The sequence below is a fragment of the Bufo gargarizans genome, chromosome 4, assembly GCF_014858855.1.
Source record: "Bufo gargarizans isolate SCDJY-AF-19 chromosome 4, ASM1485885v1, whole genome shotgun sequence".
Classification (NCBI taxonomy): domain Eukaryota; kingdom Metazoa; phylum Chordata; class Amphibia; order Anura; family Bufonidae; genus Bufo; species Bufo gargarizans.
This window is the reverse complement of record NC_058083.1, coordinates 45,005,228-45,127,123: the sequence shown is the minus strand read 5'-3', so window position 1 is coordinate 45,127,123 and position 121,896 is coordinate 45,005,228. Positions and strand designations below refer to the sequence as shown.

Here is a 121,896-nt window from a genome sequence, read left to right as displayed (position 1 = left end):
CCATACCTCATCATCTGGTGACCAAAATTGCACTTTGTGCCTACTATTTCTGGATGTGCCACAAGATGTTTTTTGCATTGAGTAATCTGTCCGGATTCTTCAAATTGCATTTCCACTGCACTGATCCCCGGGGAGCAACAGCCAGAGGGAGCATATAGCGATCCAACATCTTATCATGGCCACTACCACTCCTATTCTCTACACCTGCTCTTTTAGGACTTCATCGCTAACTGGAACTTCATCCACCCAATTTCCACCTTACAGGATCAGGCCTCATGCACACGACCGTTGTGTGCATCCGTGGCCGTTGTGACGTTTTCCGTTTTTTTTCGCGGACCCATTGACTTTCAATGGGTCCGTGGAAAAATCGGAAAATGCACCTTTTGGCAGCCGCATCCGTGATCCGTGTTTCCTGGCCGTTAAAAAAAATATGACCTGTCCTATTTTTTTTCACGGCCAACGGTTCACGGACCCATTCAAGTCAATGGGTCCGTGAAAAATAACGGATGCACACAAGATTGTCATCCGCGTCCGTGATCCGTGTCCGTTTTTCCTATCATTTCAATGGCAAACTTGACTTAGATTTTTTTTTCATTTTTCATGTCCGTGGATCCTCCAAAAAACAAGGAAGACCCACGGACGAAAAAACGGTCACGGATCACGGACCTACGGACCCCGTTTTTGCGGACCTTTAAAAAAAACGGTCGCGTGCATGAGGTCTCAGCCTGTGAGAGATCGATCTGATCATATTTGTGCAAATGATTCACCAGCAGGTAAAGACGATGACATAGAGATAATAAGGTGGCGACTTTATTACATGTTGTAATTGTACAGGAATACAATGTAAGAGGTGAGGAGGACTGCATCTTCTGACCACAATCAGAACATTCACACAAGACTTCACAGCAGTGATCTCCAACCTGTGACTTTACAGCTGTGCAAAACTACAACTCCTAGCGTGCCCCATGGAGCCACAGGTTGGAGTCTAATGGATTACAGAGTCATTACTACTGGTGCTGTGGAAACGTATAGAACATAATCAATGATACTGCAGCAATATTTATACAAATATATTTTATATATGTCCAATTTACAGCCTATATATGATCTACATAAATAGTGGATCACTTATCTCATTAGCTACATCCTGTATTATACTCCAGAGCTGCACTCTCTATTCTGCTGGTGCAGTCACTGTGTACATACATTACTTATCCTGTACTGATCCTGAGTTACATCCTGTATTATACTCCAGAGCTGCACTCACTATTCTGCTGGAGGAGTCACTGTGTACATACATTACATTACTTATCCTGTACTGATCCTGAGTTACATCCTGTATTATACTCCAGAGCTGCACTCACTATTCTGCTGGTGCAGTCACTGTGTACATACATTACATTACTTATCCTGTACTGATCCTGAGTTACATCCTGTATTATACTCCAGAGCTGCACTCACTATTCTGCTGGTGGAGTCAGTGTGTACATACATTACATTACTTCTCCTGTACTGATCCTGAGTTACATCCTGTATTATACTCCAGAGCTGCACTCACTATTCTGCTGGTGCAGTCACTGTGTACATACAATACATTACTTATCCTGTACTGATCCTGAGTTACATCCTGTATTATACCCCAGAGCTGCACTCACTATTCTGCTGGTGCAGTCACTGTGTACATACATTACTTATCCTGTACTGATCCTGAGTTACATCCTGTATCATACTCCAGAGCTGCACTCACTATTCTGCTGGTGCAGTCACTGTGTACATACATTACATTACTTATCCTGTACTGATCCTGAGTTACATCCTGTATTATACTCCAGAGCTGTACTCACTATTCTGCTGGTGCAGTCACTGTGTACATACATTACATTACTTATCCTGTACTGATCCTGAGTTACATCTTGTATTATACTCCAGAGCTGCACTCACTATTCTGCTGGTGGTAGGACCCCCACCGATCTGATAGTTTTCTGACAGCTTTCCCTTCCATTTCCATTAAGCATTAGGTCCATTAAGGTTATCCCAGTTTCAGCAAATACATCTAATATACAATTTACCAATATACTCTCTGTATTCATTTCTCACAGTTTCAAGACCTCTGCTTGCTGCCATCTAATAGAAACCTGCATTATCTACGTCCATGGCTCTGATATCTGTACTGCGCACCTGTGTGTCCATCACGTGGCCAGTGCAGGGTTGTTTTCACTGCGAGTCAACAATGAAGGTCACTATGGAATGACAGCAAGCAGAGATCATGAGGAATGGCTACAGCAAGCACCCTGAGGAAAAATAAGCCGTATTTGCTGAAACTACATATTTGTCCTTCACAATGGGGTGAGGGTTCAACTGGTGCGTGGAGGGAGTTTTGGACAATGGTGGTGACCTGACCCAGGAAGGGCGTGTATCTAGTGTGTAAGGGCGGCAATATGGCCGCTGGTGAAAGCCGATCCATTTGTAAACCCCTGTACAAACAGCCGGATTCTGACTGGTCACTGAGTGACACGTCCGCTAATTACCGCCTGATACTTGTCCCTCCAGGTCTCAAGCCTTTTGTTCCAGGAGATAAGCGGCATCAGGGGGTGTATGGCAGTCCCTCGTCCCCTTGTGTGACCATGTTTATCGGGAGGACAGCTGTGGGCTAAACAATGGTTATCTTATGTGTATGGACACGTGACATTATGGAAATGATGGGATTAAGGGGTTACATCTATAGGAAGAGCTGTCTCACTATCAGAGTCCTCGAGGTGGCCCGGGACGTGTTCAGGCCGTCACATGGTTGGTTATTCATCAGCATGTGACCGCCATGTAATACTCCATTTCCCCAGCAGTGGCCGCCACGTCCTTTCCCTGAGATAAGAGCTGATCGCCAGGTCGGCTTCCTTTCATAAAGCGGTTTTACTGATGAGATTTGTTTCATGATTCCAAAAATGTTCACGATTTACATTTAAAAAAAAAAATCAAGAAAATATTTAAATATTATAAAAAAAATATATAATAATAATTGCATTTTTCTGTATATTAAAAAACTAAAATCCACATTCATAATGTCCATTGTCTCCTGATCTTTTGTATCCGCTCCTTTAAGAAGATTTGACCCTTACATTTCCTGATGTGATTACCTCCTCCGGTTACACAGGAATATGAGATCAGGGAGGTCAGGTGTAGTACAGGTACCTGCCCCCGGAGGGCCCGAACTTAGCCCCCCGCCTCCTGGTATCATGCTGTAAATCACAAGGACTGGGGGGGAGATGATATCTGAGGCCGGGAATGATGTATGAGGCTGCACCTTGTCTACAGGGGGCAGGACTGGTCGGCAGGTGCTTGGAGCAGGTCGGTCCCATACAGGTGCTAATGGCGTCTGCGCCTCCTAGTCCTCGTCGGAGCCGTGGTCTGAGGCGGGCACCTGCCAGGGCTGACTCTCAAAGAGGGACACAGCTGAAAAGAAGACACAGAGATCAGTCATCATTACTATGGGGAGCAGGCATTATACTGAGCAGAGTCCTCTAGAGCAGCGCTCCTGAAAGGGTGGTAATGAGGGCACTCACAGGGATCCAGTGTGGCCGGAACTAGTACAAGATGGCTTGTATGGCTGACATTATTACATGGGGTTAGTATGGCTGGCATTATTACATGGGGTTGGTATGGCTGGCAATATTACATGGGGTTGGTATGGCTGGAATTATTATATGGGGTTGGTATAGCTGGCATTATTACATGGGGTTAGTATGGCTGGCATTATTACATGGGGTTGGTATGGCTGGAATTATTATATGGGGTTGGTATAGCTGGCATTATTACATGGCGTTAGTATGGCTGGCATTATTACATGGGGTTGGTATGGCTGGCATTATTACATGGGGTTGGTATGGCTGGAATTATTATATGGGGTTGGTATAGCTGGCATTATTACATGGCGTTAGTATGGCTGGCATTATTACATGGGGTTGGTATGGCTGGCATTATTACATGGGGTTAGTATGGCTGGCATTATTACTGGCATCATTATATGGGGTTGGGATTATGGCTGGCATTATTATATGGGGTTGGTATGGCTGGCATTATTACATGGGTTTGGTATGGCTGGCAATATTACATGGGGTTGGTATGGCTGGCATTATTACATGGGGTTGGTATGGTTGGCAATATTACATGGGGTTGGTATGGTTGGCATTATTTCATGGGGTTGGTATGGCTGGAATTATTATATGGGGTTGGTATAGCTGGCATTATTACATGGGGTTGGTATGGCTGGCATTATTACATGGGGTTGGTATGGCTGGCATTATTACATGGGGTTGGTATGGCTGGCATTATTATATGGGGTTGGTATAGCTGGCATTATTACATAGGGTTAGTATGGCTGGCATTATTACATGGGGTTGGTATGACTGGCATTATTACATGGGGTTGGTATGACTGGCATTATTACATGGGGTTGGTATGGCTGGCATTATTATATGGGGTTGGTATAGCTGGCATTATTACATGGGGTTGGTATGGCTGGCATTATTACATGGGGTTGGTATGGCTGGCATTATTATATGGGGTTGGTATAGCTGGCATTATTACATGGGGTTAGTATGGCTGGCATTATTACATGGGGTTGGTATGACTGGCATTATTACATGGGGTTGGTATGGCTGGCATTATTACATGGGGTTAGTATGGCTGGCATCATTACATTGGGTTGGTATGGCTGGCATTATTACATGGGGTTGGTATGACTGGCATTATTACATGGGGTTGGTATGGCTGGCATACACAGTGTCCAGCTAATACTAGTCTAAAGACCTTATATAATACCACCACATAGTGCCCAAGTAATATAAAGTGCCCAACAAATTCTCATCTAAAGAGCTCATATAATACCACCATATACTGTCCAAATAATATACAGTGTCCAACTAATACCCCCAAACAGCTCACTTAATACCACCATATAGTGCCAAGATAATACTGCCAATTACGGTACATACCATATCCTCGCATATAATATGCAGTATTCAAATATTCCCCCTTAAAGAGCTTTAATAATACCGCTATATAGTTCACACACACTAGTGTAATCCATTTCACAAATAATACCAGCATACAATGCTACATAATACTTGGGTGTCCAGGAAAGCTTGGTTGAATGCCCTGTGGGTGCTGTGCTGGTCGCCATATTGTCACCCAGGTGGGAATGGAACAGGACAGGAGGGGGCGATGCAAGCACTTATCCTAAAGACCACTATACGTCAGGCGGGGGTACGTACTTGGGGAGCTCCTGGATGTCCGGGTGCAGGCTTTCCTTCCCTTCTCAGACAGTGTGGGGACCCCGGATCGTACGGGCGCAGGGCGTATGCCAGCGTTCCACTCCGTACTCTGTGCCAGGCTCTTAGCAGTCGTCTTGTTCACTGGGTATTCTCCAGACTGGTGGGCGGCCCAGCTCGGTCTGGTGGGGGGCTTGCTTAGGTTTCCAAATTCAGCCGAAATCGTCATCTATGGGAACACAGCACAATGAACCTGCATGTCTGGTTTTTGGAACCGTCCACCACCATACAAGGGGACGCGGATCCATATAAAGCCCAACACCGCTCATTGCTGAGGGTTCGTTACAATTGTATCCAGTCTTGTGTAGGATTCCATAGACTGATACACTGTAACAAACTGCAGCTGTGTGAGCAGGGCTTAGGTAAGAAGTGTTTTCTACTCCCTGAATGTAATCGAGGATCCTGCCATTCACAGACAGCAAGCAGAGATCTTAAAAATGGTGAAACACAAAGAGCGTTAGACATTACACAATGGTTAAAGAAGATAGAGGGGTCCCCCTTTAGGATTCTCATCTATTATCAGTGCGGCTACAAAGGGCGCCTCTCGTCGACAACACGTTGATTTCCATGGTGCTGTGTAATGCCTCATTTCTCCAGTGGTGGAGCTGTAGAGAAATTGAAACTGGCTGCAAGATTCCTCCACAGATTCCAAGTGATCGCTGAGGGTCTTAGCCCATCAGCCGGGCATGCCTGTGTTCTGAAAGGTTACCCACAGTCACCCCCAGCATTCAGCCGGGCATGCCTGTGTTCTGAAAGGTTACCCACAGTCACCCCCAGCATTCAGCCGGGCATGCCTGTGTTCTGAAAGGTTACCCACAGTCACCCCCAGCAATCAGCCGGGCATGCCTGTGTTCTGAAAGGTTACCCACAGTCACCCCCAGCATTCAGCCGAACATGCCTGTGTTCTGAAAGGTTACCCACAGTCACCCCCAGCAATCAGCCGGGCATGCCTGTGTTCTGAAAGGTTACCCACAGTCACCCCCAGCATTCAGCCGAACATGCCTGTGTTCTGAAAGGTTACCCACAGTCACCCCCAGCATTCAGCCGGGCATGCCTGTGTTCTGAAAGGTTACCCACAGTCACCCCCAGCATTCAGCCGAACATGCCTGTGTTCTGAAAGGTTACCCACAGTCACCCCCAGCAATCAGCCGAGCATGCCTGTGTTCTGAAAGGTTACCCATAGTGACCCCAGCAATCAGCCGAGCATGCCTGTGTTCTGAAAAGTTACCCATAGTCACCCCTGCGATCGGCCGAGCATGCCTGTGTTCGGAAAGGTTACCCATAGTCACCCCTGCGTTCGGCCGAGCGTACCTGTGTTCTGTAAAGTTACTCATAGTGACCCCCAGCATTCAGCCGAGCATGCCTGTTTTCTAAAAGATTACCCACAGTCACCCCCAGCAATCAGCCAAGCATGCCTGTGTTCGGAAAGGTTACCCATAGTGACCCCAGCGATCATCCGAGCATGCCTGTGTTCTGAAAGGTTACTAATAGTGACCCCAGCGATCAGCCGGGCATGCCTGTGTTCTGTAAAGTTACTCATAGTGACCCCCAGCAATCAGCCGAGCATGCCTGTGTTCTAAAAGGTTAGCCACAGTCACCCCCAGCAATCAGCCGAGCATGCCTGTGTTCGGAAAGGTTACCCATAGTGACCCCAGCAATCAGCTGAGCATGCCTGTGTTCGGAAAGGTTACCCATAGTGACCCCAGCGATCAGCCGAGCATGCCTGTGTTCTAAAAGGTTACCCATAGTCACCTCTGTGATCGGCTGAGCATGCCTGTGTTCTGAAAGGTTACCCATAGTCACCCCTGTGATCGGCTGAGCATGCCTGTGTTCTGAAAGGTTACCCATAGTCACCCCTGTGATCGGCTGAGCATGCCTGTGTTCTGAAAGGTTACCCATAGTCACCCCAGCGATCTGCCGAGCGTACCTGTGTTCTGAAAAGTTACTCATAGTCACCACCAGCGATCAGCCGGGCATGCCTGTGTTCTGAAAGGTTACCCACAGTCACCCCTGCGATCAGCCGGGCATGCCTGTGTTCTAAAAGGTTACCCACAGTTACCCCCAACAATCAGCTGAGCATACCTGTGTTCTGAAAGGTTACCCACAGTCACCCCTGCGATCAGCCGGGCATGCCTGTGTTCTGAAAGGTTACCCATAGTGACCCCAGCGATCATCCGAGCATGCCTGTGTTCTGAAAGGTTACTAATAGTGACCCCAGCGATCAGCCGGGCATGCCTGTGTTCTGTAAAGTTACTCATAGTGACCCCCAGCAATCAGCCGAGCATGCCTGTGTTCTAAAAGGTTAGCCACAGTCACCCCCAGCAATCAGCTGAGCATGCCTGTGTTCGGAAAGGTTACCCATAGTGACCCCAGCAATCAGCTGAGCATGCCTGTGTTCGGAAAGGTTACCCATAGTGACCCCAGCAATCAGCTGAGCATGCCTGTGTTCTAAAAGGTTACCCATAGTCACCTCTGTGATCGGCTGAGCATGCCTGTGTTCTGAAAGGTTACCCATAGTCACCCCTGTGATCGGCTGAGCATGCCTGTGTTCTGAAAGGTTACCCATAGTCACCCCTGTGATCGGCTGAGCATGCCTGTGTTCTGAAAGGTTACCCATAGTCACCCCAGCGATCTGCCGAGCGTACCTGTGTTCTGAAAAGTTACTCATAGTCACCACCAGCGATCAGCCGGGCATGCCTGTGTTCTGAAAGGTTACCCACAGTCACCCCTGCGATCAGCCGGGCATGCCTGTGTTCTAAAAGGTTACCCACAGTTACCCCCAACAATCAGCTGAGCATACCTGTGTTCTGAAAGGTTACCCACAGTCACCCCAGCGATCAGCCGGGCATGCCTGTGTTCTGAAAGGTTACCCACAGTCACCCCAGCGATCAGCTGAGCATACCTGTGTTCTGAAAGGTTACCCACAGTCACCCCTGCGATCAGCTGAGCATACCTGTGTTCTGAAAGGTTACCCATAGTCACCCCTGTGATCGGCTGAGCATGCCTGTGTTCTGAAAGGTTACCCATAGTCACCCCAGCGATCTGCCGAGCGTACCTGTGTTCTGAAAAGTTACTCATAGTCACCACCAGCGATCAGCCGGGCATGCCTGTGTTCTGAAAGGTTACCCACAGTCACCCCTGCGATCAGCCGGGCATGCCTGTGTTCTAAAAGGTTACCCACAGTTACCCCCAACAATCAGCTGAGCATACCTGTGTTCTGAAAGGTTACCCACAGTCACCCCTGCGATCAGCCGGGCATGCCTGTGTTCTGAAAGGTTACCCACAGTCACCCCTGCGATCAGCTGAGCATGCCTGTGTTCTGAAAGGGGAGAAAGCCAATGCTAGACTCCTCCAGCAGCGGCTTATCTTGACTAGAACAAAAGGATCGGACATGCTGAAATCCAATCGCCTGTCATTCTCTCTACTGGCTTCTGTTGATGGGGGAGAGTCAAAGAGGTAAAAGTGCCCAAAATACCTACCTCCCTGATAATCCAGCACCAATCGGGTCCTATTCATCCCGGATTTTTGGGTCCATTTATTAATTTCCCCAGAACTTTGCAATCACTGCTAGCTGTCAGTGAATGGAAGTTTTTTCTTTTTTTTTCTTTACAGAAAATGTATACTAGCCGTGTCAGGTAAAGACGCACATAGCGGATGCTAACTGGTGCAGACGCCGGATACCGTGGCCGCGTGCAGATCTAATATCTTCCCCCCACGCCCCCGGACTCATGCGGCTGACACACGACACTAGTGATGAATGAGGTGATCATACGTGTAGTGAATAGCTGGAAGCTGCGATCACACAGATGTAACATGAACCCCACATGGCTTCCCCTCATGCCATATCTGCAGGTGAAGCTTTGATGTAAAGGCGATCGCTGGATCCAGAGGTGTCTAACCATGACCGCAGCAGTGACAGGCGATGACTGAAGAGGCCCAGGTGTGAGGTCACCCCCACAATGTGTGAGCGAGGTGAGGAATGTGAGAGCAAACACCGCCCCCCATGAGCAGTACCTGGCGGTTGTAAGAGGAGCGTCCCGGGAGAGATCTGCACGGCTACGGACAGGAAAACACACAGCATAAGGCTACATGCACACCACCGTATGTGTTTTGCGGTCCGCAAAAAAAACTGATGACATCCGTATGCCATTAGTTGTTTTTTTTTTTTGCGGATCAATTGTAACAATGCCTAAAACGGACAAGAATAGGACATGTTTTTTTTTTTTTTTGCGGGGCTACGGAACGGGCATACTCATGCGGACAGCACACGGTCATTGAAATGAATAGGCCCGCATCCTATCCGCAAAAAAAAACGGAACAGACAAGGAAACAAAATACGTTCGCGTGCATGTAGCCTAAACCTGCGAGAAAACTAGGACATCACATAGACGCAGAGCGAGGGGACAGCACCATAGTAAGGCTACTTTCACACTTGCGCTTTCCCTTTCCGCTATTGGAATCAGTCATAGGGTCTCAATAGCGGGGGGGGGGCTTTCGTTTTGTCCCTATTCATTGTCAATAGGGACAAAACAGGACTGAACGAAACGGAACGCACCAGAATGCATTCCGTTCCGTTTGGTTGCTTTCCCATTGCAAGCAGCGCTTTTCCTACCACAATGTAGTGCGGACCAAGACGGATCCGTCCTGGCACACAACGTACAGTAAGTCAATGGGGACGGATCCGTTTTCTTGGACACAATAGAAAACGGATCTGTCTTCCTTGACTTTCATGACGGATCCGTCTTGGCTATGTTACAAATAACGCAAACGGTTGTATTATCAGAACGGAAGCGTTTTTGCTGATCCATGACGGATCCAGCAAAAACGCTGGTGTGAAAGTAGCCTAAGCAGAGAGGACACTCTCCCAGTCTTCTATGGTCCCCTTGGTTTAGTGTAATTAGATATATAAAGGGCATCTGTCAGCAGTTTTGTACCTATGACGCTGTCTGACCTGTTACATGTGCACTTGGCAGCTGAAGACATCTGTGTTGGTCCCATGTTCATATGTGGCCGCATTGCTGAGAAAAGTGAGGTTCTATTATATGCAAATGAGCCTCTAGGAGCAACGGGGGCGTTACCATTACACCTAGAGGCTCTGCTCTCTCTGTAACTACCGCGTCCTCTGCACTTTGTCAAGGCCAGGTGTGATGATGTTTTCACTATCTGGCCCTGTCAGTCAAAGTGCAGAGAGAGCGGAGCCTCTAGGTGTAACGGCAACTACAAATCTGCTGACAGATGCACTTTAAGTCATCAGCCTCTGATCAGTGGGGGTCCGACTCCTGCCACCCACAGTGATCGGATGAATGTTGCAGTCTCTTAATAGTATACAGAGCACAGCGCCACACATTGTATAGTGGCTGTGCTTGGTATTGCAGCTCAGCCCCATTCACTGCTGCACAGGGCCCGCGTGACTGATGGGCGTTACGTCACAGGCCGAGGAAGCGGCAAGAGCACTTAGTCCTCGGTCCGGGAGTCGGACCCCCAAATGATTATTGATGACCTATCCAGAGAACAATTGATCAATATTTAAATCCCAGAAAATCCATTTAAAGCAGAGGTCACAAACCTTCGGCACTCCAGCTGCTGTGAAACTACAACTCTCAGCATGCACATTTTCTTGCCTGCCCACAGAAGTGAACGGAGCACTCAAGGAGTTGTAGTTTCGGAACAACTGGAGTGCCAAACCTTGCACCTGTGAGCAGGATCAACCCTATTAAACCAGGTATACTGCCAGTTAGGGTTGATCCTGCCAATCATAAATGACACCTGTCATGTGAAAATCAGTCACGGTGCGATCTCAACAGAAAAATACTTTTATACATTATGCAAATGAGGGCCTCAGTGCACCAAGGGGCAGGGCCTGATCTGTCAGAGTTGTCACCCAAAAACTAATTTGCATAAATAATAAAAGTATTTTTTTTTGGTAACGCCACAATCGATGTTGACAAGACAGGTATCAATTTAAAGGGGTTGTCTGGGCTTTTACTACTGATGACCTATCTTCAGGATAGGTCATCAATATCAGATTGGTGGGAGTCCGACACCTGTCCCCCCCGCCGATCAGCTGTTTGAGGAGACGGCGCACACAATGCGCACGTGCCGTCTCCCTTCTCTCTTCCTGTCCGCTGCTGCTGTCTATGGTCTTTGCGGTGATGATATTGATGAAGAGATGTATTGATCAATAGTAAAAGCCCGGACAATCCCTTTAATCGGCAGGATCAACCCCACCAGGCAGTTATGCTTGGTTTCATATAGTTGATCCTGCTGATAACTGAATGATCATCAGAAAATACACGGTTTTAGATCTTGTTCACTTGAATGAGTCCGCGATCCCTCTGTTCCGCAAAAAGATAGAGCAAGCTCTATCTTTTTGCGGTGCGGAAGCACGGAACGGAATGTCAGAAAACACCCCATAGTGCTTCCGTAGTGTTCCGTTCCATGGTTCCGTTCCGCATCTCCGGATTTGCAGACCCATTGAAATGAATGGGTCCGCATCCGTGATGCGGATTGGCCACGGAACGGGACCCATGTATTGCGGATCCGCAATACGGGCACAGGCTTTACACGTTCGTGTGAACGAGCCCTTAATATGTCAAATAAGATGAGTTTGAGAATCTGATCGTCCTGTTATCGTTAGGCACGTACCAGTGATTTAGCTTTGCGCAGCTTGTAAGATGCGGAGGACGGTCTCTTGGTTTTCTCTAGGTTCTGCTTGTTGAGGACTGCGGTCCCAGCCCCGGACTTCCGCCTGTGGAGTATAAGGACAGATATTACACAGAGGTAATTGTAAATTTTTGTCCTATTTGGACGATATCTTCAACAGTAACCAGCGACCGGCTCGGATCTCCTGCAGCGCCACCACCGAGAAAATTAAAGGGGCTGCGACACCATTAAACGTTATTTTAATATAATTCAGCATGGAAAACTAGTTACTTTTGTCATTGACTTCCTGTTACAAAAATACTCAGGTTTTGAGATATTTTCTTTTCTTTATTATAATGGCGCCCCCTGGTGTTTAATCGGAATAGTAATGTCCACGTCCCCGTACTGAGGTAGTCTCACATGCTCAGATCCATCCTTCAACCGGCAACAGCCATATCTACAATTAGAAGGTATGATACAGGGAGAGAGAGGCAGCAGAAAGGGAACGTCCCTTGAACTGTGATAGGGAGAGGGCTTCAGCAGAAAGGACACTGACCCCTGTGCTGTTATAGGGAGAGAACTGCAGCAGAAAGTACACGTCCTCTTAGGCCCCTTTCACACAGGCATTGCGGATTGGGGCCGGATGCGTTCAGGGTGCGTTCAGTGAAACTCGCACTATTTTGCAAGCAAGTTCAGTCAGTTTTGTCTACGATTGCGTTCAGTTGTTCAGTTTTTTCCGCGCGGGTGCAATGCGTTTTGATGCGTTTTTCACGCGCGTGATAAAAAACTGAAGGTTTACAAACAACATCTCTTAGCAACCATCAGTGAAAAACGCATTGCATCCGCACTTGCTTGCGGATGCAATGCGTTTTTCACGCAGCCCCATTCACTTCTATGGGGCCAGGGCTGCGTGAAAAATGCAGAATATAGAACATGCTGCGATTTTCACGCAACGCAGAACTGATGCATGAAAAACAACGCTCATGTACACAGACCCATTGAAATGAATGGGTTAGGATTCAGTGCGGGTGCTATGCGTTCACGTCACGCATTGCACCCGCGCGGAAAACTCGCTCGTGTGAAAGGGGCCTTAAGCTGTTATATGGAGAGAACTGCAGCAGGACGTACACGTCCTCTTGAGCTGTTATAGGGAGAGAACTGCAGCAGAAATTACACGTTCTCCTGAGTTGTTATAGGGAGAGAACTGCACCAGAAAGTACACGTCCCCTTGAGCTGTTATAGAGAGAGAACTGCAGCAGAAAGTACACGTCCCCTTGAGCTGTTATAGAGAGAGAACTGTAGCAGAAAGGACATGAGCTAGGATAGAGAGCTGCAGCAGTTCTCTACTGCACCCTCAGCATTGATGGGGAGAGAAAGAACATATACCTTGAGCTGTGATAGGGAAAGAGCTGCAGCAAAAAGGACACACCCCGTAGAAACTTCAGCAGTGCCCCCCTGAGAAAGGAAATGCCCCTAAGTTTCCAGCCTGAAGATTAGCTAGCAGAGCGATTGGATGGGGAGATCTCTGGATCCATGTGCCATACATAAGTGGTCCTAGTCATGTTCTATATGATGTCTGATTTTCATTTTTTTACATCAGTCATGGCACGACCCCTTTAAATATTGCACGGTTCCCACCCAAATCCATTGCCTGATAAAGCCGGGTGACAATCTGTGAGATCTGAGACAAACTGACTGCCACCCAGCTTTCCCAGAAACAGTTAAAACTAAGTCAGCAAAGAATGTAAATGTGAGAAAAAGGCCTGGATGCCCGTATGGCGCTTCTCTCATCGAGCGGTTGCGGGGCATTTACGTGGCGTCTCTCAGGATGACGAGCTGCTTCCTGCGTGCTGGAGAATATTTACGGTGCAGGATTTGTCAAAGCAAACAAGCAGAATCCGACATTCTTGGCGATAATCTGAGCCTGTTACAACTGATCTGCAGAACTGGATGGTTAACCCCTAAGTGGCTCAACCGGTCGTCTGATGAAGAGTAAAGAGGGGCCTCAGTTGTCAGGATGTAAATTAGGGCACCTGCTGCTCAGTCTGAAATAGGGGGCGCCGTTGTACCCACCTCCAGTCTACAGTGTGAAAAGAGCCTCAGAGGGGTAAGTGTAACACTGGACCCTCCGCACGTTTAAGCCCAAAACCCTGCTTCATTTAGAGGTTCCTCTGCTCTGGGCAATTCCTACTTGTTAGAAAGGTCCCTTGACAATGTGTAGATCACACAGCGATTGGCTGTGATCAGTGGGAAAAGCTTGCAGCAAGTGTTCAACTTCTCTGCAGCACCACCACAGGAGAGATGAAGCATTACACAGTGTCCATTCACATCAATCAGGACAGGTCCTCCAGAGAAAGAGACGCCCTTTGTAGCTACTCTACGCTCTGGCCAAGAGATGAGGATCCTCAATATGACACCCCTTCTCAGAATTTCCTAATAGGATGTATCACAATGGGGTTTCTGAACAGGACAATCCCTTTAAGCCCTGCTCTTTCCAACCAGAAATTGACATTTTAATGCAAATGAACATAAACCCTGCCCTTTATGGGGTATGGTCCACAAGACACTGGTGGACATCTAAACTACAATTTCTGTCACCAGAAAGAAATTGACTATATTATATACAGTGTATTGAAAAAATGCAGAAAATCACAGACCTCCTGCCCACCCCCGATCCAGGAGGACAGTCCTGAATTTTCATATATTCCAGGACTCCCTAGTCCATCATGGCTGCCTTCTCCATTCTCGAGTGCCATGCTCTGATGACACAGAGAAAAAACAGAAGAGGAAGTTACACATCCAACCAATTCAAAGGAAAGGACACAGTGTAATGCTTCATTTCTCCTGTAGAGGCACTACAGCAAAACTGAACACTCACTCTCATAGATTACAGCCGATCACTACCAGTTCAGAATTTGTCCCAAAAAGTTTGGATTCATACAAATCAGAATTTTGAGAGAGAGAGAGAGAGAGAGAGAGAGACTAGTATGCTACTGTGAGTTTTTGGTGGTAGCCTCAAACTGTTCAATCACTGCTTTTTTATAATAAAATGTTTCCCTGTGGTAGCCTCAAACTGTTCAATCACTGCTTTTTCATACTAAGATTTTTTATCTATTACTGTGCTTGTGTCCCTACACATACTAAGTGGTCTCCATAATGAGAAAGAGTACCACAAGACAAAGCATATTTATTTCCCAGAAAACCAAAGTAGCATACTAGTCTCTCTCATACACAAATGGAATTTTTCAAAAACGCTCTCTAGATTACTGAGGATTCCAGCAGGAGGACACTTTGTGATCTGCCTATTGTCACGGGACCCTTCGAACAAGTAGGGATTGGCAAAAGTGGAGGACCCCTTTATAAATTGCTACTGCAGCTCAACGCTGTGCACTTGAAAGGGCTGAGCTGCAGTACCGAGGACAGCCACACACCCATGTGTACAACCTTTGTGTCAGGTACTGTAGGTGTAACTGGGGCTGAACAGAACGGTTCAGGTCCAGAGACTGTGCGAAACACCTCGTGTTGGTCACACATGACTGCCGAGCTTTCCTGTCATGGACTAGTGCCTCTAATCCATCACCTTACCTGAGACTCGTTCCAAGCTAGTTGTAAGAGCAAAGTGATCCATCACACACCGTTTCTCACCTGTCCTTACCGGGGGAGGCAGCTACGTCCTACTAAGTACTGATCACAAGAACAGGGGTCTCGTATTCCTCACCTGAATGGACTGGCGCAAGCGCTCTACCGCTCCTTTCATAGTCTATATGGGATTGGCACTGTGCATGCTCTTCTCTTGCACCATTCAAATGGGGAACACGAGACCCCAGTTTTTGGACAGATGATACATTTTGACATACGGTATGAAGGTGCAAAAATCTACACCAGAAGACACCCGACTTACGTCTGCCGAGCTTGCTCAATGGGATCGAAGTTGTCCAGATAGTTGAATCTTATGGTATCTGTGGGGTGTTTGTCAGAGGACCGCCATGGTGGGAGCTCCTTCTTCCCCTTCTCTTGTGACTTCATGGGCCGGTAAGAATACAGAGATGTCCATTTTGAGTCCAAAACATCTTTAGTAATTGGCTGAACGTCGATAACTACAAAATCGTCCCTCGGAGGAGTCTGCAATGGAGAAAAATCTGATAGGTCACATGATCTGCACAGATCACCCTCCTGCGCAGATACTCGCCGGCGCTACCTACCTTGGGTCTTGTCACGTGAAGCTCTTTTACCATCTCTATGTATTGTCGCTTCCAAACGCCCTGCTCGAAAGGAGTCGGGGAAAAATTGACATACCAACCAAAGCGCAGGCATTTTGGCATCCAGAGTTGGTCCAGTTCGGTTAGGGTCTTCCAGTGCCAGCTCACCTACAGACAAAGGGCCAGTCAGCTCGGTACCCTGCGCGCTATATACTGTACACCAATGTGCCAGGTCTCCGCTGATCATGGTGGGTTCAGACCACCAGCAAGTAGTTATTATCCCCAGTGCCATTTATACACAGTGCTCTATAGGGTGCTTCGGGCTCGGGCAGGGTGCTTGGGGCTCGGGCAGTGCTCTTTCCATTGGTTCTCTGCTGTGTTTAATGTGGATTTTTGGAAGATGCAGAGCGGATCCTGGAGGCTGCACATGCATTACAAACATCCACGCCAATCATATGACTGAAGGGACCCCTTGATCTTTATCGGGCACAGCGCCATACATTTAGTAGTGGTGGTTCCTGGTACTGCAACTCAAAACAGTTCACTCCCATTCAAGTGAACAGGACCAGACTGCAATACCAGGAACAACCACTACAGGCACTGTTCCTGGTAAATGATGGTCCCGCTCAGTCAGCTGATTGCGCCATACATTTGGTAGTGGTTGTTCCTGGTATTGCAGTCTGGTCCTGTTCACTTGAATTGGAATGAATTGCTTTGAGTTGCAATACCAGGCAAAACCGCTACTAAATTTATGGCTATCCGCCGATCAGCTCTATGAAGAGGCTGCAGTGAGCGCCGCAGCCTTCTCACACCATACCAAGCACAGCGCCGTCCATTGTATAGTGGCTGTGCTTGGTATTGCGGCTCAGCCCCATTCACCTTAGGCTACTTTCACACTCGCGTTTGGCGCGGATCCGTCATGGATCTGCATAGACGGATCTGTTCAGATAATACAACCGCAAGCATCCGTTCAGAACGGATCCGTTTGTATTATCTTTAACATAGCCAAGACAATCCGTCATGAACACCATCAAAAGTCAATGGAGAATGGATCCGTTTTCTATTGTGTCATAGAAAACGGATCCGTCACCATTGACTTACATTGTGTGTCAGAACAGATCCGTTTGGCTCCGTTTCGTCAGACGGACAACAAAACGCTGCAAGTAGCCTCCAGAGCGGAATGGAGACGGAACGGAGGCAAACTGATGCCTTCTGAGCGGATCCTTTTCCATTCAGAATGCATTAGGGCAAAACTGATCTGTTTTGGACCGCGTGTGAGAGCCCTGAACGGATCCCACAAACTGAGCCATGTGAACGATGAACATGACGTCACTGGCCTAGGAACAGGCCACAGTGTGGCCTCTTTAAACAGCTGATCAGCGCTGGTATCGGGAGTTGGATCCCCACTGATCAGATACTAGTGACCTAGCCTGAGGATAGGCCATCAATATAAAAATTCTGGACAACCCCTTTAAGGATGTCACATCAAACCCCAAGTTGACAGCAATATGTGGAAAGCAGCAGCAGAACAACCGGAGCAGTGCATGTTACATGGGGGCTCCAGAAAATCCCTTTAATTCACATCAGGTGAATGTATTTGCTTAGGTTTGCTGTTCATTTTTTGACACGTGGACTGTCAAGTGTGGACTAGTGGGTACAAAATGGTCACATGATGTGTCAGTGCCCCCCATGGGACCTCATTCCTTTCAGTAAGGAATGGCGGTTGTATGAAGCATGCACGGAGCTACTCTGTGATCTACTCCCAATAGGGCTAATTTAGGGAACATAGGAACAATTGCGGCTGGCTCGGCTATTTGCGTCAGATGGGGCAGCCCCTTTATGTATGACCTTATGAACAGCTCAAAGTGTAAAATAAAATGTAAAAAAATATAGAAATAAAATATAAAAAAAAGCCACCACATACCACATTGCAGAATCTATCCACGCCCCCCAGTGACCATTTCCCTTACATCCCATATGGCAAAATGACAGAAAGGGGCCTAATAAAAAAGTTGCACAAAGAATGAAAAAAAATAGGATAAACAGACTTTTTTTCTCTTTTTTTTAACATGTTCCTGGTTATAAAAAAATTAAAAAATGTTAAAATAAATAAATAAATAACCTAAACATAAAGCTAAACAAATGCTTCTGGTCAGGAAGAGGAGGGTACAAGGCCTGGTCTTGAACTGGTTAAGGACATGGGGTTTTTGGATTATTTTGGCAAAACCAAGCGCAAAGGCTTCACCGCCCTCACACCTACGGTATCTTGTACTGACCTACATGCGCCCAAAATATTACATGATGTGCACCCATTTAATAACTTTGGCGCACAAAAAATAATTCAACACACCTGCTTCCCATATACATTCGGTGGTGTCCACCCACAGCTGCGGCAGGTCAGGAGTGGCGTCACCTTGCACTACATTTTTACGATTTTTCCACAAGTCACAGTTGATAAATGTGGAAGTAAAATACCGTCCTACACTGGCACGCCCACAAAACCGCTGCACAGGCCTGTGCCAGTATATCACATGTACCCACCTGTGCACAGCGGCAGAGGCTGCGAGGATCCAGGAAGGACAAGATGTAGAGGCTGAGCACCCTGGGGAGCACGGAGGTGAAGTCCACAGAGTCTCGGGGGGCTTTCTCCTGGAGATGGCCGCTGCAGAACCGGAGCTGGGACACGTTGCATCTCTCGAACAGGTCGCACAGGACACTGCGTCTCTGGGCGTCCGACCACTTGTCAAACTGAGGGCGAAACGAAGAATCCTAATTACTACATGCACTACTATTCTGGGTGCGGAGGCCGAGGACCACGTGGCATGGTGCCTAGCTAGCCACAGCGACTGAACCTCCGCCGATCAGACACTGGAGGCAAATCCTAGAAATATACAAACAATCTCAGTCCTGAGACGCCCCCATTAATAACTAGCAAGTTCTATAACTTTCTAATAGGCTTTGTATTCGCCATTTGCAAGATCTCTGCTTGCTTTTAGCGAACGGGCACATTCTGCTTTCCATCCGAAAACCTGTCCTCATCAAGCTTGTTACAGCTTATCTCTCTGTGTCAGCTAGATAGGAGCTGGTCGGGTTTACACGAATGTGCCAGTCACTGCCAGCAAGCAGAGATCTTGACTATGGTGAAGCATTGGCGCACAAAGTGTATTAGAAAGATGAAAACTATTCACTATACATTATTAAGCTTTATGCATGGCAGGTGAATGGTGGACCTCAGGGTATGACGGGCCCCTGCCATGCGGTACATATACAGTAGGAGGCACAGTATGGGCCCGCTGCAGTCTATGGGTGCCGTATTACAGTGGACATTAGACCTTGAGCTGGCCAAACTGGTTTGAAGAACATCTAACCAGTATGGTGGCGCAGTGGTTACCAGTGCTGACCAGGACGGCATCTGCGTGGAGACTGCATGGATTTTCTGCAAGTTCTGTAGAGTCCTTCCACTTATTCTGTAAGTCCCAATGGGGACAGGGACCGATGTGAGTGATGACGCTGCGGAATATGTAAGTGCCATATTTGCAACTGGGAAGAAATGCCCATTTACAGCCGGCTGTTAATGGTATCAGTCAATGGCTGACTTACCTGCTGACTAGTAAGGGGCGCCTGTTGAATTTTTGGGCGTAAATCCTCAGCCCGGAAACTAAGAATACAATGACGGGCTCCGTAAAGCAATGAAGACGGAGCGTAATAGTTTTATTACAGTTTATGACACTACTTTAAATGCCTCTAATTACAGATTCCTGAGAATAGAGGTTAATTAAGGTCGGAGGTCTCGTTTGACTGGACTGGGGTCTCGCTTACCACATCAAAGCCTCTATGGGTAGCGCCTCATTGGAGGCCATTGTCCAGGTGTCACGGCTATAGCCTGAATACACAGGTCATTAGATCTCAGTTTACTCCCTCGACAATGTCATGTCAAGCCATTCTGTAATAAGGCGTCAATCAAGCCCGTACCTCCCGACGCCTCACCTCGCAGACCCCCACCCTGCAGAACCTCTTTATATGTCTGTACTCTGCAGTGGGATCTGAATTTCTCTTTCCTGATGGAGCTTCACATCATAATTTTCACAAACACTTCTCAATGTCGAAATTGAAGCACCAAGAAGGACAAGCCGTAAGTTTATGTAAATCGAGGAAGTAGCAGGTGTCACTAAGATCTGCAGATGATGACATTTTCAAGCACCTAGCTCCAATCTGTGGTTTGTAGGAGGGAAATAAAAGCCAGATTGAAGGCAACGTTTTTTAGCCACATGAAACCTCAAAAATCGGATCAAGTTGTGTTAGATGATTGAGCGACGCCTCCTTGTCACAAACTGAGAGGGACAGAATCCTTCAACTGAGAGGCCTTGCTTTATCACTCCAGCAGATCGCTCCACGATAAGGCCGAGACTCAGCACTGTTCAACGTTGTGTGTTCCAATGGTTGGGAGAAGAACAACGAACCGGAATGACAGCAAGAGGTACACAGAGGAGAACCGCTGCCCGGACGGATTCAGGTAGAAGAATGGCACATAGTGATCCATTCTGTAATGCAAGCGAAAGAGAACGTCACATCCCAAGCCTAGGGCGGCAAACAGTGTCCACACAAATCATCAGAAGGCGTCTACACAACATTGGGCAACGAGCCAGACGTCCAGCTATGTGTTCCATTGACCTCACACCACTTCTGTCATAGGCTGTCATGGTGCACAGCAAGATGGCCATGGAGGTCTAGCTTCTTCAGTGATGAGTCCTGCGTTTGTCTTGGACACTATTTAACTCCCCGAAACAACTGTCTGCGGGTGGATATTTGGCTTGTCATGTCCCAAGGCTTCTTAAAAATCAGACTTTGACTCATAGGGAGCCACTTCCAAAAGGTTGAGCTAATGAGATGGTTCTCATTCCCTGGGAGATACCATATCTTGGACGCAATGATAGCCAGAGATTGGTCTGGAGACCACATGGGCAATGCCATGAAGAGGCCTTCACAAGGGAACGTCACACCGGTCCAACTCCCGGGATTATGGTGTGGGGAGGCATAATGTCTGGTAGCCGGACCCCTCTAGTCTTTATTTAATCTCAGAGTTACATTGATTTCATCGTGGAACTGGTGGTACGGCCATTTCTCCAAAGTGTCCCAGGAGCCGTTTTTTTACAGGACAACGTCAGGATGCAAGTTGCTTGTGCTACTGTGAGCAGCCTGCGTGGCCTAAACGTGCTACCATGGCCTGCAGCGTCTCCGGATATGTCTCCCATCGAGCACATCTAGGATGTCATTGGCACCAACTGCAAAGGGAGCTTCCAGCAGCGGATCTTGATGATTTGTGTGCCCAAGTGCATTTAGCGTGGCAGAACATTCCTCAGACAACCCTTAATAACCTCACTGATCGCTGCCAAGGCGTGTAAGTGCGGGTGTTACTATGCGCGGCACACTGAAGAAATCGAGATGTTCTGAAAATTTTGTCTCCTACTTTATCATTTGCACATTATTAACCCCTTCCTGCGGCGGCCCAAACAAATTTCCATGCCCAGCAATTTATCCCCCAAAATCGTACATCGACCTTTGCTTAACCCCTGGGTTGGACCCCAGTAAATGCAGCAGAGATGATGACGGTTTGGGGACTTGTGTTGCATATGGGCCTTGTAAGAAAACCAGAAATTAGGCAACTTTCACACTAGCGTTTTTGCTGGATCCGGCGCGGTTCAGCAATAACGCTTCCGTTACTGATAATACAACCGCCTAACTCTTGTTATGAATGGATCCGGTTGTATTATCTGTAACATTGCCAAGACGGATCCGTCATGAACTCCATTGAAAGTCAATGGGGGACGGATCCGTTTTCTATTGTGTCAGACTGTGTCAGAGAAAACTGATCCGTCCCATTGACTTGCATTGTGGGTCATGACGGATCCGTCTTGCTCCGCATCCCAGGACGGAAAGCAAACCGCAACATGCTGCTCTCCGGTATGAGAACGGAACGGAATGCATTTTGAAGCTTTCCCATCTATTTAATTACGTTTTGTCCCCATTGACAATGAATGGGGACAAAACTGAAGCGTTTTTTTCCGGTATTGAGACCCTATGACGGATCTCAGTACCGTAAAATATTAACACTAGTGTGAAAGTAGCCTTAGACAGTATTGGAGTGCGGATGTTTTGTACCAGTTCACCGTTCGGCCATGATCCAGACACCATTCAAAGCAATTGAATCACGCGACGCAAGGGGAGCAGGGCACTGCCACGGCCTGTAATTGGCTGCAGTGGTCACGTGTCACAGATGTTGCTAGAAGCGCTGCAGGGAGAGGAAGAACCGCCCCAGGAGGGATAGAGACAGAACCTAGCCATATATGGTTTAATATGTGTTTATGAGGTCAGGAGATCAGAGATAAGAGCTACACATGAGCCTAGGCTGATCACCGGGCCCCCGAGTGTCTGACCCCCACCTATCCAGAGGATAAGTTATCAATAAAAAAAACTCTCCATTGAAGCGGATTACTGTACACAGCCTATAGTAAAGGAATGAAAAGCACCAGAACAAGCTTCATGAAGACACTGAAACAAAAGAGAATGCTGGGAGATTGTGGCTCTGAAGTTGCAGAACAGTGCAGCTCTGGAGTATAATACAGGATGTAACTCAGGATCAGCACAGGATAAGTAATGTAATGTATGTACACAGTGACTGCACCAGCAGAATAGTGAGTGCAGCTCTGGAGTATAATACAGGATGTAACTCAGGATCAGCACAGGATAAGTAATGTAATGTATGTACACAGTGACTGCACCAGCAGAATAGTGAGTGCAGCTCTGGAGTATAATACAGGATGTAACTCAGGATCAGTACAGGATAAGTAATGTAATGTATGTACACAGTGACTGCACCAGCAGAATAGTGAGTGCAGCTCTGGAGTATAATACAGGATGTAACTCAGGATCAGTACAGGATAAGTAATGTAATGCATGTACACAGTGACTGCACCAGCAGAATAGTGAGTGCAGCTCTGGAGTATAATACAGGATGTAACTCAGGATCAGTACATGATAAGTAATGTAATGTATGTACACAGTGACTGCACCGGCAGAATAGTGAGTGCAGCTCTGGAGTATAATACAGGATGCAACTCAGGATCAGTACAGGATAAGTAATGTAATGTATGTACACAGTGACTGCACCAGCAGAATAGTGAGTACAGCTCTGGAGTATAATACAGGATGTAACTCAGGAGGATCAGTACAGGATAGGTAATGTATGTATACAGTGACTGCACCAGTAGAATAGGGAGTGCAGCTCTGGAGTATAATACAGGATGTAACTCAGGATCAGTACAGGATAAGGCTACTTTCACACTAGCGTTCGGGTTTCCGTTCGTGAGCTCCGTTTGAAGGAGCTCACGAGCGGACCCGAACGCAGCCGTCCAGCCCTGATGCAGTCTGAATGGAGGCGGATCCGCTCAGACTGCATCAGTCTGGCGGCGTTCAGCCTCCGCTCCGCTCGCCTCCGCACGGACAGGCGGACAGCTGAACGCTGCTTGCAGCGTTCGGGTGTCCGCCTGGCCGTTCGGAGGCGTGCGGATCCGTGCGGATCCGTCCAGACTTTCAATGTAAGTCAATGGGGACGGATCCGTTTGAAGATGCCACAATGTGGCTCAATCTTCAAGCGGATCCGTCCCCCATTGACTTTACATTGAAAGTCTGAACGGATCCGCGCAGGCTACTTTCGCACTTGCGCACTTGCGAATTTTTTAAAAGTTATTAATGCAGACGGATCCGTACTGAGCGGAGCCTCCGTCTGCATTAATATGAGCGGATCCGTTCAGAACGGATCCGCCCGAACGCTAGTGTGAAAGTAGCCTAAGTAATGTAATGTATGTACACAGTGACTGCACCAGCAGAATAGTGAGTGCAGCTCTGGAGTATAATACAGGATGTAACTCAGGATCAGTACAGGATAAGTAATGTATGTACACAGTGACTGCACCAGCAGAATAGTGAGTGCAGCTCTGGAGTATAATCCAGGATGCAACTCAGGATCAGTACAGGATAAGTAATGTAATGTATGTACACGGTGACTCCACCAGCAGAATAGTGAGTGCAGCTCTGGAGTCTAATACAGGATGTAACTTAGGATCAGGACAGGATAAGTAATGTAATGTATGTACACAGTGACTCCACCAGCAGAATAGTGAGTGCAGCTCTGGAGTATAATACAGGATGTAACTCAGGATCAGTACAGGATAAGGCTACTTTCACACTAGCGTTCGTCGGTCCGCTCGTGAGCTCCGTTTGAAGGGGCTCACGAGCGGACCCGAACGCAGCCATCCAGCCCTGATGCAGTCTGAATGGAGCGGATCCGCTCAGACTGCATCAGTCTGGCGGCGTTCAGCCTCCGCTCCGCTCGCCTCCGCACGGACAGGCGGACAGCTGAACGCTGCTTGCAGCGTTTGGGTGTCCGCCTGGCCGTGCGGATCCGTGCGGATCCGTCCAGACTTACAATGTAAGTCAATGGGGACGGATCCGTTTGAAGATGCCACAATATGGCTCAATCTTCAGGCGGATCCGTCCCCCATTGACTTTACATTGAAAGTCTGGACGGATCCGTACTAGGCTATTTTCACACTTAGCTGTTATATGCTAAAATAATGCAGACGGATCCGTACTGAACGGAGCCTCCGTCTGCATTATTATGATCGGATCCGTTCAGAACGGATCCGATCGAACGCTAGTGTGAAAGTAGCCTTAGTAATGTAATGTATGTACACAGTGACTGCACCAGCAGAATAGTGAGTGCAGCTCTGGAGTATAATACAGGATGTAACTCAGGATCAGTACAGGATAAGTAATGTAATGTATGTACACAGTGACTGCACCAGCAGAATAGTGAGTGCACACAATAAAGTCATATTGCCCATCGGAGTAGAACAGTCATGAGTGATTATACATCACGTGAATGTAAGGACGGAGAGTCGCCTCGTACCCACTTTCCAAGTAAAGCTCTTCTTTCTTCAAACACCTATGCAAATAGAAAGGAGCACAGCAGTAAATGACGTGTACAGCACACACAGGATAGCATATCCTCCTCTGCGCCGAGGCCTACACTACACACGAGTCTGCACAGCGATTCCCACCTTACACAGATTCGGGCCCCACCTGTCAGGATCTCACCTATTGAGGGCCCTATGCCCCCCTTTGCCAACTCTGCATGTAACAGAAAGGCGGCTGCAGTTCTGATAGGTGAGGGTCCCACGTGCATTCACAGAATATGCCATAAATGTGAGCATACCCATTTAAGGCTAGGACTCCATGGCCACTTACTGTCATAAAGTGATCATGGTACTTTGTTTCCCCATAGTAAGGGTCCATTCACACATCCGTGTGTGTTTTGCGGATCCACGGATCCGCAAAACACAGACAGCGGCAATGTGCGTTACGCATTTTGTGGACCGCACATTGCCGGCCCTATAGAAATGTATGGGTCCGCAATTCCGTTCCGCATAATGCGGAATGGAATTACGGATGTGTGAATGGAGCCTTAGATGTTTGCCATAAGAAGTCATAGAACCGCAGCCCAAATCCTAAACTAAAGCTGCTTTAAAGGGTTGTCCCACGAAAAATATTCTACAGTTTTCAAACCAGCACCTGGATCCGAAGACTTTTGTAATTCCATGTAATTAAAAATGTTGTATAGTCGCTGAGTTATTTAATAAAATGTATCTGTATAGCGCCACCTGCTGTTTGTTATTTTCCTTATTTCTCGTCCACCTCACTGAGGTGGTCGCACGCGCTCAGTTTAAATTTTCAACTGTCATCAGCTGTATCTACTGTTAGAAGCTGTGGCAGCTACAGGGAAAGAGCTACAGCAGAAAGGACACGTCTCCTGAGAAAGGACATGTCCCTTGAGATACCAGCCTTAAGTAAACCTAGCAGAACAACTGGAGCAGTGAATGTGGAGATCTCTGGATCCATGTGAGGTACAGGACTGGATCCAGCTTTGTTAGAACGGTATCGCCATGTACTATATGATCTCTGATTTTCATTTTTTACATTAATCATGGCATCACCCCTTTAACTTGGGAACTGTTGATCCTGTCCTGAGATTCAATGTGCTCTTCTCTGTTCACATCCAAAGCTCAATGTGTCATTTTGTCAATGGCGGACATCCAGAAAGCAATTGCATAATGTTCTAAAATTTTCTAATAGACTTTGTGTTTCAGTTCTTCACCCTTTTTAAGCCCCCTGCTTGCTGTAAGTGAGTAAAACCTTATCCTAGCGATACGCCCACTATTGTATATGATGGGAATACCCCTTTAAGAGTCAATGAGTGATGGATCTGGTTTTTTAGGCTTCTTAAAAAACGGATTCGTCACCATTGATCTACATTGTTTCCACTGCTAGATTGTTTTTTCTTCCGTTTTTATGACCAGACACAAAACTGCAGCTTGCAGCGATTTTGTGTCCGGTCACCAAACGGAATGCTGCCGGAACGGAAGACGTCCTGATGCATCCTGAACGTATCTCTTTCCATTCGGAATGCGTGAGGATGAAACTGATTTTTTATTTTTTGAGAATCATGATTAGTACTATAGCAGATCATCTTGCAACCTTCTCCCTCTGCGTCGCTGTAATGTTGCGATTTCACCACGCCTCGCCATTGGCCGTGCATGGCGGCAGGGGTCATGTGATCTTACCTTGTCATTCATCAGCGGGTGGTTTAGCGGGGTCCACGTGCTCATCTTGGTTTGCAGCTTCGCTCCCTCCGCGTTCTTAGGTGGAGCAAACGCCATTTCTTCAATTTCTTCTGCATTCCGGGAAAACAAAGAGAATGAGATGAAAGGCGGTGGCGGAGCCTCCCCCTGCGTGCCGCTCCGTATTTACCCAGTCTACTGGCCCGTGCAGCCTCGGCTTATTTTACTGATGGAATTTCGCCTGGTCACTCGAGTTTAGGGCCCGGGCTTGTTTGATTTGGGGCCATTTGTCACAGCTGACATGTTTGGACAGATTATGACATGCGAGGATTAGGCTTCACGTTCAGTGAAATTACAACATTCACGCGTGATCAGAGTCGCCCCCTTCTGGCAAAATGTCAAAAATTCTATTCAACTATTTGTGAGGAAGCTGGGTGGCAGCCATATTGATTTTTTTCACCCAGCTTTCCTAGAAACAGTTGAATAGAATTTCCCACAGACCAGTTTAGAAATAAAAGATGGCGGGCGCTCACGTATCTGTGGTCACAAATCAAATCAAAAGAAATACATTTATTAATAAAAGTACATAAAACGCACAGATCCGATCTAATATCTGAATTGTCCTGGATTCAGGAGCGAGGACCTAACCCTCCGTGTGGGCTCCAAAAGTAGTTCTATATATACAGCTTTAGTAATGTTCCGTATATGTCAGGCTTTATACAGAGGAAATGCATTCACTTTTGAATCAACTCAACGTTAGTTGGATGGCAGTTGTAGCGAATTGTGATCACTTTAGCGATAGCGTATATAACAGCGTTAGAAATGGTTACGTTACCACTAGAGATGAGCGAACCTCTGTTTTAAGTTCGGCGTCTAAAGTTCGGGTTTGGATTAGCGGAGAATCCCGATCTGGAACCGGATATGGATTCCGACTTCCGTTGTGGTCCGTGGTAGCGGAATCAATAATAGCCGATTATTGATTCCGCTACCACGGACCACAACGGAAGTCGGAATCCATATCCGGTTCCAGATCGGGATTCTCCGCTAATCCAAACCCGAACTTTAGACGCCGAACTTAAAACAGAAGTTCGCTCATCTCTAGTTACCACTCGTCACGGACACATGCTGTATTAGCGTCCTGGTTGGAACTGTTCCTCCCCGGTAGCTGAGTACACTCCTTGTGCTGATGCAGGAGTCAGGCGCTCCGAAACGCGTTTGGTACTGGACTTTGGTCACTTCCACACTTGCGGCAGAGGATTCCGGCAGGACGCAAAACAGATGCATTTGTGAGATGGATGCGGATCCGTCTGACAAATGCATTGAAATACATACATACAGTACATATCGCTCCTCTGGGCTCCTTCTACGCCGAGCCATACCCGGAACATTGCACGGTGAATTAAAGCGCCAGCTCCCGGTCACATGGACGCCACGCCGGACGCTGCATCAGCACACGGAGTGTACTCAGCTACCGGGGAGGAACAGTTCCAACCAGGACGCTAATACAGCATGTGTCCATTGGACAGCTCCCGTCCTTAGGTCCTTTTAGAGCCTCTGGACGTCCTATAGAGGAGGCCCCCTGCAGCTCATGGCAGTGCCTTACACGGGCGTCCACTCGTCCTAATAGTCGCCATGTAATACTACAATAAATACTGTGTTTGCTATGATGTATCAGTCCGAAGTCCAGATTCTTTACCTTACAGAGGATTGGTTTAGACTGGAGACAACTGTAACGAACCCTCAACTGTGAGACTTATTAGGCCTTACACATTTTCGGCCTCTGACAGTAAACAAGGATGTTTACATTCACTGACAGCAAGCAGGGATCTTCAAAGGGTGAGGAAACTACAAAACAAAGTATATATATGTTTCATAATTATTTACATAACAACTCTTTGACGGCCAAGGTGAAAACCATGCCGGACAACTCTCCCGGGAGACACCTCCGGGACACCCAAGAAGGAGGGCAGACCTCCTGGGCGCTGCTGGTGTCATATCTACTACTAAAGATTGGGGTGCGTCCTCTGTAAATGGGTGGCACAGGAGGAGGAACATTTTGCTCAGCTCGCTCCACCTTTTATTCCCCTCTTTGCAGTATCCCTGATGTCCCTGGGAATGGAGGCTATGCTGCAGGGAATCATACCTCCCAACCATCACAGATCCAGCGGGATAGTCCCAGATTTCTACGGCTGTCCCGCGGTCCTGAGATGGCTGAGGCATGTAACAGTTTCAACTTTATCTGTGTCCTGAGGAATGGTGGCAATGGTGAAGCAGGATCCGTCTGCTCCCTGTCCCCCCCCTCCCCCGTCCTCCGGCCTGTGCTCTCCTATCGGCATCCCACCTACTGCTGGGGAGAGCGGGATCTGCTCACCCGGGGAATGGGGCTAAGTGAGCATTTACTTTTTTATTTTATTAACACTACAGGGGCGTCCTGTAAGGGGGCACTAAGGGACAGCACTACTGTAAGAGGGCACTAAGGGGCAGCACTTCTGTAAGGGGGCACTAAGGGACAGCACTACTGTAAGAGGGCACTAAGGGGCAGCACTTCTGTAAGGGGGCACTAAGGGACAGCACTACTGTAAGAGGGCACTAAGGGGCAGCACTTCTGTAAGGGGGCACTAAGGGACAGCACTACTGTAAGAGGGCACTAAGGGGCAGCACTTCTGTAAGAGGGCACTAAGGGGCAGCACTTCTGTAAGGGGGCACTAAGGGACAGCACTACTGTAAGAGGGCACTAAGGGGCAGCACTTCTGTAAGGGGGCACTAAGGGACAGCACTACTGTAAGAGGGCACTAAGGGGCAGCACTTCTGTAAGGGGGCACTAAGGGGGCAGCACTACTGTAAGCGGGCACTAAGAGGGCAGCACTACTGTACTACTGTAAGCGGGCACTAAGGGGCAGCACTTCTGTAAGGGGGCACTAAGGGACAGCACTACTGTAAGAGGGCACTAAGGGGCAGCACTACTGTAAGGGGGCACTAAGGGGGCAGCACTACTGTAAGAGGGCAGCACTACTGTAAGGGGGCACTAAGAGGGTAGTACTTCTGTAAGCGGGCACTATGAGGGCAACACTACTGTAAGGGGGCACTAAGGGGGCAGCACTACTGTAAGGGGGCACTAAGGGGGCAGCACTACTGTAAGGGGGCACTAAGAGGGCAGCACTACTGTAAGGGGGCACTAAGAGGGTAGTACTTCTGTAAGGGGCACTAAGAGGGCAGCACTACTGCAAGGGAGCACTAAGAGGGCAGTACTTTTGTAAGCGGGCACTAAGAGGGCAGCACTACTATAAGGGGGCAGTAAGGGGCAGCACTACTGTAAAGAAGGAACTAAGGGGCAGCACCACTATAAGGGGGCAGTACTACTGTAAGGGGGCACTAAGGGGCAGCACTACTGTAAGAGGGCACTAAGGAGCAGCACTGCTGTAAGGGGGCACTAAGGGGTCAGCACTACTGTAAGGGAGCACTTAGAGGGCAGCACTACTTTAAGGGGGCACTAAGGGGGCAGCACTTCTGTAAGGGGGCACTAAGAGGGCAGCACTTCTGTAAGGGGGCACTAAGGGGGCAGCACTACTGTAAGGGGGCAGTAAGGGGCAGCATTTCTGTAAGGGGGCAATAAGGGGCAGCACTACTATAAGGGGGCACTAAGGGGAAGCACTACTGTAAGGGGGCACTAAGGGGCAGCACTTCTGTAAGGGGGTACTAAGGGGCAGCACTTCTGTAAGGGTAGCACTACTGTAGGGTGGCACTTAGGGGGCAGCATTACTGTAAGAGTGGCACTAAGAGGGCAGCACTGATGTAAGGGGGCAAGAAGAGGGCAGCACTACTGACAGGGCGACACTAAGGAGGCACCAATACTGTAAGGGGGGCACTAAGTGGCATTACTATTGTGTAGGGCCACTAAGGGGGCCCCACATCACTTTGGGGGTACAGACAGGGCATTCTTACTGTGAAGGGGACCTAAGGGGGAATAACTACTGTAAAGAGGGCACAAAGAGGACTGGGTGGGATCGGACGTGTATGGACAGGCATTAGATGGCGTTAGAGGTGGGGCTTAGTAGACAAAACAGATTTGGAGCCAGTAGCTTGTCACCATGGTCTATTTCTTAGGCCTCATGCACACGACCGTGCTGTTTTTTGCGGTCCGCAAACCGCGGATCCGCAAAAAAACAGAAGGCGCCCATGTTGCCTTCCGCAATTTGCGGAATGGAACGGGCGCCAGCAATATAAATGCCTATTCTTGTCCGCAAAGCGCGGACAAGAATAGGACATGTTATATTTTTTTAGCAGGGCCGCGGAACGGAGCCACAGATGCGGACAGCACACGGAGTGCTGCCCGCATCTTTTGCGGCCCCATTGAAATGAATGGGTCCGCATCCGAGCCGCCAAAACGGCGGCTCGGATGCGGAACCAAACAACGGTCGTGTGCATGAGGCCTTAATGATATGAGGGCTGGGCCCCAGGACCCCAATCCGAACCTGTAGAACATGGGGGGGTGGGCATGGCGGTCCCTTCATTCTAGAGATCGTGGGGGCCACAGACCTCTACCAACAGCATCTTCTGCCTCATGGACAAAGTCCTGCTCCAGTGTGAGAGATAGGGAGATTAGACTGTGAGCTCCTGGGGGCAGGGACGGATGTGAGAGATGATAATCTGTGCGCAGCGCTGCAGTGTATGATACAGCTTTATACAAGAAATAGAAATAAAAGAAGACCTGGAAATGATTATTTTTTCATAGGATCTCTTTGCCCCATTGTGGTCACACAGCAGAGTTCCACTAGGTGGCGCTGTTCTATGGTGGCAGTGCTACATAACCAATATACATTAGGCCGTGTTCACACCGTATTTTCTCTTCACTTTCAGATTTGCACCAGAAAAGATCCCAGCGCATGCACCGAGCATGTTCATATGCACCCAGCGTACACCAAGAGGGTGCAATCCGACATAGCCGCATTGGCTATGCTCATACACTACACTATACTATACAAAATACTCACACCATATGAGTATGCAGATGGGAGAAAGTTCCAGAAGGTCAACCATCACTGCAGTCTCCACCAATGTGGGCTTTATGTCAGAGCGGCCAGAAAGAAGCCTCTCCTCAATAAAAGACATGAAAGCACCTAAAAGACTCAAGGAAACAAGATTCTCTGGTCCGATGAAACCAAGACTAAATCCCAATTCTAAGCGTCATGTCTGGAGGAGACCAGGCCCTGCTCATCACCTGCCCAACACCAGCCCTACAGTGAACATAGCGGTGCCAGCATCATACTGGGGGGACAGGGAGACTGGTCAGGGTGGAGGGAAAGCTGAATGGAGGAAAGTACTGAGAATTTGTTACTGAGAACCTGATCCAGAGCTCTGGACCTCAGACTGGGCTGAAGGTTCTCCTTCCAACAAGACAATGGCCAACAGCCAAGACAACACAGGAGCGGCTGAGGGACAACTCTGTGAATGTCCATGAGTGGCCCAGCCAGAGCCCTGAACCCAATGGAACATCTCTGGAGAGACCTGAAGATGGCCCCAAATCCAGGTGAGGAAACCTTGTGCAGGGGGAGAAGGGGGCAGCCAGGGCACGTGTCCTGGGCGTAGAGGCTTGGGGTGAACCCGGGCAGTTCAGTGATGATGAACTACTGTGAGGGGCCACAAGGAAAACATAACTACTGTGAGGGGCCACAAGGAGTACATAACTACTGTGAGGGGCCACAAGGAGGACATAACTACTGTGAGGGGCCACAAGGAGGACATAACTACAGTGAGGGGCCACAAGGAGGACATAACTACAGTGAGGGGCCACAAGGAGGACGTAACTACAGTGAGGGGCCACAAGGAGGACATAACTACAGTGAGGGGCCACAAGGAGGACATAACTACAGTGAGGGGCCACAAGGAGGACATAACTACTGTGAGGGGCCACAAGGAGGACATAACTACAGTGAGGGGCCACAAGGAGGACATAACTACTGTGAGGGGCCACAAGGAGGACATAACTACAGTGAGGGGCCACAAGGAGGACATAACTACTGTGAGGGGCCACAAGGAGGACATAACTACAGTGAGGGGCCACAAGGAGGACATAACTACAGTGAGGGGCCACAAGGAGGACATAACTACAGTGAGGGGCCACAAGGAGGACATATCTACTGTGAGGGGCCACAAGGAGGACATAACTACTGTGAGGGGCCACAAGGGGGACATAACTACAGTGAGGGGGGCACAAGGAGGACGTAACTACTGTGAGGGGGCACAAGGAGGACATAACTACAGTGAGGGGGCACAAGGAGGACGTAACTACTGTGAGGGGCCACAATGAGGACATAACTACAGTGAGGGGGCACAAGGAGGACGTAACTACTGTGAGGGGCAGGGGCCACAATGAGGACATAACTACAGTGAGGGGCCACAAGGAGTACATAACTACAGTGAGGGGCCACAAGGAGGACATAACTACAGTGAGAGGCCACAAGGAGGACATAACTACTGTGAGGGGCCACAAGGAGGACATAACTACAGTGAGGGGCCACAAGGAGGACATAACTACAGTGAGGGGCCACAAGGAGGACAAAACTACAGTGAGGGGCCACAAGGAGGACATAACAACAGTGAGGGGCCACAAGGAGGACATAACTACAGTGAGGGGCCACAAGGAGGAGGAGTAATATACTCACACCGTAGACTATATATTATACAGTGATTATATCATCTATACACTATGACATACAGTCACTACACACAGCAGTCGCTGTCACACACACTCCAGACATTATAACCCTGTCTCAGTGACGTCACCTACGCTCCAGTGTCCATCCCCCGCTCGGTTCCCCGGTCCGCGCAGCACCTCAGAGGACACGAGAACCGGACACAGCGGCTTGCGTCGTTGCTATGGAAACGAAACCGTGCATCTCACTCACGTCAATCAATCAGCGGCCGGTTCGGACACGCCTCTTACTCCTCCCCTTTTCTCGCTGGTGAGGGGTTGCTATAACGACCGAAGGAGAAACCTGATAGCGCAGAAGAGGCTGCGCCCGCAGCTGTGATGGGCGGGGCTTGTGTTTCCTCGGCGAAACCTAGACTGAGAATCAGGGCTTGACGCTCGGAAGGCGTGTATCAACAATGAGGGGCGGGCTTTTCTTGGAGTTAGGGGCGGGGCATGGTGTTTGGTGTGAATGAGTAAAGTGGGGTAAAGATAGTCGTAACCAGGATGGGCGGAGCATTGGAGGCGTGGATGTATGAGGGGGCGTGGCGTACAAGAGGCGTGTATCCAGTAGGGGGCGTGGTTTGTGTGTGCCCCCAGCAGTGAGTGCAGAGCGGAGCATTAGACACCTCACCCTGATCGTAGAGCTGCTGCTGCTGCCGTGAGTACGGGGTATGCTATATAATAATGTGCTGCAATATACTGTCCTATCGTCTACTGCGGTGTAATATGCGTATAATGTGCCGCAATATACTATGCTGCCATGTAGTGTAATATGTATATAATGTGCTGCAATATACTGTAGTGTATAATGTGCTGCAATATACTATGCTGCCATGTAGTGTAATATGTGTATAATGTGCTGCAATATACTATGCTGCCATGTACTGTAGTGTAATATGTGTATAATGTGCTGCAATATACTGTAGTGTAATATGTGTATAATGTGCTGCAATATACTGTAGTGTAATATGTGTATAATGTGCTGCAATATACTATGCTGCCATGTAGTGTAGTGTAATAGGCTGTAATATAAGGGGCTGCAGTGTTATGTGCTGATATATGTGCTATAATGCAAAATACTACAATGTATAATACAGACTGCTAGAATGCATTGTGATGTAATACAGTGTGATATGCGGTATTATGCTATATTGTAGTGTAATATAGCATGTGCAGTAATATAGTGTGATATATATAAAATGCAGAATGTGATATAATACAGTGTAATATAGCAGTATATGGAATTATATAGAGTGATGTAGTGTAATATATAGGCTGCTATAATGGGATATACTGTAGTGTAGTCTATGGGCAGAGTATAATATACTGTAGTGTAATATATGCTCTCTGGTCACACTGTAGTGCGGCACACAGCCCTGTCCTGCAGGGTGCATCCTCCATATGGTATGTGATATATGACTATATAATTGTGCACTGTCCATTATACACCCAGCCCCCTCCTCTGTAGGCCTGTGCTGTGCATCTAACACCCTGTATTTATAACGTACAGATATAGATTATTATATTATAATCCAGGTCTGGTTATTGTTATGTCTGGGCCTTGGATGCTTCTCTGTCCTCGGGATGCAGGATCCTGTATATGGCATTATATATGGCGTGCACGGTATATACTCCATCCTCCTCCGCCTGGACCTGCCTGTTTGTTGTGCTGCATGCCGATGCGTTATATTGTGGCCCCCAGATTGTTATTATAGATGAGGCTACATGTGGATGGGGCCAGGGGTTGTGCATTGTGACTACTGAATGTGGATGAGGCCTAGGACCGTGCTTCATATCTGCAGACAGTGTGCTCGGTGTGGAGTCCTGGGTGTATTATAATGTGTTAGTATACGTCTGTGTATTATAATGTGTTAGTATACACCTGTGTATTATAATGTATTAGTATACGTCTGTGTATTATAATGTGTTAGTATACACCTGTGTATTATAATGTATTACTATACGCCTGTGTATTATAATGTATTAGTATACGTCTGTGTATTATAATGTGTTAGTATAGAGCTGTGTATTATAATGTATTAGTATAGACCTGTGTATTATAATGTATTACTATACGCCTGTGTATTATAATGTGTTAGTATACGTCTGTGTATTATAATGTGTTAGTATACGTCTGTGTATTATAATGTGTTAGTATACGTCTGTGTATTATAATGTATTACTATACGCCTGTGTATTATAATGTATTAGTATACACCTGTGTATTATAATGTATTACTATACGCCTGTGTATTATAATGTATTAGTATAGACCTGTGTATTATAATGTATTAGTATACGCCTGTGTATTATATTGTGTTAGTATAGACCTGTGTATTATAATGTATTAGTATACGCCTGTGTATTATAATGTATTACTATACGTCTGTGTATTATAATGTATTAGTATACGCCTGTGTATTATAATGTGTTAGTATAGACCTGTGTATTATAATGTATTAGTATAGACCTGTGTATTATAATGAGTTAGTATACGTCTGTGTATTATAATGTATTAGTATAGACCTGTGTATTATAATGTATTAGTATAGACCTGTGTATTATAATGTGTTAGTATACGCCTGTGTATTATAATGTGTTAGTATACGCCTGTGTATTATAATGTATTAGTATAGACCTGTGTATTATAATGTGTTAGTATACGTCTGTGTATTATAATGTGTTAGTATACGCCTGTGTATTATAATGTATTAGTATACACCTGTGTATTATAATGTAATAGTATAGACCTGTGTATTATAATGTATTAGTATACACCTGTGTATATAGAGAGTACATTATGTTTATGGAGAGGGTATCAAGTGCATTGTGTATATAGAGGACACAGTGTATATACTGAAGGTATTGTGTATATAGATAGTACACTATGTATATAGTAGGTGCATCATGTATATAGAGAGTTCATCATGTATGTAAAAAGTTCAGTGTGTATATAAAGAGAACATCTATGTATATAGAGAGTACATCATGTATGTAGAGAGTACAATGTGTATATAGAGAGTACATCATGTATATAGAGAGTACAGTGTATATAGAGAGAGTACATCGTGTTTATAGAGAGTACAGTGTGTATATAGAGAGTACGTCATGTATGTAGAGAGTACGGTGTGTATATAGAGAGTACATCATGTATATAGAGAGTACAATGTATATGGAGAGAACATTGTGTATATAGAGAGTACAGTGTGTATATAGAGACTACAATGTGTATATAGAGAGTACAGTGTGTATATAGAGAGTACATCATGTATATAGAGAGTACAGTGTGTATATAGAGAGTACATCGTGTATGTAGAGAGTACAGTGTGTATATAGAGAGTACATCATGTATGTAGAGAGTACAGTGTGTATATAGAGAGTACAGTGTGTATATAGAGAGTACATCATGTATGTAGAGAGTACAGTGTGTATATAGAGAGTACGGTGTGTGTATATAGAGAGTACACCATGTATGTAGAGAGTGCAGTGTGTATATAGAGAGTACAGTGTGTATATAGACAGTACAGTGTGTATATAGAGAGTACATCATGTATGTAGAGTACAGTATGTATGTAGAGAGTACATCATGTATATAGAGAGTACAGTGTATGTAGAGAGTACAGTGTGTATATAGAGAGTACATTATGTATGTAGAGAGTACAGTGTATGTAGAGAGTACAGTGTGTATATAGAGAGTACATCATGTATGTAGAGAGTACAGTGTGTATATGGAGAGTACATCATGTATGAAGAGAGTACAGTGTGTATATAGAGAGTACAGTGTGTATGTAGAGAGTACATCATGTATGTAGAGAGTACAGTATGTATATAGAGAGTACATTATGTATGTAGAGAGTACAGTGTATGTAGAAAGTACAGTGTGTATATAGAGAGTACATCATGTATGTAGAGAGTACAGTGTATGTAGAGAGTACAGTGTGTATATAGAGAGTACGGTGTGTATATAGAGAGTACATCATGTATGTAGATAGTACAGTGTGTATATAGAGAGTACAGTGTGTATGTAGAGAGTACATCATGTATGTAGAGAGTACAGTATGTATATAGAGAGTACAGTATGTATGTAGAGAGTACAGTGTATGTAGAGAGTACAGTGTGTATATAGACAGTACAGTGTGTATATAGAGAGTACATCATGTATGTAGAGAGTACAGTATGTATGTAGAGAGTACAGTATGTATGTAGAGAGTACAGTGTATGTAGAGAGTACAGTGTGTATATAGAGAGTACATCATGTATGTAGAGAGTACAGTGTGTATATAGAGAGTACATCGTGTATGTAGAGAGTACAGTGTATGTAGAGAGTACAGTGTGTATATAGAGAGTACAGTATGTATATAGAGAGTACATCATGTATGTAGAGAGTACAGTGTATGTAGAGAGTACATCATGTATGTAGAGAGTACAGTGTGTATATAGAGAGTACAGTGTGTATATAGAGAGTACATCATGTATGTAGAGAGTACAGTGTATGTAGAGAGTACAGTGTATATATAGAGAGTACATCATGTATGTAGAGAGTACAGTGTATGTAGAGAGTACAGTGTGTATATAGAGAGTACATCATGTATGTAGAGAGTACAGTGTATGTAGAGAGTACAGTGTGAATGTAGAAAGTACATCATGTATGTAGAGAGTACAGTGTATGTAGAGAGTACAGTGTGTATGTAGAGAGTACAGTACATTGTGTATATAGAGAGTACAGTGTGTTAATAGAGTACATCATGTATGTAGAGAGTACAGTGTGTATATAGAGAGTACGTCATGTATGTAGAGAGTATGGTGTGTATATAGAGAGTACATCATGTATATAGAGAGTACACTGTATATGGAGAGAACATTGTGTATATAGAGAGTACAGTGTGTATATAGAGACTACAATGTGTATATAGAGAGTACAGTGTATATATATAGAGAGTACATCATGTATGTAGAGAGTACAGTGTGAATATAGAGAGTACATCATGTATGTAGAGAGTACAGTGTGTATATAGAGAGTACATCATGTATGTAGAGAGTACAGTGTATGTAGAGAGTACAGTGTGTATATAGAGAGTACGGTGTGTGTATATAGAGAGTACATCATGTATGTAGAGAGTGCAGTGTGTATATAGTGAGTACAGTGTGTATATAGAGAGTACAGTGTGTATATAGAGAGTACATCATGTATGTAGAGAGTACAGTGTGTATATAGAGAGTACATCATGTATATAGAGAGTACATCATGTATATAGAGAGTACAGTGTGTATATAGAGTACATCATGTATGTAGAGAGTACAGTGTGTATATAGAGAGTACATCATGTATGTAGAGAGTACAGTGTGTATATAGAGAGTACATCATGTATGTTGAGAGTACAGTGTATGTAGAGAGTACAGTGTATGTAGAGAGTACAGTATGTATATAGAGAGTACATCATGTATGTAGAGAGTACAGTGTATGTAGAGAGTACAGTGTGTATATAGAGAGTACAGTGTATATGTAGAGAGTACATCATGTATGTAGAGAGTACAGTATGTATATAGAGAGTACATCATGTATGTAGAGAGTACAGTGTATGTAGAGAGTACAGTGTGTATATAGAGAGTACATCATGTATGTAGAGAGTACAGTGTATGTAGAGAATACATCATGTATGTAGAGAGTACAGTATATATAGAGAGAGTACATCATGTATGTAGAGAGTACATCGAGTTTATAGAGAATACAGTGTGTTAATAGAGAGTACATCATGTATGTAGAGAGTACAGCGTGTATATAGAGAGTACATCATGTATGTAGAGAGTACAGTGTGTATATAGAGAGTACATCATGTATGTAGAGAGTACAGTGTATGTAGAGAGTACAGTGTGTATATAGAGAGTACATCATGTATATAGAGAGTACAGTGTGTGTAGAGAGTACAGTGTGTATATAGAGAGTACATCATGTATGTAGAGAGTACAGTGTGTATGTAGAGAGTACAGTGTGTATATAGAGAGTACATCATGTATATAGAGAGTACAGTGTGTATATAGAGAGTACAAAGTGTATGCAGAGAGTACATCATGTATGTAGAGAGTACATTGTGTTTATAGAGAGTACAGTGTGTTAATAGAGAGTACATCATGTATGTAGAGAGTACAGTGTGTATATAGAGAGTACATCATGTATGTAGAGAGTACAGTGTGTATATAGAGAGTACATCATGTATGTAGAGAGTACAGTGTGTATATAGAGAGTACATCATGTATATAGAGAGTACAGTGTGTATGTAGAGAGTACCATTTTTATATAGAGAGTACAAAGTGTATGCAGAGAGTACATCATGTATGTAGAGAGTACATTGTGTTTATAGAGAGTACAGTGTGTTAATAGAGAGTACATCATGTATGTAGAGAGTACAGTGTGTATATAGAGAGTACAGTGTGTATATAGAGTACATCATGTATGTAGAGAGTACAGTGTGTATATAGAGAGTACATCATGTATGTAGAGAGTACAGTGTGTATATAGAGAGTACATCATGTATGTAAGAGAGTACAGTGTGTATATAGAGAGTACATCATGTATATAGAGAGTACATCATGTATATAGAGAGTACAGTGTGTATATAGAGAGTACATCATGTATGTAGAGAGTACAGTGTGTATATAGAGAGTACATCATGTATGTAGAGAGTACAGTGTGTATATAGAGAGTACAGTGTGTATATAGAGAGTACATCATGTATGTAGAGAGTACAGTGTGTATATAGAGAGTACATAATGTATGTAGAGAGTACCATTTTTATAAAGAGAGTACAAAGTGTATGCAGAAAGTATATCATTTATATAGAGTATATCATGTATATAGAGGGTATGTAGAGAGTATATCATGTATATAGAGAGTACAGTGTGTATATAGAGTACACCATGTATATAGAGAGTACATCATATATAGAGAGAGTACATCATATATGTAGAGAGTGCATCATGTATATAGAGAGTACAGTGTGTATATCGAGAGTGCATCATGTATATAGAGAGTACAGTGTGTATATAGAGAGTACAGTGTGTATATAGAGAGTACATCATGTATGTAGAGAGTACAGTGTGTATATAGAGAGTACATCATGTATGTAGAGAGTAGTGTGTATATAGAGAGTACATCATGTATATAGAGAGTACAGTGTATGTAGAGAGTACAGTGTGTATATAGAGAGTACAGTGTGTATATAGAGAGTACAGTGTATATAGAGAGTACAGTGTGTATATAGGGAGTACATCATGTATGTAGAGAGTAGTGTGTATATAGAGAGTACAGTGTATGTAGAGAGTACAGTATGTATATAGAGAGTACAGTGTATATAGAGAGTACAGTGTGTATATAGGGAGTACATCATGTATGTAGAGAGTACAGTGTATATAGAGAGTACAGTGTGTATATAGAGAGTACAGTGTGTATATAGAGAGTACATCATGTATATAGAGTATATAATGTATATAGACAGTATATAGAGAGTACATCCTGTATATAGAGAGTATAGCGTACATGTAGAGTGTATAAAAATTGGTTTTCCGGCTGCATGAATTGTTCTCTCCCGTCTCTAGGGCTGTATTACACCAACAGATATCTGACCAATATCTGTCCAATCAGACCGATAGTCGGTGTGTGTAACAGCAGATCTGTGTGTAATAGGCCATCTGAGCAGTGATTGGTGTAATTCGGCCCTTTTCCTGAGCTGCGCCCGTCCGCTGGAATGCAATGCCCCCAGACAGTCAGTGTACATTAGACAGATCTGAGGCTCCTCAGTCTGGACGGTGGCAGTTCCAGGTATGTGCAGTGTGTATGTGATCTCTGGGCCGTGCCCCCGGTGTCAGGGTTATTCTCCAGACATGTCACGTATTCCTGGTCGCTGCACATCACAGGACGAAGGCGATAAATGAGACATTTGTGGACTGTGTTTGAGACGGAGGCGATGAGGCAGATTTCCGGCTCCTCAGCGACAGGCGACATCTCTATTTACCGTACAATTCCTTTCACCTGATATTTGGGGACCTGAGACGTGTCCTGGATTACAATACTTTGTGGATTATTAGACATCATGGTCATGGGAGATACGGAACTACAGGCCTCATGCACACAAACTTATTTTCTTTCTGTGTCCGTTCCGTTTTTTTTTTTGCGGACCGTATACAGAACCATTCATTTCAATGCGGCCTAAAAAAAACCCGGAAGTTACTCCATGTGCATTCCGTTTCCGTATGTCCGTATTTCCGTTCCGCCAAAAAATAGAACATGTCCTATTATTGTCCGCATTACGGACAAGGATAGGACTGTTCTATCAGGAGCCGGCTGTTCCGTTCCGCAAAATACAGAATGCACACGGACAGCATCGGTATTTTTTGCGGACCGCAAAATAAATACTGTAGTGTGCATGAGGCCTAACTCTGGGGATTCTGGGAGAAAACCCCCACTGGGCCCCGTCATGGCGATGGTTTTCAGAATATCGGACAACTCAGTATTCTAATTCAGATAATATGCAGCGATATCTCTAATCTCATAAAACCGGCTAAAAAAGATAATCCTAGCTGGGTAATTCCCTGCCGGAGTCCTCCGTAATCCATGATCGGGGGCGCTCCCCTCCCCTATGATATAAAGAGAGCAGAGAGGTCGCTGTCACCCAGCTTTCCCGGAGACAGAAATCACAAAATGTCAACGGTTTAAAAAGGATTTTCCAATTTTAAGTGTACTAAGCAGTTTTCTAATAGCCTTTATGTTTCGAATACTTATTATTATCAAGACATATGCTTGCTGTCAGTGAATGAGAACCCCCGTGTGATAAACCAGTTCACAGCCAGTCCTGCTGTCATCTGGGAAGTGGATACAACTGCGCAGTCTCTGCTACAATGTATCAGTCCGGAGTCACAGCGCATTGTCCGCACTGGATACAATTGTATCACTAAGCAGAGGACCAGCCACTACCTCTGAATGGAAACAGCAGTGGTCTCATTCACTGACAGCAAGCGGAGATCTTGAAAAGTGGAAATAAAACGCAAAGTATATAATAAAGTTGTAGAATTTTAAGCTTAATTTACGTAAAACCCAGAAACCTCTTTAAGGCCTCGTTCGCATTTCCGTTTTTCACTGACATGCGCGGTCCGCATTTTCTGCGGACAGCGCGCGTACCCAGTGATTTAAATGTGGTCACGTTTCAGTATTTTTTTTACTGACCGCGGGTCGGTAAAAAAACACGCCGACATGCGCTACTTTGGACTAAGCACGCCCATTGAGGTCCATGGGTCCGTGTTGGCATCCGCGTTGCGTCCGTTTTTCACTGAAGAATGAGAGGAGATTCTTTGGAAATTAATTTTCAGCTGAACAACTTCCGTGAATTACGGATGACGCACAGACGGTAAAAACGGACACACGGATTCTTCACGGACATCTTCACGGATGACATGCGTACGCTTTTTTTTCACGGACATGACACGGAAATGTGAACAAGGCCTAACTCATAGACTTCTATTCCCTTGAGCATTTATCGTCTGTACATTATAGTGGTATTATAATCACATCAGCAGGATTTTCCCGGATAAACCGTCCTGCAACTAAACTCCATGATTATAAATCCTCATTTGTCGTCGCTTTGTCCAAGATCTAAGGAGCTGCCACATTCCTTCATTCAGTTGGACCCCCCCCCCCCTTCTCCAGCTGCAGAGGGATGAGTCAGGTCCATCAGACATGCGTTCTGAAGACCCCACGTCACCGACAATCATACATGACACGCTAGAATTTCTCATTTATTATGTGAAATCCAAGTAATTGGACTACTAGCCCCAGGCGTGTTATCTATATATTATCGTCCCGCCATCGAGAGTGACTGCCGGCCTCACACCTTTATTATGAGGCATATACATTTAATGTACAAAAGCTCCGTCCTGTTTCCACTGGATTATCTGCCTAATCTGGCATTAAACCGAATAGCACATCCTGGTTAACTCATTCACTGCCACCAGAGGAGCTTTCTCCGGTTCTCTTATGTCATCACATGCTGAGCAGTGCACTTGCTGCCTGGAAGAGTGGGGGAAGGGAAACATTTCTGCCTCACAAAAGTGGTTGTCGGTTCTTGTTAGTGTCCATTGAATCATTATCCTGACAAGATAACATGAACATTGTATCCATTATTACCATCATAATACTGGCACTGTAGAACTATAATACTGCCTGCCATGTACAAGAATATAACTACTATAATACTGCCTCCTATGTACAAGAATATAACTACTATAATACTGCCTCCCATGTACAAGAATATAACTACTATAATACTGCCCATGTGTACAAAAGTATAACTACTATAATACTGCCTCCTATGTACAAGAATATAACTACTATAATACTGCCTCCTATGTACAAGAATATAACTACTATAATACTGCTCCTATGTACAAGAATATAACTACTATAATACTGCCTCCTATGTACAAGAATATAACTACTATAATACTGCTCCTATGTACAAGAATATAACTACTATAATACTGCTCCTATGTACAAGAATATAACTACTATAATACTGCTCCTATGTACAAGGATATAACTACTACAATACTGCTCCTATGTACAAGAATATAACTACTATAATACTGCCCTATGTACAAGAATGTAACTACTATAATACTGCTCCTATGTACAAGAATATAACTACTATAATACTGCTCCTATGTACAAGAATATAACTACTATAATACTGCTCCTATGTGCAAGAATATAACTACTATAATACTGCCTCCTATGTACAAGAATATAACTACTATAATACTGCCTCCTATGTACAAGAATATAACTACTATAATACTGCTCCTATGTACAGGAATATAACTACTATAATACTGCTCCTATGTACAAGAATATAACTACTATAATACTGCTCCTATGTACAAGAATGTAACTACTATAATACTGCTCCTATGTACAAGAATATAACTACTATAATACTGCTCCTATGTACAAGAATATAACTACTATAATACTGCTCCTATGTACAAGAATATAACTACTATAATACTGCTCCTATGTACAAGAATATAACTACTATGATACTGCCTCCTATGTACAAGAATATAACTACTATAATACTGCTCCTATGTACAAGAATATAACTACTATAATACTGCTCCTATGTATAAGAATATAACTACTATAATACTGCTCCTATGTACAAGAATATATCTACTATAATACTGCCTCCTATGTACAAGAATATAACTACTATAATACTGCTCCTATGTACAAGAATATATCTACTATAATACTGCCTCCTATGTACAAGAATATAACTACTATAATACTGCCTCCTATGTACAAGAATATAACTACTATAATACTGCCTCCTATGTACAAGAATATAACTACTATAATACTGCCCCTATGTACAAGAATATAACTACTATAATACTGCTCCTATGTACAAGAATATAACTACTATAATACTGCTCCTATGTACAGGAATATAACTACTATAATACTGCTCCTATGTACAAGAATATAACTACTATAATACTGCCTCCTATGTACAAGAATATAACTACTATAATACTGCTCCTATGTACAAGAATATAACTACTATAATACTGCTCCTATTTACAAGAATATAACTACTATAATACTGCTCCTATGTACAAGAATATAACTACTATAATACTGCCTCCTATGCACAAAAATTTAACTGCTATAATACTACCTTTATGTGGAAATAATACATTAGATTGGAATGTTATAATCGGTTGGTTTACCAGTATAGATGTTTGTATTACGCTGTGTGTGGCCGGTATAATTATAAGTATAATAAATAAGTATATATATTTTATTTGGAGATTAAATAATCCGTTGTTTTCCTTCCTCAGCAGTAATTGCGCTATATAATTATTCTGACATGTTTTAAAAAACAGGAACCAGCTTTGACTTGTTGTGTTTTTATGTCCTCAGATTGGGAAGGTGTGAGATCTGCTTCTTAAAATGAAGACGATCGTCTGGGAGTGCGGTTAGCGGCCGGACACTGGAAGTGCAACTCAAAAGCCAGGGAAATATCACCAGGAATTAAAAATGCATCGAAAATTTCTCCATGAACAACGGGAGTTATCATCACAGATAGGCCTGTCCTTATGCTCAACCCTGAAGGACAGCTAGTATCTGCTCACCGCCATGGCTTCTTGTAGTCTTATCATGTCTGCCTATAGGATTTCTTGCCTCATGTGGCTTTTCGTGGCACTCGCTGACCTCACAGCGGGGCACAGTCTCTTTGCCTGTGAGCCCATTATACTGAGAATGTGTCAAGACCTTCCCTATAACTCAACATTCATGCCCAATCTTCTGAACCACTATGACCAGCAAACCGCAGCCCTGGCAATGGAGGTGAGATCTTGTGTTGTTAGTCTCCATGATAAATGTGATTACCCGTGTCGGTCCATGTTGATACCAGTACCATGCTGACATTGCAGTCAACAGATTCACTGAATGGCTTCTAAGAACCAAAGGGAACAATGTGAGAATGAGTGAGACTGTTAAGTTGTTGAATTGTGTTTGGCACAGTCTTCAAGGACTGAGGTTCTCGGTTTGCGTCCAGGGTCTTCATGTGCATGGAGATCGTATGTTCTCCCCATGTTTACATGGGTTTCTTTTAGGTACATTCGTTTCCTCACACTTTTCAAAAACATAATCTATACAATAAAGAAATTCAAGGTTCATGGATAGATGTTCGGGATGAACACTATGGTTTTTGACCATCTACAGTAGGAATTTGGCAACCATAAACTCTCCCACGTGGATCCCTTAGGTATCTTTTGATATGGTTAAAAAATGGTCTACCTGGTTGGATGGCCACTGCCTATATTCTCCTCAGCAACCCCCTGTCGATCCAATATCAACGCTTCCCAGGGCACTTCCTGTCTCTATTTCTTGGTCCACCTTGACACAGAAAATGTTACCTTTCATCCTATTAATGGTCACAGAGGTGACCTTCCTCAGGCAGTTATTGGTCACATTTAATCGTTAGGAGGGACCAGGAAGTAGAAACCAGTGGAGGACTCGAGAAGCATTGACTTGAGTGGTGGGGGATCAGTGCTTATGACTTTTTTACTTTTTCAAGCCATCCTGACACTTTTTGAAAACATGTTTAGCAGCAGGATGATTCCTATAAGATAAATGAAGTGTTGGGCACATTAATTTAGGAGCCACATAGAGCTTTAGGTAGTAGTGAACCAATAAGAACTTCCATGAACATCAGTAGAAGACTACCCTAAAAAACAGGCATTGGCATTGACTCCTTGGCTTTTTGCAGCCATGGAGTGGGGCTATCATTGGTTTTAATCATGGGTTGGACATCTTTTAGGAGATATATAATGTATGTTAGAGGCCATCATCTAGAGAAGACACAACTTGGTCTACATTGTAAAATTCTTAAGGCAAAACTGGCATCGGAGGAGAGTTAGGAAGGAGAGTACGGAGACAGCTCGCCTAGGAAGGGCCCTCATTGATAAGATCAATTTACAAAGAGTAGACCCCATTACAGAAATCAAAAATGGACCCTTTTTTCTAGTGCTTGCCAACTTCCACACTTCCCTCCCACCTAGGGCATAAATGTCCTATTTCTTGTTTGTCCTCCTACCAAGGGCAGTATAGGCAGTTCTTCCGCCTTGTTTGCTGATGTTGCCTTGTCCACAGATGGTCTTTATTTAGTGTATCTATCCCGCATTAGAAACCAGGCTGATGTGGCCAACCTGAGCATGGTTTCAGCTCTATGATCCCCATAGCCTGGTCTATATCTATAACATGTAATTGCAGCAGTTGATGATAACATCCACAACTGTACATAATGTAAATGCTCTAATAGCAGGGTGGGTGGAGGACATATTTTATGTCCTCTCCATTGTAAGGGGAAACCTGGCCTGTCAGTCCACATCCCCTGGACATGCAAGGGTTAAAGATAACCTGTCTGGTTGCATTCTCTGCTTTGAAGGTTGTTGATTGTCAAACAGTTGGAGACCCTGGATGAGGGTGCTTCTTCTTTTGAAGGCACCCATTTGAATATTTTTTGATCTTTGTCAAGAATTTCTTTTCAGGTTCAACTTTTTGTATTTGTCACTGCTGACAAAAGTTGGAAGTACTGGGTAAAATGGATGTTTTCCTGAATGTTTTTGGATTTGCTCAGAGTACATAGTGGTCAAGTGAGTCTAAGCCACATGCCCTTTTTTTGTACTTTGTCAGATGGGCCTTTGAGCCAAGCCACCACCTGTTTTTGTGCTTTTTGCCATGATATTCATTCCAATGTCCTTCAAAACTTGCACTTCATGTTGGGCCAATTTCCGTACAGGATATCCTACACCAGGGGTAGGCAACCTTCGGCACTTAAGCTGTTGTGAAACTACAATTCCCAGCATGTTCCATTCATTTTTGTGAGAATTCTGAGAAAAGCACAGGAAGTATGCATGCTGGGAGTTGTAGTTTCACAACAGCTGGAAGGCCGGAGGTTGCCTACACCTGTCCTACACCATAGCTACCTTTTTAGGCAAGAGGTTGAAGTAGGATCTAAAAAAGGTGGGGTTGTCACCAAGAGGGGTTAGTGGTAATGAGGTGTGGCTACCATGGTGTACATGAAGTGCCATGTACACATGAAGGTGTATATCTGCGACAGGGTGCCACTCCACTTTCCAGCTTTTGGCTGGTTTGTGTTGGTGGCAATGGTCATGGTGGTGGTAGTGAGGCCAATGTTCCCTTCCAGGAGGAGACGAGAAGAAATTGGAGCATTTTGCACCTGTGCTGTGGTCAATGTATAGCCAGGTATGGTGGGATGTACCAAAGCTGGGTTTTCATTGGGAGGTGGAGCCCGCACAATGGATAGATTCTTATACATGAGCTTAAACTCAATGCAACATGTTATTAACCAGGTGCAGTGGTGACTGGTAGGTTCAGTGGTTGGACCACATCAAACACCGGCATGTGGGACGTTCTGGGTCAGTGGGTCCATTCACCACCTGGGACCTGACAAGATGATTTGCTCACAGGTGATGATATTTTCCGGTCTGTCTTTACTAATCCGATGATCCGCTGTCATTGTGATCTTAATCTGACAATGGAGACTTATGTTTCCCTATAGACATGTCATATTTGTGTTCAGGATGTATTCAAAGTGTGCTGCCACTGGGTTCCCACGGAAAATCCCAGTATTTTGCAATGCATCAGAAATGTCTGTGAGGTATGAGGCACTTTGTACCTCAGTTTGGTGATGCTATACTACTAGGTACCTGTGTTGCATATGGTGGTCCAGATGACTCACATTGGCAGTATGCAGTCCCATAGAGACAGCTGACAAATACTTTTTTAGGGGAGGGGGGGTGGATATTTTTATAGTGGTGTTTTTATGAGTCATTTGTACTGCACGTCTGATACCTGCGGTGTGTATCGTATTCACCTTCACATGCGCTTCTGAGCGGTGACATCAGGGAGATTCCAAGAAGTGATGTGATAAGCGGTGCACACCCCCAGATGCTCCCAGCTTAATGTGTTTGAATCACAAGTAGTATACATATAGGACCCCCTCATCACACCCCAAAATAAATACAGACCCAGACCTCAAAATAAAGACCTAAGACCAGACCCCCTAAACTAATACAGACCCCAGACCTGACCATTAAACATATTAGACCAGACCCCTAATTACAGACCCCAGAACAGAAGTCCTAAATAAGGTAAATACAAAGCCAGACCAGACTCCCTAAGTACAGACCCAGCCTAGATCCCCTAAATAAGTATGCACCCCAGATCAGACCCCCTAAATAAAAACATACCCTAGACCAGACATCCTAAACAAATAAGACCCTGTAAATAAATACACACCCTAGATGCAGACCAGACCCCTTAAATTGATACAATGCCCAGACCCACTAAATAAATACAGACCAGACCCCCTTAACAGGTAAACGCCCCAGGTCTGACCCCCTAAATAAATGCAGACCACAGACCAAGCTCCCTAAATAAATACAGACCCAAACCAGACCCCCTAAATAAATACAGACCCCAGAACAGACCCGCTTAATAGATACACACCCCAGGCCAAACCCCCTAACTAAATGCAGACCCCAGACCGACCAGGCTCCCTAAATAAATGCAGACCCCAGACCAGGCTCCCTAAATAAATGCAGACCCCAGACCAGGCTCCCTAAATAAATGCAGACCCCAGACCAGGTTCCCTAAATAAATGCAGACCCCCAGACCAGGCTCCCTAAATAAATGCAGACCCCAGACCAGGCTCCCTAAATAAATGCAGACCCCAGACCAGGCTCCCTAAATAAATGCAGACCCCAGACCAGGCTCCCTAAATAAATGCAGACCCAGACCAGGCTCCCTAAATAAATGCAGACTCCAGACCAGGCTCCCTAAATAAATGCAGACCCCAGAACAGACCCGCTTAACAGATACACACCCCAGGCCAAACCCCCTAAAGTAATGCAGACCGCAGACTAGACATCCTAAATAAATGCAGACCACAGAACAGACCCGCTTAACAGATACACACCCCAGGCCAAACCCCCTAACTAAATGCAGACCCCAGACCAGGCTTCCTAAATAAATTCAGACCCCAGACCAGGCTCCCTAAATAAATGCAGACCCCAGACCAGGCTCCCGAAGAAAATGCAGACCCCAGACCAGGCTCCCTAAATAAATGCAGACCCCAGACCAGGCTCCCTAAATAAATGCAGACCCCAGACCAGGCTCCCTAAATAAATACAGACCAGGCTCCCTAAATAAATGCAGACCCCAGACCAGGCTCCCTAAATAAATGCAGACCCCAGACCAGGCTCCCTAAATAAATGCAGACCCCAGAACAGACCCGCTTAACAGATACACACCCCAGGCCAAACCCCCTAAACTAATGCAGACCGCAGACTAGACATCCTAAAAAAATACAGACCCCGGACAGACCTTAAATAAATACAGACCCCCTTAACAGATACTCACCCCAGTCAGACTCCCTTAAGAAATGCAGACCCTAGACTATACCTTCCAAATAAATACAGAACCAGACCCTGTATATAAATACATGCTCCAGATTAGACCTCCTAAACAGAGATGGACCCCAGACCAGACCCCCTACATCAGGCATCCTCAAACTGCGGCCCTCCAGCTGTTGCAAAACTACAACTCCCAGCATGCCCGAACAGCCTACAGGCATCAGCCTACAGCAGGGCATTGTGGGAGTTGTAGTTTTACACCAGCTGGGGGGCCGCAGTTTGAGGAATCCTGCCATACATAAATACAGACCCTATAGTCACACCCTCTCCTTGCTCCAGCAGTCCTCTTCATTCGGTACTGGTGCCGTCAGCGACTTGACATAGGCCTTGTTGCCAAGATGCTGCATTCAGCGCCATCCGGAGGTCTCCCCTTTTTTCGCTGTATACCCCCCATCTCCATACAGGTCAGTTACTAATCAGATGACCCCAAGCAAATCGCCTTTTTTTTTACAGTCTGGTGTCCTGAGAAACCCATGAACCCGTTCTACTACGTGTCACCCTCCGGCAGCTACTATGAGGAGACTGATTTATGGCCCAACCGCATTCATCCTGAGGCTTTTTCCAACAAACCTGCTGTACGGTCTCCGACAAGATGGCCGACACCCAGACAATGTAAAAGTATATGGCTCCACGACAGCATCACTAAAGGAAAGAAATCCGTTTACTCAGGTTTATCTGGTTCCGCCTCACTTAAAGCACCTTTAACTTGTGTGAATTGGCAGCCATCTTGTTTGCTGTCAGCAGTGGCACAATGGAAGGGGACATTTACTTATGCCATTATGCCTCCATATGACCTCCATCCTTCTCGCTTCACTCGACCTACGTTTCCAACAAAATGACTTCTGCTATGGTAGATGGAGGTCTGGATCAAAACACATGTGTGGCAAAAGGCGTCAGGCATGACGTCCCAAACGTGACTGCGTACTCTGCATCCATATTCCTCCATATGCACCATTTCCTCCACCGTCCTCCACAGCGGCTAACTTTTTTTTCCCGATAAATCAGAAAGAAAAAATAATTGTGGATGTGGCAAATTTTTTTGAAAATTGTAAAAAAATATTGTAATATGTATTCTCCAGTTTTTGTATACACATACGACACACCAAAGACTGGATACAGGCTGCCCCTCCGGTTCAAATTGCAGTGAGTTAATCAAAATCTATGCAACTTTTTTTTTTTGGGGGGGGGGTAACATTTCTTTTTGAGCTTTGTGTATCTGTCTTCTCTGTGTGGTTTTTGACAAATGGCTTTAATTTCAACGCTTGTTTAATAAGTGACTAAAGAGCCAGTGATCTCTGATCCGTGGAGCTTCACGCTCTAACTATACGGCGAATGATCTAACTGGTTATTTTTGTTTTAGGTTGTCCGACCTTGTTTATAAAGGGGGGGGGGGGGCATTTTTGAAGGGGTTGTGCAAGATTAGGAAAAAAAACTGCACCACTCCTGTGCGTGACTTGTGTTTGGTATTGCAGCTCAGTTCCATTGAAATGTATAGGACTGAACTGCAATACCAAAGCGGCCATATTTTTCTAACTTTTGACACTCCCCAGTAATTTCTAATTTGTATTGGAGTGATAATGCAGAATAGTATCTTGCTTGAAAAACAATGGACAACCTCTTTTCATATCGCAAGTTCCTATGCAACAAACTGTAATTTATTGGCCAGTATAGTACATGCTCGTTTTCCCTACAGCACCCCTGCAGGGAAAATGAGGTATTACACAGTAGCTATTGATTGTAATGGATGCTAGTGGTCCTCCACAAAACAGAAAGTATGTTACTAAGAATTATCTTGTTCTGGATGTGTACCGTAGTAATATAAACCTTCAGATGATGGAACATAATAGTCTGTGGCTCTGTTCCCCGGGGGCACCAGCTGCGAGGACGGCCAATGTGTAACCAGCTGGTGACTGGTCCTTAATAGGCTCCACCGCCCCTATTAATTTGTGTATTGTTACAGGACCAGATGATGCTATGGTGGGCTTGGACTATTATCTCCTCCCTCTTAAATACTCCATTTGTTAGAGACTGAAAGGCTATCTCCACTCAAATCCCAAAAATGTTGGGTTGACTGCGATAAAACCCAAATCTCCCATTCCCCTTGTGTCATATATTAATCTAGGAAGCTGAGTCAGGAGGAGCTGTTTGATGGAGTCCTCTCACTTGTCTTGATTGTAGCAGGTGCTTTGACCATAATGGACTAGATCGATAAAGTCCAAGACCGTGACTGCTCCGTCTAGTCAGAACGTGCAGGTGACCAGTGACGAAGGGGTCAGGGGCCTCCAGGAAATAAAGTCCCAGGAAATGGACTCACTCCAATCAACCTTCATTGTCACATGTGGGTAGTGGTGTTTTTATATAGCTTGATGGCTCGTTTAATTAGGTTGATTCAAAAATTTACAAAAATATTCACATTAAAGATGGGATGTGCCCCTAAGACGTGGTTGTGCTGCCCAGATCAGGGAGAGTGGTGCAGGCTGGTGAAAGGGGATGCCTACGATGGAAGGCCATTGTTGTCTGCCTTTCTCCCCTTAGGAGGATGGATAGACCTCGGCCGCCCCGCTGTGTGCACACAGAGCTCTCATTGTGATCCTTCATCTCTTTTCAATGGAGTGGGAAAATGGGATTTTGTGCCCTCCCCCACCTCCCCTCTTTCAACCGTTTGCTGGTTCAGTACGTTGTTCCATTGTCCCGCGTCTGATCGATGCTCCCCCCCACACACACACAATGACGAGCTGCATCCAGCAGAGATGGTGCAGATGGAGCGGACATTCCCAGAACATCCCTGCACTATCCGCCTGTAAGAAAAAAATTACTTCTGTATTGGGGAAGGGACATCCCCTCCAGGCCCTTCCTGAGATACTTCTTAATTACTAAGCATTCATACCGGTATAGGGCAGGGGGTAACGATAGGGGGTGCAGTGGTTGCATTCCCACCAGTGTCCTTCCAGCTCATAGGAGAACTCTGGTACTATAAATGACTCATTAAAGGGGATATCCAGTTTAGAAAACCCATTGCTATACTACCTATACGGGTGGGAAAAAAGCTGGGGTGGGGGGGGGGCCTTCTGTTCTGGATCCTCATCTTTTGGCCAGAGTGGAGAACAGTTTCTCTGGAGGACCTGTCCTGTCCTGCATGACACAGACGACCCATTGATTTAAATAGACATTGTGTAATGCCTCATTTCTCCAGTGGTGGCACTGCAGAGAAAGCGAACACTTACTGCCAAGTTTCGCCCATAGATCACAGCTGATCGCTGGAAGTCTCAATTAGTGGACACTTCATGGTCAGCATATTGTTAAGGACTCTTTCTAAAAGGAGGGATTGTCCAAAGCGGAGGACCCCTTTTTTGCCAAAAAACATTATATACAAATAGGTTAATGACCTTTTCTCTGGACATATTTCCTAATCGGTCTGTTCCTTTAGAACAGTGGCCTAAAACCATGTGGCTGCTGTAAAACTTCAACTCCTAGCATGTACCTGGACAACTATAGAGCCACAGGTTGGGGATTGCAGCTTTAGAGAATATCAGATCCCCTGCCTGGTGCAGGTTTACATAATCCAGGTAGAGAATACACTGTGGGATTTCTTGAAAACTCCCCCCCCCCCCAATCCGTCTATTGATCCATTGATGTCAATGGATGGACAATTTCCCCGTCTCCTGCTGGGTCCTGGATTTCACTCTCTTTGTTGGCGCTGGTCGGCCCCTGACAGCTGCATTCAGTAACGCTGTGTACAAAAATCTTCACCATCAAATGACGTAGAATATTTTCCTATTTCTTAGTCATTGAAAAATGTACGTTTTAGGCCTCTTTCGCACTACTGTATGGCTATTTCAGTGTTTTGCGGTCCGTTTTTCATGGATCCGTTTTTTTGTTTCCGTTGTGTTTCTGTACCGTTTTTCCATATGGCATATACAGTATACAGTAATTACATAGAAAACATTTTCAATAGATGGTTCCGCAAAAACGGAACGGATACGCAAGACATACGGATGCATTTCCGTATGTGTTCCGTTCATTGGGGACCGCAATTTGCAACATTCGGGAGGGATCGAGACCCATTCAACTTGAATGAGTCTGTGATTCGTTCGCACCGCTAAAAAATAGAACACGTTCTATATTTTTGCGGTGCAATGTGCAACGGCCATGAGCATGAGGCCTTAAAGGAGCCGAAGTTCGTTATTTGCAAAGTCGCGCGTGACCTCGTTGAATAACTTCGGTAATTGACTTTTAAAGTGGAAAACCACGGAGAAAGGGCCTGTAGTAAACCTAAAATAAATGAGTCATTACATAAGTACAAAATCAACTGCAATTTACAAAAAATCACTAATTACATAAATAATAATAAAAAAATTATAATAAAATAAATGATAATACCAACAATTATAAATAAGAATTAGTAATAATAGTGAAACATTAATAAAAAATAAATAATGCTAAAATAATAACACTACTAGTAATAAAAATCACTAATTAAATAATAATAAAATAATAAATGTGTAATAAAAAAACAATAATACCAGTGATAATAATCATAAATAAGATTTAATAATATAGTAAATAATGATGATAATAGTAATAAAAAAATAGAAATAAAATAAGGATAAAAATAATTAATAATAATAAAAATGAGTAATAAAATAGTTAATAATAAATACAAATTATTAAAAAAATAATCATAAAGCTAGTAATAAAATAAATAACATTAATAATAACTAAAATATCATTAAAATAAATACTTTTAGGTACTGATAAAAATAAAGAAAATATAATAATATAATTAAAAATATATACCGTATGTGACTGTATTTTTTTTTTCATAACCTGTAGTACATTACATTTTTAATCAAATTTATATGGAAATGTAGTAATAATAGTAAATGTGGCCAATCAAATAATTTGCTGATATCTTTTTTAGTTTTTTAACTTTTTTTTTGCATTTTCACCAGTTCCCACCATTATGTTGTACTCTCTGCTGACCCCACCCAGAAATCTCCATGGTCATGGAAAAGGGAGTAGGACATCAAAGCTGTCTGGCTGTTGTGACAATAAATATGTGTTGTCCTCCACAGACATTACATAGCCACTGCGTCTGGGACCCTCCCGAGATTCCTGGGTCTTGTAGTCCTACCACAGTCAGAGGCTGCTATGACTCACCTAGCACCAGTATGACATGCTGGAATTTGTGGTTTTCTAACAGCTGGCATGCTGGGTTTTGTAGTGGGCATGGCATGCTGAGACTTGTAGTATCAAATTGACTCCAGGTAGGGGGCCTGTCTTTGGAGGGGCATCAAGAGTAAGTGAAAATTCCACCTAACTTATTAAAAATTTTGAAATCCTCTATTCTATGATTGACGGCATCTGCACACTACAACACCCAGCAAGCTCATCATACTGTGCCATAAACTCAAAGCTGCATAGGATCACCTTAGAGAGCTGGGTGCCAACCACAATGACCGCCATTAAGACTTCCACAGAGGTTGTCACCTAGCTGTCCTCGGCAGGCAGCTCTAATCCCTATAAAATAAAATAATAATTGTTCTAGGCATAGCTTTCAAATTCTGTTTTTTGAGGCCACATCATGTCATGTAATCACCACTAATGATGATATCATATAGACAACATATTGATTGGCTCCTGTGGTCATGTGGCAGCAGCAATGACAACACAAATGGTGGATGACCCCAGTGAACAAGGGCGCCATATTGGTACAATTTTGGGGCTATATTATAGAGGTTTTAGGGGTCTGATAACCCTATCGAGCAATATAGAGGCAAGAAATATGGAAGTGCTGATCAGGACTCGGTGACAACCACTGTTATCCTTGTAGTGATGGCCATCAATAGACTCGTGATCACAATTACCTTAATTACTAAGCTCCTCATGAACAGTGACACCTGCTAATGGGAGCTTTCGGTGTGGTTGCTTTTAACTGGACATGTTACAAAGTCACCCTTGTGATGGTGACTTGTTATACATGGGCTTGGGGCAATGTTTTCCTGGAGATAAGATCCTGATGACTGGTGACTGATAGCAGCGGAGACATCACACAAAGACCATGGTGTGGAGTGCGGGCTGCAGGTTACCGTCTCTACCCGAGAACCACCCAAACCTGCTCCCAGTCTGGGATTCCAGTCTGGCTGCTTAGAGCACCATACGTTCAAAGAGCCCTGGTCTCATCCGGGACGAAGAACTGGGAGAATTGTCTCCTTTAAGGATTGTGAGCCATCTCGTAGACCAATTTATCTCATGTTGTACGTAGCCTCCTATTAGTATAAGAATGGTTTAAGCCTGATGAGTGAAACAAATCCCCGTCTGGTCCTTCGTTGTTTATGTCTGTATCCCGTGCCTATAGATGCTAAATCTGCCAGTGAAGTGCAGTTTCATGGAAAGCCTGTCTTCCAGCCAACGCCTTCATCAGTATCCCAGACGGTAGAGTCTTCGCAGATAATCTGTTCCTCTACAATAAATATTTGCAAAAAAATCATGGACGGGAACATTTAGATGGCCACATCACAAGCAATCATCCATGAGCTGGATCATGTCCGATGAAGGCCATCTAAAAGCTTTAGCCATGGTGACCTCTCATAAAAAAATGTATGTGCTCGAAGCTGGTCATAGGTGTTTCAGCCGCCTCATGGGCGATGAGGGAATATCTCAGATGACAGAGTCAACTTCAGTCAGGTGGTGGCTCTAAAACTTTTTCAACAACTGATGTCCCAAAACATAAAAAATACAGTGCATTACTAAAGCTGGATGTAGATATCAAGGTTTAGATGGCCACATTACAGTATATAGCTGGAGCCTACACTGCTGGCCCATGGAGAGGTATCACATAGAGTAGGCTCAGTATATATGTGGAGCCTGCTCTACTGGAATTCATTTGAGACCAGTTGGCACAAGGAGAGGTATTATATAGAGTAGCGTCCAATACAAAAAAGGTCACCTTGCCGTGGTTGATGGGCACAAATGATTTTGAGTACCTTATATTCCTTTTATATAGGGAATATAGCATTAGTTCAGATTTGATGTTGCTGTGTGTTCTGATTCACATCACAGATGACTGCCATACCCAGCAACATCCTGGATTATGAAGTCTTCTGAACTCGGGCAACGGCTATAAAGGTTTCTCTTAAAAATATTGATGTTCCTGTCCCATCAAAAATGTTCATCCTCCAAAGTTGGTCTGTCCACTTCATGGACCGACAATTTGTTTTGAGACCTTTTATATTTTGTGGTGTATGATAATCAATACTTAAAGGGGTTGTCTGACATTGGTGGCATATAGCTAGTATATGCCACCAATGTCAGATAAGTGTGGGTGCCACCTCTGGGACTTGCACCTATTTTTAGAACGACGACCCTAAAGTGATCAAGAGTGCACCGTTCATGCGCGGCCTCACTCCGTTCATTTCTTTTGGCGTTCCAAAACAGCCGAGTGCTGGTTCTGCTATTTCCAGCAGTCCCATAGAAGTGAATGGGAGCGGTGGCCGCAATAGCGCAGTGCGCTCTCCATTCATTTTTATGGGACCTCTGAAAATAGCCGAGCGCGCTTGCCTGGTTATTTTTGCAAGTCACATGGAAGTGCCGCATGCGCAGTGCTCTCTCGTTCACTTTGCGGGCCCATTCTAGAGATAGGTGCGGGTCCCAGCACCTGTCTGACCTTGGTGGCATATGCTAGCAATATGTGTGAGCTGACACAACCCCTTTAAATCCTGTACTGTACAACCAGTGAACTATATCAATGTATTAGCGCAACAGCGCTTCTCACCGCGCCGCTGTGAACTCAGTTGTGTCACTGATCACGGCTCCAAATCCTCCCCACATCGGAGTCCCTCCAGGACTGTATCCTGAGTGGTTTCTTCCAGGAATATCCTGTTTAGTGTGGTGTAATAAATGGCAGCACTGAGTTTGAGCTGCAGCGTCAACAGACGCGTTTTGGAACCACGTACTGTAGGTCCCTTAATCAGCGGTTGCGGGTAATAATAAACTGTATGTTCACATGCAAGTTCATTTATGGACCAGAATGTGATTATTAGACTATGTGTGTGTAATGCAAAGCTGCACTTCTTGTAAGGCTACTTTCACACTAGCGTTTTTGTTTTCCGGTATTGAGTTCCGTCACAGGAGCTCAATACCGAAAAAAAACTGTTCAGTTTTAGGCCTCATGCACACGACCGTTGTTTTGGTCCGCATCCGAGCCGCAGTTTTTGCGGCTCGGATGCGGACCCATTCACTTCAATGGGGCTGCAAAAGATGCGGACAGCACTCCGTGTGCTGTCCGCATCCGTTGCTCCATTCAGTGGCCCCGCAAAAAAAATATAACCTGTCCTATTCTTGTCCGTTTTGCGGACAAGAATAGGCAGTTATATCAATAGCTGTCCGTGCCGTTCTGCAAATTGCGGCACTCACACAGACGCAATCCGTGTTTTGCAGACTGCAAAACACACAACAGCCGTGTGCATGTAGCCTTTGGCTACATGCACACGACCGTATGTGTTTTGCGGTCAGCAAATTGCGGATCCGCAAAAAACAAACGGATGAGGTTCTGTATGGCATCCGTTTTTTTTGCGGATCCATTGTAATAATGCCTATCCTTGTCCGCAAACTAGAAAAAAATAGGACATGCACTATTTTTTTTGCGGATCAACTGAACGGACATACTGATGTGGACAGCACACGGTGTGCTGTCCGCGTTTTTTGCGGACCCATTGAAATGAATGGGTCCGCATCCTATCTGCAAAAAAAACGGATCGGACACGGAAACAAAATACGGTTGTGTGCATGAGGCCTTATCCTAATGGATTTTGAATGGAGAGCATTCTGTTCAGTATGCATCAGGATGCGTCAGTTCAGTCCCTCTTACATTTTTTGGGACGGAGACAATACCGCAGCACGCTGTCGTTTTCTCTCCGGCCAAAAATACTAAACACTTGCCGGAATGCCGGCATTAATTTACATTGAAATGTATCCGGCATTTAGTGTTCCGGCAAAACGGATTCGGCTTTCCGGTCTGCGCATGCGCAGACCTTTAAAAATGCAAAAAAAAATTATACCGGATCCGTTTTTCCAGATGACACCGCATTCAGATCCGTCTGACAAATGCCATCAGTTTGCGTGCGGATGGCCGGATCCGGCGGGCAGTTCCGGCGACGGAACTTCCTGCCGGAATCCTCTGCCGCAAGTGTGAAAGTACCCTTACCAGCTCACCAGAAGTAATCAATACAATTCATACGACAACTTACAAATGAACATAAAAATTATTCAAATCCAAACCCTTGAACTCAATTTAAAAAAAGTAAAAGTAACAAAAATGTGACAAAAATCTAATTTAAAAAGAAAAAAAAGTAAAATAAAAAGTAATGGTGGATAAGGATTATTTTTTTTTTTTTTAACTGGGCTTTGGGTACCATTAGCTTTGTGCTCGATAGCCAGTTAATAATTTATGAATGTATATTTAGTGATCAGTGGATACAATGGTAACCCGTGCAGACAATGCTATGTGAACTCTGCACATCAACCACAGCTTCATAATCTCTCTGCTACAATGTATCCGTCTGGAGTCAAAGAGCATTGTCTGCACGGGATACAATTGTATCACTTCTCAGCTGAGAGGATTAAAACTCTGTAACAAAGTGTTCTCACTCACTGACAGCAAGCAGAGGTTTTGAAAAATGGCAAGTCACTGAAACACATAAAAGGATATTAGAAAGCTGTAAAATTTGTAAGTAAACCCTTTTAATCCATGCACATGAGGATGATGGCGGTCTACCAAATCACCATCCTCATGCTGGGAGCAGGAGCTCTGGTCTCATGGAGGGGGGAGCTTTATCTTTTTACATGAAATTCCCCTCTGTGACTGGTAACCTTCAAGGGGCTCGTACGTGTCAGCCATAGATAAGATTTCCCTGGAGATCCTTGCAAGAAAATATTGCTGCATAGATTCTTCTCTGATAGATTTCTCTGCAAACATGGTGGACAGGTTGATTGCCTTTTCACACTTCTCCTTTACAAAAACCTTTTTTTTTGGGGGGGAGAGGAGAATGTACATATAACATGCCAGGTCATAGGCATATCTCAGTTTATTTCAAAGCTGGTTTCATGCAGGACCATTGAATAATGGGGCATTCCCTCTCTGCGTGACCGTCATTATGTGGTTGTAGATTTGTCACCCTTTGACAGTTTAAAAGCAAATATTTGCAGATGGAATAGGAAAAAAAAAAAAACTTTTACGTCAACGTTGTTTTGGGCTAAAGAGCACAGAAGCAAAAGGTATCAACAGCGTCGTCTACTCAGGCCCCGATGTAAAATATGCACCAGGCCCCACCCCCTGATCGAGTCTGATCATCACTTGTGATCAGCAAGGGAATGTTTCCCTTTAAGAAACGATTGGTAATGTAGACCCCCTTCCCCCCATATCTTCATCCGCATCCTCGTTGAACTATGTAACTGAATATTAATTGCTTTAAAGGGGTTGTCCAGCTGCTCTCGGTTCCTGCTGGTCTCTATTTTCTGGTCCCTACTAACAGAGGAAATGTGACCGATCAGGGGTGGCTGAGTGATTGGCTGAGCAGTTACCGTATGTTTCACCCTATAAGACGCACCGGCCCATAAGACGCACCTAGGTTTTAGAGGAGGACAATAAGAAAAAAATGTTTTTAATTAAACCTCAGGTCAGACCACCAATCAGATCCCCAATATTAATCAGACCTCAGGCCTGGTAAAAATGGTAATAAGACCCCAATAAGACCTCAGATCAGACCTCAGCTGACAGCCCCAATCAGACTCCAAATGTTAATAGGACCCCAATAAGACCTCAGATCAGACCCCCCCAATCAGACCCCAAATGGTAATAAGACCCCAATAAGACCTCAGATCAGACCTCAGCTGACAGCCCCAATCAGACCCCAAATGTTAATAAGACCCCAATAAGACCTCAGATCAGACCTCAGCTGACAGCCCCAATCAGACCCCAAATGTTAATAAGACCCCAATAAGACCTCAGATCAGACCTCAGCTGACAGCCCCAATCAGACCCCAAATGTTAATAAGACCCCAATAAGACCTCAGATTAGACCCCCCCAATCAGACCCCAAATGGTAATAAGACCCCAATAAGACCTCAGATCAGACCTCAGCTGACAGCCCCAATCAGACCCCAAATGGTAATAAGACCCCAATAAGACCTCAGATCAGACCTCAGCTGACAGCCCCAATCAGACCCCAAATGTTAATAAGACCCCAATAAGACCTCAGATCAGACCTCAGTTGACAGCCCCAATCAGACCCCAAATTTTAATAAGACCCCAATAAGACCTCAGATCAGACCTCAGCTGACAGCCCCAATCAGACCCCAAATGTTAATAAGACCCCAATAAGACCTCAGATCAGACCTCAGCTGACAGCCCCAATCAGACCCCAAATGTTAATAAGACCCCAATAAGACCTCAGATCAGACCCCCCCAATCAGACTTCAGCTCAGACCTCAGTGTGAATGACCCCCAATCAGACCACAGATAAGAGCCCCATGCCTCTCATCAGCCCTCATATTCCTCTCATCAACCCTTCCTGTGTCGATAGGAAACAGGAAGTAGGAACTGGCGGGGGATCTGGAGGCATCCGAACAGGAGAAGCAGAAGATCAGTGAGGTGTTTATGATATTTTTTTAAGCAATTCAGATAAAGTCCTTTAATCCAGCATCTATAATTCCGGAAAGACTTCTAATTCTGCCCTTAGAAATGCTAAATTATGTAGAGTTTTATATACTTTTATGTGGTCACCCAGTTATCTAGAATATCTGATAATTCATCGCACATCAGTCAGCTCTTCTTGATGCCAGAGTAGAATTTTATGTTTTATATTTAATAAAATTTTTAGCTTTATGTTATTATTTTTTATTTTATTTTTGGTATTTTGGTATTTTTTTTTGTCTTTTTAATTTGCTCATTTATTCTCCCAAAAGGATTTCCAGTTAACATACTTTGGGCTGATATACTTCGGCGTACCTTTTTTTTCCTGTAGATTAGTAGTATATTAGGGTATTTTATACAGTATACTATTATATTAGTATATAACTTTTTTTTGTTTGTTTAAACTACGGTAGCCTTTTGGCGACCTATGCCACTTGATGCCTCTACGCTGGCATACACTGCAGCCTCAAGTGCAGTCTGAACAAAGCATAATTGAGTCAGAGCCGACACAAGATTTGGGATTTTTTTTTTACAATAGGTTTTGGATTTTTTTAAAGTCTTCTTTTTTTTACGTTTTATTTTACTTAATCTAAAACAAGCAGACACTTGCAAATTATTTTTATTCCAAAACTTCCAAATTCTTTTTTGTTTCCTCCTTTTGGAAGCTAAAGCCTGGTGCTGCGGCAATCCTTTTGTGCACAAAATCTTTTCACAGAAAATGGTTTCCATAGTGACAGAGTCTTTTGTGTCCTGACAAAAGTTGGTATTCAATTTTTTTTCCAGTAGGTAAATCTGGCCTTTGACTTGGTACCCTTTTCACACCCCTTGCTAAGCTTGGCCTGTTGCAACGCTTGAAGGGGCGGCAGCAGGGGGATTCCCATGACTACAGAGATGAAAATGCAAGAGGAGGAGGAGGAGGGTACGGAGCAAGGACAAAGACCCTGTTAATTTCAATCTGAACACTCCTGCAGGGTCTGAGTGTCTCATCTTTGTTCCAGTTTGTTGCTGAAAATTTTGACTAGGAAGACGTCCTTCCATTTCTTTAGAACTGACAACTTTGACTCTTCCAGAAACAAAGATGGACAAGTTTGAGGCGTTGAGGAACACAGAGTGTTGTCTGCCGCATTTTTTCCCAATTTTATGCTTTATATATAGAACTTTTTGGCTTTTGTCTAGAGCTGGCCATACACGTTAGATGTGTATCGGCCAAACCCGGCAATTTTGGCAAGACCAGCCAACCATTTAATGTCTCATGATGGCAGATGTAATGTGAAGAGAAAGATCAGGCTGTTGGATTTCAGCATGCCATATAGAACTCAGGATCATAGTGGTCTTAGAAGAACATTGCACCCCTTGACAACTAACTGTATGACAACCTCTCTGAGCACCATCTTGAGAAGTGGTCATATTTTTAGGTCTTCAAGTTTTGTGCAACCATTTTGAATGATGTTCTTGAGCATGGTTGAGACTGGTTGTTTCTATATTACTTGGATATATTTGCTTTTGTTGTTGGTGTTGAAGGTACATAAAGTGATACTTCCTATGGGGGAATAAATTATACCTCTGTATACTTATTGTTTACGATGGTTTCCATGGTAATGGTTACAGTTGGAGAGATTTCAGAGAAGTATGCATGGTTTGACTTGAGGAGCCAGGTTTTGTGGATACAACTTGTGTTACCACAGTGCCTCTCCTAGTATTCATATCTATTATACCCTTAGGGCTGGTTTTATGGCTGAGTGGTTCCTGGAAGAGTTTGAAGTTTCAGCCATAGATCTTTGTGATCTTTCTTGAGTTTTTGTTTAAAGGGGTTCTCCACCTTGTACAATCCCTACTTGTTAGAAGGTTTCCTTGATGATAAGCTGATCATAAAGTGTCTTCCTGCTGGAACCCCCAGCGATTGGGTTGAATTAGTGGGGGAACCTTGAAGTAAGTTCTCGCTTTCCCTGCAGCGCCACCATGGGGGAAATAAAGTATTACATAGTGTCTATTCACATCAGTGGGTTGTCTGGGTAATGCAGGAGAAGATAGGTCCTACAGAATGAAAAACACTCTGGCCAAGAGATGAGGATCCTGAAGAGGACCCCTCCATTAATGCATTGATAATGAAAATTGATAATCTAAACTGGACACCCCCTTTAAGGGCCACTGTAGTAAAGGTGCAAAAACCTATTATAAGCAGGTTTCCTGGATATATCTCACACAGTCTGCAGAAGTTCTTATCTCTCCCTTCTTCTGTAGGCCAAGGTCTTCAACATCTCATTTCATTAATAAGACTAATTTATAGCACCTATAGGTTCTCCTGTATTGCTGAAGGACCTTTGTGTCCCTCAGAAGAAGGTCCTGGGTGTATTATCATCTTCTAAACCCTCAATGGTTGTGCCCAACTATTGGAGCACTATTAGATTCCAAGGTCACTCATTTTCCATAAAAACAAGGGTTTTATGAGTGCCATGAGTTTCTTCAAAAAGTGCACATGGTTCTGAGGCTTTTTCTGAGCAAAGACCCTCCTAACCTTTTTACCGTGATTCAGTGGTTCTCCCACGCTCTGTAGTCACTGACTGCTCACATAACTGAACAATTCTCCCTCCTCCAGGATATTTAATCAATTACCCCATGGGAAAGTCCTTCAGACAAGGTGCATGAGTTAAAGTGCTTGATATGAGGTTCAATTAGGATTGCCTGGTTGGTTAGTCATGTCATATGCCATTAAATTCTTATGTGGGCCAGGCTGGACCTTGTTTGCTTTGATACATACAGGGCATTGGCGATTTTGTTGAAGGCTCAGATATAGGTTTTGTACCATCAAAGTCTATAAAAACCAAGCCACACCTAACTTCTGATGGCCTAAGACCCTTGCCATCTCCACCTTGCCTGCTAAAGAGTATGTCCAACATTAGAAAAACATGGCTGCTTTCTTCCAAAAACAGTGCCACACCTGTCATCAGGTTGTGTATGGTATTGTAGCTCAGTCTTATTCACTTCAGTGACACAAACCGTCAGTGGAAGCCGTAGCGGCAATGCAAGCAAAGTGTTATGTCTGTTGACAAAGGCAGATAAGACAGACCTCTCTGACGTAGATGACAGGGACCATGGTGGTCTACTTTGGGTTGTCCCTATCGTCTTGATTACATTTATTAAATCTCTTGGAGGGGCATTTATATCCATTTTATGACATCTTGGCCCCGGCTTGGGGAAGCGGATCAGTCTCAGTTTGGCACAGAGTCGATATTATGAAAAACGATCTTATCTTGTAATACCCGTCGTTATCCTGATTACTGGTGCAGGTTACCAACCCTGGAGACTGACGATCCTCCTCACCTCCCAGCATGAAACATGTCTTCCTGTGTTACACGCGTGTTATGAAAATACTCCCCACCAGGGATTAGCTATAGGAGGTAGCAGTGGCTACTGGGCCCTGGAGCCTGAGGGGGCCCAAATACCCCTCTTCCACAAAAGAAGACACTGCTACAGTAGAAAGCACATGTTAGGTGGGGGCCCTTTTCAAGATGTTGCACTAGGCCCCAGGATCTTCAGGTTACGCCTCTGTCCTGCACATACCCTCAATATGTTGTACTTGTTATCTGTCGCTGGAAAAGCTGGGTGGCAGCAACGTGTATGTCATTACAGAGATTGCCACCCAGCTTTTTCACATTCCTAAAATCTGCTGCTATCCCGCATATAGGTGAGCTGAGTAACCTCCCCGCTGTAGTTGTAATGGCAGCCATATTGTTTTACACCCATCTTTCCTAGAAACCTACACATATGGCATATGGCAGGTGTACTCATCCCCTAAAGAGCAAATCGCTAAAGTTAGGTAAACTTTACAATTAAAATATATATATATATATAGTTGATGTTATGGAAGTGGGCAAAAATGAAAAAATTCTGACTCAATCCTTAAAGAAAGAAGGGGTTAAAGAAAGAAGGGGAAAAAAGCGGAGACAATGCTCCATTTTAACGTCCGACGACCCGTAAACATCAGATTTGGACCATCTAGGGAGGACTATAGGGGGAGATTGAACACATTACCTAAAGCAACCAGTCAGATTCCAGCTTTCATTTTTCAGAGGCCCTTTTCTAAATGAGAGCTGCATTCTGATTGGTTGCTATTGGCAGGCTACCTCAGCCTGAGGTGCGACCATTTCCTTTTTTATTATATTAGAACTATATGGGGTGATTTAGTCAAGATTAAAAATAAATCTTCATCTTGCACCTACTGTGTGAGTAAAGCGGTGGTAGCACTTTACTCCTTCACATTATGGTGTAAGTCGCCAGGGGAGATATATCAAAGTGGTGTAAATTAGAACTGGCTTAGTGGCCCATAGCAACCAATCAGATTGTACCTTTCATTTTCCAAAGGAGCGGTAAAAGATGAAAGGAGGAATCTGATTGGTTGCTATGGGCAACTAACCTAGTTCTGTTTTGCACCATTCGTCTTTCTTTCATCTGTGTCTGGGAAAGCTGGGTGACCATCAATATGGCTACCCTTTCCCACTCCGCTGTCACCCAGCTTTCCCGGACTCCTGAATGACATATTTTTATCTCCTAAAGGAGCAATAAATGATTTTTCTTTTATTGTCGCTATCCCTGGCGACTATTCCTGAGCCCATATATGTTAATGAGTCATTCTGCCGCGTTCTGCCTCAGTCAGCCGCCCTAAAGCTACACTTTTTTTTTTACAAGCGCTAATTATGGACGCCTTCGTGGTTACTTTCATTAACTGTGGATTCTCTAGCTCAAGCTCATCCGTAGAATCGTGTTATCTACGTATTTTATGTGTTTTTAGTCTCGTGCCCTTTATTAATGTTTTTCTTTATTTTTTATATCTTTCAGCCGTTTCACCCCATGGTAAACCTCGAATGCTCCAGAGAGTTCCGGCCGTTCCTGTGTGCGCTGTATGCGCCCGTCTGCACTGAGTACGGTCGGGTCACACTCCCTTGCCGCCGTCTCTGCCAGCGGGCGTACAGCGAGTGCCACAAGCTCATGGACATGTTTGGCATATCGTGGCCAGAGGAGATGGAATGTAGCCGGTAATTCATTTCTCATAAATTAGTGATTTTTTCCCCCCTAGAGGCTGAAATGACTCTGCCCCTATGACAACTCTTCTTACTCCTTTGCTGTGGCCACTCAGTGTTATCATACAGCCTTCGGGAAATCAGCCAATCATATCTTATTTCATTTAGTTGGATTCTGATTGGTTGTTGTGAAGTCCACTGGTGACATTGAACTGTAGGAGTGAAGGAGTAGGAAGTGTTGTCATAGGGACAGGATCTCTTGTATCAGGGTGCCCATCATTTCTAACCCTGGAGAAGTAGAGAACGGATTATCCAACCACTATAATGACCCCCTAATGCCCAGGCCCCTCATATAGATTGTACTTACTCCGCTCCCTGGCAACTGCGTTGCTCCCTGCACGGCCGCCGCTGCATCTCCCCGTCGCGCACATCAAAACATCTGGCGACAGAGGGGGAGCAGCCAATAGCAGGCCGTGACGTTGACCAGCCTCCCTAGCATCACCCGCAATGCTAGGGAGGCTTGTCCCAATCGCAGCCTGCTATTGGCTTCCCAACACCTTGCCCCCCACCCAAAAAACATCCACCCCCGGCGGCCGTGCGGGGATCAGGAGTGACGCCGGTGCCAGGGAGCTGAGTAAGTACGTATAAGCTATATTTATAGGGGGTTGGATAACCCCTTTAAGGTTTCCTTTAATTGATCTGTATGTGCTCGTGCTGGCGCGGTTCAGCTGCACCAATGCGCTCACGCATTTTCTGCCCCCGTTTGCACCCTTCATGTAATACCAGTGCCCCCTGTTGTACCCGTCTGCCCCAGTCCATAGGTAATGGATCGTCCTAACAGAAAGCAGGATACTGGGAGCGCAGAATCTTGCACCCTTATGAGAGCCACCTCTAATGGACAGCTCTGCGTTAGGAATGCTCTTTTTATGACCAGACCTGGAGGGCAGAGATGAGACAGCTGAGAGACAGTCCCTTACTATAAATTACTCCGGAGGGGAAAGGTCACGACATCAACAATCCCCCCACGCAACCTCGATAAAAAGGAAATACTTTTAGTCATGGTCGTAAATGAATTATTTTTGGTTTGGACAGACATCCATTGGTATATAATGTATAAAAGGACATGAAACGCGCTAGTGTCCTTCTGTTTTTGTACTTTACCACTTGTTTAGAATCCTCTCACGTTATGTAGAATACAGTTCACTTACAGGACATATTTGGGAATTTCAGCTATGTAGGATCTTCAGCCAACTGGCCCGAAACGCGCCGTAAAATGCCTCTTTATTAAATACAAGGGGTACATGTATCTGCTTGTCATTGAAAACGGAGCAGTTGTGTATATATCTTGGAGCTTGAGCCATATTGATGAATGTGGCTGTTTGCAACATGGTGTATACATAAAACAGGCATAACATGGCGTTATGTTTTGTGGATTTGCCGTAAGGTTTTTGTAATGGTACTACAAGGGGTACGTGGACCTGCCTGTCATTAAATACAGAGCAGATATGTATGTAACCTAATCAAGTTGCCTGTTTGCAAAAAGAAAAAAACATATAGTGCAAACCGGCTGAAATGAGACTTTATAGTTAAAGTTGCAGCAAGGCGCCACATAGATGTTATTTCTGTTGGGCTACTGATACATCAAACAAGCCAAAAAGGGGTTTTGATGATCTGAAACCAGATACCACCTGTTATTACGGCCCCTGCTGCCTCAAAAAATAACTGCTGGTGATAGGGAAGGGGGCAGGGGACACGAGTGTCAATATATCACCCTGACGGCATGTCATTGTGTATGGGGCAGGTCAGGTCACAGAATGGAGCAAATTGTCCAACAGTCAAGCAAAACAGGGAGGATTTGGGAGAAGGTGATAGCTTGGTGTTGGTGGGGGGTTCTGGCTCTCCTTAAAGGGGTATTCCGGTTAGAACAAGTTAGGGGATAACTATCAGATTGGTGGGGGTCCTACCGCTAGAACGCCCACCGATCACGAGAATAGAAACCCTGCACCCTGTGGAGCCCCCCTGAAATGGACGGAGCAGCTGGTCAGAAATGTGCACCGCCTCTCCGTTCATTTCTATGGGAGCGCCAGAGATTGCCCCCAGTCTGACCAGTGCTTCAGTATTTTCACTATCTGGCACTTAAAGGGCCACACATAGATGCAATGGTGGACACACTTGTGGAAGACAAACATGTTGATGACGTTTAAATCCATCCTTTTTGTATGTAAATGAATGGCATGTGCAACTGTCCCTCCCCTAATCCCCTAAGGTAACAGATAGCTCCCTCTAATGGTGTGCACAGGTATTTCAGGTTTGTCATTGAAGGGGATTTATATTTGAGATGTTATCTCGAGTTGCACCATACTTCAATGCCAAACAGACCCCTACATAAAAAATCTGATATTTGGCCATCTGCTCATCTAGACGTCTTATTAACCACGTCTTATTTTCTGAGTTGCAGATTTCCAGATTGTGACGAACCCTACCCCCGTTTGGTAGACATCAGCATCTCCAGCGAGCCTATGGACAACTCCCTTCCAGCGGTGAAAAAAGACTATGGCTTCTGGTGTCCCCAGGAGCTAAAAATTGACCCAGATTTGGGTTACTCTTTTCTAGGAGTTCGTGACTGCTCTCCACCCTGCCCACACATGTACTTCCGAAGAGAAGAACTCTCCTTTGCTCGATACTTTATCGGAGTAGTATCCATAGTCTGTCTCTCCGCCACCCTCTTCACCTTTCTGACTTTTCTTATCGATGTGACCAGATTCCGCTACCCGGAGAGGCCAATCATATTTTACGCCGTCTGCTACATGATGGTGTCGTTGATCTTCTTCATTGGGTTCCTATTAGAGGATCGTGTAGCATGCAACTCAGCCAGCCCTAGCAGGCACAAGGCTTCTTCTGTGACCCAAGGATCTCACAACAAGGCCTGCACCATGCTCTTCATGATCCTCTACTTCTTCACCATGGCCGGCAGCGTTTGGTGGGTTATCCTTACCATCACTTGGTTCTTGGCTGCCGTTCCAAAATGGGGCAGTGAAGCCATTGAGAAGAAAGCACTATTATTTCACGCCAGCGCTTGGGGCATCCCGGGAACTTTGACCATCATCTTACTGGCCATGAACAAAATTGAAGGAGACAACATCAGCGGGGTGTGTTTTGTTGGCCTCTATGATGTCCACGCCTTGAGATACTTCGTCCTGGCCCCTCTCTGCCTGAACGTTGTGGTGGGTGTATTTCTCCTTCTGGCTGGGATTATTTCCTTGAACCGAGTACGGATTGAAATTCCATTAGAAAAAGAAAACCAGGACAAACTGGTGAAGTTTATGATCCGCATCGGGGTCTTCAGTGTGCTTTATCTGGTGCCCCTTTTGATCGTGATTGGCTGCTATTTTTATGAGCAGGCAAATCGAGGGGTTTGGGAAACAACGTGGATCCAGGAACGTTGCAAGGAATACCACATACCATGCCCCTTCCAGGTAAATATCGCAAGATTATTACGTAGAGTATTTGGCGGTAGATTGACATCTAAGCAGTGGTGTCCTGTTAAAGGGATGGTAACTCCGCACAATGTAACTCATCCCTTTCCGATGCTTCTTGGTTCCCTGCTGGTTCCGATGCTTCTTACTGGTCTGTCTTGATACAGAGGAAATGACTACTCGGCTGATCACTGGCCACATCATTGACCTGCCTCAGCCACTGATTGGTGGAACAGTCATCTCCTGTGTGTCAGGAGGGACCAAGAAACAGAGACCAGCAGAGGACCATGAAGCATCAGCAGAAGGATTGGTAAGCTGAGTATAACCACGTAATTGGGTTCCCGAGAAACTGATAACGTGACTTTAGAATTGGTAAGTATATTACAAGGTTTCTTCTGCAGGCGAGTCATTTAGGTGGGTGTGCGGGGACCAGCTAGGTTTCAGAAAAAAACTAAACTTTAAAGGGGTTGTGCACTAATTTCCAGACCACTCAGACTGGCGGGACCCACGTTGGTGATCATACTTACCTGATCCCCAGCGCTGGGTCCTGGCTTGTTCGCTCTCCGGTCTCTGCTGCTTGCCCCGGAAGCTTCCTGTTTGACGCCGCTGCAGCCAATCACTGGATCATGTCACGTGACACAAGAGTAGAAGATCACCACTTGGCTGCAGCGGTATCAAACCGAGGTTTACATGAAGGAACCCCGAGATAAGCAACAGGGGCCGGGGAGCAAATGAATTGGGACCCAGCGCGATCCTCCTATCTGTTAAGATGCCAAGATGAACCATGGGGTATTCCACATTACAAAAAAATCTGAATTTCTTTTTTTATGCCCCTAATACCTCCAGTCTTTCACCCAACACCACAACTCCTACCATCAATGAATCTCGGAGATTGTGGAGTTTCTCTGCAGCACCACCACATATTTTTTCGCATTAAAATCAGTTGGCTGTCCCAGATCCTTCCGCATGAGAGAAGCTCTCTTTATCGTTCCCTTTTATTTCCGCTAGAATATTATAAGCTGCAGCCTTGAGGTGTAGGGCTCCTTTAAGGCACACTAAGATTCCTTTACATTTTATCGAAGTTCCTCCCATATACTGAGATCACCGGGTACAGCAGACACCATGAAATTTTAATAGCTTTGTCTCCTTCCCTGATATTATGAAGAATGGGAAGATTGTTTCCTGTTCCTGGTCACGGCCGCACGCTCTCAGCTTCGGGCTCGGCAAATAAACCTGCTGCAGGGCACACACTTCATACGGAACATGAAAGGAGAGGATTGAGTTTCAGGACGCAATGCCAGTAACATTCATGCCCAGCGCTGTTTGCTCAGTAGACTCATCAGACAGGCGTTTCTGCATTTTTGGCAATTTTTTATTTATTATTTAATTAAGTACACATATAGCCGTGACCAGATTATAGCATGGGTTAACTCCACCATGGTAGAAACCTACATCCTGGTCCCTGTTTCTGTTTTATCTGGGAGGTGTATAGAAATATAATTTAGATGCCAGTATTATGTGGGCACTATATGTGGGCACTGCATGGTTTTCAGGCAGAGGGGCCCGACATGTTTGTTCAAGGGCCTTGATTAAAGGTTGTTTGACGTTGTCTATCGGATTGGTGATAGTACTGCCATTGGGACCCCCACCGAACGGGGGCCCCATACCCCCTGCAGCCCCTCTGAAATGAACAGAGTGGCTGGTCGCATTCTTTAGAATTCCCATAGAAATGAAGGGAACGGCCGCTCCCTTCATTTCAGGGTGCTGCAGGGGGTACGGGACCCCAATTTCCATGATCGTGGGGGGTCCCAGCGGTAGAATCTCCACTAATGTAATAGTTATCGCCTATCCTGTGGATAGGGATTAACGTCAAACAACCGGAATACCCCTTTAAGCCCGCCATGTGGCTAACCATGCTGAATCAGCTGTAGAAAGCTCTGTCTGCTTACAGTAGACTGCTTCCTCCTTCTGCACAGACTTGTTCGAGGCTCCTCCGTTTTAGGCAGCAAGGAGGAAGAGACGACAGCAGAAGAAATCATGTAGGGTCATAGTTTGCTATTTTTTATTTTATTTTTGCATTTTTTTTAAAACATCTATTACTATGACTCTATTACACCTGCTAGAAGTTTGTGAATAAATTGCTAGCATTTTGCAATGATGGTCCAGATGGGTGTTACCAGTTGGCAGGGGGGTTGCTTGCACAGTTTGACACTATCCAATTAGTGCTGCCTAGAAATGCAGAGGCACACCCCAAACTGGTAACACCCATTTGGACCTTCCTTGCAAACTGCTAGCAATTCATTCATAAATGTATTGTAGGAATAATAGAGAAACAACACAACATAGGGCCCACAGTGCTCCGCAATCGTAATTACATGGGGACCGCAAGTAGTTAGTAAAACAGACATTACAGGAGAGGTGACTGATCCACTTTAATACTTCTTATTCGATTGTAATTTTCATCTTGACCTCTAGATGTCAGCACTCCAAGCTACAATACAGTAGAGCATCTCACTTTACAATCTGCTGCAAAAATGAAGATGATCGTCTCCTTTTTTAGTAATAGGCCGCCCATTGTTGGCATAACCTCATTAATAATTGTATGGCTGCTCTCCACCTGTCCACGTCCGTACTGCAGAAGACCTCTTCTTTATCACGCAGTATGGTCAGGGCGAGGAGGGCAGGTGAAAGGCCTCAGTGCTTTAGGAGTCAACCCAAAAATTCCTGGCTCCACATCGGGCAGATCTAAGGACGAGGTTCATGGCAGAGAAGGGTTAATGACCTCTTCTACAATGGATCCCGGCCTGCACCTGAAAGAGAGTGGTGAGGATGATGAAGGAGGCTTGTTTGATGTCTACGAGTAAATATCATCCAGATTACAGATTAACCTGAGCTGCGGGCCCAGAGGGTCAATATCAAGGCGTGGGGTTATCAGGCGGCTCTGAGGAACATGTGTCTGCGTCATCTACAAAGTGCTTGTCTGGGCCTATGATAATAAACCCCCCCCCCCCCCCGAACTTCATATGTTGGGTGACAACCAATATCGCCCTCATCACACACCATACATGCCCTTTAAGAAACTGGGTGACAACCCGCCATAATGGTGACCCCATGCCGGTAGAAATCCAAAGCTCTGGCCCCATTGTAGTGCAGTCACCTATCCCCTGCTCTCAGGCCGCAGGGCAGAGGCAAGCGGTCTATTGTTCCCTGGTATCAGCCATTTTTGGCTGTTCGCACACTGTGACGAACCCTCTCCCCGACGGAGGCACCTCGGCGGTGATTGACATTGCTAAATCTGACCTGTGATTTTTGGTTGCAGACTGTTAACGAGTGTACAAGTTGTTAAACAAGTTCTGACATCTCCTTGTGACAGATTTATCGCCTGCTCCGGCCGGCGGCGGCCGCCATCCTCCGTTTCCTGACTTGTGTTCCATATGTTGTTGGTGCTCAGAGCTGTACACACCAGCAGTGTCAGCATACTGTAACTGTGTGGTTGTGTTACAGGATGACACTGTTATGGGGGCACTGTGGATGTCACTGTTATGGGGGACACTGTGGATGTCACTGTTATGGGGGCGCTGTGGATGTCACTGTTATGGGTGCGCTGTGGATGTCACTGTTATGGGGGACACTGTGGATGTCACTGTTATGGGGGCACTGTGGATGTCACTGATATGGGGGATCTGTGGATGTCACTGTTATGGGAGGCACTGTGGATGTCACTGTTATGGGGGCACTCTGGATGTCACTGTTATGAGGGGCACTGTGGATGTCACTGTTATGGGGGCACTGTGGATGTCACTGTTATGGGTGCGCTGTGGATGTCACTGTTATGGGTGCACTGTGGATGTCACTGTTATGGTGGCACTGTGGATATCACTGTTATGGGGCACTATGGATGACACTGTTATGGGGGGCACTGTGGATGTCACTGTTATGGTGGCACTGTGGATGTCACTGTTATGGGGGCACTGTGGATGTCACTGTTATGGGGGCACTGTGGATGACACTGTTATGAGGGGCACTGTAAATGACACTGTTATGGGGGGTACTGTGGATGTCACTGTTATGGAGGCACTGTGGATGTCACTCTTATGGGGGCACTGTGGATGTCACTGTTATGGGGGCACTGTGGATGTCACTGTTATGGGGGCACTGTGGATGTCACTGTTATGGGGGCACTGTGGATGACACTGTTATGAGGGGCACTGTGGATGTCACTCTTATGGGGGCACTGTGGATGTCACTGTTATGGGGGGCACTGTGGATGTCACTCTTATGGGGGCACTGTGGATATCACTGTTATGGGGGGCACTGTGGATGTCACTGTTATGGGGGGCACTGTGCAGGTCACTGTTATGGGGCACTGAGAATGCCACTGTTATAGGGGGCACTGTGGATGTCATTCTTATGGGGGCACTGTGGATATCACTGTTACGGGGGGCACTGTGGATGACACTATTATGGGGCACTGCGGATGTCATTCTTATGGGGCACTGTGGATGTCATTCTTATGGGGGCGCTGTGGATGTCACTGTTATGGGTGGCACTGTGGATGACACTATTATGGGGGCACTGTGGATGTCATTCTTATGGGGGCACTGTGGATGTCATTCTTATGGGGGCACTGTGGATGTCACTGTTATGGGGCACTGCGGATGTCATTCTTATGGGGGCGCTGTGGATGTCACTGTTATGGGGGGCACTGTGGATGACACTATTATGGGGGCACTGTGGATGTCATTCTTATGGGGGCACTGTGGATGTCACTGTTATGGGGGCACTGTGAATGACACTGTAATGGGGGCACTGCTAAGGACAGGTCATCAGTATCAGAATCCCAGAGAACCCCTTTAATGGGGGGTCCTCTGTTCATGATCCTCATCTTATGGGCTAAGTGGAGAGGAATTGTCAGGTTCCCCCATGGATCGCAGCTGACCAGAGGTCTTAGTTCGTCAGGATGACATAAGTGCGGCCATTACAGAGGCACACATTGCCTGCAGAGAGATTTAGGGCACGAGGGTGAGAGATGTTAACCCTCTGTGTCTCCTGACACAGCAGAGATTTCCAGGAGGCCTGCCGAGAAGAAGACATCATGTTAAACCTGGACACCAGGTTTAGCTGCCTCATTCATTTTGACTCTTGGAGACCCTACAAATAGTCTCCACTAGTCCTCAGTGTCCAAGTCTTCATATAAGAGGCAGTGGTCCATCACTGGTCTGGATTGTGTGAGCAATCTGGCAGTATTTTCATTTTATTATTTTATTTTCATTTGGTGTATTTTTTTTTTTTTTTATTTGATGTATTTTTAGTTATTTTTATTTGGTGTATTTTGTTTTAGTTTTTGATGTTTTTTATTTGATGTGTTTTATTATTTGTTTTTTATTTCATTTTTATTAGATTTTTTTATTCATTTAGTTTTTATTTTATTTTTATATGTTTTTATTATTTTTTTTATACCTTTTTGTTTGCTTCTGTTGTTTTCATAGTTTATTAGGACACTATCCAACAGCACAGGAAGCCCGATCGTACATAGCATTGTGATTAGATAAATCCCATTACATAGGAGAAGTGCGCTGGAAACAGGATGTCATTAAGCTGACAGCGCTCCATCCCTGTGACCAGCCTTCTCGATCATCACTCAGTGTGAACATGGCGTCCGGACCAAAACACAAACGGCAGAACTGACACCCCGCCAGGAGGAATCCGGGCTATCAATAGTTAATTCCTTGCTGCTGACTCCTGAAGAAGCAGAATGCGTTGCAGCCTCCGGGTACTCTGGATCCCGCCGCTGTGAGACTCCATCTACTCTGCATATTTCCCATAATGCACCGGTCATTGTGTAGGGCGCAATGAAATCAATCGCCTTGCATCATCGTTTCGGTTTTTAGGTCCATCATTTCTTGCTGCATATTTCTTAGTTAATCATTTTTATACGCTCCGTTCCCCTGATACAAAGCACCAAACCTCCTGCACAGACCTAGATTTTCATGAAACAATTCTGTCCGCCACCACTAGGAGCAGCATAGACTTTGGTTAGCGTATTGCCGCCAGTATGGTGGAAATGATTAGGTGGGTCGAAACCCCTTGTAGAGCTTGTTCCCATTATATCTGATGTCGCTTTTTTACGCCAGCCTCTCATCACACAATCTACGCCGTCTCATGGTACAGATCCTACAGCATGAAACGCGTGGAATTGCTGATGTAAACTGTATACATTCACATGCAAACTGTCTGAAGGCTTCTGTCCCATTCATCATCAGCGATCATACAGCAGGGCTCCGTTATCTAAATATATTCTCTATGTAACCAAACATTCCGTGCAACGCGTTTTAGGCCCGACTTATACATCCTTAAATCAGTGTGACCTCCCCTCCAAATATAGGAAAAAAATGACCTGGGTCGTCCAGATTGACGTTACTTTGTATGTGCAGTCCCTATTGATTACGCCCTATATAGTGGCAATATAGTGCCCATAGGATACATTGCACAAATATACTACCAGATTGCAATCTGTATCCTGGATTGGACACCAAGTATGGGATCGTGAGTCAGGGGCGTGGGGGGGGGGGGTCTGCCCCGGGTGCCGGCCATAAGGGGGGTGCCAGAAGCACCTGTGAAGGGGGCGCAAAGAGCGCATTACAACTGTGAAAGGGGCACAGAGAGGGCATAACTACTGTGAGGGGGCACAGAGAGGGCATAACTACTGTGAGGGGGCATAACTACTGTAAGGGGGCACAGAGAGGGCATAACTACTGTAAGGGGGCACAGAGAGGGCAGAACGTCTGTGAGGGGGCACAGAGGGGCATAACTACTGTGAGGGGGCACAGAGAGGGCAGAACAACTGTGAGGGGGGCACAGAGAGGGCATAACTACTGTGAGGGGGGCACAGAGAGGGCATAACTACTGTGAGGGGACACAGAGGGGGCATAACTACTGTGAGGGGGCACAAAGAGGGCATAACAACTGTGAAAGGGGCACAGAGAGGGCATAACTACTGTGAGGGGGCACAGAGAGGGTATAACTACTGTGAGGGGGAACAGAGAGGGCATAACTACTGTGAGTGGGGCACAATGTGGGCATAACTACTGTGAGGGGGTACAATGTGGGCATAACTACTGTGAGGGGGTACAATGTGGGCATAACTACTGTGAGGGGGCACAGAGAGGGCATAACTACTGTGAGGGGGGAACTGAGAGGGCATAACTACTGTGAGGGGGGCACAGAGAGGGCATAACTACTGTAATGGGGGCACAGAGAGGGCATTACTAATGTAAGGGGGTACAATCTCTTTTAAAGTATTGGGGGGGGTGCCAGAGAAAGGACCCACCCCGGGTGCCGTACACCCTAGGCACGCCACTGTCATGAGTGCACACTCCAGGTGCCCCGGACATCAGGGCCTCAGTGGGCCTCTAAGGCTGGCCCTGCCCTTATATCTTTAAGGATGATCCCGAGACTCCAGGTGTATATCAACTCTTGGGTGAGTGAGCCTACCCCAGACTGCCACAGTGCCCTGACATCTGCCCAGAGCTGAGGCCACCCCTATCTTTAATTGCCCATATGGGATTCTACTCACTTTGCACATATCCTATAACTCCAATAGTAATCCAGAGCTCCATTGCACCACCAGTCTCTTACATCTGCACTGCTTGTGTCAGTCTTCACTGACATTCTTGTATTTTATTCACGAACCAGCTGGTATAGTGTTGCTTGAAACATGTCTGTATGCTAAATGACAAGTATCAGCTGGTGTTATCGATGGAAGTGGCCATTAGCCCGCAGAACATCTGGTCCCTGTAGCTTCCATTAGGTGGATTTCCTGCAGCTTTGACTATAAATCTCCATGCACCAGCTGTGATGTCCGTGCATCTGCAGGGAGGGGGACGAGGGGCGATTATACCAAGTGTTACCATGACAACCTTATTACAACCTGGTCTGGTTCTTTAAATGACGTGTTCCTGCTCTGTGGATAGTAAGGAGTTAAATTGGAAATGTTGAGGACCTCCTCAACTTGGAATTCAGGTGTTGTCCCCAGCACAGGGTCACCTAAAGCTCAACGGTGTGATGATCCTCTCAGATAGCTGCCCGTATCTCAGCTTCATAGGAAACATTCTCAGAACGGCTTTTATTTTATTTTTAAAAATGCGGTTTCTGATCAAAACCATCAATTGTGGCAAACCGAGTCCAAAACGGTTGGAAATATGTGTCAGGGTACAGTGATGGTAAGGCTTTCACAGCAGCCTGGACCTTGTACAGAAGCAAGAGAACCAAAGATCTCCTTAAACTGCGTCCATCCTAGACAATTTAACAGTACGCCATCATGCAACTTTTACACAATAAAGATTAAGTAAATGGTTTCGCCCGGTTTACTGTTTTGCCAGATTTCATAGATTTACCACTCCATGGATGATGGGTGTAACATTTTGCATATTTGTTCTCAACTTCTTCAAAAGCAAATCTCGGACTTAAAGGGAACCCGTCATCAACTTTGTGCTGCCCATACTAACGGCAGTATAAAGTAGAGACAGGTGAGTTGATTTCAGCGGTCTGTCATTTATAAGTTAAAAGTAAGTGGTTGCCGAGAACCAACATCACAATCATTGCAGACTGGGCCTGGAAAAGAGTCATGGCCATCTGAGAAGAGTCCTGGTTATTCATGAATTCCTGCTCTCCTGCCCACCTGCTGATGACTGACCGTCTTCTACCTAGTTTTCTCCCTTTCTCTCTAGGAGAGAACTGCCAATCATCAGCAGATGGGCGAGGAGAGCAGGAAATTATGAATAACCATGACTCTTCTCAGGTAGATGTGACTCTTTTCAAGGCCTGAGCTGCAATGATTATGATGCTGGTTCTCAACAACCTCTTACTTTTAGCTCATGAGTGACACACCGCTGAGATCAGCATTTCTGTCCCTCAGCGAGGTCAGCATAAAGTTGATGACAGGTTCCCTTTAATAAATTGATTCGTCCAGATGATGGGCGAACTGCAAAGCAATTGAGAAATCAGCCAATCTTGGATCTCTAGGAATGCATCTTGTAGTACTCAAAGCAACTTCTACATAGGATTGCGCCAAATTTGTAGTTGAATGTAGCACGAGCTGCTGACTCATAGAAGTTTTTAGGGTCCACCACCATCCCGCAACTTTAGCTTTTGAGAAACTACTTCATGCAACTTGATTGGTTGGTATAACAAGATTTGGGTCATGTTCTTCTGGGATCCCACAATCCAGGCCTTCTTTCATCCCCAACATAATCCTGTGGATATAGCGCTTACGCAACATCTACATAGGGTTGAGCCAATTGTCTAGTTGACTGTAGCACAAGAGCTGCTAGCTCGTAGAGGTTTTCAGGGTCCACCACCATCCTGCAATTTTAGCTTTTGAGAAACTACTTCATGCAACTTGGATTGGTTAGTATGACAAGATTTGGGTCATGTTCTGCTGGGATCCCCCAATCCAGGTCTTCTTTTATCCCCAACGTAATCCTATTATAGAGTCGTGCCAAATTTTTAGTTCACTGAAGCACAAGAGCTTCTCACTTGTAGAAGTTTTCCTGCAACTTTAGCTTATGAGAAAATAATTTATACAACTTGGATTGGTTTCTATGAAAAGATATGGGTCATGTTCTGCTGGGATCTCACAATCCAGGTCTTCTTCCATCCCCGACCTAATCCTTTGGATATAGTGCTAATGCTACTTCTAAATAGAGTTTCACCAATTTTCTTGTTGATTATCGCTCAAGAGCTGCTTGCATGTAGAAATTTTCATGTTCTACCACCATCCTGCAACTTTAGCTTTTGAGAAAATAATTTATACAACTTGGATTGGTTTCTATGAAAAAGATTTGGGTCATGTTCTGCTGGGATCCCACAATCCAGGTCTTCTTCTATCCCCAACCTTATCCTCTGGATATAGTGCTAATGCTACTTCTACATAGAGTTGCACCAATTTTCTTGTTGATTATAGCTCAAGAACTGCTTGCATGTAGAAGTTTTCATGTTCCACCACCATCCTGCAACTTTAGCTTTTGAGAAAATAATTTATACAACTTGGATTGGTTTCTATGAAAAAGATTTGGGTCATGTTCTGCTGGGAACCCACAATCCAGGTCTCCTTCCATCCCCAACCTAATCCCCTGGACATAGTGCTAAAGCAACTTCTACATAGGGTCTCGCCAAATATATAGTTGACTGTAGCACTAGAGCTGCTCGCTTATAAAAGTTATCAATGTCCACCACCAACCATCCTGCAATTTTAACTTTTGAGAAACTACATCATGCAACTTGGATTGGTTGATATGATCTAATCCCCTGGATATAGTGCTACACATCTTCTACATAGGGTTGGCCAAATTTCTAGTTGACTCTAGCAAAAGAGCTGTTCTTTTGTAGAAGTTTTCAGGGTCCACCACCACCCTGCCACTTTAGCTTTTGAGACAAGATTTGGGTCATGTTCTGCTGGAATCCCCCAAACCAGGTCTTCTTCTTCCCTCAACCTAATTCTCGGGATATAGTCCTGCCTTGTGCAGTAGTATACGGTGCAGTTACAAGACCGCACATATGTATAGCCCCAGAGCTAGAGCTTTCTTGGGTAGATTGGAGGTCAAGGAGAAACCTGAATTTCCAGTTTAGAGAAAAAGTTTTGACTGGAGATGTCCCTTCTCAGCAACACGATCCGCGGGTCTCGCTTTCAGGCTCGGGTTTTATCTGCACAACTTGAGACTATCACTCCACTCTTTCCTGAGGTGGCTGCGCAAAGTTTCGGAGGGCAGCCCACATAATGGAACTACTGGCAAAACCTTTAAATTGGAGACTTTCTTTAAGTGTTTGGTTACAGCCTGATAAGATTCAGCCACTTCTTCATCTCACAAGGATGAAACTGACTTCTCAACAATGGGGCTATTTTATCGGTGGTTTTCTGCTAAAAGCCTAGTTCACAGCCAGGTCATTCTGACTGCTATTGTGAGACGTGGAAACACTCTGTAGAGTAGAAACCTACAGGAATGTCTTTGTGTGATTTTTCTTTGGTTGCAGTACCTATAGTGGCCTGAATTGTATCGAGGCACTATTTCATCCTAAACCAATTGTGTAAAATATGACTTGGAGATGACTCATTTTTCCTCCTTAAAGGGGTTTTACAGAATTGGAAACAGCGCCACCCTCGCCCACAGGTTGTGCCTGGTATTGCAGCTCTGCTTTCTTTGACATGAATGAAGCTGAGTTGCAATTCCATATTCAACCTATGGACAGGTTTAGCGCTGTTTTTTTTTTGGGGGGGGGGGAAGCAGCCATGTTTTTGTTTTTTCTGCACAACCCCTTTAAGCCTTTAAGGCCAAGGCTACTTGTGACATGCGGTCATAGTATCAGGATGTGACTTATCTCCAGAGCGACGCTCTTCATAGAAGTTATAGTTACAGTCCTATCCAGGGAGGTAGTCACAGTTCTAGACACCACAGATTAGTTGCAGAACGGTTGCATTACATTTTGGGAGATGCAGGGTTTTCCAGTGCTGTGTAAACACTACATGTCACACAGTGCCTTGCAACAGAGCATGCTCAGTGCAGACCTCAGCCAGCAGCTGGTACCATGTGAGGTTGCACAAAATGTGATGGCTGTAGAATTTTGAATACAGCTCTGGAGGTGAACGAAGAAGTGGATGAGCGCAGGATATGTAAAGCAGGACTGTGGCTAGCTTGGATACTTCCATATTGGATTTTGTGCTTTCACGTTATGGTTTTCATTCAGGAGTCTGGTAATGGGTGAATTTTCGAGGGCACAAGTTTCTTCTTGTTACCACTCAGCGGTCGGTGCCATCTGCCAGGAGATACGCTATAGTCATGACCTCAGTTGTTTGCATTTGACTGAAATCCCATTTGAACTTCTGACAGTTAAAGGGCCAGTTACCCTATTTAGTCATCTTATAATAGTACAGTAGCATTATAAGAGGAGCAGCGGATATCAGCCTCGTATATATGGATGTAAATGTTTCTGGAGGTTGTCTGATGTAAAGTAGTGGTCATGGGGGTCAGGGACTCCAGACTAAGGCCCCATTCACATGTCAATTTTTCATGGCCATTTTTCTACCATTTTTGCATTCATTTTTTTGTCCGTCTGTTCATTTTTAATGGCTGTTTTGCCTCCATTTTTCATGGCCGTTAAAAATTGCCATTAAGAACAGATGATTTTCATTGTTTTTTTTTACATATTGCAACCCATAGTGTCCCCAATCTGTAATAGTGTCCCCCAGCTGTAATAATGTCCCCCCTAGTGGCCCCCAGGTCTAATAAGGTCCCCATAGTGGCCCCCCAGCTGTAATACTTTTCCCCATAGTGGCCCCCCGCTGTAATAATGTCCCCCACAGTGGTGCTGAGCTGTAATAATGTTCCCCTTAGTGCCCCCCCCAGCTGTAATAATGTCCCCCCTAGTGGCCCCCAGGTCTAATAATGTCCCCCATAGTGTCTCCCAGCAGAAATAATTTTCCCCATAGTGGCCCCCCGCTGTAATAATGTCCCCCACAGTGGCTCTCAGCTGTAATAATGTTCCCCTTAGTGGCCCCCCCAGCTGTAATAATGTCCCCCATAGTGACTCCCAGCAGAAATAATGTCCCCCCCTAGTGGCTCCCAGTAGTAATACTGTTCCCCATAGTGGCCCCCAGCTGTAATAATGTCTGAAATAGTGGCCCCCAGTAGTAATAATGTCCCCTATAGTGCCCCCCAGTAGTAATAATGTCTACCATAGTGGCCCCCAGTAGTAATAATGTTCCTCATAGTGGCCCCCAGTAGTAATAATGTTCCTCATTGTGGCCCCCAGTAGTAATAATGTGCTCCATAGTGTCCCCCAGAAGTAATAATGTTCCTCATAGTGGCCCCCAGTCTTAATAATGTGCTCCATAGTGGCCCCTAGCAGTAATAATGGACTTCATAGTGGCCCCCAGAAGTAATAATGTTCCTCATAGTGGCCCCCAGTAGTAATAATGTGCTCCATAGTGTCCCCCAAGCAGTAATAATGTCCCTCATAGTGGTCCCTAGCAGTAATAATGGACTTCATAGTGTCCGTCAGCAGTGATAATGTTTCCCATAGTGGCCCCCAGCAATAATAATGTCCCCCAATAGTGGCCCCCAGCAATAATAATGTTCTCCAATAGTGGGCCCCAGCAGTAATAATGTCAACCATAGTGGTCCCCAGTATTAATAATGTCCCCCCATAATGTCCCCCAGCTCTAAAATTGTCCCCCATAGTGGCCCCCCAGCTGTAATAATGTTCCCCATAGTGGCCCCCCAGCTGTAATAATGTTCCCCATAGTGGCCCCCCCCCCCCCCGCTGTAATAATGTCCGCCACAGTGGCTCCCAGCTGTAATAATGTTCCCCATAGTGGCTCCCCCAGCTGTAATAATGTCCCCCACAGTGACTCCCAGCAGAAATAATGTCCCCCCCCCTAGTGGCTCCCAGTAGTAATACTGTTCCCCATAGTGGCCCCCAGCTGTAATAATGTCTGCCATAGTGGCCCCCAGTAGTAATAATGTTCCCCATAGTGGCTCCCCCAGCTGTAATAATGTCCCCCACAGTGACTCCCAGCAGAAATAATGTCCCCCCCCCCTAGTGGCTCCCAGTAGTAATACTGTTCCCCATAGTGGCCCCCAGCTGTAATAATGTCTGCCATAGTGGCCCCCAGTAGTAATAATGTTCCCCATAGTGGCCCCCAGCTGTAATAATGTCTGCCATAGTGGCTCCCAGTAGTAATAATGTTCCTCATAGTGCCCCCCAGTAGTAATAATGTTCCCCATAGTGGCCTCCAGTAGTAATAATGTCCCCCATAGTGGCCCCCAGTAGTAATAATGTTCCTCATAGTGGCCCCCAGTAGTAATAATATGCTCCATAGTGTCCCCCAGAAGTAATAATTGTCCTCATAGTGGCCCCCAGTAGTAATAATGTGCTCCATAGTAGCCCCTAGCAGAAATAATGGAATAATGGACTTCATAGTGGCCCCCAGTAGTAATAATGTTCCTCATAGTGGCCCCCACTAGTAATAATGTGCTCCATAGTGTCCCCCAGAAGTAATAATGTTCCTCATAGTGGCCCCCAGTAGTAATAATGTGCTCCATAGTGTCCCCCCAGCAGTAATAATGTCCCTCATAGTGGCCCCCAGCAGTAATAATGGACTTCATAGTGGCCGTCAGCAGTGATATTGTTTCCCATAGTGGCCCCCAGCACTGATATTGTTTCCCATAGTGGCCCCCAGCAATAATAATGTCCCCCAATAGTGGCCCCCAGTATTAATAATGTCACCTATAGTGGCCCCCGGCAATAATTAATGTCCCCCAATAGTGGCCCCCAGCAGTAATAATGTTTAGTTTTTTTTGTAAAGAAAAAAATAATCCCTCGCCTCCTGCGCTTGCACAGAGGCAGTCACTGCTCTCTTGATGCTAAAGGGCCTGCGCTCTAGCAGGATGACATCACCACGCATCCATCCTTCAGCATCAAGAGGAGCAACTGCCTCTGCGCGGGCAAGTGGATGAGCTAATTTTTTTAACCCCTAAAAGGCCAGTTTTCTCTAGTGTACCGATTTTTAACGGCCGTCAGAAGGGTGCACTCCTGTCTAGCGGACGTTATAAACTATCCCATTCATTTCAATGGGGTCCGTTTGCCTGTGAAAATGGCCAAAAATAAAACACCTCTTTTATTTCTTGATGGCCGCAGTTCACTGTGAATAGCCCCATAGACTTTCCTTTGTTCTTAAAACGGCTGTGTGTATTTTTTCACTGTCGTGTGAATGTCGCCTAAGGACTCACGCACAGGACCGTGCTCATATTCTGGTCCGCAAACCACCAATCTGTGGTTCTGTGAGGCGGTGGCAGATTTTTGCTGTGTGATGATGTACTCTGTGCTGTACAGGGGTCTATGGTGGTTGCATCGCTCCTGTATTTAAGGCAGAGGTATAGTGAGGTAATTGATATACAGGGTGGAGGTGCACTTATCCTGAATATGTTCGAGTCCCAGATCCTGGCAGCAGCAGTAAAGCGCCAGCTCGTATTGCACATTGTTTTTGTAAGGCCGCTGCTGGCATCAGTTATACCAGCGCTATTCTTACTGCTGTACAAAGGCTTAGCGTGCAAAGATTTCTGGAGCTTGGCGAATTAGCAAATGCCTGTTTACAGTCTTATCCTCCTCTGCTGCCAGGAAGTGCACAATACATTGTCTTGGTAAAGAGGGTGGCGGTGCCCATAATCTGCTCGATACAGAGTATCAGACATGATGTCTTGTTTGTGTGTCTCAGGAATATGTGCAAGGCAGTTGATATTTAAAGAGGCAGTGACTGTGAAGAAAAACGATAAATGCATTTTTATTCCTTCCTATATAATACTGCTCCTATGTACAAGAATATAACTACTATAATACTGCTCCTATGTACAAGAATATAACTACTATAATACTGCTCCTATGTACAAGAATATAACTACTATAATACTGCTCCTATGTACAAGAATATAACTACTATAATACTGCTCCTATGTACAAGAATATAACTACTATAATACTGCTCCTATGTACAAGAATATAACTACTATAATACTGCTCCTATGTACAAGAATATAACTACTATAATAATGCTCCTATGTACAAGAATATAACTACTATAATACTGCTCCTATGTACAAGAATATAACTACTATAATACTGCTCCTCTATACAAGAATATAACTACTATAATACTGCTCCTATGTACAAGAATATAACTACTATAATACTGCTCCTATGTACAATTATATAACTACTATAACACTGCTCCTATGTACAAGAATATAACTACTATAATACTGCTCCTATGTATAAGAATATAACTACTATAATACTGCCCCCTATGTATCGGAATATAACTACTATAATACTGCTCCTATGTACAAGAATATAACTACTATAATACTGCTCCTATGTACAAGAATATAACTACTATAATACTGCTCCTATGTACAAGAATATAACTACTATAATACTGCTCCTATGTACAAGAATGTAACTACTATAATACTGTTCCTATGTACAAGAATATAACTACTATAATACTGCCTCCTATCTACAAGGATATAACTACTATAATACGGCTCTTATGTACAAGAATATAACTACTATAATACTGCTCCTAAGTACAAGAATATAACTACTATAATACTGCCTCCTATGTACAAGAATATAACTACTATAATACTGCTCCTATGTACAAGAATATAACTACTATAATACTGCTCCTATGTATAAGAATATAACTACTATAATACTGCCCCCTATGTATCGGAATATAACTACTATAATACTGCTCCTATGTACAAGAATATAACTACTATAATACTGCTCCTATGTACAAGAATATAACTACTATAATACTGCTCCTATGTACAAGAATATAACTACTATAATACTGCTCCTATGTACAAGAATGTAACTACTATAATACTGCTCCTATGTACAAGAATATAACTACTATAATACTGCCTCCTATCTACAAGGATATAACTACTATAATACGGCTCTTATGTACAAGAATATAACTACTATAATACTGCTCCTAAGTACAAGAATATAACTACTATAATACTGCCTCCTATGTACAAGAATATAACTACTATAATACTGCTCCTATGTACAAGAATATAACTACTATAATACTGCTCCTAGGTACAAGAATATAACTACTATAATACTGCCCCCTATGTATAGGAATAAAACTACTATAATACTGCTCCTATGTACAAGAATATAACTACTATAATACTGCTCCTATGTACAATTATATAACTACTATAACACTGCTCCTATGTACAAGAATATAACTACTATAATACTGCTCCTATGTATAAGAATATAACTACTATAATACTGCCCCCTATGTATCGGAATATAACTACTATAATACTGCTCCTATGTACAAGAATATAACTACTATAATACTGCTCCTATGTACAAGAATATAACTACTATAATACTGCTCCTATGTACAAGAATATAACTACTATAATACTGCTCCTATGTACAAGAATATAACTACTATAATACTGCTCCTATGTACAAGAATGTAACTACTATAATACTGCTCCTATGTACAAGAATATAACTACTATAATACTGCCTCCTATGTACAAGGATATAACTACTATAATACGGCTCTTATGTACAAGAATATAACTACTATAATACTGCTCCTAAGTACAAGAATATAACTACTATAATACTGCCTCCTATGTACAAGAATATAACTACTATAATACTGCTCCTATGTACACGAATTTAACTACTATAATACTGCTCCTAGGTACAAGAATATAACTACTATAATACTGCCCCCTATGTATAGGAATAAAACTACTATAATACTGCTCCTATGTACAAGAATATAACTACTATAATACTGCTCCTATGTACAATTATATAACTACTATAACACTGCTCCTATGTACAAGAATATAACTACTATAATACTGCTCCTATGTATAAGAATATAACTACTATAATACTGCTCCTATGTACAAGAATATAACTACTATAATACTGCTCCTATGTACAAGAATATAACTACTATAATACTGCTCCTATGTACAAGAATATAACTACTATAATACTGCTCCTATGTACAAGAATATAACTACTATAATACTGCTCCTATGTACAAGAATATAACTACTATAATACTGCTCCTATGTACAAGAATATAACTACTATAATACTGCCTCCTATGTACAAGAATATAACTACTATAATACTGCTCCTATGTACAAGAATATAACTACTATAATACTGCTCCTATGTACAAGAATATAACTACTATAATACTGCCTCCTATGTACAAGAATATAACTACTATAATACTGCTCCTATGTACAAGAATATAACTACTATAATACTGCTCCTATGTACAAGAATATAACTACTATAATACTGCCTCCTATGTATAGAATATAAACTACTATAATACTGCTCCTATGTACAAGAATATAACTACTATAATACTGCTCCTATGTACAAGAATATAACTACTATAATACTGCCTCCTATGTACAAGAATATAACTACTATAATACTGCTCCTATGTACAAGAATATAACTACTATAATACTGCCTCCTATATACAAGAATATAACTACTATAATACTGCCTCCTATGTACAAGAATATAACTACTATAATACTGCTCCTATGTACAAGAATATAGCTACTATAATACTGGTCCTATGTACAATAATATAACTACTATAATACTGCCTCCTATGTACAAGAATATAACTACTATAATACTGCCTCCTGTGTACAAGAATATAACTACTATAATACTGCTCCTATGTACAAGAATATAACTACTATAATACTGCTCCTATGTACAAGAATATAACTACTATAACACTGATAAACTAATGAAGCTTGTGATGTGTGAGTGTTATTAGTTTTTCCGTTTGGTGTGTAGTCTTGGTTAGTGGGCCCCTCTGTGTTACTGGTCTCTGGGGTATAATAATTAGACACCACAACATGTGTTGTCTTTAAGCCCTTGACAGCTGCATAAACTATAAACTGGTAGATGATGAGAGATGGTTGTAAGTGGACACCGAAGATGTTTTGGATGTGGTAGGAACAAGTGCGCAGTTCACACTATGTAAATCTCACTATGTTCTTGACATGTGAAAGAAATAATACATTTTAGTATCCGAGCTAAGACTGGAAGAATGTGCTTTATATTTTTTCGATTTGTTATAAAGGTTTTTTCATGTTTTATATTTCATCTTGCTTAGATATCTAAATTATGGTAATTTCATGATTAGCCACTAGGTGTCAGCACAATAGGCTGCACAAGACTGTTGAAGGACACTATCTCATTTTACAGCTTGCTGTGAAGATTAATGTCTTTATTTCTAGCATGTGATGGGCATTACTCACTTGGCACTGAGTAAAACATGTGTGCCCTGCAGTTGCATGCATCCTACAGGACCTGCAGCATGTGGCCGTAGAACAAGCACTAAATATATTCTCTATTTACATGTTACAGGTGACCAAGACAAGCCGTCCTGACCTGATTCTCTTCCTCATGAAGTATCTCATGGCACTTGTAGTGGGCATACCTTCTGTCTTTTGGGTGGGAAGCAAAAAAACCTGCTTTGAATGGGCCAGCTTCTTCCATGGTCGAAGGAAAAAAGAGTGAGTATATATGTGGTTTGAATAAAATGCGACCTAACATTTCACGGGATGAGATAATTGATGGATGGGGAAAGTGAAGTTTGGCCAGTCAAGACCCTCCTTGTCGAGATAGTATTTTAAAATTATGAGGTATTCTAAAATTTCTGCCTCATATATTTTTTCAGCAGAGGTGTGCATGAAAGTCGGCAGGTTCTCCAGGAGCCAGATTTTGCTCAATCCCTTTTACGTGACCCAAATACTCCAATCATCCGAAAATCTAGAGGAACATCCACTCAGGGTACATCCACTCATGCCTCGTCCACTCAGCTGGCTGTGATGGATGACCAGCGAAGTAAAGCCGGCAGCGTGCACAGCAAAATGAGCAGTTACCATGGAAGCCTTCACCGCTCCAGAGATGGAAGGTATGGGAGATAGAAACCCAACGTATTTCAAATAGGGGAGTAATGTTTTCAAGTGTGTGGCTATCCTTTAAGTAGCCGTGATCTGGTCTGTGACCAAAATGGCTGCTACAGGGTTCTAACTGCTTTGAGGGACCACCTAATTGAAGTGTCTAGAAGAGTATACTACTCATTGGCATTTAAAGAGAGTTGTGAACAGAGCATGTGGATTGGGCCTATACACTATTGGGCCCAGCAGAAAAGTCTCTTCTCTGATCCAGCACTATCGCATATAGAAGCCAAAATGGTCAAGTAAAAAAATATTTTTTCTATTTCTTAGTAGGCATCCATTTGGTCTTCATCTCATCACAGACTTAAGAGTAGACAAGTCTCTGGCTAAGGGGGCAACTTGTTAAAGCAGAAAGGTTCTTCCATTGCGCAATCTGCAATACATGTCAAACTTAAGCATCCATTTGATTTTCCATATCTTCACAGACCTAAGAGTAGACCAATCAGTAGCTGTAACAAGTGTCCAAAAAATGTCCCACCCTTTAGCTGTTCCTGTCTTCTTTCCACTGAGTCTGTAGATAGAAGGGGAGTTTTCAGTGTAGGCTTTTGTTTCCTTTCCTGGTTACTGCCTGACCACAGGTGGAGAAAAACTGACCAATGTATTGTCCTTCTTCTAGGTACACACCATGCAGTTACCGAGGGATCGAGGAACGGCTCCCCCATGGCAGCATGTCCCGTCTCACAGATCATCATTCTCTACACAGTAGCACCCACAGACTCAATGAACAATCTAGACAAGGTAGCATTAGAGACTTAAACAACCCCCTGGCACACATCACGCATGGAACCAGCATGAACCGAGTCATTGAGGAAGATGGAGCAAGTGCTTGAAGGACACGTTCAGTGGCACTAGAATGCACATTGACACACAATACATCCTGGTCACTTGGTGTCTCGATTGCACATTGAAATTGACAATTTGTTGACTAGTCATTGAGCAATGGAGCATATGCGGGACTTTCCATTCCAGACATGGGTGGAACAAAGACCATTTCAGCTCAAAGGTCTGTTAACAGTTGTCATATGGACCAGTTGGAACAAAATCTACTGTAAAATCTACCAATGGTTCCATATCTGGAAACTTTGACAATAGAATCATCTCCTGGTGCTTACTTCTTTTGGAGATGTACTCATAGAGTTGTCCAACAAGAGAACAGTCCCCATTGATTCACTGCGTGTCTCTCAGAAGACCTCTTGTGAATCACCCATTGTTTCTCCTGAATCAGTTTCTGGATTCTTAAATTATTTATTTGACCTAAACGATGATCAATTTTGTATTTCTATGTTCAGTTTGTAATTGTTTTCCAAGAAAATTAAATCTGAGAGATAAAAATGTGTAGGAACTTCTTAGAGGTTTTGACGTCCTACAGCTGAACGGCTTCTCCATGGCAGCATGTCCCAAATCATGGGTCATTATTCTTTACACAGTAGTACTTGCAGTCTCAATGAACATTCTATGCAGTCACTTTTAGAGTCCCTACAGCTGAAAATATGAAATATACAGTAGTCCTTTAAGGCCAGGGCCTCAGTATTGACCATGACCGTAATTTCTCAGCTTTAGGTGGAACCAAAATAGGTTGTTTTAACTGTTGCACAATTCAAGCTTTTTGAGACTCAGATTCATTGGGAAAGGTTGAGTATGTACCATGACCCATTTTATTGGATGGCTACTCACCATAGTTGCAACTTGTGCCTCCTGCAACTTTGACACTGCTCAATGTGATGGTCATTGATCGTCTTTAAGTGGATGAAACAGTAAGAAAGAGTTTTCCTCCAGGTTGCAAGTCTATCCTTGGCCATGTAGTCTAGAGAAAACTGTAAGTCATGAACTGGACTATTGAAGACATTTTCTAATCTCTGAAATGTACCGGAACTCGTCACCAGAAGGCCATTCGAACCTCTTTGACTTAACATTAGCACTGGGTTATAAATGTCAGTGTGAGTATGTCTAGTGGAGTCCAGCATAGACATCTGTACAACAGGACATTATCTTGTAGATAGGTTGAAAATGGAATTTGTAATTTTTGAAAAAAATAATGAATTTGCTGTATTTAAACTACTGTTTTAACTACTGATAAATTTGGGTATATTGCAGTATTTAACCTCTTCCAAGCCAGAGGAACATCTCAGAGGTCAGTACTGTTACCACACTGGACTCTGACAAGTTTACAGTCATCTAGTCAATGAAGAAAGAAACATAGTGCACCTTTTGATGGGACATAGTTGGAGCAGCCATTTTGAACGCTGAGTTTATAAAATTTGTCATATAGAATTTTGTGAGCACCTAGATGGTGGTCCCTGAGCTGGGAACCCCAGCTTATTTTCAAAACAAAGGTGCCTCAATGACTTCTCCAACACACAGCCCACACATATTAAGTTGGGATTTCCATTAGAGCATCTCCAAGGCGGTTTGGGAACACCACTGCTTCTTTGGAAAATTTGTAGGGATCTCAGATCATGGTCACCTGCCAATGTGATAATGTCATGTACTGACACATAAGTGACAAAACATCACCTAGATGGAGTTCCTCTTGAAGGTACTCTGATGAGCTCACTTCCTAGTCCCTGTATAACTGAAAGTGGGAACAGAGCTTTTCTAGCTAATGGGGGTCTTCCAGCAGATATTTGACTTTGTCATAACATGTAGCTTCTGACTTCCCCAGCACAAACATCTCAAAGTTTGGTTGGAGATTTCCATTTGAGTTGCTCCAAGAAGGTGTGAGGGCTGTGAGGAACCCACAGTTTCTGTGTTTTGGAAATTAATGGAAATATCAGCTCACGGTCCTCCACCAATACGGTGATGTCATCCTCTGACAGTGTGTATGTCATAACAGGACATTAATTTAGGTGAAATACCCCTTGAAGCCACCCTGAAGAGCTCAAAATGGTGGAAACGTCCTCTCCTAGCTTGGGCCAGGTCAAAACTTATTTGACCTGGCCACATACTTTTGTCAGCTTGCTGTAGAGCCCAGACTACTTCAACACAAATCCTATGATAGAGCACTATATCTCAAACATTGGGTTGGAAGTTTCCAATGAGGTATGTGGGCTGTGCAGAACACCACAACTCCTTTGGGAAATTAGTTTAGATTAAGATCTATACTAATTTCCCAAAGGAGTTGTGGTGTTCTGCACACGGTTGTGGTGTTCTGCACAGCCCACATACCTCATTGGAAACTTCCAACCCAATGTTTGAGACATAGTGCTCTATCATGGGATTTGTGTTCAAGTAGTCTGGGCTCTACAGCAAGCTGACAAAAGTATTATGCCAGGTTAAATAGCTCATGGTTATTGACATTGTCATCTTCTGACAGGGCATTTGTTTAGTTGGAACTCCCCTTGAAGATCTCATAGAGGTGGTCACCTCCCTTCCCCCATATGGCAAAGAGTGAGACTAGAGCTCTCCTGGTCCAAAGTTCTAAATCATGATAAGACTCTGTATCTGCTCTCTCTATAAGATGTGTGCACTTCACTATTTCCTAAAGGGGATTTCCAGGATTTGGTTCTTACTGAAAGATTCATACTCACCTGCTCCCTTTTGATCTGGTTCCCTGGTTGCATTCCACAATATTCTGGTCTCTGGCTTGTTTACTTCCGACCAGGGTATGGATGAGGTCATGTGCACCACTGCAGCCAATGACTGACCTGATCAGTGACCTGCCCCTAAGCAGGGACCAAATTCTGGAAAATCCTTTTAAGGATTGATCTGTTCAGATCTCCATATGGTTTCCTCCTGCTGACGTTTGTACTCCTCATCTATTGTATGATTGTCCTGTAGATCGCTGTACTTTTATTTGCACTCGGTTGTGTAGATTTATACTGTACCTACCTGTTTACAAGGCATCAACCTCGATCTGTAACAGACATTTGTTTTGCGTGTTAGCACTTTAACCAATGAGTGTAAAAAGTTGATTCCTCCTGTCTGTAGTTGTACATTTCAGTTTAGAGAGAGGTTGAATTTTTTTGTAATAAATTTTTTGTGAAATATATAAAAGTGTATGAGGCTTTTTTAACACGTATAAAAAACATGATAAATGATGTCAGCAAACCATGTCGCCAAATCACATGACCCTGCAGTCTATTGGTTCCACCCCTACCCAGCACATCCACTTATGTCATAACTTGGGTAAAGGTCACATGACCTGGCGCTATGTTTTACTATGGCTACCTCATAGAAGCTGCAGAACTGGACGGCCTGCACAATTAGGCAGAGCACAAATTGGGGCATGCTGCACATTGGAAAAAGGATTTCAGGATTTTACAAAATATTTCCATTTTGCACCTAATGCAAAAAATAAAAATAGAAAAGAAACTTCAAAACTCCTATTAACACACTGAGTAGTGGTTGGCGATTTTGATCAAATGCACTAAAATCAATAAAAAAAATAGCAAAATAATAGATAAAATAATTAAAAATTATAAATAAAATAATAAAAATCATAATAAAGTCATAATATAAATATCAATTTAAAAATAATTACAAGAAGGTAAGACACTTAGGGCCTTTTCACATGGCGTTACCGGGGAGCTAGAGATGAGCGAATCGATTCTAAAGAATCAATTCGTCTCATCAGCAAAGCGAGTGCAGACGCTCTGCTCCGGATTCGGACCAGCGACTGTCCGAATGGGCGCCCCCTATCCAGAGCCTCTACCCATTCTCTGCTAGTTGGAGCGGTGGGGCAGGCAGGAAATTTTCAGGCCTGGGCTAATTGTACAGCCCGGTCAATCTTGTGGCAAGGGGGCACTTCTTCACCTGCAAGGACTGCCCCTCACAAGTCAATAAGTCCCGCTGACGAGAAGAATCGATTAGTTAGAATTGATTTGCTTATCTCTATAGTGTGTGTTTACAGTAAGTACCAGGAAATTCTCAGTACACATATACTGGACCTTATTCACCGGACGGAGGCCCTTTTGGCCTCAATTTTTTTTTGCTGGACAGATCCACAAAACATTGATGACGCCCGTGTTCGAAACGGACAAGAATAGGACATGTTCTATTTTTTTTCCGGCCCCACAGAATGGGTCCGCATCCACGCCAGAAAAAAAATGTGGCGGATGCAGAACCAAACAGTGTTCGTAGGCATGAGCCCTTAATATGATAAAAAAAAAACATAAGTCCATCACGTTCAACCAAAGGATTGGAGGGGACGCAAATTTTATAAAAAAGGGAGTGAGACTCAGATTTCTAAACATTTTTTATAAGCCTTAATATAAAATGTTAAAACTGTCCACTGTTCCTGCTGTGACCACGTCCTGAGGAAGTCTATTCCACAGATTCACAGTTCTTACAGTAAAGAAGCTTTGATGCTTCTGGAGACTGATGTCACAACCAGACAGCTGAGAAGCTCTGACAGAAGCCTTTCAGAACCTCCTCCTTGAGTTTCTTTGTTGTGATGTTCAGTTCCTCATCTCGTTAGCCTCTCTCAGCTGTCATGTGGTTGGACTGATTGCATCCCTTTAAATTCCGCCCCATAATGCATTACTGGGCGGCTTATACTACTTCCTGGAGTGTGTGTGCATGCTGATCTTGTTTTCCAGTCTGCTACAAAGTTAAGTGCTGAACATTTATCTGTTACTTTCTGTTTGCTGGATCCCAGGTGACCCTGACTCCCTCCGTGTCTGGTGTAGGGAGCCGGTGGTCGTGTCCCCTCACTATTGTAGGGTGTTCAGGGGTTATATAGTCGAGGTACGTGGATATGCAACCATCCACCTCTGGGATCGTTGCATAGGCTGAGCAGCCAGGGAAAGTCTCAGGTCTTGTGCAGGGGTCTCCCTTATGGTTCCTTAGCTTTGGATCCAGTGAGTCATATATGCATGTTGCTTTGTCTTGTTTCCTGTACACCGTCCGTGACATTATAAGCCGCCAAAACCGTCTCAAGCATGGATCCGGTTTCACTTTTGGCTGAACGCTTCCAGGGTCTTTCATTGGAGGTAGCTGATCTCCGTAAGACTTTTTCTCAGCTTCAAGTGACCGGTTCAGCTTGCGTTCATGGAGTTTGTTCTGAGCCTAAGATCTCGCTCCCGGATACGTTCTCCAGGGGTAGTGAGAATTTTGTGCGTTTTAGAGAGGCTTGCAAACTCCATTTTCGCCTTCTTCCCCATTCCTCTGGTGATGAGGAACGGAGGGTGGGGATCATTATATCGCTGCTCAGGGGTAACGCTCAGTCTTGGGCCTTTTCGCTGCCGGAGGGGGCACGGCCCCTCCGTTCAGTGGATGAATTCTTTTTAGCCCTGGGTCAGATATATGATGATCCGGATCGTGTTGCTCTGGCTGAGTCTAGACTACGTCTATTATGCCAGGGTAAACAATCCGCAGAAATATACTGCTCAGAATTTCAGAGATGGGCAGCTGATACTGGTTGGAATGATGCTGCACTCCGAAGTCAATTTTGCCATGGTCTTTCAGAGGGATTGAAAGATGCATTTGCCTTTCATGAGAGGCCTATTTCTTTGGACTCTGCTATGTCTCAGGCCGTTCGTATTGACAGGCGTCTTAGAGAGAGAGGAGAGATGTCCCCTTCCTGTCATACTCAGTCCCAGGACAGTGCAGCGGTCTCATTCTGTGCGCAGGGGTCTCGGTCGCTGTCAGCCCCTGCTGCCCTCTGGGATCGTTGCATAGGCTGAGCAGCCAGGGAAAGTCTCAGGTCTTGTGCAGGGGTCTCCCTTATGGTTCCTTAGCTTTGGATCCAGTGAGTCATATATGCATGTTGCTTTGTCTTGTTTCCTGTACACCGTCCGTGACAACTGAACTTTCTCTTCTCCAGTCGGAGGTAGCGCCCCCATGTCTTTTGAGCGCATTTTACATGGAACAGCTTTTCACTGTATTTTTTGTATGGCCCATTTATATATTTGTATAGGTTAATAATGTGCCCCCTTAGACGTCTCTTCTCAAGACTAAATACAGTTCATTCTTTTAATCTTTGCCTTACAAGCAGCTGGTTGGTCTACCAAAATAATTTTTGCCATGTTTTTTACACATGGACACATAGAGCTTTTAATTATCATATTTTTGGACAAAAGACACACTGGAATATAAGACGCACCTAGGATTTGGAGGAGGAAAATAATAAAAAATATATATTTTCCATCAGACCCCCAAGCTCCATCAGCCTCAGTCAGACCCCTCAACCTCCATCAGCCTTAGATCAGACCCCCACAGCCTCCATTAGCCTCAGATCAGTCCCATCAGACCCCAATCAGCCTCAGATCTGACCACCCAGCCTAAATAAGCCTCAGATGGGACCTCACAGCACCCATCAGACCCCCAGCCCCATCAAACTCTGATCAGACCCCCAAATCGGACTCTATAAGCCTCAGATCAGACCCCCCCCCCCTTCCCTACTCAGACCGGACCCTCCAGCCCTTATCAGCCTCAGATCAGACCCCCCCCCTGCCCTACTCAGACTGGACCCTCCAGCCCCTATCAGCCTCAGATCAGCCCCTATCAGACTCAGATCAGATCCCCAATCAGATCCTATCAGCCTCTGATTGGACCTCCCCAGCCCCACTCAGATTGCACCCCCAGTCCCCATCAGACTTCAGACGTTTAAAAAAAAAAAAAAGTACCTCGCTTGCTCTGGATGGCGCCGCATATCCAGGACTCACCACACCGTTTCTTCCAGGTCCCGCTGTGTACTGTGACCTGGCAGCGCACAACATCAGGTCATAGTGTGCGCCTACGTGCACTCCATCCTGCTCTGTGCACGGTAATTTTTTTTCTTTTTTAGTCTTTTATGAAAAAAAAACTGTACAAAATTTTTTTGAGAAGTAATTTTTTATAGCTTTTTTTTCTTAATTTTTTTTTATTTTTTTCTCCCGGTCTTGCAGGAGCCATAACTTTTTTATTTTTACGTTCACATCGCTGTATGAGGGCTTGTTTTTTGTAATGGCATCATGTAATATTGTATATAATGTATTGGGAAGTGGTAAAAAAATTCCAAATGAGGTGGAACTGGAAAAAAAACCCTCACAATTCTACAACAGTTTTGCGGGTTTTGTTTTTATGGCAGTAAAGCGTTAGCGGTAAAACAGACCTGTGCCCTTTATTATACGGGTCAGTACTAGGGCTGCAGTAAACGAATATTTTAGTAATCGAGTATTCTATCGATTATATTTCTCGATTCATCGAGTAATCTAATAAGAAAAACCTTCTTAAAATAATGTATTACTTTATAAAAATGTCCCCCTTTCCCAGTGCCATCAGTTCAGCAGCCCCTGCATGCCATGTCTCCTAGTGTCCCCATGATGGCACTGCCATCAGCCCCTCCATCCAGATTGCCATGATGTCCCCCTTTCCCAGTGCCTCTATGCCATCCACCGTGTCCCCCACTCCCCCAGATCAACCCTCCGAGTGCCTAATCACAGGTGCCCACTGCCCCCATTAACCCCTCTCCCCCCCAATACTTTTATACATGGCAAATCCTAGGTGCTCCCATTAACCCCTCTAACGCCAATAACGTTATACATGCCAAATCACAGCTGCCCACATTTCCCTATGCCAAATCACAGGTGCCCCCATTTTCCCCAGCCCATGCCAAATCACAGGTGCCCCCATTTCCCCATGCCAAATCACAGGTGCCCCCGTTTTCCCCAGCCCATGCCAAATCACAGGTGCCCCCGTTTTCCCCAGCCAATGCCAAATCACAGGTGCCCCCATTTCCCCATGCCAAATCACAGGTGCCCCCATTTCCCCATGCCAAATCACAGGTGCCACCATTTACCGCCCCGCCGCCTCTGCTAACTTTATACTTACCTTTCAGTGCAGAGTGCGCCGACACACGGAGTCCGCAGGAGACGTGTCTTCATCCCAGCATGCACTGGGGACCTGACATCACACACAGCGTCAGCCAGCGTGCTGGCAATGTGTGAACACAAGGTCCTGCAGCGCGGTGCCGACGGGAGGCCATGGAGCGGTGAGTGAGAAGCTTCATTTCACTCACGCTCTGTGGTCATGTGATTTGAACAAATCCTCGATGCAGAAAAACTGTATCGAGGATTTTTTTGCCTCGATTACATCGATTAAATCGATGAATCGTTTCAGCCCTAGTCAGTACGATTACAGCGGTAACAAACTTTTTCTTATGGGGAGCCGTTTGGTCACCGGGACCTCAGCGCTCCCAATAATTCACTGCTCAGATGCGGGATGTGATTGTGTTGCCTCTTGTGTCGACAAATACTGCAATTTTGTCCTGGCTACCCCATAATAAAAAATTTACCTTCTATGGGCCACAGAGTAAATTGTGGTCCAGGAATCATACCGCCAGCATTAAACAGCTCCATTCTGCATCTGATAGAAGGGACAATACTAAGGCCAAAATATGGACTAAATAATGCTGCTCTACAAGGACCAAATAATACCACCGCGCCATATTACCACCACATAATGATCAAATATTACCACCATATAATGATCTTGTGAAAGAAACATCTACGCTGATGGCTATGTACAGTTCTATTGGATGATGCAGACTACAGGCCACGCCCTCTCTGTGCCACGGACAGCGTGGACATCTCTCTTGAATACCGGACAACATAAGTTGTTTTTTCCCCCCCATCTCCCCAGAGTGAAGGAATGCTGTACACCCAGAACAACGTACAATCTGTACTTTAGGAAGTTTTTATTGCAGTTGGTTAAACCTTACCTTATCCAAGTAGACAACCCCTTTAAGCTGGCGGTGGCTCCTGCTCAGTCCAGTAATCCAAGCATAATGGGGGCCATTGTATCACCGAGCGGGCTAGTGTATCCGCGTCCGTGTGCACTTAATACCTATTTAACAGCTCATTTGCATCAAGATATAAATTAACCTCCTTAAGCTTTGCCGGTTTCTTTTAACAGTGCTTACCCTGTAATCTCATCAGAGCCCCTCAGATCATGGGGTAAGCTGATAATGAGTATTTTCCGGCTGCCGCACACAAATCCCTCTGACATTAGGGCTAAAAGATTGTGATGAATATGTCTGCCGAGTGCTGCTAGTGATGACTTTTCACACCCGAAGGGGCGATTTTTATAGAAAATAGAGTCTTGGGCAACATACAACGTATATAATGCTGCCATGTAGTAATAAGATAATGCTGCTATATACAGTGCAGTACTGAATAACCACCGTATAGTGCTCAAAGTATCAAAATAATACTCTCTTAATTAGCCAACAAAATACCTCTATATAGTGCCAAGATAATACTGATATACGGTATGTATAGCCCACAATAACCACCATGCTGTTCCCAAATAATAGAGAGTATCAAAATAATACTCTCATAAGGAGTCCACATAATACCACCATACACTGCCAAGATAATAAAACTGTATACAGCCCATAATAACTGCTGTGCAGCACCCGAATAATATACAGTGTCCAAATAATACTCCCTTAAGAAGTCCACATAATACCTCCACATAGTTCCATGATAATACAGGTATATACAGCCCACAATAACAACCATACTGTGCCAAAATAATGTAAAGTATCAAAATAATACTCCCATATGGAATCCACATAATACCACTGTGAGGGACACCACCCCTCATGCCCGCTTGACGTCAACTACGTCGAGCTCACGAGACATGGTATGGTCACTGATTACCAAGACGCAACATTGCGCCCTCCTGGAGGAGCCTGTGAGGGCAGCTTGGTACAGTTTATACAGACTCCTCCTGTCCACGTGGGCACAGAGAGGCAACAAGCTGAGAGAGCCTGGTCACTGCCCCAGTGAAAACAGCGCCTCCTCAGCCCGGGTAAACTGCCACCAGCTTCTCGTTTGATATAAGCCCGGTCCGCTAACGGGATTATACAGGGTGAGAAACCAACCCGCGGTAGCATATAACTAGGCTGAAACACGGACGTGGGGATTCGTGATCGAGATACAAGATAGCACAAGATTAAATAATATATTTAATCGCCTTAAGGGCACACTAGATATAACACAATATACACTAAGAATACATACAGTGGTCTGAGGTTAAAAATACAGGTGATATGGTACAAACAGGATAACACAGAGTTCAAGTCAGTTACTGGGTAGATGAATGGTCCTTTGGGTTAGGGTTAGTCCTTTGCTGTATTCACATGGAGGACAGTGATGTCAGCTGGTTACAGGTCCCTCTAAACACATGGCACGATGTGACCCTCCTTCAGAGAAAAGACACGCCCACTTGCTGGCACAAGCCTTTTAAACTGTAGCCGGCCTCTCCTCTGGGAAGAGTCCACTCCCCCTCTTCTGGGCTGGCATTAAATGACCCACAAAACCCTTTAGGGTTTATAGCTCCCGACCAGAACGTTACAGGGGGTTGGTTCTGGGACCAACAGATCCGCATGGGTTCCAGCTACAAGTAGAGTCCAAACATGGTACCATTATTTAGTTTCTGTGGGGAGAAATCTCCCTTTCCTGGCATCCCACCACCAAACTAAGACCATGGGCATGTTCATCGTGGCCACCGGGACACAAATATGTATTCGGTCTGCGCCTGTGATGGCCGGGCGATTCATAATTCCTTATAAATCGCCGGTTCCATCCTGTCTGCTAGATTTGATTGAACTGGGGAATGGCTTAGACCCCCTGCAGGGAGGTTTTTCTGCAGGATCCATGCTGTGAAATTGCAAACAAAGGAGGCCTGCAAGAAGTTCCCTGCCATATGGCCGGGTCTTTGAAGCAGGGCCCTCTTGTGGAGTTCACTACCTCTGCTATCTTTCGGCAAATGGTGGGTGTGGGGACATGGCCGACAGTAAATATTAATCCATATTCCTCACAACCACAAAACAGTGCCAAGATAATACAGCTTTATACAGCCCATATTAACTGCTGTGTAGTGGCTAAATAATATACAGTGTCCAATTAATACTCCATTAAGGAGCCCACGTAATACATCTGCAGTACAACCCACAATAAACACCATTATACTCTAAGGAACCCACATAATACATCCACATAATGCCAAGATAATACAGGTATACAGCCCACAATAAGCGCCATGTAGTGCCCAAATAATATGCAGTGCCCTTATAATACTCTCATAAGGAGTCCACCTAATACCACCATATAGTGTCAAGCGAGTCGTGCTGTGAACCCATTCATTTCTATGCCTGCCCTGCCATACTGCGACCAAGATCTCTGTGTAGCCGAGCCCTCATGTGCCCTGTGTGGGGCCTCACAGCCACTTATTGAATGCGATATGGGTCCTATTGGCCTATAACATCTGTCTGTGGTGTTTTTTTGGCTCTGTAATAAAAAAAATGCATAGTTGCCAACTGTCCCGAATTTGGCGGGACTGTCCCAGACCAAAAATGAGCGAGGCTAATACATAAGTGGGTGTCCCTGGGTTGGATCGGGGCCATTCCCAGGGGCAGGGCTTAGATGTCCTGATTTTACCAACTGAAACGTTGGTAAGTATGAAAAAAAATTGAGAAAAAGATGTAGGGGGAGATTTAGCAAAACTGGCATAAAGTAGAACTGGCTTAGTTGCCCATAGCAACCAATCAGATTCCACCTTTCATTTTCCTAAGGAGCTCTGAAAAATGAAAGCTGGGATCTGATTGGTTGCTATGGGCAACTAAGCCAGTTTTCCTTTACATCAGTTTTGATAAATCTCCCCCGTAGTGCACTACCACCCTAAGGGTGTCGTCATATGTTGCTGTCATATGATTTTGTGAAAATCGTGGCAATAGGACTGCATTGTGTGAATACACTCTAAAATAGAAGCCCAGGTGTCGTGAAAATACAGGCCCCATTGAAGGTGCTATTATTACAGGTGAGTCCACGTCATTGCTCTCACTAGTGGTCTCTTATCCTTGCTTCACCCGAGATCCACCGGAGGATACAGATACAGCCATGATGTGGGGGAAGGGAGGGGGGGAGTGTTCATGAGCCGTTTTATGTTGCGATAGACCCTAGGCCCCTGGCTGTTCCCAAAACTTTGACCCCTTCCCTCTCCACTCCTTCCCGGCTGTGCTGTGACTACAGTCAACACCATCGTTCTGAGCTTTTCTGCCGCATAATCGGCATGAGTTCCCTACGTGGACTGGGTGAAATCCGTGGTGCAAAACCACAGCATAAACCGCCATGGGGTGGATTTAGGATTTGTACCACGTGTCAATTTCCACAAGGATTCTGGGTACATTAATGTATGGATGAGACAATCCCCAGACTGAACAGCCTTCGACCAAACAAAGGGGTCCTCAATATACGGCGCCTACCGTATGTGCTCTGCATCATGGATGCCAACCCACTCACTTGAATGGGTCCTCAATCCACAAGATAGGGAGCGGAACCCACGGAAGCACTACAGAGCAGTTCCACTGCACCTCAAAAAAATAGAACATTTTTTTGCGGTGCGGACTGAATCTTCAGGATCGCTGACCCATTCTAGTGAATGGCTGGTGTCTGTGCATTGCGGACCGCTATTTGCAGTCTGCAGCACGGGCACAGGGCACACGCGTTTGTTTTAATAAGCCCTTAATAGCCACAGACCCAAGAACAGACCTTGTAAGTGATTACATACAGATCCCCAGGCCACATCCTCTAAATAAAGACCCCTTGGACTCATTCAGACGGCCGTATGCTGTCCGCAAAAATGCGGATCCGTTTTTTTGTAGACAGTTCAGCATGTCCGCAAAAAAAAACTGATTGTATTTCGTTTTTTTGCTGACCCATAGACTTCAATGGGGCCATGTCCTGATTTTCACTGACAAGTATAGGACATGAGTCATTTGTTTTGCTGAGCCGTGCAATGGAAGAAAAGGCCCCATAAAAGTGAATGGGACAGCATCTAATCCGCAAAAAAACTGATCCGCATTTTTGCGGACAGCATACGGCCGTCTGAATGAGCCCTTAATGCTGTGCCCTTACTGCCCCTTACACAAGAGATGCCATATTAGTGCCCCACAAAGTAGTTAAGAGGTGCCCCACAAAGTAGTTAAGAGGTGCCCCCTTAGTTCCCCCACACAGTAGTGCTGCCCTCTTACTGCCCATGTACAAAAGTGCTGCCCCATTAGTGCCCCCTTACAAGAGCTTACAAGAAAAACTGGGACTGTCCTGCCGGATCCAGAACGGTTGGAAGATTTGCCCCAAGCCACATCCTCCAAATACAGACCCGCTAAATAAATACAGACCCCCAAATCACATCCTCCAAATATAGACCCAGCACAGACCCCTAAATAAATACAGACTCACAGCAGACCCCTAAACTAATACAAACCTCCAAATCAGATCCTCTAAATATAGTCTAAGAGCAGACCCCCTAAATAAATACAGACTCACAGCAGACCCCTAAACTAATACAAACCTCCAAATCAGATCCTCTAAATATAGTCTAAGGGCAGACCCCCTAAATAAATACAGACCTCCAAACCTGATCTTCTACATACAGTACATACGTAGACCAGACTCCCAAACCAGACCTGCTAAGTAAATGTAGACCCCCAAACCAGAGCTCCTATGTAAAGTCAGGCTCAGACCCCATTTTCTCCCCCAGCAGCTCTTCTTCTGATTCCTTGCTGCTCCCTTCTGTAGCTTGAGGACCTTCACAGGTCATGTCAGCATATACAGGTCCTTCAGCAAATCTTGCAGAAAGTTGTATAAAGCCATTTTGTCGCAGTTTTGGCTTGGGGCAAAAATCGAATTTAAATCACAAGTTGCTTTAAGTCTTGGGCCCAGGGATCATTGCACAAAGTGTTCGGGTAATTTATGGGCAACTGCCCATATTCTAATCTGCCATTGCCAGGGGCCAACAAGAAAACCCACTTCCACTGAGGCACCCTATTAGTTCTTAAAGGGATTGTCCAGCCTTACTAAAGCTCAGCCGTTGTATAATGAAAAGTTCTGCAACTTTCCAGTATACGTTTTTCAGTTCCTCACTATTTCTAGATCTCTGCTTGCTGTTAGTGAATAAAAAGTAGTTTTTTTTAAACCCTTCCTGATCATGTCCATCCGACATGTGTAGAGCTCTGTTTTCTAACGAGCTGTGTGTCTGTGTCAGCCTTTTTGTTCACTGGCAGCAATCAGAGATCTTAAATATGAAGAATTGAAGGACAAATTATATTAGAAAGTTGCGGAACTTTCCTTCATGCAATGAATGCAGCACACTATTACACAGTTTGCTATCTGTCCACCTCTCCCGTGTTATCCTCACCATGGACATAGGTCAGTTCTCTCGAGGACAGCTATGCTTTCATTACCTGTCCCTGAAAAACACCTTCCCACAGGAACTGTCCCACGAGGCAGCGACCTCTCTCATTACCTCCTTGTACTCTCACCATCACGTGAATGTTTTACATGTTGTGGTAACTTTAGCCCGGCCTTTCACTAAAAAGGAAGCTCCATTCAATAAATGAAAAATTGCTCCTTACATTGTGATTATCTCAACCTTTCCTGGACATTCTCAAAGCGGAATGACTGTTACAGTATGGTTCCTACTGGCAGCAGTTACTGGCTGTTATATCATGGCGCATGTATCAGGCTCTACTTCTGGCAGCTTTCCAGAAAGTGCCCCATGAGCAGTGCCAGACAGAGAGTGCCACCATTAACAGTCTCAGCAGAGAGTGCCACCATTAACAGTCTCAGCAGAGAGTGCCTCCAATAACAGTCTCAGAAGAGAGAGTGCCCTCACAAACAGTGCCACACAGAGAGTGCCACCATTAACAGTCTCAGCAGAGAGTGCCACCATTAACAGTCTCAGCAGAGAGAGTGCCCTCACAAACAGAGCCAGACAGAGAGTGCCTCCATAAACAGTCCCAACAGAAAGTGCCCTCACAAATATTGCCACACAGAGAGTGCCCTCACAAACAGAGCCAGACAGAGAGTGCCACCATTAACAGTCTCAGCAGAGAGTGCCCTCACAGACAGAGCCAGAGAGAGAGTGCCACCATTAACAGTCTCAGCAGAGAGTGCCCTCACAGACAGAGCCAGAGAGAGAGTGCCACCATTAACAGTCTCAGCAGAGAGTGCCCTCACAAACAGTGCCAGAAAGAGAGTGCCCTCACAAACAGTGCCAGACAGAGAATGCCTCCATCAACAGTCTCAGCAGAGAGTGCCCTCAGAAACAGTGCCAGACAGAGAATGCCACCATTAACAGTCTCAGCAGAGAGTGCCCTCACAAACAGTGTCAGACAGAGAGTGCCACCATTAACAGTCTCAGCAGAGAGTGCCCTCACAAACAGTGCCAGCCAGAGAGTGCCACCATTAACAGTCTCAGCAGAGAGTGCCCTCACAAACAGTGTCAGACAGAGAGTGCCACCATTAACAGTCTCAGCAGAGAGTGCCCTCACAAACAGTGTCAGAAAGAGAGTGCCACCATTAACAGTCTCAGAAGAGAGTGCCCTCACAAACAGTGCCAGACAGAGAATGCCTCCATTAACATTCTCAGCAGAGAGTGCCCTCACAAACAGTGCCAGACAGAGAGTGCCCTCACAAATATTGCCACACAGAGAGTGCCCTCACAAATATTGCCACACAGAGAGTGCCCTCACAAATATTGCCACACAGAGAGTGCCACCATTAACAGTCTCAGAAGAGAGTGCCCTCACAAACAGTGCCAGACAGAGAATGCCTCCATTAACATTCTCAGCAGAGAGTGCCCTCACAAACAGTGCCAGAGAGAGTGCCCTCACAAATATTGCCACACAGAGAGTGCCCTCACAAATATTGCCACACAGAAAGTGCCCTCACAAATATTGCCACACAGAGAGTGCCACTATTAACAGTCTCAGAAGAGAGTGCCCTCACAAACAGTGCCAGACAGAGAATGCCTCCATTAACATTCTCAGCAGAGAGTGCCCTCACAAACAGTGCCAGGCAGAGAGTGCCTCCAATAACAGTCTCAGAAGAGAGAGTGCCCTCACAAACAGTGCCACACACAGAGTTCCACCATTAACAGTCTCAGCAGAGAGTGCCCTCACAAACAGTGCCAGACAGAGAGTGCCCTCACAAATATTGCCACACAGAGAGTGCCCTCACAAATATTGCCACACAGAGAGTGCCACCATTAACAGTCTCAGCAGAGAGTGCCCTCACAAACAGTGCCAGACAGAGAGTGCCCTCACAAATATTGCCACACAGAGAGTGCACTCACAAATATTGCCACACAGAGAGTGCCACCATTAACAGTCTCAGAAGAGAGTGCCCTCACAAACAGTGCCAGACAGAGAATGCCTCCATTAACATTCTCAGCAGAGAGTGCCCTCACAAACAGTGCCAGACAGAGTGCCTCCAATAACAGTCTCAGAAGAGAGTGCCCTCACAAACAGTGCCACACACAGAGTTCCACCATTAACAGTCTCAGCAGAGAGTGCCCTCACAAACAGTGCCAGACAGAGAGTGCCCTCACAAATATTGCCACACAGAGAGTGCCCTCACAAATATTGCCACACAGAAAGTGCCCTCACAAATATTGCCACACAGAGAGTGCCACCATTAACAGTCTCAGAAGAGAGTGCCCTCACAAACAGTGCCAGACAGAGAATGCCTCCATTAACATTCTCAGCAGAGAGTACCCTCACAAACAGTGCCAGGCAGAGAGTGCCTCCAATAACAGTCTCAGAAGAGAGAGTGCCCTCACAAACAGTGCCACACACAGAGTTCCACCATTAACAGTCTCAGCAGAGAGTGCCCTCACAAACAGTGCCAGACAGAGAGTGCCCTCACAAATATTGCCACACAGAGAGTGCCCTCACAAATATTGCCACACAGAAAGTGCCCTCACAAATATTGCCACACAGAGAGTGCCACCATTAACAGTCTCAGAAGAGAGTGCCCTCACAAACAGTGCCAGACAGAGAATGCCTCCATTAACATTCTCAGCAGAGAGTGCCCTCACAAACAGTGCCAGGCAGAGAGTTCCTCCAATAACAGTCTCAGCAGAGAGTGCCCTCACAAACAGTGCCAGACAGAGAGTGCCCTCACAAATATTGCCACACAGAGAGTGCCACCATTAACAGTCTCAGCAGAGAGTGCCCTCACAAACAGTGCCAGGCAGAGAGTGCCTCCAATAACAGTCTCAGAAGAGAGAGTGCCCTCACAAACAGTGCCACACACAGAGTTCCACCATTAACAGTCTCAGCAGAGAGTGCCCTCACAAACAGTGCCAGACAGAGAGTGCCCTCACAAATATTGCCACACAGAGAGTGCCCTCACAAATATTGCCACACAGAGAGTGCCACCATTAACAGTCTCAGCAGAGAGTGCCCTCACAAACAGTGCCAGACAGAGAGTGCCCTCACAAATATTGCCACACAGAGAGTGCCCTCACAAATATTGCCACACAGAGAGTGCCACCATTAACAGTCTCAGAAGAGAGTGCCCTCACAAACAGTGCCAGACAGAGAATGCCTCCATTAACATTCTCAGCAGAGAGTGCCCTCACAAACAGTGCCAGACAGAGTGCCTCCAATAACAGTCTCAGAAGAGAGTGCCCTCACAAACAGTGCCACACACAGAGTTCCACCATTAACAGTCTCAGCAGAGAGTGCCCTCACAAACAGTGCTAGACAGAGAGTGCCCTCACAAATATTGCCACACAGAGAGTGTCCTCACAAATATTGCCACACAGAGAGTGCCCTCACAAATATTGCCACACAGAGAGTGCCACCATTAACAGTCTCAGAAGAGAGTGCCCTCACAAACAGTGCCAGACAGAGAATGCCTCCATTAACATTCTCAGCAGAGAGTGCCCTCACAAACAGTGCTAGACAGAGAGTGCCCTCATAAATATTGCCACACAGAGAGTGTCCTCACAAATATTGCCACACAGAGAGTGCCCTCACAAATATTGCCACACAGAGAGTGCCACCATTAACAGTCTCAGAAGAGAGTGCCCTCACAAACAGTGCCAGACAGAGAATGCCTCCATTAACATTCTCAGCAGAGAGTACCCTCACAAACAGTGCCAGGCAGAGAGTGCCTCCAATAACAGTCTCAGAAGAGAGAGTGCCCTCACAAACAGTGCCACACACAGAGTTCCACCATTAACAGTCTCAGCAGAGAGTGCCCTCACAAACAGTGCCAGACAGAGAGTGCCCTCACAAATATTGCCACACAGAGAGTGCCCTCACAAATATTGCCACACAGAAAGTGCCCTCACAAATATTGCCACACAGAGAGTGCCACCATTAACAGTCTCAGAAGAGAGTGCCCTCACAAACAGTGCCAGACAGAGAATGCCTCCATTAACATTCTCAGCAGAGAGTGCCCTCACAAACAGTGCCAGGCAGAGAGTGCCTCCAATAACAGTCTCAGCAGAGCGTGCCCTCACAAACAGTGCCAGACAGAGAGTGCCCTCACAAATATTGCCACACAGAGAGTGCCACCATTAACAGTCTCAGCAGAGAGTGCCCTCACAAACAGTGCCAGACAGAGAGTGCCCTCACAAATATTGCCACACAGAGAGTGCCCTCACAAATATTGCCACACAGAGAGTGCCCTCACAAATATTGCCACACAGAGAGTGCCACCATTAACAGTCTCAGAAGAGAGTGCCCTCACAAACAGTGCCAGACAGAGAATGCCTCCATTAACATTCTCAGCAGAGAGTGCCCTCACAAACAGTGCCAGGCAGAGAGTGCCTCCAATAACAGTCTCAGAAGAGAGAGTGCCCTCACAAACAGTGCCACACACAGAGTTCCACCATTAACAGTCTCACTAGAGAGTGCCCTTACAAACACTCTTGCAGTTAGTGGCTTTTATATCACGGAGCCTGTATCAGACTCTACTTCTCGTAGCTTGACAGAAAGTACCCCATAAGCAGTGCCAGACATAGAGTGCCTCATTAACAGTCTCAGCAGAGAGTGCCCTCACAAACAGTGCCAGTCAGAGAGTGCCTCCAATAACAGTCTCAGCAGAGAGTGCCCTCACAAACAGTGTCAGACAGAGAGTGCCACCATTAACAGTCTCAGCAGAGAGTGCCCTCACAAACAGTGCCAGCCAGAGAGTGCCACCATTAACAGTCTCAGCAGAGAGTGCCCTCACAAACAGTGTCAGACAGAGAGTGCCACCATTAACAGTCTCAGCAGAGAGTGCCCTCACAAACAGTGTCAGAAAGAGAGTGCCACCATTAACAGTCTCAGAAGAGAGTGCCCTCACAAACAGTGCCAGACAGAGAATGCCTCCATTAACATTCTCAGCAGAGAGTGCCCTCACAAACAGTGCCAGACAGAGAGTGCCCTCACAAATATTGCCACACAGAGAGTGCCCTCACAAATATTGCCACACAGAGAGTGCCCTCACAAATATTGCCACACAGAGAGTGCCACCATTAACAGTCTCAGAAGAGAGTGCCCTCACAAACAGTGCCAGACAGAGAATGCCTCCATTAACATTTTCAGCAGAGAGTGCCCTCACAAACAGTGCCAGAGAGAGTGCCCTCACAAATATTGCCACACAGAGAGTGCCCTCACAAATATTGCCACACAGAGAGTGCCCTCACAAATATTGCCACACAGAGAGTGCCACCATTAACAGTCTCAGAAGAGAGTGCCCTCACAAACAGTGCCAGACAGAGAATGCCTCCATTAACATTCTCAGCAGAGAGTGCCCTCACAAACAGTGCCAGAGAGAGTGCCCTCACAAATATTGCCACACAGAGAGTGCCCTCACAAATATTGCCACACAGAAAGTGCCCTCACAAATATTGCCACACAGAGAGTGCCACCATTAACAGTCTCAGCAGAGAGTGCCCTCACAAACAGTGCCAGACAGAGAGTGCCCTCACAAATATTGCCACACAGAGAGTGCCCTCACAAATATTGCCACACAGAGAGTGCCACCATTAACAGTCTCAGAAGAGAGTGCCCTCACAAACAGTGTCAGACAGAGAATGCCTCCATTAACATTCTCAGCAGAGAGTGCCCTCACAAACAGTGCCAGACAGAGTGCCTCCAATAACAGTCTCAGAAGAGAGTGCCCTCACAAACAGTGCCACACACAGAGTTCCACCATTAACAGTCTCAGCAGAGAGTGCCCTCACAAACAGTGCTAGACAGAGAGTGCCCTCATAAATATTGCCACACAGAGAGTGTCCTCACAAATATTGCCACACAGAGAGTGCCCTCACAAATATTGCCACACAGAGAGTGCCACCATTAACAGTCTCAGAAGAGAGTGCCCTCACAAACAGTGCCAGACAGAGAATGCCTCCATTAACATTCTCAGCAGAGAGTACCCTCACAAACAGTGCCAGGCAGAGAGTGCCTCCAATAACAGTCTCAGAAGAGAGAGTGCCCTCACAAACAGTGCCACACACAGAGTTCCACCATTAACAGTCTCAGCAGAGAGTGCCCTCACAAACAGTGCCAGACAGAGAGTGCCCTCACAAATATTGCCACACAGAGAGTGCCCTCACAAATATTGCCACACAGAAAGTGCCCTCACAAATATTGCCACACAGAGAGTGCCACCATTAACAGTCTCAGAAGAGAGTGCCCTCACAAACAGTGCCAGACAGAGAATGCCTCCATTAACATTCTCAGCAGAGAGTGCCCTCACAAACAGTGCCAGGCAGAGAGTGCCTCCAATAACAGTCTCAGCAGAGCGTGCCCTCACAAACAGTGCCAGACAGAGAGTGCCCTCACAAATATTGCCACACAGAGAGTGCCACCATTAACAGTCTCAGCAGAGAGTGCCCTCACAAACAGTGCCAGACAGAGAGTGCCCTCACAAATATTGCCACACAGAGAGTGCCCTCACAAATATTGCCACACAGAGAGTGCCCTCACAAATATTGCCACACAGAGAGTGCCACCATTAACAGTCTCAGAAGAGAGTGCCCTCACAAACAGTGCCAGACAGAGAATGCCTCCATTAACATTCTCAGCAGAGAGTGCCCTCACAAACAGTGCCAGGCAGAGAGTGCCTCCAATAACAGTCTCAGAAGAGAGAGTGCCCTCACAAACAGTGCCACACACAGAGTTCCACCATTAACAGTCTCACTAGAGAGTGCCCTTACAAACACTCTTGCAGTTAGTGGCTTTTATATCACGGAGCCTGTATCAGACTCTACTTCTCGTAGCTTGACAGAAAGTACCCCATAAGCAGTGCCAGACATAGAGTGCCTCATTAACAGTCTCAGCAGAGAGTGCCCTCACAAACAGTGCCAGTCAGAGAGTGCCTCCAATAACAGTCTCAGCAGAGAGTGCCCTCACAAACAGTGTCAGACAGAGAGTGCCACCATTAACAGTCTCAGCAGAGAGTGCCCTCACAAACAGTGCCAGCCAGAGAGTGCCACCATTAACAGTCTCAGCAGAGAGTGCCCTCACAAACAGTGTCAGACAGAGAGTGCCACCATTAACAGTCTCAGCAGAGAGTGCCCTCACAAACAGTGTCAGAAAGAGATGGCCACCATTAACAGTCTCAGAAGAGAGTGCCCTCACAAACAGTGCCAGACAGAGAATGCCTCCATTAACATTCTCAGCAGAGAGTGCCCTCACAAACAGTGCCAGACAGAGAGTGCCCTCACAAATATTGCCACACAGAGAGTGCCCTCACAAATATTGCCACACAGAGAGTGCCCTCACAAATATTGCCACACAGAGAGTGCCACCATTAACAGTCTCAGAAGAGAGTGCCCTCACAAACAGTGCCAGACAGAGAATGCCTCCATTAACATTTTCAGCAGAGAGTGCCCTCACAAACAGTGCCAGAGAGAGTGCCCTCACAAATATTGCCACACAGAGAGTGCCCTCACAAATATTGCCACACAGAGAGTGCCCTCACAAATATTGCCACACAGAGAGTGCCCTCACAAATATTGCCACACAGAGAGTGCCACCATTAACAGTCTCAGAAGAGAGTGCCCTCACAAACAGTGCCAGACAGAGAATGCCTCCATTAACATTCTCAGCAGAGAGTGCCCTCACAAACAGTGCCAGGCAGAGAGTGCCTCCAATAACAGTCTCAGCAGAGCGTGCCCTCACAAACAGTGCCAGACAGAGAGTGCCCTCACAAATATTGCCACACAGAGAGTGCCACCATTAACAGTCTCAGCAGAGAGTGCCCTCACAAACAGTGCCAGACAGAGAGTGCCCTCACAAATATTGCCACACAGAGAGTGCCCTCACAAATATTGCCACACAGAGAGTGCCCTCACAAATATTGCCACACAGAGAGTGCCACCATTAACAGTCTCAGAAGAGAGTGCCCTCACAAACAGTGCCAGACAGAGAATGCCTCCATTAACATTCTCAGCAGAGAGTGCCCTCACAAACAGTGCCAGGCAGAGAGTGCCTCCAATAACAGTCTCAGAAGAGAGAGTGCCCTCACAAACAGTGCCACACACAGAGTTCCACCATTAACAGTCTCACTAGAGAGTGCCCTTACAAACACTCTTGCAGTTAGTGGCTTTTATATCACGGAGCCTGTATCAGACTCTACTTCTCGTAGCTTGACAGAAAGTACCCCATAAGCAGTGCCAGACATAGAGTGCCTCATTAACAGTCTCAGCAGAGAGTGCCCTCACAAACAGTGCCAGTCAGAGAGTGCCTCCAATAACAGTCTCAGCAGAGAGTGCCCTCACAAACAGTGTCAGACAGAGAGTGCCACCATTAACAGTCTCAGCAGAGAGTGCCCTCACAAACAGTGCCAGCCAGAGAGTGCCACCATTAACAGTCTCAGCAGAGAGTGCCCTCACAAACAGTGTCAGACAGAGAGTGCCACCATTAACAGTCTCAGCAGAGAGTGCCCTCACAAACAGTGTCAGAAAGAGAGTGCCACCATTAACAGTCTCAGAAGAGAGTGCCCTCACAAACAGTGCCAGACAGAGAATGCCTCCATTAACATTCTCAGCAGAGAGTGCCCTCACAAACAGTGCCAGACAGAGAGTGCCCTCACAAATATTGCCACACAGAGAGTGCCCTCACAAATATTGCCACACAGAGAGTGCCCTCACAAATATTGCCACACAGAGAGTGCCACCATTAACAGTCTCAGAAGAGAGTGCCCTCACAAACAGTGCCAGACAGAGAATGCCTCCATTAACATTTTCAGCAGAGAGTGCCCTCACAAACAGTGCCAGAGAGAGTGCCCTCACAAATATTGCCACACAGAGAGTGCCCTCACAAATATTGCCACACAGAGAGTGCCCTCACAAATATTGCCACACAGAGAGTGCCACCATTAACAGTCTCAGAAGAGAGTGCCCTCACAAACAGTGCCAGACAGAGAATGCCTCCATTAACATTCTCAGCAGAGAGTGCCCTCACAAACAGTGCCAGAGAGAGTGCCCTCACAAATATTGCCACACAGAGAGTGCCCTCACAAATATTGCCACACAGAAAGTGCCCTCACAAATATTGCCACACAGAGAGTGCCACCATTAACAGTCTCAGCAGAGAGTGCCCTCACAAACAGTGCCAGACAGAGAGTGCCCTCACAAATATTGCCACACAGAGAGTGCCCTCACAAATATTGCCACACAGAGAGTGCCACCATTAACAGTCTCAGAAGAGAGTGCCCTCACAAACAGTGTCAGACAGAGAATGCCTCCATTAACATTCTCAGCAGAGAGTGCCCTCACAAACAGTGCCAGACAGAGTGCCTCCAATAACAGTCTCAGAAGAGAGTGCCCTCACAAACAGTGCCACACACAGAGTTCCACCATTAACAGTCTCAGCAGAGAGTGCCCTCACAAACAGTGCTAGACAGAGAGTGCCCTCATAAATATTGCCACACAGAGAGTGTCCTCACAAATATTGCCACACAGAGAGTGCCCTCACAAATATTGCCACACAGAGAGTGCCACCATTAACAGTCTCAGAAGAGAGTGCCCTCACAAACAGTGCCAGACAGAGAATGCCTCCATTAACATTCTCAGCAGAGAGTACCCTCACAAACAGTGCCAGGCAGAGAGTGCCTCCAATAACAGTCTCAGAAGAGAGAGTGCCCTCACAAACAGTGCCACACACAGAGTTCCACCATTAACAGTCTCAGCAGAGAGTGCCCTCACAAACAGTGCCAGACAGAGAGTGCCCTCACAAATATTGCCACACAGAGAGTGCCCTCACAAATATTGCCACACAGAAAGTGCCCTCACAAATATTGCCACACAGAGAGTGCCACCATTAACAGTCTCAGAAGAGAGTGCCCTCACAAACAGTGCCAGACAGAGAATGCCTCCATTAACATTCTCAGCAGAGAGTGCCCTCACAAACAGTGCCAGGCAGAGAGTGCCTCCAATAACAGTCTCAGCAGAGCGTGCCCTCACAAACAGTGCCAGACAGAGAGTGCCCTCACAAATATTGCCACACAGAGAGTGCCACCATTAACAGTCTCAGCAGAGAGTGCCCTCACAAACAGTGCCAGACAGAGAGTGCCCTCACAAATATTGCCACACAGAGAGTGCCCTCACAAATATTGCCACACAGAGAGTGCCCTCACAAATATTGCCACACAGAGAGTGCCACCATTAACAGTCTCAGAAGAGAGTGCCCTCACAAACAGTGCCAGACAGAGAATGCCTCCATTAACATTCTCAGCAGAGAGTGCCCTCACAAACAGTGCCAGGCAGAGAGTGCCTCCAATAACAGTCTCAGAAGAGAGAGTGCCCTCACAAACAGTGCCACACACAGAGTTCCACCATTAACAGTCTCACTAGAGAGTGCCCTTACAAACACTCTTGCAGTTAGTGGCTTTTATATCACGGAGCCTGTATCAGACTCTACTTCTCGTAGCTTGACAGAAAGTACCCCATAAGCAGTGCCAGACATAGAGTGCCTCATTAACAGTCTCAGCAGAGAGTGCCCTCACAAACAGTGCCAGTCAGAGAGTGCCTCCAATAACAGTCTCAGCAGAGAGTGCCCTCACAAACAGTGTCAGACAGAGAGTGCCACCATTAACAGTCTCAGCAGAGAGTGCCCTCACAAACAGTGCCAGCCAGAGAGTGCCACCATTAACAGTCTCAGCAGAGAGTGCCCTCACAAACAGTGTCAGACAGAGAGTGCCACCATTAACAGTCTCAGCAGAGAGTGCCCTCACAAACAGTGTCAGAAAGAGATGGCCACCATTAACAGTCTCAGAAGAGAGTGCCCTCACAAACAGTGCCAGACAGAGAATGCCTCCATTAACATTCTCAGCAGAGAGTGCCCTCACAAACAGTGCCAGACAGAGAGTGCCCTCACAAATATTGCCACACAGAGAGTGCCCTCACAAATATTGCCACACAGAGAGTGCCCTCACAAATATTGCCACACAGAGAGTGCCACCATTAACAGTCTCAGAAGAGAGTGCCCTCACAAACAGTGCCAGACAGAGAATGCCTCCATTAACATTTTCAGCAGAGAGTGCCCTCACAAACAGTGCCAGAGAGAGTGCCCTCACAAATATTGCCACACAGAGAGTGCCCTCACAAATATTGCCACACAGAGAGTGCCCTCACAAATATTGCCACACAGAGAGTGCCACCATTAACAGTCTCAGAAGAGAGTGCCCTCACAAACAGTGCCAGACAGAGAATGCCTCCATTAACATTCTCAGCAGAGAGTGCCCTCACAAACAGTGCCAGAGAGAGTGCCCTCACAAATATTGCCACACAGAGAGTGCCCTCACAAATATTGCCACACAGAAAGTGCCCTCACAAATATTGCCACACAGAGAGTGCCACCATTAACAGTCTCAGCAGAGAGTGCCCTCACAAACAGTGCCAGACAGAGAGTGCCCTCACAAATATTGCCACACAGAGAGTGCCCTCACAAATATTGCCACACAGAGAGTGCCACCATTAACAGTCTCAGAAGAGAGTGCCCTCACAAACAGTGCCAGACAGAGAATGCCTCCATTAACATTCTCAGCAGAGAGTGCCCTCACAAACAGTGCCAGACAGAGTGCCTCCAATAACAGTCTCAGAAGAGAGTGCCCTCACAAACAGTGCCACACACAGAGTTCCACCATTAACAGTCTCAGCAGAGAGTGCCCTCACAAACAGTGCTAGACAGAGAGTGCCCTCACAAATATTGCCACACAGAGAGTGTCCTCACAAATATTGCCACACAGAGAGTGCCACCATTAACAGTCTCAGAAGAGAGTGCCCTCACAAACAGTGCCAGACAGAGAATGCCTCCATTAACATTCTCAGCAGAGAGTACCCTCACAAACAGTGCCAGGCAGAGAGTGCCTCCAATAACAGTCTCAGAAGAGAGAGTGCCCTCACAAACAGTGCCACACACAGAGTTCCACCATTAACAGTCTCAGCAGAGAGTGCCCTCACAAACAGTGCCAGACAGAGAGTGCCCTCACAAATATTGCCACACAGAGAGTGCCCTCACAAATATTGCCACACAGAAAGTGCCCTCACAAATATTGCCACACAGAGAGTGCCACCATTAACAGTCTCAGAAGAGAGTGCCCTCACAAACAGTGCCAGACAGAGAATGCCTCCATTAACATTCTCAGCAGAGAGTGCCCTCACAAACAGTGCCAGGCAGAGAGTGCCTCCAATAACAGTCTCAGCAGAGAGTGCCCTCACAAACAGTGCCAGACAGAGAGTGCCCTCACAAATATTGCCACACAGAGAGTGCCACCATTAACAGTCTCAGCAAAGAGTGCCCTCACAAACAGTGCCAGACAGAGAGTGCCCTCGCAAATATTGCCACACAGAGAGTGCCCTCACAAATATTGCCACACAGAGAGTGCCCTCACAAATATTGCCACACAGAGAGTGCCACCATTAACAGTCTCAGAAGAGAGTGCCCTCACAAACAGTGCCAGACAGAGAATGCCTCCATTAACATTCTCAGCAGAGAGTGCCCTCACAAACAGTGCCAGGCAGAGAGTGCCTCCAATAACAGTCTCAGAAGAGAGAGTGCCCTCACAAACAGTGCCACACACAGAGTTCCACCATTAACAGTCTCACTAGAGAGTGCCCTTACAAACACTCTTGCAGTTAGTGGCTTTTATATCACGGAGCCTGTATCAGACTTTACTTCTCGTCGCTTGACAGAAAGTACCCCATAAGCAGTGCCAGACATAGAGTGCCTCATTAACAGTCTCAGCAGAGAGTGCCCTCACAAACAGTGCCAGTGAGAGAGTGCCTCCAATAACAGTCTCAGAAGAGAGAGTGCCCTCACAAACAGTGCCACACACAGAGTTCCACCATTAACAGTCTCAGCAGAGAGTGCCCTCACAAACAGTGCCAGACAGAGAGTGCCCTCACAAATATTGCCACACAGAGAGTGCCCTTACAAATATTGCCACACAGAGAGTGCCCTCACAAATATTGCCACACAGAGAGTGCCACCATTAACAGTCTCAGAAGAGAGTGCCCTCACAAATATTGCCACACAGAGAGTGCCCTCACAAATATTGCCACACAGAGAGTGCCACCATTAACAGTCTCAGAAGAGAGTGCCCTCACAAATATTGCCACACAGAGAGTGCCCTCACAAATATTGCCACACAGAGAGTGCCCTCACAAACACTGCCGCACAGAGTGCCCCCATAAACAGTCTCAGCAGAGAGTGTCCTCAAAAACAGTGCCACACAGAGAGTGCCCCCATTAACAGTCCCAGCAGCGAGTGCCCTCTCAAACATTGCCAGACAGATAGTGCCTCCATAAACAGTGCCAGACATAGAGTGCCCCCATTAACAGTCCCAGCAGAAAGTGCCCTCTTAAACATTGCCAGACAGATAGTGCCTCCATAAACAGTGCCAGACATAGAGTGCCCCCATTAACAGTCCCAGCAGAGAATGGCCTCACAAACACTGCCAATCAGAGATTGCCCCCATGAACACAGCAGAGAGTGCCTCATGAATAGTGCAAGACAGAAAATGCCTCCATTAACAGTCTCAGCAGAGAGAGTGCCCAAATGTAGTCTTAGCAGAATTCTCCCATATACAATGCCAGTTAGAGACTGCCTCTATTAAACGTGCTAGCAGAGAATGCCTTCATTAATGGTTTCAACAGATAGTGCCCCATATATAGTGCCTGCCAGAGTGCTCCTATAAACATTTCAAGAAAGAAAGAAGGCGTTTCCATTAAAAGTGTTAGCAGAGAGTGCCCATGTTAACAGTCTCAGCACAGTTCCTTTATAAACAGTATTAAAGAGTGCCTCCATTTAAAGGGTCAATAGACTGGTATCAATAAAGTGTCCACCCAACTATACTGCCTGTTCGAAACACATTGCAAGACAGAAAGTGCCTCCTTTAAAAATGTTAGTAGTAAGCACTCAAAATGACAGTCTTAGCAGAAAGTACCCCCATAAACTTCACTAGAGAGTGCCTTGATTAAAAGCGTCAGCAAATAGTGCCCCAATTAAGAGTCTCAGCAGAATTTGACCCACAAACAGCACCAGTGCCCCAATTAATAGTGTCAATAGAGAGTGCTCCCATAAAATGTCATCCAGAGACCATACACAGCAAAGCCAGAGTGCCACTATAAAGTGCCATCCAGACAATGCCCCATAAACAGTGTCAAGTAGGTATAGATAGTTGAGAATGCCACCATACATTGTGCCCAACTACTGCTCTGATCAACAACCCTAAAGACATCGGCCCTCAGTAGAGGCCTAATTTAGATTAATGACCTGTGAAAACAATATGAGTATCCATTCCTCCTTGGGGTAGTGAAGAAAGGAGTTTCTCCTCCACTTTGTTCTCTGGTTAAGCCAGTGCCAACCTGTTGTAATACAATAGATGCACATGTAGATCCCGCACTATGCTATCCCTGAACCATGTAAGGGCTTAGCTTTCACCACAAACCCACCCAACAAGCTTCGGAAAGCACGGCTCTATAAGTCGACCAAAAATAATATCAGGTGTAAGTATTTACTTTAGATTTCATGCCTCGTTTTGGAATCTATGAGTGGCACAAGCCTTTTATCTTTGTGGCTGGGAATTATAAGTATGTAAGGCCTAAGAAAAACATAAAGTATACAGAGATTGACGAACGGTTACAGGCATAGAACCTTCTTTCTTCTAAATAGCCATGACAGCCGTGTAATGACCCATGATACATCAGACCTGGCTCAGAAAACATCTTCTCCATGCCTCAACAAGATGTCAGCCATGAAGACGCCCAATCTTCAACCCTCAAGAACATCCAATCATCTAATTGGAACAATGTACAATTATGAAAACCTGTAATCCTATTATGAATCATTTTCCACAAAGTGGGTGTTGGTAATCTAAGAGGTGAACTGTTTGGCATAGACAATGTCAGAATTCACTGTTCTCTTCAGAAAGTTCTCTCTAGACAGGTTAGTTTGGTTGTTTTCAAGAGCATCCTCCCTAGACTTCTTAGCTTGGTTATTCTCAAAACATCTCAGCTTGGTTGTACTCAAGAACGTTCTCTTTACACATGTTAGCTTGGTTTTTCTGAAGAACATTCTCTACAGGCACCTTAGCTTGTACTCAAGAACGTTCTCTCTACACGTTAGCATGTTCAGGCATCTTATCTTGTGCTCAAGGACATTCTCTCAAGACAACTTAGATTGGTTGTTCTAAATAACCTTTCTAGACACCTTAGCTTGTTCTGAAGAACGTTCTCTCTAGACATCTTAGCTTGGTTGTTCTGAAGAACATTCTCACTAGCCACCTGAGCTTGTACTCAAGAACATGCTCTCTAGACAGCTTAGCATGTCTGTACTGTTTCATTCTCCCTAAACATCTTAGCTTTGTTGTCTTGAAAAACATTCTCTCTAAGCTTGATGGTTTTCAAGAACATCCTCTTTACACTTTTTAGCTTGGTTATTCTCAAGACATCTCTGCTTGGTTGTACTCAAGAACGTTCTCTCTACACATGTTAGCTTGGTTTTTCTGAAGAAAATTCTCTGCAGACACCTTAGCTTGTACTCAAGAACGTTCTCTCTATACTTTAGCATGTTCAGGCATCTTAGCTTGTGCTCAAGGACGTTCTCTCAAGACAACTTAGATTGGTTGTTCTAAATACCATTCTCTCTAGGCACCTTAGCTTGTTCTCAAGAACGTTCTCGCTAGACAGATTGGTTGTTCTGAAGAACATTCTAACTAGGCACCTTAGCTTGTTCTCAAGAATGGTCTCTCTAGACATCTTAGTTCTCACGGACGTTCACTCGTCAGGTGGCAGTTGATCAGTGAGACTGGCAACACGTGGTTTAATCTGACATGTTTTCCGTTCGGATCAAATGACGTCTGTGTTGTTTCTGCTGCTTGCCACACCTTCTTATCCCAGGTGTGGCTATTATGGTCATTTAACCTTCTCTATTTATTGCTGTTTCTCCCACTATGCTATGCGATTTATAGCTTTATGTTGGAGTTGTGGATAGCTGGTGTGTGGATCTCGGCTGAGTTCCTGGTGCTGCCATAGCCGCTTGAAGTTAAGTGTTTTCTTTCCCTTTTGTATTTTGTTTGGGCTATTTTGTGTGTTGCATTTCCCTGTCATTTATATTAAGGCCTGAGGAAGACTCCTGTTTGTCCTTCCTTTTGGAGGAACAGGTTGTCTCAATCCTGACATTAGTACCAGGGTCCTATAGGGTGAGTTCGGACACTAGGTATTCCGGTGGGCACAGCATCCGTTATAAGTGAGGCTGGTTTGGTGATGGAGGATATGGAAGTGGGTA

The 121,896-nt window shown here is 45.1% G+C and overlaps 2 protein-coding genes across 5 annotated transcripts; one reads left to right on the top strand and one right to left on the bottom strand.

Moving 5' to 3' along the window:
* Positions 1-1,871: 1,871 nt before the first annotated feature.
* Positions 1,872-33,703, bottom strand: FBXO16 (F-box protein 16). 2 transcript variants are annotated; one of them, XM_044291671.1, is made up of 10 exons: positions 33,625-33,703; positions 28,538-28,686; positions 26,845-26,954; positions 25,134-25,169; positions 18,707-18,913; positions 16,169-16,333; positions 15,868-16,088; positions 11,970-12,072; positions 5,268-5,493; positions 1,872-3,447 (listed from the first exon to the last, which is right to left on the bottom strand). In XM_044291671.1, exons 3-10 carry the CDS (start codon positions 26,938-26,940, stop codon positions 3,380-3,382), a joined length of 1,122 nt encoding a protein of 373 aa, XP_044147606.1. In that variant the 5' UTR covers positions 26,941-26,954; positions 28,538-28,686; positions 33,625-33,703; the 3' UTR covers positions 1,872-3,379. The 2 variants fall into 2 exon arrangements, with proteins under 2 accessions (XP_044147606.1, XP_044147608.1); XM_044291673.1 differs by having other exon boundaries at positions 33,629-33,703.
* A 422-nt stretch (positions 33,704-34,125) lies between these two features.
* Positions 34,126-93,352, top strand: FZD3 (frizzled class receptor 3). 3 transcript variants are annotated; one of them, XM_044289875.1, is made up of 7 exons: positions 34,126-34,190; positions 45,507-45,932; positions 67,116-67,312; positions 69,756-70,773; positions 89,797-89,945; positions 90,110-90,346; positions 91,009-93,352. In XM_044289875.1, the coding sequence occupies exons 2-7, from the start codon at positions 45,723-45,725 to the stop codon at positions 91,220-91,222; spliced, it is 2,025 nt and encodes a 674-aa protein (XP_044145810.1). In that variant the 5' UTR covers positions 34,126-34,190; positions 45,507-45,722; the 3' UTR covers positions 91,223-93,352. The 3 variants fall into 3 exon arrangements, with proteins under 3 accessions (XP_044145810.1, XP_044145811.1, XP_044145808.1); XM_044289876.1 differs by having other exon boundaries at positions 34,126-34,201; positions 90,113-90,346; XM_044289873.1 differs by having other exon boundaries at positions 34,126-34,201.
* Positions 93,353-121,896: the final 28,544 nt, after the last annotated feature.

Coding starts and splice junctions, on each gene's coding strand:
- FBXO16 (XM_044291671.1), bottom strand. CDS start 26,940: ATGGCGTTTGCTCCACCTAAGAACGCGGAGGGAGCGAAGCTGCAAACC. Junction 25,170..26,844: donor ACCCGCTGATGAATGACAAG/GTAAGATCACAT, acceptor CTATTTGCATAG/GTGTTTGAAGAAAGAAGAGC. Junction 18,914..25,133: donor GAGCTTTACTTGGAAAGTGG/GTACGAGGCGAC, acceptor TTTCGCCCTCAG/TTTGACAAGTGGTCGGACGC.
- FZD3 (XM_044289875.1), top strand. CDS start 45,723: ATGGCTTCTTGTAGTCTTATCATGTCTGCCTATAGGATTTCTTGCCTC. Junction 45,933..67,115: donor CCGCAGCCCTGGCAATGGAG/GTGAGATCTTGT, acceptor TATATCTTTCAG/CCGTTTCACCCCATGGTAAA. Junction 90,347..91,008: donor CACCGCTCCAGAGATGGAAG/GTATGGGAGATA, acceptor TCCTTCTTCTAG/GTACACACCATGCAGTTACC.